At 41.2% G+C, this 144,179-nt stretch overlaps 1 protein-coding gene and 1 non-coding gene across 2 annotated transcripts; one reads left to right on the plus strand and one right to left on the minus strand.

Moving 5' to 3' along the window:
• Positions 1-5,090: 5,090 nt before the first annotated feature.
• Positions 5,091-120,434, minus strand: LOC126175112 (uncharacterized). The gene is made up of 10 exons (XM_049921664.1): positions 120,140-120,434; positions 84,184-84,363; positions 77,299-77,455; positions 67,133-67,298; positions 15,357-15,490; positions 15,118-15,277; positions 13,279-13,454; positions 11,440-11,592; positions 9,237-9,415; positions 5,091-6,148 (listed from the first exon to the last, which is right to left on the minus strand). Exons 1-10 carry the CDS (start codon positions 120,253-120,255, stop codon positions 5,965-5,967), a joined length of 1,605 nt encoding a protein of 534 aa, XP_049777621.1. The 5' UTR covers positions 120,256-120,434; the 3' UTR covers positions 5,091-5,964.
• Trnas-cga (transfer RNA serine (anticodon CGA)) lies at positions 49,246-49,320 on the plus strand. The gene has a single exon. It is a non-coding gene; the product is annotated as a tRNA-Ser (tRNA).
• Positions 120,435-144,179: the final 23,745 nt, after the last annotated feature.

The following is a 144,179-nucleotide window of genomic DNA, read 5'->3' on the forward strand; positions in this document are numbered from 1 at the left end:
GGTATAGAGTAAACAAAGTTGCATATTCAGTTAGCATCACTGCATAATGAAGTATCAAACTGGGGTAGTGAGGCCCATCTTGGTTTCAGTTCTATGCTGTTCAAGTGCCAGCTCTATTGACTAATTTGAGGGTTGTTTCCAATATTCATCTAGTCAGATATTGGGCCTAGGTTACACTGTACACACATTTTTCAATTTGCATTATTCCAATCATCTTTAAAAAAGACAAGGGAAGAAACTATTCAATAAATCCAGTAACATGATTACATATGGAGCTTTTTATGTAGAAAAGTGTTACAACACCATCAAAGTTGAAAAAGTGTTCACAAGTTAATTTCCTCATTCTCGACATTTCAAGCTGATTATTTTGGTTGATATCCATAACAATTTTCTCAGCTCTGATTTTCCCCATTTCAGATATTTATTTTCAGTGTTATTCTAACATTATGGATATATGAATAAAACATACTTTGTGAAAATTTAAAAATCTTCAGATAGAATTTCTAGCCATTACTTACCTTCAGAAGGCAAAATTTCAGTACTATCAATAGTTTGGAACTAATAGTTCATTCCTTGGGGAGGACAGGAGGGTAGGTTGGGGGAAGTTTAAAAAGGAGGGGCAGGTCACTCCAATCCCAGGGGTTTCGAAAGCTAGGATGGTGTCATGTATTTTAGTATTTGGTACACAATTTATTGGTTATGAACTGGAGATTAAAACTAAATAACTAAATAAACTAAAAAATTAGGGAGATAGGATCTGGATAAGTTGAAAGAACAAGAGATTTTTGGGAGTTTCAGAGAGAGCATTAGGCAACAGTTGACTAGAACAGGGGAAAGGAGTACAATAGAAGATGAATGGGTAGCTCCAAGAGATGAAATAGTGAAGGCAGCACAAGATCTAATATGTAAATGGACAAGACCTAGTAAAAATCCTTGGATAACACAGGAGATATGGAATTTAAATGATGAAAGGAGAAAATATAACAATTCAGCATATGAAGCAGGTGAAATTGAAACATGTACAAAATGTGATTGACAGGAAGTCCAAAATGGCTAAGGAGGAATGGCTAGAACACAAATTTAAGGATTTAGAAGCATGTTTCACTACATGAAAGATAGATACTGCCTACAGGAAAATCAAAGATACCTTTGGAGGAAAGAGACACAGCTCAGAGATCAGGTGGAAAGCCAGTGCTAAGCAAAGAAGGGGAAGCCGAAAGGTGGGAGGAGTATATAGAGAGTCTATACAAGGGAGATGAACTTGATGGTAATATTATAGAACTTGAAGAGGGCGTAGATGAAGATGATATGGGAGATATGATACTGCGATAAGAATCCAACAGAGTGCTGAAAGACCTAAGTTGAAACATGGCCTTGGGAGTAGACGGCATTCTGTCAGAACTAGTGATAGCCTTGGGAGAGGCAGCCATGACACACCTCTTCTGTGTGGTGTGCAAGATGTATGAGACAGGTGAAATACCCTCAGACTTCAAGAAGAATGTAATAATTAGAATTCTAAAGAAACTAGATGCTGACAGGTGCAAATATTACTGAGCAATCAGTTTAATAAATCATGGTTGCAAAATATAAACTTGAATTTTTTACAGGAGATTGGGAGAACTGCTAGATGCTGATCTCAAGGAAGATCAGTTTGGATTCTGGAGGAATGTAGGAACATGCAAAGAGCTATACTGACCCTATGACTTACCTCAGAAGATAGGTTAAGGCAAACCTACATTAATAGCATTTGTGGACTTAGAGAAAGGTTTTGACAACATTGACTGGAACAGTATATTTCAAAATTCTGAATGTAGCATGGGTAAAATGCACATAGCAAAAGGCTATTTCAACGTATACAGAAACCAGATGGCACTTATAAGTTGTATGGCATGAAATGGAAGCAGTGGTTGAGAAGGGAGTGAGACAGGGTTGTAGCCTATCCCTGAAGTTATTCAATACATACATTGAGCTAGCAGTAAATGAAACCAAAGAAAAATTTGGAGTAGGAGTTAAAGTCCAGGCAGAAAAAATAAAAACTTTGAGGTTTGCCAATGAGATTGTAATTCTGTCAGGACTTGAAAGAGCAGTTGAATGAATTGAACAGTGTCTTGATAGGACATGTAAGATGAACAACAACAAACACAAAACAAAGATAATGGAAGGTAGTCACATTAAATCAGGTGATGCTAAGGGAATTAGATTAAGAAATGAAACACATAAAGTAGTAGCTGAGTTTTGTTATTTGGGCAGCAAATGATGATGGCCAAAGTAGAGAGAATATAAAATGTAGACTGTAAATGACAAGAAAAGCATTTCTAAAGAAGAGAATTGTCATCGAATATAGAATTAAGTGCTAGAAAGTCTTTTCAGATGGTTTTTGTCTGGAGAGAAGAGAAACTTTTGAAATGTGGTGCTACAAAAGAATGCTGAAGATTAGATGGGTAGATTGCATAACTAATGAAGAGGTACTGAATGGAATTGGGGAGACAGGAAATTTGTGGCACAACTTGATTGGTTGATAGGACACATTCTGAGACATCAAGAGGGCACAAATTATGTACTGGGGGGAAGAATGTGGGGGGTGGGGTGAAGGGGGGGCGGGGTAAAAATTGGACAGGGAGACCAAGAAATGAATACAATAAGCAGATTAAGAAGAGTGTAAGTTACAGTACTTATTTGGAGATGAACAGACGTGCACAGGATACAGTAGCATGGAGAGCTGCATCAAGCCAGTCTTCTGACTGAAGACAACTACACACAGTTTTTTAAAAATATTTTCTCGTTTTATTTCTGAACTTGGTGCATATAACTGTATTTAATCATATGACACATAATTAACTCAAAAAGTATTCATGTGTAATCATATTATTAATATAAAAACATGTACTTCACTTGCACTAGCATCATATAGAGGGTCTGGCAAAAAGACCTACCGAATGTCAAAAGGTGGTTAGAAAGAAACAAAGAAAGATACAGAGAATTTACATTTATTTGTGAACAATGAACACTATGTCATTTTACACTAGCTGGTTGTAAAAAATTATGTCCAGTAAATGGTGTCCCTGTTGACACCCTGTCAAAGCATTTCCTGGAAGTTTTCCACAGTTCTTCATGTTATTTCTGGAACACCAGCCACTACCTGGGTGATTGCCTCCTCCTTAAGTGCAGACAGGGTTGCGAAGTGATATTTGTACATTTGAGCCTCTACGTGCCCCCAAAGAAAAAAAATCATGAGGTGATAAATTGGGTGATCTTGGGGGGAGGGGTGAGGGAGGCAGGTGATGACTCCCCATGAAGGGAGAAGGCATTCAGTTAATAAATTTCTCAAAATTTTTCAAGAACATCGAGAAGTGTGACATGTGGCTCCACCTTGTTGGAACCAAATTTCTCCCTCCTCATCATCCCCAATAAACTGGCTAACTTAGGTCAGAGGGAGGTCTCTATCATATGACAGTAGTGATTTGAATTAACCACTACACCATCTTCTTCAAAAAAATACGGACCCCACACACCAAATTAAGTATTGGTGCATCAAACTGTCACACAATGCCTGTGAAGTGGTCAGTGGTGATGTTCCTGAGGGTTTTCTGCTACCCAGTAGTGGGTATTTTGTTTATTTACAGTACCTTACAACTGGAAGAGGGCCCGATCAGAAAAAATCAAAACAATATGACAGGGAATGTTCTGAAGAATGTCCCCACACACAGTTCTGTGAGTTTCAAACTATCTCACATTTAATTCGTGGGTAATTGTCATTCTGTACAGATGGATATGAAGGTCTCTGTGCAGGATTCTCCTTACACTCCTGTCAGACAATCGCAGGACAGCTGCATGTTTAAGTGCTGAACACTTTGGAGATTGCTGGATGAAAGCTCTCACACGCATCACATTTTCTGGTGTTGTTATAGTCTGAGGTCAGCCAGCAGATTTTCTTTTCAGTGCAGAACCTGATACTCTAAAGTCTGATATTCAAACTGAAATTGCTTTTCTATAAAGAACAGAATCATGTCAGCCAAGTTCAAACCTAATGCAAAATGCTCACTGAGTAGTAATCACAGAATCACCATTACAAATACACTCCTTCACAACAGATGTATGATGCTCAGTTAGCCAAGCCTTTGCAACTACTGAAAATGGCACATACACCACTATTGATCAATACTCCCTCGACATCAGTATCCCCACCACAACTCACACAGAGGCTTCTTCAAATAGCAAAAGTCTTTTCCGTTTATGTATGAAAATAATCTACCGCAAATGTATTGAATGATTCACTATTCATCTTTTGACACACTATAACTTTTTCTGTGCTTCCTGTCAAATTTCACTGTTAGGGATTAACATGTTTCCATACTCACTGAATCAACTATATCAAAAATTACAACTGTACAATGTTGCCCCTTCTTGGATAAATTTCTGTGGTTATTTAGTGAGATTCCCTATTTATCTGAATAACATGGTGTCAATGTATGCTATCTGTTAAATGTTACATTTTAATAATAATGTTCCAGTATTGTCAGCCACTTAAGTAAGGGATAATTATCAGTGATGTGGCTCGACTGATATGGTAACTGAGGCTGTATCTCAAACCAGACCACAATCCTCACTACCCAATATAGGCACAATTCATTTATGCATGTCATGACTATGGACTTTTCTGAGAAATGGAACTCCTGACATGTTAGAGGTGGCATGAATTTTACTTAGTTGGAGCATAGCCACTGAGACATTTAAAATAAGCTCTCTCTATGATGAGAAGTTTTTAAACTTTTGAATGATGTACTGATATGACCACTTAAACATATAAAAACATACAACCTTGTAGTTAAGTATGTTGTTATATTTGAAAAATCCATTGCACCTGTACCCTATTGGAATTCATAATAGAAGATAACACCCACCTACTGTAGAAAAATGTTTTCACAATAAGTCATTCCTAATATTTTTATATCCTTGCTCTTATTAAAGAGCTGGTTTCATGCCCCTAAAAGTTCACATTTTATTATTAAGGTACAGTTCATATGTGCATAAAGAGGGAGAGGGTGCCCACTATGGACAAATGAAAATGAAGTACATAAAAAGAATTTAAAAAAAAAGAAACCTTTATTGCAACTCTCTGTGCCAGTAGGAACAATACTAGTATTCAGATTATTCAGGTTTTCAGTCATTGATCATCTGTTGTCTTCAAGATGATTATTACAGGTTTAATGCCTAAAACTGAGATAACTTTCTGAGGATAACACATTGCTGTCAATAGTATTTGCATTCAGTAAAAGAAATAAAGGAATTCACATGTATAGTTCTACAAGCACTATTGCAAACAGTCTAAAAATGACACGTGGACTTATCTTATTGATTTCTTGAGTGCAATATGCAGATATGAATGCTATACTGAAAGGCCTGAGCAACAATCTGTCTCATCAGCAACTGAACCAATGTAATAAAAATGAAAGTATTATCAAAATATACAGATTTTACACTATGAGTTGAAACACTGTGACACCAATAACTTCTATCAAGTGATCATAGGCTATGTTTACAAAATGGTTGACATCGGTGTTCTGTTTTGACAGTGTGTTGTCAGTCAGTTTCTTACTGAAGAGGGCATCCTGAAAGTGGTGCATCAGGGTATTCAAATAACCATAATGGACTTCTACTGCAAAAACATTATCGAATTTACAGAATCACATGTAAATTGTGTGCAAAGAAATTGAGATTATAATAATAAGTGACAGAGAAGTCTGTAGATTAAGATTATGTACATAGTTTGTCTAAAAATTAACACTCATAAAAGTGGATTGTTCATGATTTTAATTGTGACCCTCATATCTAGATTTTGACTGTAGTCCCCAAGTACTTTCACAGTGCAGGAAACATTGTTTATATGAATGAAATTAAGTAAACAGGAAACTTCGTTACCTATAAATACACATAAATGTCATAACTTGTCTTGAAGTGTGCAGTTTATTTTCCAGCAGGTGTAAAAACCTCATAATCACGCACGGTAAAATTGTAATCTCCCATAAGAGCAAGACACGAGGCATTTTCTCCATCATAGGAATGTGGCAAATTCGAATAACTGTCCATGTTGTTGTTGCAGTTGCTCGAAATAAGCAGATCTGCTCCAGCTCCAAAGATGGGGCCACAGCTGAAACAAAAAAAAACTTACTGCAGCACCCACAAAGAGGACTTATGGCATAGGCATGACTTATGGCTCGTCTGCAGTACGCAGGATTAAAAAAAGAAAGAGAAAATGATATCAACATAATACAGAATATCTGCACCCATATTCCATGACCTACTGTACTGTTTATGGCAATGAATAATTCATGCGTCACCATCACAATCCCGATTTCCTGTTCCACTGATTAATTGTGCACAGGAAGGATTGTTGGTAAGCTTCTTTAGGAGTTTAAACTTCTGACTTTATATTCTTGGTCTTTAATGAGAGATATGTAACAGGAAGTAACATGTTGGCTGGCTCTTCTAAGAACACAGACACTGAGAAGTTTAACAGTAAACCCCCCATGATGCACCACTGGAACTGAATGAGCATCTCCATGACACTTTTACATTTATTAAATGTAACAGCAGCAAAATATGTTACTTTTCTTTGGTTCTTTCTCTTTCTTCTATCAGTCCTACCTGGTGAGGAGTGCAGACTGAGGAGCATTACTCAAGTATCAGCCATACTTCCTTTCTGGGTAGACTAAGCATCGTCAGAATTCTTCCAGTGAGTCTAGCATCAGCCTTTTCTTCCGCTAAATCACTCTGTATCCATACTGCTAGATATTTAATGTATGTAACCTAGTAATGCCCTACAGAGCTTAAAGCATTCTTCAAGCTGAGGGCAGCTTTAAATTACTGTTTAAGATGTCACAAAGGTGGAACTTCATCAGTTGATGGGGCAGAGTATAAACAAACTGATGAGCAGTACTATAACAGAGAAAGAAATTATATATTCCACATTTGTTGCTCAGAAATTATTTTCATCCAGCAATATCAGAATTAGTATCATATCATCCATGAAAGTTATTAGAAGTACACAACAAAATTGCAAACCCACTAGCTCAAATGATAAATCAATGTTTTGAAAAGGGCTGCTTTCGAGAGGTACCAAAATATGGTGAAGTCAAACCACTTTTAAAAAGGGAGAAAGAGGGGTCATGGGAGATTATTGTCCTATCTCAATTTTCCCAGTCATATCTAAAATATTTGTAAAAGTTGCTGGTGCTCAAATCCAAAAGTTAACTGCAAAATATTCTATTATTTAAACAATCAATTTGGTTTCCAGCAAGGGATAAACACCATAGGTGCAGTGAACAGTTTCACAGAGAAAATAAGACAATTAGACAAGAGCAATAAGGCAGCAGGAGTTTTGTGTGACTTCACAAAGGCATTTGATTCTGTAAGCCATGCATTGCTCACTTACAAGTTTGGAAAGTATGGCATTAGGGGAAGTATCCTGCATCAGCTTAAATCCTCTTTATCAAACAGAAAGCAAATTATCATTCTGAATGGAAAAAAGTATCTCAGCATGTTCCACAAGGTCCAGTCCTGTTTCTCTTCTATGTTAATGACTTACCGTTAAGCATCATCTCCCTCCAGTTCTGTTCACAGATGATACTTCTGTGTTAGTTGAAAAATCAAGATTTGGAAAAAATCCCCTAATCGTCCACCAGTACCCTCAGTACCTTAGAAACATAGTTCCAGCTAGATGGGATGGATCTCAACATATTTAAGATTCATGTGATGCAATTCAAAACCAAACAGTCAAAATGTGAGCAGATTAAGATTATTCACAACCCCCAAGATATAGAAGAAGTTGACTCAGTCAAATTCGTAGGATTAAACCCGGATAAAAATTTGAGCTGGCAGGCACATGTTGAGTACCTGGCAAACAAATGGAGCGGCTTTGCATTTGCAGTGCAAATATTATCAACCACTTGAGATTATTCTCATTTTTCATATATCTGAGATGAATTATTTGAGGGAAACCATTTTGTTCACTCACGTGACACAAGAGACAAAGAAAATTTTGAGGTACCGGTACCTCTGTACGTGGGAATGAAAGTTTATAATAAATGAAAAAGGAAGAAGTTAATGCAAATTAATTTAGGTCCTCTTAAAAGAAAGCTGTATGAGGCACTAACACTGAAATGTTATTACTCAGTGGGCGAATTTATGCACAACAAACTGGAAATTTGAGCTGGATATAATGTGTTAAATGTTCCAGGAAATATTTTAGTATTTATTAGTGTAAAAATTACTGTAACTGTATTCCAATTTTTTTACATTTCTCCTGTACACAAACCAAATGGACTGAAAATGTGTGACATGAGATGAATAAACTACAGTTCCATGAAAAGAGATGTCTACATATCCCTCCATCTACATCCATACTCTTCAAATCACTATGAAATGCATAAACAAGAATACTTCTCATCGTACCAGTTACAAGGGCTTCTTCCCATTCCATTTACATATGCAACACAGGAAGAACTGTAGCTTAGATATCTCTGTACGTGCAGTAATCTGTCTAATCTTGTCCTTGTCGTTGCTCATACTGAGGATTCCATCTTGTCATTTTCTTTTTTATCAGGACATTCTTTTTAAAATTTTATCTATATTTTAATATTTTATCTACATCTTCATTCACTCCATTAATTTGTGAGATAATTGCAGCACTAAAATTTGTGGCTGTTAGCTGAGAGATTGCTTCACTCTGGCAACTACTGTTCCAGAAGACATTCACACATTGAACACCAGCCAAAGTGACACAAGGTGAGCCAGGCACAGATAATAATAGCTGATGAATGTTGTGAATTTACCATACCAGTGTTGGAATAAACCCTAATTATTTCTTGTGTGCACAAGTAACAATCAATTTAGGCTAAAACTTAATCAAATGACATGTTGATCCAAAACACAACTGGCCCCACTGTGGACATAGTAAAGCTGGGGAGACATAAGAGAGGAAAGAAAGGAGCCAGAACCATATTTTTACTTTAAGGAGTTATGGGAGCAAGAATTCATGTCAAATTAAAATTTTCATGGTATAGATCAGAGATATGAGAAAACAGAATGATGCTACCCTCCTTAGTGATGCCTGTTAAAAGAAGTTGATAATCACTCACAATGGAGACTGCTGAAAATCCAATCTACATTTTGTCATATTTTAAAATCACATCTTATTCATCATACAAACTGAATAACTGTGTTCATTTGTTACTTACTCTGGATGGTAGCATATTGCAAACATCTTCTTTACTATGTTAAATTTGGTTGGTGATAAATCTGGATTATTTGGCAGTGTAAAAAGAAAAGCCTTTTGTGAAGGAATGTAGTGGCCTGTAATGTTTGTCTTCTCCCATGGGACATCACTGAAACCGCCACAAATCTCTGATGTTGCACCCTAGTAACAAAGAAAATAACTTTCATATTTTCAGATAAGCCACATGCTGAAAAATAATGTCAATGAAATGTGACAGCTAAAGAATCAAAAAATTGTCATTAAAATAATTCCTGTGAATTTTTGCAACTTTGTGCTTAAAGTGAAAACTTCTATACAGGTTTGCAGCTCAACTGGGTTGAGGAATTGTGTTGGATGGACAAGGGGTGAAAGGAGGCAAGGAGTGGGAGGGAGGGTTGGGATAGTGGGTGATAGTTGAGAAAGTGAAGCAGCAGTTGTACTGGATATGAATATGAAAGGAAGAAGCAGCAGGTGCAAAGTACAGGAATGTGACCTTGGCAGTATCACTGGTGAGCTCATGGAGCACATGAGGATATGGAGGAGTGAACTGGGAGAGGAAGACAGAATAGGGGAAGATAAGATGCTAGGAAGAGAGTGTGTGTATGGGCTGAAAGAAGTTGGGTCCTGGGATGGGGTGGACGTGAGTGTGGGGCAGGAGGCTAGCAGAGATTAAGGCCAGGAAGACTGTGCAATTGGAGCATGTAATTTAAGGACAATTCCCATCTAAGTAATTCAGAGAAGCTGGTCTTGTGGGGAAGAGGATAGAGTCCAGATGACATAGATGGTGCAGCAGCCATTCAAGTTGAGTATTTTACACTCAGCGGCATTTTCTACAACTGGATGATCAATACCGTAGTTGGCTTGAGGAGGAAGAGGGATTCAAGAAAGAGGTTTTGGGACAGGCCTAGAAATTTGAGGAGGAATTGGAGGTTGTGCTGGACATCTATAATGGGGTCACTATGGGGATGTATGTAGAAGGGTCAGACAGTTGGCAGGTACCTTTTATTTTTTACAAAATAATAATGATATATTAACAAAGTATCTATGATATACCTATGAAATTTCTATGCTATATATATGAAATATCCTGAACCATTCTTATATCAATTGTACTCCCAGCCTCTTGCCCCATGGATGATATCCTTGTGGAAAACCCAAATGCAAGACCTGTGCTATGTATCCATCCACCTCAACCTATTATAAACTCATCACAGACATATCTTAACCTGTCATAAGCAGAGTCACCTGTGAAAGCAGCCACGTTATACATCAGCTCTACTGTAACTTCTGCCCAGCCTTTTGTATGGGAATGACCACAGAGCAGTTGTGCACCTGAATGAATGGTGACCACCAAACTGGTTGAGAGCAGAGTTGATATCCAGTGGCAGAACAAGCTATTGAGCATAACATGCTTGACTTGAATGGCTGCTTCACAATCCATACCCTTTGAATCATCTTCAACCTTCTTAGTTCTCTGAATTATATGGACAGGTATTGTTCTTACAACATATCCTCCAAACCTGCAATCCTGCTGCCCTCAATTTTCACTAGCCCCTGCCCCATACTCACCTCTGTCCCTTGCTCTTCATTCCATTCATTTACTCTCACATTTTCCTCTCCATAGTTCATCTGTTCTGTCCCCCCCCCCCCTTCATACCCCATTCCTCCACCTCACTGTGTGCTATAGACAATTCTCCATGCCAGTGACAGGACGAGTGCACCAGTGCCACATTCCTGTCCAGGCCTCTTGTGACCTCTCCCGCCCGCCCACCAGCAATTATTCATTACGCCCTTCACCTCCTTTCTCCTTTCCGTCACTCCAACTCATACAACCACAACATCACAACCAAGCTACTAAGTTGGGACAATGCAGCTGTTTAGTGTTTTTGCTAGTTAGCTCTGACGAAGAGCAATGTTTGAAACTTTAGCAACAATTTCAGTTTTAATAATGTGCCTTTTGACTGCTCAATCTCTGAACTATGTAGCGGGTGGCTATGTTCACTCCCTCCATTCATTCAATGAAAAACTTACAATGATCCAGCTGCACTATTTACGTAGCACTGTAAAATCAGGTTATGACATAAACCACAACATATTCAAATATTTAGATATTAATTTTCATATTAGTAACTTCTTGTCTACAAAAGTATAATTCTTGTTGATAAAATGATAGACTGATAACTCACCAATGCAATCACATATGTCGGTGCTATCCCATCACAATGGCGGTGGAATGCTTCTGCAGAATAGCCATGCGTGGATGCACGATACACCAGTCTCCACACTTGCTTTGCAGAGCCATACCAATTGTTTAACACTCTGTGATAAGATGTCTTGTCCTGAAGATATAATTTTGTATAAAACTAGTGGAAACTTTGAAAGGAACCCATCAAAGAAACCAAAATGACATGGAAAATAAATCAGTGAGATGACATTTTCATAATGAAAAAAATTGTGATTGCAATGAGAATACTTACAGAAGTAAAGTAACACATATATTCTGGAAATATTTGCATAGGAAATAGAATTCAAAATTAAATTACAATCTAAAACTAGAAAAACAACTGCTACTGGGCATCGGCAGTATGAAACAATACATTGCAAATGTCAGGGCTGTTATGAAAGTCATGACCATGCCATTCTTATGAATATTAATTTATAGTTTATACATTAACCATATACATAATCTTAATCCAGAAATTTTTCTGTCAATTTTTCACCATTCCCCCACCCAACTGATCTAATTTCTTCACAGTGATGCAAGCACTGTGAAGCCACAGAGTACTATGCTGTTGGATAATCTTCCACTTACCATGTGATGAATGAAGAAGCTTTACAAGTGTCTGCACAAAGTGAACAGCATTTCTGGTCCATCCAGGTTGAACAAGATCAACCACAATGCAACCCCCTGCATCCCAGAAGACACTGCCCATAACTTCCTCCGACAAATGGTTGCTGCTATTCCATACTCCAGTGTTTTGTATAAGGCTCATAATGGTGGAACTAGTTTTCATTGCTGGTTACAATATTAGTCTTCCCCTTCCTTATTGAAATCTTCAAAGAAGTTAAGAAGATATTGAGTGACAGTTGTTCTCTGAACTTTGTGGCTTTCTGTCAATGCATATGGGACCCAACAGGCACCAAATTTTTGATAACCCACGTTTTGAAATATTTCGTGCACTGCACTATATCCTATTGCAAGTGATTTGTCCATGTGATACATCTGTCTTCTTAATGAATTCAACTCTTTTCTTGTTGTACACAGTGGAAGCAGTTACATGCAAGAAGTTACATGGAAGAAGTTACACTGTGATTGCTACAGTGCTCATCTTGGATGCCTGTGTTCCCACCTTTTAAGCATTTCACCCATCTTCTAACACTGCTGACATTCACGCACACATCTTTATCTACATTCTGAAGGCTACCATTGGCATTCAGGGCTGTCGCGACAGTGTTTTTGGACATACTAAATGTCATATTGGTGAAATTACAACCCTAAGGTCAGACTGTTGCTGCCACATCCTGTCGTGCCATTCTGCAAGAAATCTGAGAGGCCACAAAATACAAACAACCTGGACTCATGATATGGGACATGAATCATCTGCACAACAATGCCTGTTCTCATAGAGCAAGACAAATGCAAACATTTCATTGAGAATAGTTCAAACATCCACCACACAGCTTCCATTGAGTTTCAGCCATTTAGGCCCCTTATAAACCTGGGTAGGCAGCACTTTCAAGACAATGAGACTGTAGGCCAAGAGATCACTCTTTGGGTGCTATAGTTTTCACTAGAATTCTGAACTGTAGGTTTTAGAGCCTAGTCAAATGATGGGATAGTTTTTTAAAGTCACTATGGGAGTGCATTGGAAAATAAAATAAATTTTAATCTGGTACTCACAGCACCCATGTCACTACTGTGTTTTTGACTTATTTATTTACTTGCTCTTGTACAAAGCTATGTAATATTTGATACATGACCAATATTTGCAGCAGTAAGCATAATCCACACATGAGTGTTTCACCTGCACAAGGATCTGTGAATCTGGGAAGAACTTGAGAAAAACTCTTGGCTGCAGACGTTTATCTTCACAGTTCTCACGGAATTTGTTTGGAAGAGCTGCATAGCGGTATCTTTCCAAAGAGAGTTCCATTGGCACAGCTCCTGTGGGCTCCACCTCTTCTGCAAAAACCTGGCTGTCTGTAAAGCAGATAGCTCATGTTAACTGACCAGGATGTGACAGCAGTGGTAAACAAAACAATAATTTTGAAAAGATGACGATAATAATAATGTTAGAGAGAGAGAGAGAGAGAGAGAGAGAGAGAGAGAGAGAGAGAGAGAGAGAGGATGTAAAAATTTACATAAAGATATCATATTTTGCAAACAAAGATTATGGCACACAGTAAGTAAAAATAATTAATACCAACTGGATTCAGTCAAATAATATAGGATTCAATAACAGCAAAAAAGGTTTGCCTAATATAATAATGAGTTACATCTCTATATGTAAACCTTTGAGCAAACATCTGAGGATGACAATGACTTGACAACATAGTGACACTATCTCAGCAACTCCAAAGTGTTGTCTCCACTCTCTCAAGACCTATTACTGTATTGGCCTGTTTGTCTGGAACAACGTACAGTAGAATAGGAAAGAGAACTGAGGCCATGTTAGATGATGATCAATTTGCTACATGAAAAGTAAAGGTGACACAAAGGTGACAGTTCTGACATTATGCTTCATAATGGAAGCAAAACCTGAGAAAAATCAAGGCACTTTATTTGAATTTGCTGCCATAGAAGAGTGTACAAAACATAATGTGATGCAAGATGATTAAATCCTTAGAAAAATTGGTATATGTTAGGGAATGACAGATAGTGTACAATATGTACAAGAGCATATGAAGACATGCGCAGAAAAAATGGGATAACCCTCAAATGTAAAAGCTTAGAGATATTTAGATGTGAGACCAATGTCAATTTGATTGTTCCTGTACCCAACAACAGATGGCTACACTTATCTCTAGTTTTTTTACATTTGAGGGTTAGCCCGTTTTTCTTTACATGTCTTCAAATCCTGCCTTGACACTGTATGAGAACTTCTCTTTCAACCTTTTTCTCTCCCTCTCTTGCCATTATCTTAAGATCTTATTCCACTTCAAATTGAATTTTCATATGAAAAGTTGTTCATCCCTGTTTTTTATTGCCATGTATTTCCTACTAAATTGGAACCTTTACCACACGAGGATGTTCTGACTAATGAAAATTTATGCCCGATCAGACCTTGAAACCATATTTCCTGCTTTTTGTGAGCATAAATTTTCATTAATCATGGCATATTCATTGTGTTGCTGTCCAGTTTTTCTGATCATTATTTCATTCATGTCATTTGGTGTATTTGTATCTTCATTGCTTTAATAGCCATTACTTCCATGCATTTCATGTCAGTGAACTGAATTCAAAGTACTTATTTACATAGCCAGAGTGATGTGTTTATTTTGAAGGTGTCCATGTTTCTGATTCATTTTATTAATTACTGGTTATTTTGGAATTAATGCTCACTAGTATCTCAATAACAACAAATACATGCATTTACAATTTTACAGCATCCTCTTGTGCCGCACCAAAGTAATAAATTTGCTCTTAAAATTTTGTGTAAGCAATACAAATTTCTGCTTTTCCAGCACTTGTAACAAACTCAACTCAAAGTAGTCTTTCTTGAATTCATCCATTCAAAGTGAAAGCTCCATTTGAACGATCCATGAGGAGCTTGTCCAGGTACACTTTACAAGCATAGAATTCCTCTGCCTCCATGTAATACAGCAATAACGATAAATTTACCTTCATGAATAGGGCCATTTACCTATAAGTAAAAGTCGAACATGGTTGATGACTCCAGCAAGATGCTGGCATACTCGTGCTCTTTCCTCCTCAGTCCAGTGGGCTGTTGGTTGTGTAACACCTGCTTGATATTTGGCCCAGTTTAACACAGCTCGCCACACATCTTCTTCTTCAAGTGCAAGCTGGATAACAGAAGACTATCAGTCAGTTTGTAGTGAACAGAATTGGTGCAATATTTGGATGCAGATTTAGTATTCTTACATAATCTGAAGAAATCAACTTAATAAGGGCTTCCTTTGGCAAATTAAGAAATGAATTGGTCTTAACACACCCTGTGGCATTTTCTCCGATGTATGAAATGCATCGTTCCACAAATGATTTGGTACACTTGCCACCTGCAACAGAGGGTAGAAAATGAAAATAATTTATGAAGCTAAACAGAATGTGAAGCAAATGATCAGCTCCTACCCAGTGTAAATACTCCCAGTTACCATACTAAAACAGAGAAACTATTAAGATTTATCATAGACCAGTAGCCCTAGTGAGGAAAGTTATGTAGCTGGCCCATGCACATGATCTATCTGCTGTGCAAGCAGAGAAACTGGTTCAATAAAGAACTCCTATTACATGCAAATTTGTGGGCCATACAATTTAGGAAAGAGAATTTGGGTGCCAGATGATTAAACTTAGAGGCCTGGTGCAGGGCTGGAGGTGCATGTGGGCCAGGGACTAACAGAGCTTGATGACAGGAGGATTACAACATCGAAGGGTGTGTTTCAAGGACAACTCCCATATATGTAGTGGTTAGTGGACAGAACAGAAACTGGGGGGGGGGGGGGGGGGGGGGGTCGGAGCCAGATAGCATAATTTGTGAGGCAGCCACTGAAATCGAGCATATTGTGCATAGCACTATGTTCTGCCCCTGGGTGGTAAACTCTGCTCCCAGCCACAGTTCAGCTGTGATCATTCATTAGGGTGGACAGCTGGATGGCAACCATGTCCACATAAAATTACAGAAAAATTATTGCAGGTCTGGTATATGAAGTGGTGCTTTCACAGGTAGCCTTTTCTCTGATAGAATAGTATGAGGCAGATAATTCATGCAGTGCCTCAACTTTGCATTTTTCTGGTTTTTACAGTCATTTATTTAATTATGTAATACCATTAATCATTTACCATGTTATGTATTGATCTCTGTCTCCTCTCATCCTCATTACAGGTGGGTCCCTTGCACACTGGGTTGTGAGTCGTCCACCCCCCCCCCCCCCCCCCCCCCCCCCCCCCCTAGGAAGGAACTAGTAGCTCCAAAGGCTAGGATGGTATCATATCCTTCTATATAGTCCATTTTGTCTCCTGTAGGTGACTAATGACTGACAATTCTATCTCAAGATTTTATAGTTATGCAGTGTATCTATTTTGTATTATTTCCTGGTTGGAACAACAACAATATTATGAAACGGAAAGATTGCTACTCACTATGTAGAAGAGATGTTGAGTCGCACACAGACATAACAAAAACACAGCCACACATGTTGAGCTTTCAACCAAAAGGCCTTTTTCTAAAGTAGGCAACACACAGGTCAAGTGTGTGTGGGTTGTGCTTGTCTGAAAGTGTGTCATCAGAAGCCAGGTTTGGAGCAGCATTGCTACAATGTTCTTCGTCAGATGCTTACTGAGTAGCACACAGTTGTTGCAAGGAATGTTGTCATGGTGCAGACACCAGTCAATGGTTTTTTTTTTTTTTTTCCAGCTGGCGTTTTGCTTCAGTATTTTAAGCACATCAAAATACAGTGGAACTTTGATTTTATGTTCTCCGATTTTACATTTCTCACAATTCTACACCATAAATTTGTAGCCCCTTTGAAAAACCCGTAAGACCAATGCTATAAAATTCCCCGATTTTACATTTCTTCTTAGTAAGGTTTACCTCAATTTTAAGTTCTTACTCGATGTCTTGCTTGAGTTCACCCTGTTTTCTTCCTATTGACATCTGATATGACTAAACAAGTTATAAGTTCGGATAAGCTCGTATTGTCAACTGGGCAAGTAAACTCATTTTTTCACGTCTCTGTTTCTCTTATCAAGCCAGAAATAACACCGGAATGAAATTTTCACTCTGCAGCAGAGTGTGCACTGATATGAAACTTCCTGGCAGATTAAAACTGTGTGCCGGACCGAGACTCGAACTCCTGAGTCTGGCATATAGTTTTAATCTGTCAGGAAGTTTCTAAAATAACACTTTAAATGGTGGTGGGCATATGAAGTGCAGCTCATAAGAAAAGCATTAAACAGTAATAGCAACGGCGACAAAGTTTGTCACTAAGCAGATGTCCGCATTTATGTTATGGTTTAACCACTTAGCTGCTTTGATGTGTTTCGTTTAATTCAACATCATTAAATTTAGCTTTTTTTCTGGGGAAGCACAAAGAATAGTCTTTAAAAAATAGTGTTTTGAACACACAATTTGTGGCCATAGCATGTCTGAAAATAGCTTGATTACCTCATACCCAGATACCAATTTCAATTTTTGATAAATGTTTACTTGCTGTTACACATCTGTGATTTATAAGAACTAATGAAATTCATTACCACAAATTATTGTCTAAACACTGTATTGTACAATTAATTTCCTTTACTTAGACAGATTTTATACAAAGCATTGGAGAGGATTGTGATTTTTAACCATACATGCCAATCACATGTGTTTCTGCTTGTGTGTGTGTGTTTTTTTTTCCCTTCATTTTCGTCATTTCTGCACTTTCCTCAATTTTGCGTTTCTTAAGTCTGGACCAAACGAAAATGTAAAATAGGGGTTTCACTATAAAATCTCTGATTAAGACTTGCCACTCAAAACATCCCAACCTCATATCATGAAAGTTATAATGAACATCACTTTTGCCTTTGTCTTGTTTGCTTACACCTGTCCTAGGTGAGGAGAGACCAGCTTGTCTCCTCTTAATTTCAGCAATTTGATTTGGAATCACACAGATCTGTTTTCAAGCTACCATATCTCCAAAACTCACAGTCATTTTGAACGTGCTTCAACAGTTCTCGCGAGACAAACACACGATTCTCCGTATTTTTCTTGGTTATCACCTTGAGGCCATATTGAACTTATCTGCAAGTGCCAGGTAACAATTTTGTTTGTGTTGGTTTTGTCCATCCTTGTAGTCCCTGGTACCATCCAAACACTTAATCAGTGGGTGGTATTCAAAAGTTCACACACATAGCTAATTAGTTATATATTTCATACATCATTTTCACAATATTTATCAATGCAAAACCAGTAATTTTGCGGGCTGTGTATACATGATTTTTTGTAATTATGTATAGTTTCTGGTCCTTATAGATTATTAAATAGAGTTCTGGCTTAAATTTGTTGTAGGTGTGCACACTACCACCCTTTTCAAAAATTAACATAGTGGATGATGAATTTCTTTAACGAGCAGTTTAGTATCTAACAGAGATCTTAGTATCAATCAGTGGCCAGAGACACTTTTGCTACTAGGGCACGTTCTTACCAGGGGCAGGGTAGAGCAAAGTGTGCCTCAGCTGCCAATTGCTTGACAGATACCTGGGCTAAGTCCTTCCTCTGCCAAGGTTGTACGTCATCAGCCACAAAACATCAGCAGTGATTGGTTGTCTTTACCACTAAACTGCTTCTCACATTGTTTCCCAAGATAGATATCTACTATAACAACCTGCCCACAAATAAGGAGCTATCTGGCAGAATGCCAGATAGCACTTAAAAATGAGTGGATTGTCTTTATTTGGGACTTACATGTCACAACTGATCACTGCATGGTCACAGTAGTTCCTCTACTTCCTACTTTTTGAGTTTTTTTTTTTATTGAGATCCATAAATACCAAAACTGTTGCTAACAGAATGTTAACAATGAGGACCATCAGACAACAAAGTAAACTATACCACAGCATGATAAGAGTGAACAGACATCAAACTTACAGAACAATAACAGCAGCAGAAGCTACAACCAGAAGCATGCTACAAACAGCAGGCAGAACAGAAACAATTACTGGAACAGGTGACGCTGTGTCAACAGACAAAAGCTATGGCAACCAAGGAACTGCCCCCATCATTGTGTTCACTACATTACCTCTAGCATTATTTCCTGTATTTTGTGATTCAAACAAAGACTGGCTGCAACTTAATCAGGCACTGATGTATATAAGCTGTTTTGAAAAACTTGCCCAATCAGCAGTCTCAGATGTAATTTCTTTCTCCAAAATTTATGATTTGCTTACAATATATTATGATAAGCACACACACTTAGAGACATCTTAACTAGTGTTTCACCAGCTGATGAAGAAACCAGAGCAATCTTGTTAAGTTTGGGTAGCTGATCTTCATGCGAAGATCTGTAAGTAATACCAGCCACCTTTACACTCCCTTGCGTAACCTTTATATGCAGAAGTCATCGTTTGGTACAAACCAGACCAGGAAATGTTTCATTAGGCATTAAAATTAGTAGACCCATTGTTAGACAAATTCTTGAAATCATTCAAGCTTTTCAGATTACACATAGGCCCAATATGCCAATAGATCAGAAGACTGAAGTAGCGTGCTGCATGAACCATGGAGTCCAATGACAGTCAACACCCATGGACACAGCAAACCAAAGCTGTGTTTCTTTTACACAACAGCAGTACCAGTTCTGCTGCTGTTGTTCACACACAGGACCAAGCCCTCTCAGCATCATAGCACAATACTGTTCATAGACTGAGTACAGGGAAGTCATATAATGAATATGTAAGTCAGTGACTAGTTTCTTATCAAGTGGATCCAGTACAGCCACCAAATTAACCTTACAAACTTTTAGAGATCCACCTTCCTCATGTGTACAACACTGCCCAGTTTCGTAAATCAAGCAAGCTAGTTTAGTTAAATGCATGTTTAACAAGCAAACAATTAACAAGTATGTCACAAAATTCATATCCTGGTGGTCATGTAACTGTCAGTCTCAAACTTTTTTGGGGTGGATTTTTTAGAACCACAAAACTGTAACTTTAATTGGTGCAGGCATTCCACTTCATACACTGTAAGATTTGTGCCAGGAATTCTAGTTCTTGTTTATAACTGGCCTCAGGTAAGTGACAAATTTTGAGGTACATATTATCTTTAAGCCCTTGGCAAACCTGAAGTTTTACTGTGCTTGTTCCATGAAACCTGCTTTGAAAGATGAAATACCTTTCCTTCAGGCTTTAAAGGTCTTTGAATAAATACCATTAAGTAATGCGGCTACATCTATAGTAATAATCAAGACATTTACATCCCATACGCCAGCCAAAAGTAGTATTAGTATTTGACACGCGTTTCTCCAAGGAGGATTCAGGAGATTTTACAGTTACCTCTAGATGGAGAATCCAACAATTCATGATGGTAAAAATATGCCTTGTATTGTACTGGTATCTTTGCCTATACAAAAGACATGCAATGAATTGCATTTTCATGTTTATAAGGAGCAGAACTTAAATATGACCCAACAAGTGCAACCTTTTTCCTAAGAAGAAGTATACCTATGGCATGTGTTGAGTGTCTGCCATAACATATAGAGCAGCACCTACAATTATACTTTGCACTTCAATATGAAGTGAATGGCAAAATGTACTTCCCATTGCACCATGTATTAGAGGTTCTTCCCATTTGATCTGAGTATGGAGTGCAGGAAGGACTCTGTGCACAATGTAATTAGTGTAATCTTGTCTTCATGGTCCCTTAAACAAGATACATAGAGTGTTGCGTACATTTTTATACTTCTCACTTAATAATGGCTCTTGAAGCTTTGTTAGAAGCTTTTACATGTTACGTGGTGGCTGTCTTGGACATGTCTACCTATTCAGCTTTTTCAGCATCTTTTGTAGTAAAATGAACCTGTTACCTTTTGTGTTTCTCTTCTTTGTACATATAACAAATATGGCATCATGGCATCCATACTGGGACAGCTTGTTAAGGGTTGTGATTGCTTCAATATAAAAAAATTATTCGTAAACTGCTTTAGCCTCTTTTATCATCATTATAATATCATACACATTTTGTTGATCAATATCCTGTCAGTCTCAAACACTTGAGCAAAATTCTAGGCTGAATTACACGTGTGTTTTTTATGCACTCTTCTTTGCAGAATGAATGAATTTTCCCAGTATTCTACCAATGAACCTATGTCTATCACTTTCTTTACCTACAGCTGAGCCTCTGTGATGATTCTACTTATCACTGCAGATTGATACACAGGAATTTGTGTGAGTTGAGTGATTCCCATTCCGACTCGCTGATACTGTAGTTACAGCATACTCCAGATTTGTGTTTCATGAGGTGCAAAATTTTACACTTCTGAACATTTAAAATCAGGTGCCAGTTATTGTGTCCTTTAGAATGCAACCAAGACCTGACTAAATATTTCTGCAGCATTTTCAGAAAAGTACGTAGGTTACTATTAATATTTTCCACAGTTTTATCAGAACACCTCTCACAAGATTAACACAAATAACACATAGAGAGAGAGAGAGAGAGAGAGAGAGAGAGAGAGACTATCAACACGCCTGGGGCATATATTGAATTATATCTAGATCTGTCAATGGCCCTTGATCCATGATACATGCTTTGTCCTCCCAAACAAGAACCCTCAATCCAGTCACAAATTTTGTGTGATAACCCATGCAACCATACTTTCACTGATAAGTGTAGTATGGTACTGAGTAAAATGCTTTTTGGAAGTCAAATATTACTGCATCTACCATTGTTTTGTGTGGATATTTTTGGAATTCATGCTGGTTTACATGGAGGAAGTCCTCCCATTCAAGATATGCTATCACATTTGACCCTCAGAATATGTTCTAAACTTCTACAACATGTGTATGTCAAAGATGTTGGAAGGCGGTTTCGAATTGATTCTGCTGCCCTTCTTGTAAATGGGTATCACCTATGCTTCCTTCCAGCCACTGCACAAACTTATTTATTTTGTTCAAGGCATATACAGTTTTTTATGGTTCAAAGAGAGGCTAACTCTGACACAAACTCTATGTTGAATCTGATGGGGATCCCATTGTGCCATGGAGCTTTGTTCGAATTTAGCAATTTCAGCTGTTTTTCAATGCTGCAGACATTAATATCTAAATCGCTCATTTTTACAGTGGCGTGAGAATGAAACTGGGTTAGTACTTCAGGATTTCAATTTGTTTCTCTGCCATCACATTTGGTTCCTGTGCTGTCCACAACTGTCTTGGACACTAACTTTGGTGCCATCAATAGCTTTTTCATTCACCGTTTTGTGAGTGGCCTTGTGACTTGGCTACAGTAGTAACTGAAGGCATCATGTATTTCCCCATGTTCAAATATGTTAAATTCAGCATTTCTCCCTATGGCCCTTTGCTTTGTTTTTTATCTGTTATGCAGTAGTCACTATTTCATTAGTTTCTTTACAGAGACTGTATACCATGGATGAGTCCTTTCAATTACAAACTATTCTTCTAAAATTATTTAACTGGATAGATAAAAAATCTGCTTACCAAGCAGCAGCAGAACACACACATAAAAGACTGTTGTGATAGGCAAGCTTTCAGAGCCAGTGGCTTCTTCCTCAGGTAGAATGGGGAGAAAGAAGGGTGAAGGAAAAGGACTGGAGAGATCTATGAAAAGGGGTAGATTTTGGGGAAGTCGCCCAGAACCGTGGGTCAGGGGAGACTTACCATACGGAATGAGAAGGAAAGACGGTGTCTCCCCACGGTTACAGGTGACTTTCCTAAAATCTACCCCTTTTCCTTCCCCTTCAACCCTTCTGCCTGAAGGAGGGGCCACTGGCTCCGAAAGCTTGCCTATCACAACATCTTTTATGTGTGTGTTCTGCCGCTGCTTGGTGGGTCGATTTTTTAGCTAGCCAATTAAATAATTTTATGTTATTGATGGTTTTTGTTGAACTATTCATCTAGTAACATATCTCTCCAGTGCTTCATCAATTATTCTTCTAATGTTGAGACCCAGTTCCTCTACATTCTCCTGCTCAGAGCTAAATGTTTCAAAGTTCCTTTCTGGGGTGTAGAACCACTGTCTATCTAGATTTAGTTGCCTTTAGTACTTAGGTCATCAATGATGTCACAATTACACCACTGACATGATACCAATTTCAACATCACCATCCTCAAAAAAGTCAGCTCCGTTTGTTGCCATTTGATATATTTTCTCCATGAGTGGGCTTCTGAACTATCTGTTGTAGGTAGAACCAAACAAGAAAAATTACCCGCTTGGCATTTACAGTGACTTTGCCCAGGCTTTTGACTGTGCATATCATAAAACTCTAGATGAAAACATAATGTGGCATTACAGATATTCCCCTTGCATTATAAGGCAGTAGAAGACAGAGGGGTCTCATTAACAAAAGATGCTACGAAATGCAAAGTCAGAGGGAAAAAACATTAAATAACAAGCCCCAGAAAGTTCAGTTCTTGGTCCCTTTATGTTCTTGACCTACATAACTGATTTACCACAGGCACTGGAGGTCTCCTAAGAAACGTCTTCCCCCCCCCCCCCCCCCCAGATGATACAAGTCTACTGATTGAGTGTCTAGATAGGTACTTACTAGACATTGCAAGGGGATTAGTGGAACTGACTTATGACTGGTTCACAGCAGACAGCTTTCATTCTAAATGACTTACAGACGCCAATAATCCATTCATCTTCACTGACTGATTTAGTAATCACTATATCACTATAGTGCCAACAGTGTTCCTGTCAAATCATCCAAGTTACGCGCTGTCATGTCGGGCTAGGCTAGCACCTGGATGGGTGATTGTCCAGGTCTGCCGAGTGCTGTTAGCTAGTAGGATGCACTCAGCCCTTGTGACACCAACTGAGAAGTAGCAGTTCTGATCATGAAAAATGACAACGGCCAAGAGAGCGGTGTGCTGAACACATACACCTCCATATTCACATCTAGTGACACCTATCGGCTGATGACGACATGGCGGTTGGTCGGTACCATTGCGTCTTCTGAGAGTGTTCAGACGAAGTACCAATACAGTATGATGAACAATATTTACATGCTGGTTTACATGGGTTATCCCTCACGTGGCTGTACATGTAAATCATAAATTTAGGGTTTACTAATGGTGTGGCTATAGTAAGAAACAGTACGAGTGTGCACTGGAGAAATTTGGTAGCGGGGAGACAGTTATTATGACAAGAAATGGTTGAAAGCGCAACATAAGCTCTGAGCAGAATCTCTTAAAAGTTGAGCATGAAACAATATTTACATGCTGGTTTACATGGGTTATCCCTCACGTGGCTGTACCTGTAAATCATAAATTTAGGGTTTACAAATGGTGTGGCTATAGTAAGAGACAGTACGAGTGTGCACTGGAGAAATTTGGTAGCGGGGAGACAGTTATTATGACAAGAAATGGTTGAAAGCGCAACGTAAGCCCTGAGCAGAATCTCTTAAAAGTTGAGCATAAAACACGGACCTACTCTGGGAGATACTTCTTTTTATGATATGTTCAAAATGTCTTAACAGATGTTTACTACCCCATTCAAAGTGATTTTAATCTGTTATGTGATGACAAAGCAGGTCACCAAGTATATCAGTCTTCAGTAAATTATTGCACTGAAAAATACTGAGTTTTCTGCTATTAAATATTTCCTAGTTGGTACTAGATATCCATTTACGCCTTGGTTTCTACAACTTTGTGAGTGTGTTTACGGTTTGTCACAGTTGTAGTGACAACTATATCCACACATACAGGAACAAACTGCTTCAATGTTTCACAACATAGATGTGGGTGTGGAAACAGCTGCACAACATTTAATAGCTGTTTTGAGAACAAATTTAAAATGACAAACTGATAAGACTTACGTCTGTACCATCCCAAGACAAACAGCTTTGCATTCGGTTGTATATTTGGCTACATATTAAAACATATCCAATGATTAAACTGCAACATAACTTTTACTTGTCATTGTGAGAAGTGACAAAACTGTTTTGTACAATACAGCAATCGTACTATACCACATTACTAAGCAAAAGTGGGAAATGTATAGGGAGAATGGAATGGCCACAAGAAGGTGGATTCTGGAGCAACTGTACATAAGAAACTATGAACCTTATTTGAAGATAATCTCTTACTCATGGTTGTCCCGTTAGTGTGCACACTGACTATGAGAAAGCTATAATGGATATTGTGTCAAGTGGAAACTAGACATACATTCTCATTTGGCACTCTTACTTTCAAACTGACGTATACTTACTCTTTATTTGCATTTATTTCTATTAGGATGGTGTGCAAATAAGAAGACGAGTGGTGGGAAAATACACTAACAATGGGCGGTGTATCATTCAGCCACCTCTATCTATGGTGTGGACACATAATTGATTTTTTTGCTGGGGGTGTGTGGGTTATGATGAAGCTGTGATATAAAGTTAACACACATATAACGTTAACAAGTGATGGGACTAATTTCCAGTGAGTTACGTTTGTTTCCTTGCACTTATAAAGCAGGAACTCTCAAATGTTCAGAATTTAACTGCGACCATAACTGCTTATGCACTTCAGTAGATTACTCAATATGACAACTTTTGAACTGTGAATTCCCAAACAAAATTAACTTCAAACACAGACCAAATGCCTATCTGCTTGGCAAATCAATCTCCTCCACAGAACAATTTCTGAAGGTTTATGAAAAAAGAAAGACATCGAGGACAGATAAGTATAAAACACTGCATGCATGATAAATATTATTTGAATGATCAGTATGTTACAGTGAGACAATAAACAAGGGCCACCCAGAAAGTAATGCACTTTTTTTTGGCTGAAAACAATGCTATTAATGTGAAACGTTACGTATATATTATTTGAAGTCTCCTGAGTGAGTGCGCCAAGTTTCCGTCACTTTTGACAGATAGCATCAGTTAAGCGGTCGGGGAGACCATCCAAGGCTGTCACACCTGACATGTTGCAGTGAGCTGATGTCATTCACCATCAAAGGATGCCATTTGTAGTAGACATTTTGAGGATGGTGAGGAGGTGATTCACACAGTGAAGCACTGGCTCCGCCACCAGGACAAGGATTAGTACCTACAGGACATACACGCCCTTGTTTCATGCTGGAGGAAGGCCATACAAATGGATGGAGATTACATGGAAAAATATGTGTAGATAAAACACCATTCTCTTGGTGTGTGTAGTTCTCCTTATGTTCAATACAGAATTGGTGAAGAAAAAAATGTGGTGCATTATTTTCTGGGCAAACCTCATACTATACGTTCGTAAAACTGACACATTCCATATTACAACGAGAGGTTGTAATTGTGGTGTACAGAACAAGCCAAATAACTAGCAAGCTGTATTCATTTTGGCTGCTGTACAAGATGTAGCAACGAGCAGAATTCAGAGTCAATACGTCGTCATGCCTGAAAATACGTGTAGAAATAATATCATAATACACTTCACCTTTCTCGGTGAACATTTGATTAATGTATTTATGTGCTGACCCACTGATGCTGATGACATCATTTGCCTCAACTACTGAATGGATACGAACAGAAATAAGCAATAAAAATATAAAATGGCCAGGAACAATTCACACAACTTTGAACAATTTTAATAAACTATTTTTGGAACAGTGATTAAATTTTTCTGTTTTTAAAATTCAGTCTTAATCCCACCACATATGTTACAAGAACATAGGTGACCGGTTTCGGTCATATCACATGACCATCATCAGACCCATGGCATCCTTCGAAGATGGTAGGTGGAGCACTCTTCTCGGTTGCTGTGATGTCGACCAGTTAACATCACAGCAACAGAAAAGAGTGCTCCTCCTACCATCTTCAAAGGATGCCATGGGTCTGATGATGGTCATGTGATATGACCGAAACTGGTCATCTAGATTCTTGTAACATATGTGGTGTGATTAAGACTGAATTTTAAAAACCAAAAATTTCACACAAATTTGCCTGATGTGTCTAAAATGGAATGTTTACAAGTAGTGTGTATTAACAGTTTGGTCTATGACAGTAATACATGGTCTTCCAATGCAAATTCTGTTTAAAAACCAAGAGTGGCTCTGCAAAAATGGAGAGATACATGTACAAAATTTCTAGGAGAGGAAGAAAAACAATGAAATGTATAAACAAAGAGATCTCTGCTAGATTTAAAGAGAAAAAGACTGAGAATCATGTAATTACTTCAACAAAGTGAAAGTCATTGTAGTTCAAGTCACTCATGAAAAATATTAAATAACCAACTTGAGATTATTATTCGCGCAGAAAAAGTTGACACTCAGCGTGTTTGCTTTTGGGAGCAACTATAAATTGGAAATGCCTGTACTGTCGCTCCCATCAGCCACCACGCCGAGTGTCAACTTCATTTGCACATGTAGTAATTCATTGTATACAAGTGTCCCATACACAGCACAATTTAATATCTAATGCTTGGAGACAAGGACTTCTGACCTAATCCAATTTCTTGTCACCAAAGGAAATAAGAGTGCAGCAAACAAACTGACAAACCACACAGACTGTCAGAGGGAAAGTGTTGTGATAGGCACAAACTAATGGACTCCTAGAATCAAGAAAGTGTTACTTCTGACCAAACTTTGGCATTCAAAATGTATAACTGGTGTGTGATAGTGGTCTCCCTCAAAACCAGAGATGTAGTGTGGCCTCATCTGTAGCATTGCACAAGGTGTAGGTTACGTTGGAAAGTGACAGTTTGATAGAGCTGGTGAAGCCAATGAATGGCAATGCAAAATTCAAATTTTAGTAACAGATTCATCGGTAGTATGAACCAACCATGTTTAATACAACTTTGTTACAAAAACGATACACTGGTCAGATAAGCTGCTTAAATAGACAAATCTCTAGGTTCATATAACAAACACCAATTACGAAAAATGCTAATGGGTTTGGGAGAGATTAGGTTAAACTTACCATTTTCTTGTTGTGTAGTTCTGCAAACAAGTGCCACAATCTTACTTCCACATCTACAATCAACTGTGAACTGCATGGCTAAGGGTATGTCTCATGGTACTAATTATTAGGGCTTTCTCCTTTTCCATTCACATATAGATCACAGGAAGAATAATTGCTTAAATACCAACATGCATGTTATAATTAGTCTAATCTTGTCTTCATGATGCCTATGTGAATTATGTGTAGGGGACTGTGGCATATATCTAGATGTACAGCATTTCTTCTTTTCCATGTACGTAGTTCAGCATTTCATGTGTTCATTTCCAATGGGGCTATTAATTATTCTGCCCCACAAAGCACTGCTGTCAGTTCTTTTGGGCAGCTAGTGTCCTGTATAAGACACTATAGTTTCTGATAATGTAGGAAGAGTTATTTTACATTCTTATTACACATTCATATGTAACTATGGTTACATGCTCATCACTTACACTTTTAAAAGTACTGTTGACGGTTAATTATGCCTACAATCACAAAGTAAGTTCTTCCATGTAATACAAATAGTAGAGAAATAGAAATTTTTCAATTTGTTTTCAAATTTAACTTTGGTATCTTTAAGACATTTTACATCACTGTTAATTGATTAAAAATTTTGGCTGCAACATTGTGCTTAAAGACAACCATAATGTGGAGTAATGAATGTAATTTTCATCTGGTTTTGTAATTATTTACATCATTGTCCCTTTTAAACTGTAGTGGGTTATTATAACAAATTTACATGGTAATATACTGTGAAAAGTAATCAACATGCCTAACTCAAAACAGATGTACCTGCAAGATGACTGTGGGTGCGCCACATCATCTTATAGCAGGTTATTGAACAATGAACACACTCTCTCTCAAATCTGAACATTATTCCATTTTGACATTTCCAATCCAGTTATTTTTTCCTCACCATATGTTAGGGTCATCATTGGTGTAATAGGTGCTACCTCTAGAATAACTAAGACACCTCAATAATACTTTTTATGATCACTTATTTCTTTTGTACCTATGTTTAAATTGATTACCAGCATCATGTGTTCAAACTACACCTGCCTTAACTATGTCAATGATTTCATTTTATTTCTTCACAAAAAACAAAGTTTCTGCCATGAGCTAGTGCATCATCATACACACACAGCTTCCATCAAATAGTAATTACAGTTAAAATTCTCTTTTTTAAATGTCTTTCTTATTAGAATGTAAATATTACTCTATCCACAACTAAATTTTTCATCCAACTATAGAATGCCTTTTTGGCCACTTCCATAAAAAAACTAATTTGTTAAAAATCTCAAATTTTATAAAAATAACTGTACTATGAAATAAATAGTTGAGATTACAAGATAAACTTTGAAAATTCTAATATAATTAAATTTATCCTCATATACTATAACTTATAAGAAATTCCCTTTTTCCTCAGATGTGATTACAAGAGTGCACAGCAAGTAATACATTTACTGTACTTATTAAATTTACTTTGTGTTTAAATTAGGAAGACTTGTGATAGTCATGATGGATGGCGACAAAAAATTAGGATTGGAGTACTTATCATTCCAATGTGGAAAGGGTGTGCCAAGATGAAAATGACTGAAAACCACCTGGTTATCTGATGTTCAGAGCCCACCTTAGAAAAATGAAGGGAGAATTTAGCAATTGTTTATACTACAATCTTTTGCTCACTAATTAGTTTTATCGACTTACAAAAATCAATTCTTACTTCAATTTGTTCGGACATGATTCTGCCTTGTCTGTAAATAAAAACTGTGTGCATGCACACACTTTTTGACATACAGATGGTGACAACATTAAACTAAATACACACCCCTAGCTAAGCAGATCTGTATACTTACTACACGTGAAGTACGGCGAAAAAATTCCTACATCAAAAAATTAAAGAAGGATATTCATTTAACCTTCAACAATAGCTTTCCCATGTTTATTAAAGTTTGTTTTCAGAGACATGCAAAAAATAACTGAGAAGATCTTTATCTCGCCACAAGACAAACATTGATCTCACAGCTAAAGAAACTATTCTCTCTCTCTCTCTCTCACACACACACACACACACACACACACACACACACACACACAAAATAAAATGGGTGACAGCACAGAAATATTTTAAAAGTGAATGTGCACCAGTTATCAGGTGAACTATGCAGTGAACATCATATTGCAAACAAACTATTATTCACACATTGTTACACATAAATGTAAGTTCTGAGAGGTGCATGTGGCTGATTGTTTTACTAGTTGCATAACAACTATAGTTTAAGGGAAAGCCTACTCTCTGTACAGTATAATGACCCAGGAAGTACATACACTGCAGCATACAGAATACAAACATCTAATCATAATGTTTGTAACATTTAGAGGAAGGTTTAAAAAAAGAGGTTGTCTTGTACCCTGCACTGCACTCTACACATCAAGTCACTTTCGAATTAGTTCAGCTCCGTAAGATTTCCAGAATGTTACTATTGTCTAAATAAATTTAATCTTATAAAAACTATGGTTCTTGTGGGTCTTATTCATTGTGAATTATAATATTAATTCGCTGTGAAGCTTATTACAGTATTTTAATCCACATTTAATCACTCGTTAGAAAAACAGTACTAAGAAAAAAAGAAGATATGGAAACATCACACCTCCGATCAAACAAATCACAATAATTACATATTTCGACAAGTATTATGCGTATGATAAGACTTCGAATTGCCTTTGACAAGGTTGGTCCACATTTACAGTCTCTGGTAACGGAAATGTAATTAAATAATAAGCGCTTGAAAAAACACAAACTTTAGTTCCACACTGGAAGTCTGACAGTTCCACAAACACACACTATGCACAGTATCGGCAGCAATCCACAAGGACGCCGACTTTGGCAACAGGTCTTTCACATTGCCCCCATAGACTGTGGGTTGACATTTTGAATCAAGGTAATATTATCGCCTTTCATCATTATTCTTCCAAGACTTTTTCTTGCCTTCGTCTTCGTATGATACTCTTCGGCGTCGTCTAGCACCAAGTTCATGTACTCATCGAATCCCACAATATGGCCTTCTATACGAAGAGAGACGTTCTCGAACAACCATACTTGCACTCGCGATCGGTTTTGCAAATATCGGAAGATAAGGTTGATGGGCTGCACCATCACCTTCTGGACTTTTTGTGGCCCTTTGTACGACATCTTCACAGGTAGGGTAAACCTCACTACCAGACACCACACAAGAAACGTAGAATAAAACAACGCACACTTTCTATTCCCTCCAACAAACTTCTACCGGCAAGCGTGAACGTCCAAAGATGATAACCTATACTTATCAAAGATGAAATGTTGGGCGTCAAAGATTGAATGGAAAAGGTATGTATTGCAGTTGAATACTGAGTGCATTGAAAATTTGCAAATTACCATCATTCTCGATACGGGCCATTTAGAAAAGATAAATGACACTTAGCATATGGCGACAAGCATGCATTGTCAAGCATTTCTTGCCATTATATATTTTCACTCACCATCCCAAATCATATTCCACAGTTGCCTACAGGTGTTTCCACTTGAAAAGTTGTTCATTCTGTTTTCTTCATGTTTATTTATTCGCTTAAATAGTTACTGTGGAAAAGAAGAGAACTTGGTCTTAGTTATTCACTTTCATATAGGAAGAGACCATCTTACTGGCGGAAGAAAATCGAGTTTTCCAATTATATATATATATATATATATATATATATATATATATATATATATATATATATATATATATATATATATATATGAGGAAAGGAAATAGGAGACGTCATGCGAGAAAATATATCAGGGATTGAAAATAAGCACAATTTTTCACTTTTTACTGCTTTTATCTCAGTCTTCTGCTTGTTTCACATGTATAAAATATTTATAAATATTTTGTAAAGTGTCAAAACGTACTGGGAAGGCTATCACAGCTAAGTCATCTTCAGTTAAACTTTAAGAGATGTGTGACACACTCGTCCTACTGTTATTTGGTTACTACTGCAACTGTCCAAACGTTGCTATGCGTAATAACATGATCATGCGTTCAAATACCTGAAAAAGTTTTACTGAAAATGACAATATGTAGTTAAACTTTCTAAGTAATGGTAATCTCAACCTAACCTTTGACAGTTCCTCTAATTCGTGAGTATTATTAACGTAACATCATTTACAGAATCCAGTCTCATTCCACAAGCTTTATGTGAAATTACATAGAATACACTCTTAATTATAAATTTTTGCTATGATACCTGAATTTAAATTTTATAATAGTAGTAAGAGAAGATTTATTTGCACCCCAGGAATGCTTGCTATTTAATATTTTATGTACTGTTCATCTCAATGCACATTTTCATGTTCAAATAATCTGCAAAAGTACTCTAAATTAATTTTATCATTCGATAACGATTTACAAATGACTCATCGTAATACAGTTACTTCATTACTGGTATTGGACAAACCTAAATTGTTTTTCTGAGAACTCCTTTTATATACCCAACATTTTTTGTTTTCAACTGTTAGTAAACAACCAATCAGTTCCCGAAGCTTTAATAAATAAATCTGGGTTAGGTTTCGGTAGTACTATGAATATGCTCTTCCAAAGTATCACGGTATTACCTAAAAATTACGAAAATAGATGGGAGATGCTGAGAGTTAGAGAAGGGAGGTACTGGCGGAAGTAAAGCTGTGAGGACGGGGCGCGAGTCGTGCTTGGGTAGCTCAGATGGTACAGCACTTACCTGCAAAAGGCAAAGGTCCCGAGTTCGAGTCTTGGTCTGGTACACAGTTTTGATCTGCTAGGAAAGTTTCAGTTAGGGGTTAGTCTTTGGAGGGGTGACAGAGGCTTTGAAACGTCTGCGGCTAGGTTCCACATAGTTTGTCTATCGGATCCTAGTGGCTGTCTGGCTGTCAGAGCCTTGTGGTTGATCCATAGGTCAGTATGAGCGGTGGTCCAGCCGCGACATAGGTGTTTGAAAATACTTCGCGTTTCATGTGGACTGACGAATTTTGTGCAGTTTTCGACTTAGTATCTGGTGCAATCACAGGACTTAGAATTATTTGGACTCAGTTTGGACCGTGCCACAGCAGTTTGTGGAAACGTCATTTGAATTCCATATCTGATCGACTTACAGGACGATTAATAGTTGTGTCGATTTGAGTGAGGATATTTTGTCAGAATTTGTAGCTTGAACACAGTCTGGTGCTTTTACAGCTAGTTTATTAGTTTATTAAATTTATGGTGTGTTGTTATCCACCATCTGGAACTCCAGTCATATCATTTCTTGCTGCACAATAGCTTGTGTTGCTCACCAGACACAATACCGTGAGTTGATTGGACAATAAATTTGACTTGTGAAAACCGAAATCACTAGTAATTGTGTTAGTGATTAAAAATCTGCATGGACTGTGCGGCTGGTCCCGGCGGAGGTTCGAGTCCTCCCTTGGGCATGGGTGTGTGTGTTTGTCCTTAGGATAATTTAATTTAAGTAGTGTGTATGCTTAGGGACTGATGACCTTAGCAGTTACGTCCCATAAGATTTCACACACATTTGAACATTAAAAACCTGCACATATGTTTCAAATTAGCAGTTAGTGGAATTTTGACCAGCTGTCAGCAACCATTCCGCAGTTTTACTGTATATTAAAGTGACGCATTTCAGGTAAATAAATCTGCCCCTAGATGAACAGAAGCAAAGCCCATTTTTATTAATAAGATTTACTTTAACCCCCTTAGTGACACACACTGAGCGAGATATTTATGGAAAGATAGCATTAAATCTCATTACATCTTCAATGGACAGTTGTGGAAAAAGGGAAGAACATTAGTGATTAACATCTCGTCGAAACATAGGTCATTAAATATGGATAGACAAACAAATGAAATCAATGCGTGTACCATAAAAGGAAAGATAATTTTATCTGACAATTTATGTGCACCATTCAAATACTACACTGAAGCGCCAAAGAAACTGGTATAGGCATGCGTGCGTATTCAAATAAAGAATTGTGTAAACAAGCAGAATATGGCGCTGTGTTCGGCAACGTCAATATAAGACAAGGACCTTGCACAGTTGTTGGATCGGTTACTACTGCTACAATGGCAGATTATCAAGATTTAAGTGAGTGTGAACGTGGTGTTATAATCGGAGCATGAGCGATGAGACGCAGCATCTCTGAGGTAGCAATGAAGTGGCGATGTTTACATACGACCTTTTCACAAGTGTACCATGAATATCAGGAATCCTGTAAAACATCAGATCTCCGCCACGTTGCGGCAGGAAAACGATTCTGCAAAAATGGGACTAACGACGACTGAAGAGAATCGTTCAACGTGACAGAAGTGCAACCCTTACGCAAATTGCTGCACATTTCAATGCTGGGCTATGTGTATGTGTGAACCATTCAACGAAACATCATTGATATGGGCTTTTGGAGCCAACGGCCTGCTCATGAACCATTGATGACTGCATGACACAAAGCTTTACACCTTCCCTGGGCGACTCAACACTGACACTGACACTGGACTGCTGATGGCAGGAAAAATATTCCCTGCTCGGATGCGTCTATTTCAAATTGTATCGACTAGATGAACGTGATGGGTATGGAGACAACCTTATGAATCTATGGACCCTGCATGTCAGCAGGGGACTGTTGAAGCTGATAGAGGCTTTAATGGTGTGGGGCATGTGCAGCTTGAGTAATATGGGACCCATGATACGTCTAGATATGACTCCAACAGGTGACACATACGTAAGCATCCTGTCTGATCACCTGCATCCATCCATGTACATTGTGCATTCCAATGGACTTCGACAATTCCAGCTGGACAATGCGATACGCCACACGTCCAGAATTGCTATTGAGTGCTTCCAGGATCACTCTTCCGATTTTAAACGCTTCCGCCACTAAACTCCCCAGACATGAACATTATTGAGCATATCTAGGATGCCTCACAATGTGCTGTTCAGAAGAGACCTCCATCCCCGCGTACTCTTACAGATTTATGGACAGCCCTGCAGGATTCATAGTGTCAGTTCCCTCCAGCACTACTTCATATTCTAGTCGAGTCCATGCCATGTTGTGTTGTGGCACTTCTGCGTGCTCGTGGGGGCCCTACACCATATTAGTCGGGTGTACTAGTTTCTTTGGCTTTTCAGCGTACAAATGCACAACAGGATGCAACAGACTGAGAGAAGTCTATTAGGACCAGCTATGAAGAGGAATAGGCATTCTGAAAACCCTTTTAGTGACACATCTAGAAAATTTCTCATCTGTGGGACAGAATTATTAAATATAATTGAGTAGCTTCAGTTTGAAAGAAGACGAATCGTTTGGTTCCGTTCTACTCACCAGTTTACCTAATGAGTACAAGCCACATTTACAAAATTCATTATTCCTGTCACAAGAGTTTTGTTTGAGAAATAGTTACTGCACGAAGTAAGTGACATGGTTTCCTGAAAACCATGCCGTTTAGCGAAGAACGAAACAAAGAGGATCTGCAAGCCAGGCCGGCCAGTGTGGCCGTGCGGTTCTAGCGCTATAGTCTGGAACCGCTACGGTCGCAGGTTCGAATCCTGCCTCGATCATGGATGTGGTGTTCTTAGGTTAGTTAGGTTTAAGTAGTTCTAAGTTCTAGGGGACTGATGACCACAGCAGTTAAGTCCCATAGCGCTCAGAGCCATTTGAACCATTTTTGAACTGCAAGCCAACAACAGAGCAGCAGCAGATATGACCTGATTAGCGCCAGAGAATACCTGGCGACAAACTGCCCGATTTATGTGCCACGTCAGACTCACGGACAGGTTTCGCGGATATTTTTGCCTGATGACGGCCCACCGATCTCAGTTCCGTCGTTTTCCACTAATGTGCAGGTCCTGCCCATCGGATCTAGTGTCGGAGATCTGCCTGAAAGCCGGATCACTTCGTGTGTGGCGTAAATTGGTAGATTTTCGATATCTATCCTTGGATCCAGAGCACGAAATGCGGTGAATGCTCGACAGGTCAGAGGCCACAGTCGACGGATTTCGGTACTTGTGACTTTTTCTGACTGACATTACGTTGTACAGTGCGACGTTTTTAGGTATTACTTTATTGTTGTACATTTTTTAATTTTAGAATGCATTTATATCGTCGATAAGAAATTAATATGGTCGATATTAGGAAGAAAACTGCGGCTGTCGCTGGCGATTTGTGCGCTATGCATTGATATGTTTCTCGAAAGAAAAGTCGCACAAGCTGGATTGTCGAAAGACAACATACCAGACATGTGAATTTCATGCAGAATAGTGGACATTGCTCTGAGAACTGCAAAGGTACAATACGGTAGGGAGAGGACATTCTTGATCCTTCGGTAGATTCGATTAGATTGCGTTTTCGCTGCATAGACCCAAAAATGAGATGATTCTCGTACGTGCGGAACAAGTCAGAAAGAATAACATAAAAAACATTTGAATATAATACTCACTACCATGATCATTTGTCAGGAGGTTACCAAAATAGGTGAATACATAACAGCAAACTGGAACTCGTAATACTTACAGAATTAATACACTGTCAGAATGAAACACAGTTAGCACTTTTAATACATTTTTCATACACAAAATACCTAATCTTGACCGCTGTGACCACGTGTTGTCAAAACTGAAATCTAACAGACATTTTACTTAAGCTTGTATAACAGTCCCTGTTCAGATATTCGTCTATAGAGTAGAAGGAGTTGCCTATCAAAAAGTCTTTCAAATTCTGTTTAAAGTTTGCTTTCTCTGAAAGCAAGGTTCTAATGGTTGCTGGCAATTTATTGACAATGTGTGTTCCTGAATACTGGACCCTTTTTTGTACCAAGATTGTTATTATTCCCTGTGTTGATACTATGTATTGAGCTATTGGTTGAAAACAGAGGTACATTGTTTGCAACAAATTTAATTAAGGAATAACTATACAGAGAAGCATTGGTTACAGTACAGACTTCCTTGAATAGGTTTGTACATGATGTTCTTGAATTTACATTTACCTCAAATGAGGCTTATTACACGCTTTTGCACACTAAAAAAACTTTTGCTTGTTTTGACGAGTTACCCCAGAATATGACGGCCGTATGACATAACTGAATGGAAGTAAGCAAAGTATGCATTTTTTAAATATATTTATATCTCCCACATCTGACATCATTCTCACTGCAACTCTACATCTACATCTACATCCATACTCCGCAAGCTACCTGATGGTGTGTGGCGGAGGGTACCTTGAGTACCTCTATCGGTTCTCCCTTCTATTCCAGTCTCGTATTGTTTGTGGAAAGAAGGATTGTCGGTATGCTTCTGTGTGGGCTCTCATCTCTCTGATTTTATCCTCATGGTCTCTTCGCGAGATATACGTAGGAGGGAGCAATATACTACTTGACTCCTCAGTGAAGGTATGTTCTCGGAACTTCAGCAAAAGCCCGTACCGAGCTACTGAACGTCTCTCCTACAGAGTCTTCCACTGGAGTTTATCTATCATCTCCGTAACGCTTTCGCGATTACTAAATGATCCTGTAACGAAGCGCGCTGCTCTCCGTTGAATTCTCTCTATCTCTTCTATCAACCCTATCTGGTACGGATCCCACACTGCTGAGCAGTATTCAAGCAGTGGGCGAACAAGCGTACTGTAACCTACTTCCTTTGTTTTCAGATTGCATTTCCTAAGGATTCTTCCAATGAATCTCAGTCTGGCATCTGATTTACCGACGATCAACTTTATATGATCATTCCATTTTAAATCACTCCTAATACATACTCCCAGATAATTTATGGAATTAACTGCTTCCAGTTGCTGACCTGCTATACAGACTTGTTTAGGTGCTTCAGCAGTTCTGTGGTATTCCCTTACCAACTGATCCTGTTGTCGAATTGTAATCCCAGAAATTTAACACTGTCAACCTCTTTGATCTGCATGTTTTTGTATGTTATACCCATGTTGGAAGGAAATGTCTTACAGGTTCTGAACTGCATATAATGGATCTTTTAAAGATTAATGACAGTGAATTAGCTTTAAACCATTTATTAGTGTCAGTGAAAATTTGATTAGCACCCATTTTTAAATGTGTACTGGACTTGCTATTTATTGCAATGTTTGTATCATCTGCAAACAAAACAAACTTAGCATCTGGCACTGTAACAGACGAGAGGTCATTAATGTACACAAGAAAAAGCAATGGAGCCAAGTTGGAACCTTGAGGAACACCACATGTAATTAATTCCCTGTCAGATGAAGACAGACTGCTTACTGCACAGGTATTTCACAACACCATCCTTTGTTTCCTATTTGTAAAGAATAGTAATTCGTAATATCTGCAAAATACTGGACTCAACACTGTAATGGTTAATACAATAATGAACGCAGTAGAAGCAACTTTTTTATACACACTCACCATAGTGTTGGTTTATACAATTCATTCCCCTCCCCCATTTCAGCTTCTTTAAAGAAGCGCACTCCTTCCTGAGCTTTGTTCTGAAGTTACTGCAGATATTTTACATCGTCTTCCCAACTACAAGATAAAGTGTATTTTTGTCACAAAATACAGTTTGTGTTATGAAAGTTAAGGCCTAATCAGTAACTTATAATGAAATGTATTCACTATTTGGCTCGCTTTCTATATATAAAAACAGTTTGTTAGAAAAGATGTTGATTTTACTTACAGTATTTCTTGTCCGACTTTCTTTCACACCAGGAAATGTCTTCTGATTTGTATCTAACAGTTTCTGGAGTGTAACATGACATGTCTAACATCAAGAAATGCATAGTTCTGCAAAGCAGAGTGGGATTATGGGGAAAACAACAGTGTCAAACATGGGAACACTACAAAAAAGTGCAAGCAGACATTGTTTCCTACTGTGAGCAAAAATCGGACATAAAATATCATAAGTAAAATCAACATCTTTTGTAACAAACTGTGTTTAAATCTAGAAAGCAAGCCAAACTGTAAATACATGTTTCATATTTTATTTGAATAAAACGAAATGTATTTGGTGACAAAATACTCATGTCCTTGTAGAGGCAAAGACATAATTAAAATACCTTCAATAATTATAATGTAACTAAAAAGTACATGGCCACACAAACAAAAAATTTATTTTCTGAAACCTTATTTGAAATTCTGCAGCGTAGATAAAACACTTTGGCTCACAGTTGGAATACCGTCTAGAAATGTTTCAACCATCTGTTTGTACACCGTGTTGTTTACATTCTTGTTCATGTTATGCTCATGGGTCAGTTTCCACACACAAGGTCTTTCGTAGTGTAATCGTTTAAGCTTTCCAATGTGGTTATTAGTCCAATCCTTCACTATACTTGTAGCAACTAAAACTTGCTGATGCCTGAAAACCAAAGGAAACTCTCAAGACTTTCTGTGCTCAGCTGGGATGGTGCGAACACCAGCAGGTACCAGCCTGCAGATTGTGGCTCTGCTAATGTACAAGTGGGTGTTACACATTTTGCAGAATCTGTAGGAAAAATCTGTAGCCCATTGCTCAAATCAACTTGTATGGACCAGGTACAGTTTTGTCAGTGTGGGCGGTATAAGATATCCTTGAAACCTTACAAAAATTCTTGCCTGTTAGCTACCTAGAGCAGATAGTTAGGAACCCCACTCATGATCGAAATATACTGGATCTAATAGTAACAAACAGATATGACTTCTCTGAGGTTGTCTACATCAAAACTAGTATCAGTGACCATGACACAGTTGGAGCAACAATGATTAGCAAAGTACAACGGATGAATAAAACAAGCAGAACGATATAGATGTTCAGCAAACTAGATAAAAAAAATCAGTAGTGTCATATATCAGTGAGGAATTTGGAATTTTCAGTACAAGGCAGTTGCATGTAGAGGAACTCTGGCACAAGTTTAAAAGATTAGTTGACCATGCACTGGATAGATATGTACCCAGTAGAACAGTTCATAATGGGAGGGAACCTCCATGTTATACAGTCATTACAAAGAAACTTCTAAAGAAACAGAGATTACTGCATAATAGGTGTAAAACACACCATAGGGCTGTAAATAGAGAGATGCTGAGTGAAACGCATTTGGCTGCCAAGAAAGCAAAGCGTAATGCCTTCAGCAACTACTATAGCAGAATTTGTCGAGTGATCTTTTACAAAACCCAAAGAAATTCTGGTCATATGTAAAGGCTGTTAGAGGCACCAAAGTTGCTGTCCAGTTCCTAGTGAATGAGGCTGATCTGAAATTGAGGGTAGCAAAACAAAAGCTAAAATGCTTAACTCCATTTTCAAATGTTCTTTTACAAAGGAGAACCCAGAAGAACTGCCCTAATTTAATCCTTGTACCACTGTACGATGAATGAAATAAGTGTTAGTGTCAATGGTCCTGACGAACAGCAAAAATCGTTAAAATTGAACAAAGTTCAAGGGCCCAGTGGAATGCCTGTCAGGTTCCATACTGAATTTGTGGCTGTGTCTCTGTACTAACTATAGTCTGTCGCAGATCCCTCGAACAAAAAACCATGCCCAGTTCTTGGAAACGGCACAGGTCACACCCGTCTACAAGAAGGGTAGTAGAAGTGATCCACAAACGTACCATCCAATATGCTTGACAACAATTTGTTGTAGGTTCATAGAACATATTCTGAGCTCAAACATAACGAGGTATCTCGAACAGAATGACCTCCTCAATGCCCACCAGCATGGGTTTCAAAAACGTTGATCATGTGAAACCCAACTCACACTTTTCTAACATGACATACTGAAAGCTTTGGATCAAGGCACTCAGATAGTTGCAGTATTTCTTGATTTCCAAAAAGCATTTGACTCAGTACCACACCAATGCTTCCTGCCAAAAGCATGATCATGTGGGGTGTCAAGTGAAATTTATGAAGGCTTAGGCCTTTTTGGTAAGGAGGACATAACATGTTATCTTGGATGGGGAGTTATCGTCAGATGTATCAAGATGGCGGCTACAGTAAAAGTTAGCAAGTGTCATTCCAGAAAAACATAAATTTTGCCGTAAAAAAGAAATCGTGTGAAAATTGTAAGGACGAAATCAAGACACTGAATGAACGCATAACGAGCTTACAGTTCATAATCGCCAGTTTGAAAACGGACATTTCGAAAATACAACAAGAAAATAGTGAACTGAACACGCTAAACCTTGCGCGAGATAGTTCGTCCGTTACGGAAAAGTGGTCAAATGTAAAGTGCAAAAACAGCAAGACCGAAGTGCAAACTCGGAAAACCTGCGAAAGTTACGCAAGCTTTGTGCACGAAAACACATTTCAAGTACTTTCGACCGCCGATAGTGAAAATCCAACTTACAGTTCGCATAAACGATGGGAAAAGGAAAAAGGCACAGTGAGGAATAAGGTAAGAGAAGAAAATTTACTGACGCAAACAACTGTGAATGAGGTCAATGTAAATGTGCAGACCAAAAATTATGCCGAAGTGTTTAGTAAAACAATACAAAACGATTCGCACATTGTGAACTCCAATAACAGGAAACTGTTTGTGTTTTCAGACAGCCACGGTCGTGGACTTGCGAGTAAACTAAAACATTTTCGTGTGGTATAGTGAAACCGGGAGCCCCACTTGGCGAAATTAAAAAAATGACCGTATCCGCAGAGGCAAAAAATCTGCATGATAAAGACTTCGTTGTACTTCTGGGAGGCGCAAACGACGTCTACAAAAATGAAACAGCGAGTGCAAGGCGCGATCTTAAACAGTGTCTGAGGAACCTCACTCACACTAACGTAATACTTGTCAATATTCCGCATCGCTATGATCTTGTAAAATGGTCATGTGTAAACAGGGAAATAAAAAGTGCCAACAATCAGTTTGAAAAAATCTGCAGACATTTTAAAAACGTGAAATGCGTTGATGTAAGCAATATTGGACGTAGATTCCACACGCAACACGGACTTCACCTGAATGGCTTGGGGAAAGAATATCTGACAAGCCTGATACCCAAGGTAATAAAAAAAACCACCAAAATAAATTCAAAACCAAAACGATAATTGCATCGCCATCGCCTGACTCCAAAACTAAAAAAATTCATTAGAAACATCATCAACACCAGCAAAACATGTAAAAAAAGACGCAATTTTAACAGAAAGAACAGTGGACATTGATTTTAACGACAAAAGAACTACTGTTACTCATCATCCAAATATTATTTTAGATGAAAATAAGAAAAACGAGAAGACTCCAAGTTCACAAGGAAACACAGCAGTAGTGGCAGAACCAACATTTGAAGCGTCACCATCAACAACAAATAGAAGGCTGTTGGACAGAAGAAATGCTGAGCCTCCTTCTCATCTCAACGATTTTTTATGTGTGAGCCTGAAGAAAAAGAAGGGACAACAGTAGGTAGTGTCAAGTGTCTCCTCTCTCCCGTCTAAAGACAGACTCCAATGGATCCTCACTCAGGTAACAGCACTAATAGAATGAAAAAGCAAGAGGAAGGCATCTCTTTCTTTCATCAAAATATATCAACTCCTTATTAACATTAGTGAAAAGGACAGTATAAATAATGCTCAGATTTTGTGCTTAACTGAGCACCATGTTACTGAAAAATATGCCTTGCCATCTATAGTAGGTTATAGTTTAGTAACATACTACTGTAGGGAAGGTAAAGATAAAGGTGGAGTAGCAATTTATGTTAAGGACAGTGTAGCATACAAAGCTATAGATATTAAGAAATATTGAGTGGAACAACAATTTGAGGCATGTGCCACAGAAATAATAACTAAATTCCACCCAATAATAGTGTTGGCTGTCTACAGATCTCCTTCAGGTGACATAAAAACTTTTCTGCATTCAATGGAACTCCTTCTGTCAGGGTTACTTTCAAAAGCGAAGGATATTGTAGTTTTAGGTGATTTCAATATAAACTTTATGACAGAAAATAAGAATAAAATAGACTTTGAGATTGTGATGACCTTAAATAATCTGACATCAGTAATAAACTTCCCAACAAGGATTACATCCGAGTGCCAAACTATGATAGACAACATTTTTTTAGATGTAAGTAGACATCAGAATTATATTGTCAGACAGGTTATAAGTGGGCCTTCAGATCATGATGGACAAATTCTCATTCTTTTTGACGTTAATCTGTTCAAAAAAGAATTTCCTCAATGAAAATTCACAAGAGTAATGGATTGCAGCAAATGGATTGGTCTTTAGTAAATAGCCATGATGATGTTGATACTAAATTTAACTGTTTTATAAATGAATTCTGTGCTCTTTTTGAAGAAATATTTCCCAAGAAATGGGTCAGAAACAGCGCTTCCAATTCTGTAAGTAAGCCTTGGATTACAAAAGGTATAAAACAGTCATGTAAAACCAAAAGGGAAACTTATTCTGCAATAAGATTCTGTAAAGATTTTGAAGAAACTAATACGGAAATCAAAAGCCCTTTATTATGAGAAGAAAATAGATAATTCTAATAATAAAATAAAAACAATTTGAGCATTGTAAAAAAAGAAACAGGAAAAGATACAACAAGCAAAGAAGATGTAAATAAAATCAGATATGAAGGTTCCCTAGTAGTTAACCCCAAAACGGTGGCTGAGATTTTTAATAAACACTTCCTATCAGATTGGTTGCAAGCCCAATGTTGATGAAGCTGTAACTCTTTGTCAAGCAGTATATTCAAACACAATTTCAGAAATGCACCTTAATCCTGTACTGTAGAAGAAATTCAAAAAATCATCGTGTCTCTAAAAAGTACGAACTCTGCAGGGGTTGATAATATATCTAGTAATTTATTAAAATACTCTTGTGTGTTGATAAAGGATATTCTCTGTCATATTTTCAATGCTTCCCTTCAGAAAGGTGTTGTTCCCAGTAGACTTAAGTATGCCATTGTGAAGCCCCTGTACAAAAAGGGCAATAAAGCTGAACTAACTAACTATAGACCTATCTTTTTGCTAACAGCTTTCTCAAAAATTCTAGAAAAGCTAATACATGTAAGAATTACTGATCATCTAATGAAGAATGGAGTTCTCAGCAAGAGCCAATTTGGCTTTCAAAAGGGCCGTTCAACAGAAGACGCAGTCTACGCATGTTCAAATGAAGTCCTAGAAACCCTTAACGAAAAAATTCTAGCACTTGGTGTCTTCTGTGATTTATCCAAAGCGTTTGACTGTGTTGATCACCAGATTCTCTTGCAAAATGCAAAATTAGTAGGAATAAGTGGTGTTGCAGGCAATTGGCTACAGTCGTACCTCCAAGACAGAAAACAAAAAGTTGTCTTGAATAGCTCGGGTGGAGTATGTGACACTTCCTCAGATTCTGAATGGAATTCCATTACATGTGGAGTGCCTCAGGGATCAATTCTTGGGCCACTATTATTCCTGATTTTTATAAATGATCTACCATCATGTACAAGCCTGCCGTGTAAATTTACATTATTTGCTGATGATACCACAATTTTTATGAGCAGCAGAACAGACAACAATCTTGAGGAACTCGTTAATCACATACTCTCAGATGTGGTTAATTGGTTCAAGGCGAATTGTCTCTCATTAAATTCCATTAAGACCAGCTTTATTCAATTCTGTACAAAAACAGAAAAAGAGAGAGAGATAAGTGTGACAGGTGGTAATAAACCAATAGTAAGAATGGAAACAACAAAATTTCTTGGAGTACACATTGACAAGAAAATGAACTGGTCTTCACATATTATTGATCTCTGTAAGAGGCTTAGCTCTGCTACCTATGCTTTATGGGTTGTCACTACATGTGTTGAACCTAACACTGCAAAAGTGGCATACTATGGCTATTTTCATTCTCTCATTGAGTACGTAATTATTTTTTTGGGGCAACCAGCCATTAGCAAGGAAAGTGTTTATTGCACAGAAGCGAGCTTTAAGAATTATATGTGGTTTGCACCCAAGAGACTTGTGTAGAAATAGTTTTTGTAAACTTAAAATATACACAACTACATGCCAATATATTTTTTTCTCTCATGTGTTTTGTCTGTAAAAATATAGATATATTTCAACCAAACAGTAATTATCATGAGCATAACACACGGAGGAAGAATGACATACACAGTGAGCTCAGAAATTTGAGCTTGGCACAAAAGGGTGTCCACTACACTGGAGCAAAACTCTTCAATGCACTTCCTCCCGAAATAAAGACAGAGATTCATAACAAGAGTAAGTTTAAGAAAGCACTAAAATATTTCTGCTAGAAAAAGCTTTTTACAGTCTAGATGAAGTTTTAACTAAATAAATTGTAATATTTTAATATGATATAATACAAGTTGACATAATGCCACTAAGAATGTTATTTAACCTGAGCTCTGTATCTGTATGTGCTCTGTATCTGTTTTCTGTAGTGTTTTAATGATTCTAAGAAAATATGTATTTTCTTTTTCTGTATTACTGCCCAAAGAATTTACTGTATAAATTTTTATATAATTATGTACTCAAATTTCTGTATACGCTATAAGATTATCAGATTGTATTTGTAAAAAACTGACTTGTTCCACGTCCTTGTGTATCCAACACAGTTGGACATATTGAACACAAAATAAATTAAATCAATCAAATATCTTGGATGGGGAGTTATCATCAGATGTAGAAGTAACTATGGGTGTCCCCTAGGGTATTGAGTTGGGACCCTTGCTGCTCATTTTCTATATTAATGACCTTGATGCAATATTAATAGTAAAATCAGGCATTTTGCAGATGCTGCAGTTATCTGTAATGAAGTACTACATGAAAGAAGCTCGATAAATGTGCAGTATAAATGTAAATGGATAGATAAAAAATCTACTCACCAAATGGTAGTGGGGGAAAACACACACACACACACACACACACACACACACACACACACACACACACAAAGGATTTAACGTTTACAACATATCGGAGCCAGTGGCTCCTTCTTCCTCCTTCTTCTTGCAGAAGAGTTGAAGGGGATGGAAGAGGGGCGAAGGAAAAGGATTGGAGAAGTTTAGGGAAAGGGGTACAGTGCAGAAAAGTCATCCAGAATGCCAGGCCAGGGGAGACTTATGGGATGAGAAAGAAAGACTGATTGTTGCGGTCTGCACTGGACGAGATTTGAAAACCTGAGAGCTTGAAGGTGGAAAACAGGGTAATATGCAAGGCAGAGATTACTACTAAAACAGGTCTTGATAAGATTTCAAAGTGGTGGAGAGACTGGATACTTGCTTTAAATGTTTAGAAATGTACAGATTTGCACTTCACAAAACAAAACAAAAACATGGTATCCTATGACTATAATATCAATGAGTAACAGTAGGAATCAACCTACTGATAAATACCTGAGTGTAACATTTGTAAGGATATGAAATGTAATGATCACGTAAGTTCAGTCACGGGTAAAGTGGATCGTAGACTTCGGCTTACTTACAGAATATTGGGGAAGTGAAATCAATCTATAAAGGAGACTGCTTACAAAGCATTCTGTGACCATTTCTAGAATATTGCTTAAGTGTGTGGGACCCAACCAAATAGGACTAAAAGGGTATATTGAACGTATACAGAGAAGGGCAACATGAATGGTCGCAGTTTGTTTAATCTGTGACAGTGTGTCACAGAGATCGAAGATAGATGTGGACTATCCTGAGAGTGTCTATTAACAAAGTATCATGAGCTGGCTGTAAATGATTACTCTAAGAATATACCACAACCCTTGTGAATCACTAATACCATGAAGATAAGATCAGAATAATTACTGCACATCCTGAGGCATTCAAACAATCATTCTTCCCACACTCCATACGTGAATGGAACAGGAAGAAACCCTAATAACTGGTACAGTGAGACATGCCCTCTGTCATGCACCTCACAATGGTTTTCAGAGTATAGATGTAGATGAAGATGTAATGCCAGTATAACCTCAGTTCACAAGGTATTCTAAACAGATAACAGTGTACACCTTACAAGAAACTGGCTGCATATACCTTGACAATCTCGTGGATAATATAAAGAGAACAACTAAATTAAACTTGACACTTCTTTGCTCTCACAAATCATTTACTGGAGTGAAGTTTCCTTATAAACACCTAAAAAAAGCCAAATGACAGAAATGTTTTAAACACCGTAAAAAAATCAAACTTGAAAGAGAATTTATACCTTAAGCATAGACAACAAAAATGAGTTTGAAAGAAACTACTGATAAATTTTCAGAAAGGAAAGAATTAAATATCTAGTGAATACACTTTAAACTCCACAAAAAATGGTGTAGTTGAGTTTTATAATAAGATCTTACTTGAGAAAGAAGAATCTGTACACTAAGAGCTATTGTACCTACAACGTTCTAGACAAAAGTTGTCATCTTAGCAGATTACCAATGAAGACTCTTCACAAGGTGATACATAAAGAAGCATAGTCGTGAAAGGAGCTAGAAATTTGGTTTTTAAGCTTATTTTGTTGCAGTAGACACTCACCTTACACAAATCAATCACAATCAATCATCACAATCCTTAATGGGAATCTAAAAGGACCCTAATCTTAGGTTGAGGATGGAAAACATATTTCACTTCATATTTCCAGAAAATATAACCAATCGTATGGGACTGCTTCCTTCATAAGGCAGAAAGGCCATAGTCCTTGTACCAACTTGCTATTATCACTCACTCGGTGCACAGTTGGTCGATTGTGCAACGCACATCTGATCTACCTTTCACTATATCTGTTCTGATGAAAGGTGACACCAAGATGGTACGCTCAGCTGGCAAACACTCAGGGTCTGAAATGACATGGACCGGCAGAAAAAAGATACACAGTTTCCCTTTATGCTGACACACCGTGAGAAACAAGTCACTATGAGTAGGCTTCCTATAAAAGCATATCCCAACGTACCATCAACATTCCTCCATCATGGAATGAATATTCAGGTAGATGGAGTGGAAGGAAGCCAGTGTGCATACTGGGGGGAGTCATTCTGGATGTGGAAAGGGTGCTTCTGGATGCCATGAAGAGTACAGGGTGCAGCCAACTGCAGGTGGTAGCCCATGTTGGTACCAATGACATGTGTCAGTTTGGATCAGAGGAGATTCTCTCTGGTTTCGGGTGGCTAGTGGAAATGGTAAAGACTGCCAGTCTTGCTTCCAAGATTAAGGCGGAGCTCACGATCTGTAGCATCATCGACAGAACCGACTGTGGTCCTCTGGTGCAGAGCCGAGTGGAAGATCTGAATCAGAGGCTCAGGCGGTTCTGTGACCGTGTAGGCTGCAGATTCTTTGACTTGTGCCACCAAGTGGTGGGTTTCTGGGTTCTGCTTAATAGGTCAGGAGTCCACTTCACACAAAAAGTTGCTACACGGGTAGTGAGGGCTGTGTGGAAGGGACTGGGCAGTTTTTTAGGTTAGAGGGCCTCAGGAATCCACAGAAAGGGTGTCCGTATAAAAGGGGGCAGGTAAAACACAGTAAGGTAGTTGTAGAAAAGGTATTGTAGTTGTAAATTGTCGTAGCTCCGTTGGGAAAGAACCAGAGCTCCAAGCTCTAATAGAAAGCACTGAAGCTCAAATAGTTATAGGCACAGAAAGCTGGCTAAAGCCAGAAATAAGTTCAGCCAAAATTTTTTTCAAACGATCTAACAGTGTTCAGAAAGGAGAGACTAAATACAGTTAGTGGTGGAACTCGGGCCCTTGGAGTTTGAGTCTCGGTCGGGCACACAGTTTTAATCTGCCAGAAAGTTTCATATCAGCGCACACTCCGCTGCAGATTGAAAATCTCATTCTGGAAACATCCCCCAGGCTGTGGCTAAGCCATGTCTCCGCAATATCCTTTCTTTCAGGAGTGCTAGTTCTGCAAGTTTCGCAGGAGAGCTTCTGTAAAGTTTGGAAGGTAGGGGACGAGGTACTGGCAGAAGTAAAGCTGTGAGTACCGGGCGTGAGTCGTGCCTCGGTAACTCAGTTGGTAGAGCACTTGCCCGCGATAGGCAAAGGTCCCGAGTTCGAGTCTCGGTCGGGCACATAGTTTTAATCTGCCAGAAAGTTTCATATCAGCGCACACTCCGCTGCAGAGTGAAAATCTCATTCTGGAAACATCCCCCAGGCTGTGGCTAAGCCATGTCTCCGCAATATCCTTTCTTTCAGGAGTGCTAGTTCTGCAAGTTTCGCAGGAGAGCTTCTGTAAAGTTTGGAAGGTAGGAGACGAGGTACTGGCAGAAGTAAAGCTGTGAGTACCGGGCGTGAGTCGTGCCTCGGTAGCTCAGTTGGTAGAGCACTTGCCCGCGAAAGGCAAAGGTCCCGAGTTCGAGTCTCGGTCGGGCACACAGTTTTAATCTGCCAGAAAGTTTCATGCTTGACCTCTTAGCAACAAATAATCCAGGACAAATAGGGAGTATCATGACGAATACAGGTATTAGCGACCACAAGGCAGTTACTGCTAGGCTGAATACTGTAACACTGACAACCATCAAAAGCTGATAAAAATGCTCTTGGTGGCTTTTTAAGAGACAGTCTCCACTCTTCCGATCTGATCACATAAACATAGAAAAGATGTGGAATGGTTTCAAAGAGATACGAGTAGTATCAATGGCAATTGAGAGAGATATACCACATAAATTAATAAGTGATGGTACTGATCCCCCATGGTACACATAACGGGTCAGATCAATGTTGCAGAAGCAACGAAAGAAGCATGCCAAATTTCAAAGAACACAAAATACCGAAGATTAGCAAAGTTTTCCGGAAGATTGAAACATAGCGCGTGCTCCAATGCGAGATTGCTTTTAATAATTTCCACAACGAAACTCTGTCTCGGAATCTGGCAGAAAACCCAAAGAGATTCTGGTCATACACTCCAGGAAATGGAAAAAAAAGAACACATTGACACCGGTGTGTCAGACCCACCATACTTGCTCCGGACACTGCGAGAGGGCTGTACAAGCATGATCACACGCACGGCACAGCGGACACACCACAAACCGCGGTGTTGGCCGTCGAATGGCGCTAGCTGCGCAGCATTTGTGCACCGCCGCCGTCAGTGTCAGCCAGTTTGCCGTGGCATACGGAGCTCCATCGCAGTCTTTAACACTGGTAGCATGCCGCGACAGCGTGGATGTGAACTGTATGTGCAGTTGACGGACTTTGAGCGAGGGCGTATAGTGGGCATGCGGGAGGCCGGGTGGACGTACCGCCGAATTGCTCAACACGTGGGGCGTGAGGTCTCCACAGTACATCGATGTTGTCGCCAGTGGTCGGCGGAAGGTGCACGTGCCCGTCGACCTGGGACCGGACCGCAGCGACGCACAGATGCACGCCAAGACCGTAGGATCCTACGCAGTGCCGTAGGGGACCGCACCGCCACTTCCCAGCAAATTAGGGACACTGTTGCTCCTGGGGTATCGGCGAGGACCATTCGCAACCGTCTTCATGAAGCTGGGCTACGGTCCCGCACACCGTTAGGCCGTCTTCCGCTCACGCCCCAACATCGTGCAGCCCGCCTCCAGTGGTGTCGCGACAGGCGTGAATGGAGGGACGAATGGAGACGTGTCGTCTTCAGCGATGAGAGTCGCTTCTGCCTTGGTGCCAATGATGGTTGTATGCATGTTTTGCGCCATGCAGGTGAGCGCCACAATCAGGACTGCATACGACCGAGGCACACAGGGCCAACACCCGGCATCATGGTGTGGGGAGCGATCTCCTACACTGGCCGTACACCACTGGTGATCGTCGAGGGGACACTGAATAGTGCACGGTACATCCAAACCGTCATCGAACCCATCGTTCTACCATTCCTAGACTGGCAAGGGAACTTGCTGTTCCAACAGGACAATGCACGTCTGCATGTATCCCGTGCCACCCAACGTGCTCTAGAAGGTGTAAGTCAACTACCCTGGCCAGCAAGATCTCCGGATCTGACCCCCATTGAGCATGTTTGGGACTGGATGAAGCGTCATCTCACGCGGTCTGCACGTCCAGCACGAACGCTGGTCCAACTGAGGCGCCAGGTGGAAATAGCATGGCAAGCCGTTCCACAGGACTACATCCAGCATCTCTACGATCGTCTCCATGGGAGAATAGCAGCCTGCATTGCTGCGAAAGGTGGTTATACACTGTACTAGTGCCGACATTGTGCATGCTCTGTTGCCTGTGTCTATGTGCCTGTGGTACTGTCAGTGTGATCATGTGATGTATCTGACCCCAGGAATGTGTCAATAAAGTTTCCCCTTCCTGGGACAATGAATTCATGGTGTTCTTATTTTCAATTTCCAGGAGTGTATATAAAGCACACCAGTGGCAAGACGCAATCAGTACTTTCACTGCGCAGTAACAACTGTGAAGTCACTGATGACAGTACCACCAAAGCAGAGTTATTAATCACGGTTTCCGGAAACCTCTTCACCAAAGAAGACGAAGTAAATATTCCCAAATTCCAATCAAGAACAACTACGAAGATGAGAAACATAGAAGTAGATATCCTCAGTGTAGCAAAGCAGTTTAAATCAGTTAATACAGGCAAGGCTTCCGGTCCAGATGGTATACCAGTCAGGTTCCTTTCAGAGTATGCAGATACAATAGCTCCACATTGAGCAATTGTATACAACCACTTACTCACAGAAAGTTCCGTACCTAAAGATGGAAAGTTACTAAAGTCACACCAATACCCAAAAAGGGAAATAGGAGTAATCTGCTGAATTACAGGCCCATATCACTAATGTCGATACATGTACTGTATTCGAACATTATGAAGTACCTCAAAGAAAAGAATTTATTGATACCCAGTCAGCACGGATTCAGAAAATACAGTTCTAGCGGAACATAACTAGCTCTTTATACTCATGAAGTAATGAGTGCTATCAACAGGGGATGTCAAATTGACTCCATATTTTTAGATTTTCAGAAGGCTTTCAACACTATTCCTCACAACCGTATTCTAACCAAATTGTGTTCCTATGGGATATCGCCTCAGTTGTGTGGCAGGATTCGTGATTTCTTGTCAGAAAGGCCTCAGTTCGTAGTAATAGATGGAAAGTCATAAAGTAAAACAAAAGTAATATCTGGCGTTCCCCAAGGAAGTGTTATAGGCCCTCTATTGTTCCTGATCTATATTTATGACAAAGGAGACAATCTGAGTAGCCCTCTTAGATTATTTGCAGATGGTGCTGTCACTTACCGCCATGTAAAGTCATCAGATGACCAAAATGAATTACAAAATGATGTAGATAAGATATCTGTGTAGTGCAAAACGTGGCAATTGACCCTGTATAAAGAAAACTGTGAAGTTATTCACATGAGTACTAAAAGAAATCCACTAAATTTCGACTACGCGATAAGTCACACAAACCTGAAGGCTGTAAATTCAATTAAATACTTAGGGATTACAATTAAAAATAACCTAAGTTGGAACAATCACATAGATAATGTTGTGGGTAGAGCAAACCAAAGACTGTGATTCATTGGCAGAACACTTAGAAGGTGCAACAGATCTACTAATGAGACTGCTTACACTACACTTGTCTGCCCTATTCTAGAGTATTGCTATGCGGTGTGGGATCCGTATCAGGTGGGACTGACGGATTATACTGAAAAAGTTCAAAGAAGGGCAGCTCGTTTTGTATTATCGCAAAATAGGAAGTAGTGCCACAGACTTGATACATGAATTGGACTGGCAATCATTAAAAACAAAGGTGTTTATCAGTGTGACGGGATCTTCTCATGAAATTTCAATCACCAGTTTTCTCCTCTGATTATGAAAACATTGTGTTGGCTCTCACCTACATAGGGAGAAATGATCATCATGATAAAATAAGATAAATCAGGGCTCATACAGAAAAATTTAATTGCTCGTTTTTCCTGTGTGCCATTCGAGGGTGGAACGGTAGAGAGACAGTTTGAATGTGATTCATTGAACCCTCTGCTAGGCACTTAATTGTGAATAACAGAGTAATCATGTAGATGTAGATTTCATTCAAGTGTTCTAAATAGACATTTAAATTCTCACTGCCGTGAGACCAAAATACAAATGGATTGTCTACATATCTGAAAAACGTGCTGGTTTCGAAGCTACTGACTCCAAGCATTTTCTCAAAGTCTTCCATAAACAAATTTGCAATGATAGGTGACATCATGCTTCCCACCGCAACTCCATTTGTCTGCTCCTAGTAATGGTAATTGAATAAAAAGTAAGTGGAAGTAAACATGTAGCAAAATAGGTTTGTTAATTCAACACTGAACCTAACCCCAATCAACTATAACAAATCAGACAGAGGAACAATTCATGTGCTGTCTGTGGCATGTCCACCCAACAGTAATATAACAACTTCAGAAGGGGGCTGCAATATGTTGACTTAGAGTTAATCCAGATATTGATATTTTGCCTGTGAACATGGGATGTGCTAAAGTTGTTCAGAATGTGCAGGATTATGTTCAAAAGTTTTGCCGTTTTCTATGTGTTTCAGCATATCGCAGATTCAGCGCAGACAACACAGAAAGTGTTGAGAGACAGACTAAAAAAAGGAATGTGATCTTTAGCCTTTACTATTCAACCTGCATATTGAAATATCAATGAGGGAAATTCTTTTAGTGCATATGGCTTATGTTTTGATGGAGCACACTGAATGAGTTTTCCTTCAGATCCACAGATTAGTCCAAGTTGTAGTATTTTGCACAACTGTTGGCTGTTTCAACTGCTGTGCTATCTTTCATTATAACTGACCTTAAACAGACCCAGTGAAAACCTCGGAAATCGGTGAATTAGGGAGGATGCTGGTTTGGTCAGCCTGGATATTGTGCGCCATGGAAGAAGTCTGTTACCACAAGCACTCAGATGCAGATCATGCTATAGGCAATGCAACTGCCACTGCTCTCAGTCATTAAGTGAAGGCAGTCGACCACTGCATTGTCCGCGGTGAGAGGTAATGCTTGAAATTTGGTGTTCTCAGCACACTGTTGACATGGTGGGTTTCAGAATATTGAATTCCCTAACAATTTCCAAAATGGAATGTCTCATGTGTATAACTCCAACTACCACTCTGCATTCAAAGTCTGTTAATTCCTATTGTGCAGCCATAATGACTTCGGAAACCTTTTCACATGAATCACTTGAGTACAAACGATAGTTCCACCAATGCACTGCCTTTTTATACCTTGTATATGTGATACTACCACCATCTGTATATGTGCATACCACTGTCCCATAACTTTTTTTGCCCCAGTGTATTTGTCTTGAGATATTCAGCAACTGTATAGACATTTAAGATAATCCTCATTTATTCTCCTGTCTCAGTTGCACATCTTTAATTAGGTTCCATGTTTTTATCATTCAGAATCATCTTCAGATCTAACTAGTTGCATAAGCAAGCTGTTTTGTCTTCTCAGAATCACATGTCAAGCACATGTGATTCTGAGTGGACAAGACAGGTTGCTGGTGCAACTACTTAGATCTGAAGATGAACCTGTGTGGTTGATACATATAATATAATTAAAAATGTGCAACTGAGATTGTAACGTAGCAAGTTATTATGGAATAACATTCAGTACAGTATAGCACGCAGCCACTTATCACGGTGGCTGCAGGATTGTTTCTCTGCCATGACTGACAGCGGAGCTGACACTATCGGCCATGAGAATGGTCTTCAGTAACATCTAGTAGGAACGTAAATTCATATCCCCTATGAATCTAAATAAACCATAGTAATTATCATCCGATTTTGCTCAAACTTTGTATACCATCTTTTGTTATTAAGTAGAAGAACCTGTTAAAATCTCAGATTTTTATCTGTTTCAGTTACTGAAATTGAGAAAATTACTTAAAAGTCATTAAACCGACACTTATGTTTCAAAACTCAGTTAGGAACAATAGCAGTTTGTCTTTTATCATCATCTAAAGTTATAACCAGAGTGCTCAGTGTATAAAATCACTTAACTGGAATTTTATTTTCAAAACTTTAATTACTCTGCATTTCATAGTGTAAAAAAATCATTCAAAATTATTACCTGCTTATTATTTTGTTGTGTGTATACATGAGAATGAATGAGAGAGTGTCTGTGGGACATATGAAAAAACTTAATACTATTTTATGTAAAAACTTATGAAACTGAATCGTGGGAAAATTGTGGTGCAACCATGATGCTGATGACGTATGTTGAAGCGTGCTTGCTTTTGTAAGAGAGCAGCCAGAATAAAACTTAGAAGTGGAATAAGTTTCTAAATTAATTAAAGATTATTTTGTATTGCAGTGTATTTTATTAAATATTATATTAGAAAATGGCATTGGAATGATGTAAATGATTTTATGATTAGTGATTGGCTCAGGCAAGTTTTGCCACAAGAATGATCTCGAAGGATCATTCTGAGTGGTCATTCAGACCATTAGACAATCAGAATTAAACCGTTCCTGCACACAGAAAGTTAGATAGGCAGAGAGTGGGGTGGCATCGAGGGAGTCGCTTGCCAACCTTCCTATGTGTAACATCATGCTAAATGTCACTGAGAAAATAACATATAAAATAAAGAACTGTTGAGTTCATTGCTGTTAGGAAGTGTTGTGACTTAGGCTGTTTAAGTTATGAACATTTTGAGGACAGTTTGATTAATTAATTGATGTATTATGAGTGTGTGATATTTCGGTCTTAGTGAAATTCTGTGTGGCATGTTCCGAGTATTTTATGGAATATTTAGGCGAGCACTTCTAACTTTGAAGACAACTGATATGACCGAAGTTTCAACTCGCTACAGTAGTAGTGAACATTAATCAGGTCGGACTGGTAGATATTCTGGCTGCTTTTCCATGTGAAATTTTGGTATATTGACTGTGAACTTGGAATGATAGAGCAGTAAAAATGGTAAATTCAGACTTGATAGCAAATTAATGTGCTTCCTTAAGAATAAAAACCAGTTTACTAGAATTTGTGAAGGCTTACTGCAGGTAAACTGCATTTTCCCACCACCCGAAATTTCTTAAAATGAATTTACAGGAACTGATTCGCAACTTGAGTTACGCGGCTTGTGTGTGGTAGGTATTGGGTCGTGGTTTCATCAATGCTGCTCTACACGGCCTAGTGAGTATGTACTACTGCAGAGTGAAGGGACGTCATAAGGAAGCCGTACTGAGGTAGGTGGACAATTAAGGTGAGACAGTATGAATGAACAACAACGATGACAAACCCCGCCCCACTGAAGATGGAACAATAAATGAGACTTATCTTAAATAATCTTTGACTATGTAACTGAGGTTTTGTCCAAACTGTTGTCTGCATCCCCAACTGTAATTACAAGTTCATCATTCCCAAAAATCTCCCCAAAAAACCTAAAGTCTAGGTGACTTCACTGAGCTCCACACTTATTTTGAAATCATTTTATCACTTGGTAGTTACCACCAAAACATCTACAAACCAGTTCTAACATTGTGCTCCCACAACTACTACCTAGTGAAAAGACCCTTGTGGCAACATCAATAGCTGACATCAGTATGAACAAGTTAAATCGAATACTAAGAACATTAGGCATGTCTAATATCTTTGTCATCTATCTTGGCTATTTGGAGTGTGCTGTGTGCTTACTGTCGGTGTCTATGTACAACTAAGTCATCATGGTTGGCTGTTTGCCTGGTGAGCATTTCAACTGTAGGAAGTTCATCTTCTGATGTTAAGGATCCTGTGTGCTCTGGAACAACAGAAACTGGAGGTCCTCTGACCATACCTTGAATGCAAGTATCAGTCACTCTGTTGAAAAGTAGTTCCTCTCTTAGATCAGGGCCTTAGTGATAGTGATGCAAAAAGTCAGCTTCTAACACATTTGTTGAGGTTACCTAACATAAAAGTCCATGTAAATGTTTTTCCTTGCCATGCCTAAGTCAACAGTGCGAGTAGTGGAACTATACATCATTACATGTGAACATTCATAGCTGTATGCTGTACCAAGGGTGCTGAAGTGTGAGGATAGCAGCTGTGCCCGAGATCATGTTTATCTTGGAACCTGAGTCAACTAGAAACTTTGGTTGGTACCCATGTCAAGAATGTAGGCAGCCATGGTGTGTGGGGATGTGTTTAGCAAACTAATTTGGTGTACATATATAGTGCTGTGACATACTTTCTTAATTCCATGACCTCTGGCATCTATCAGAGATAGCAAGTACATTTCAGTGCTCACATGAGGAGGTGCACTTGAGCACAGCAGCACCGAAACATGCATGGAACCAGCACCAACACACTCTGTCAGTTGCTGTTAAACTCTGAATTCTGAATAGCATGCAGTGTTGGCTGGTCTGTTATTGTCAGCTGACTGCATTGCGTCTCAGGAGTTGGGAGGATTTGTCCTGTGGGGGTGCATCATGAATCACTAGATATGTTCAGCGCAGCTTTTTTACTGAGCATCACATATTGCTGTCATGGGTTGGTCTGTTAGTGGCTGCTGGGCAACAAGAAGAGCATTCATCTTGTAATGCAAAAACACAATCAGCAATTTGTAGTGTGGCCTCATGTGTGAGCCCTTCATTCGTCATAAGAACACTTGAATAACATGAGGCAATTTACTCAGCCCTATGGTCCTTAATGTATTGTTTGGTATTAACTTCAGATCCACTAGGCTCATACATGGAACCAAATCTGTGAGGAGTAGTCCACTCAACTGCTCCGAGAAAATTGTCTGGTGGATTTGTTGTTCAGGTGATTTGCTTAACCTTTGCAATAAGGCAACCCAGCCACCTCAGACCTGCAAAAGGCATATGGTGATGGGATGAAGAAACTGTGGCAGTTAAGGTAACACATGCTGCACAGTGTGGACATCACTGGAGATGTTCAGTATGGCACTAAATGACTTATTCTGAGGGTTTTGTTGAACACAATGCCATTGATTCATCATGATGCAGTAGATAGCTTCATGTGTGACCCAGCCATCTGGGTTCCACAAAGTGGCAGAATCAGATTTGATGCTTCGATAACCAGCACGAAAGCACACTTCATATCAGGAGGTAAATAAACACAATGGTGGACTTGGGCACAAAAATATGATGTAGGTCTAGTAACATCTGTTGATATCAGTTGCTCTTGCTCCTGTCAGAAAGAAGCTTATAAGATCCACAGAAGAAAACAGAGAATTGTGATACATATGATCCACATGCTCTTGTACATGAGTAGAAGGAGGGTTGAAATCACTTTCAGGCGTAGCGTTTTACTTGTATTGTTCCATACCATACTGTTTGTTGCACCACAAAATCCACTAAAAGGTCAATCAGTATAGGCAAAAGGTCCGGATACACTGGTTGTTCACAATTTTAATTGTTTGGTGGGAAGAAAGTGCCCTGCATTTCCTAAATCCGTAGATATTGCATGTTCCTCATGGGTCGCTAGTGTGGTTTCATCCATGACAGTGTATAGGCAGCATAAGATGTTCTTACTGATGCCACAAAATGTAACCATTTTATTAACATAAATAATTATGCAACTCATAACACCCTACATCAACATAGTTAGCACTCTACAAAGACAAGATGAAAGAAAAGACATTACACACATACGGTATTCTTAGCATTTGATTTAACTTGTTCATCTCGACCTCAGTGGTTGATGTCCTCACGCTCATTTATTTCTAGCCTTGGTTTGCACATTACACCCTGTATTCTCCAGCTGCTTATGAACTTGTTGAACCGTGTGAATAATTTTGTCCATTGCCTCCAAAGCACTGAAACTAATGGAGATGTCTAGACTGAAGCTATCAGACTTGCAGCATCTCCTGGATATTGTCGCTGATCTGGAAGACTTGACTTTTAGCCCATCTCCTAAAGTTGCCACAACATAAGTGCTGTGAACTACAATGCAAAGTTGTGCTAATTTTTCTTGTGGAATTGTCATATCAGTCTCCTGTTGTCTTCTGTTGATAGCCTGTCACAGGAGTTTCTTATTTTCAGACCTAAGGTTACCTGATTAGGTGTTAATACAAAACATGAATTATATAAATATGTAGGTTTCTACAGTTGCTGTAAATTCCATTAAAATTGTTCTGGGTGTATTGCTATGTTATCTTACAAACTATTTGCAAAATGCCTGAAAGGCTGACTATTTTCATACAACCATTTCACGGGTGTACTGTGAATGTCAGGAATATGGTAAAACCCAAAACTCTGACATCACTGCGGCTGGAAAAACGTCATGCTAGAACGGTACCAATGACTACTCAAGAGAATCATTCAGCGTGCAAACCATTCAATGAAACATCATTGAAATGGGCTTTCAGAGCCGAAGACCCACTCGTGTACCGTTGATGACTGCATGACAAGAAGCTTTATGCCTCACTTGGGCCCATCAACACTCACATTGGACTGTTGATGACTGGAAACATATTACCTGGTCAGACGAGTCTCATTTCAGATTGTATCAAGTGGATTGGTGTGGAGACATCCTCATGAATACATGGACACTGCATGTCAGCAGGGGACTGTTTAAACTGATGGAGGCTCTGTGATGTTGTGGGGCATGTGCAGCTGGAGTGATATGGGACCCCTGATATGTCTAGGTGTGACTCTGACAGGTGACACATATGTAAGCATCCTGTCTGATTTGCATCCACACATGTCCATTGTGCATTATGACAAACTTGGGTAGTTCCAGCAGAACAATGCAACACCCCACACGTCCAGAATTGCTACAGTGTGGCTCCAAGAACATTCTTCTGAGTTTAAGCACTTCTGCTGGCCACCAAACTCCCCAGACATGAACATTATTGAACATCTGTCGGATATTTTGCAACGTGCTGTTCAGAAAGAGATCTCCACTCCTTGATACTCTTATTGATTTATGGACTGGCCTGCAGGATTCATGGTGTCAATTCCCTTAAGCAATACTTCAGGCATTAGTCGAGTCCATGCCACATTGTGTTGCAGCACTTCTGCGTGCTTGCAGGGGCTCTACACAATATTAGGCAGGTGTACCAGTTTCTTTGCTCTTTAGTGTAAAATGATGTGAGAGTACATCTAGATGTATTTTAATAAGAAAAAATAAATGATTCATAGACGCATTTAGTCTCCAAGTCATATGACACATCAAGGAAGACGTTCGCCTAGAGAATCTCATTGATTTAGTTATTGATTTAGTTATTGGGAGCTCCAACGTTAGGCGGGTGATGGAGCCCCTTAGGGAAATAGCGAGAAGGTTGGGGAAGAAGGCCAGTGTTCACTCTGTCTGCTTGCCGGGGGGTCTCATCCGAGATGTGGAGGAGGCCCTACCGGCGGCGATAGAGAGCACTGGGTGCACCCGACTGCAAATTGTTGCTCATGTCGGCACCAATGACTCCTGCCGTCTGGGTTCAGAGGTCATCCTCAGTTCGTACAGGCGGTTGGCGGAATTGGTGAAGACGGAAAGCCTCGCTCGCGGGGTGGAATCAGAGCTAACTATTTGTAGTATCGTTCCCAGAACCGATCGCGATCCTCTGGTTTGGAGCCGAGTGGAAGGCTTAAACCAGAGGCTCAGACGATTCTGCGGAGATCTGGGGTGCAAATTTCTCGACCTCCGCTATCGGGTGGAGAAATGTAGGGTCCCCCTGAATAGGTTAGGCGTGCACTACACGCCGGAAGCGGCTACAAGGGTAGCGGAGTACGTGTGGAGTGCACATGGGGGTTTTTTAGGTTAGAGAATCCCCTCCCTAGGCCCGACAAGACGCCTCCTGAGACGCGGCAAGATAGGAGTAGGCAAAATGCAACAGGGAATAACAATATTAATGTGCTAATAGTAAACTGCAGGAGCATCTATAGAAAGGTCCCAGAACTGCTCTCATTAATAAACGATCACAACGCCCATATAGTACTAGGGACAGAAAGTTGGCTGAAACCAGACGTAAACAGTAACGAAATCCTAAACTCAGATTGGAATGTATACCGCAGAGACAGGCTGAACAGTGAAGGGGGAGGCGTGTTTATAGCGGTAAGAAGTGCAATAGTATCGAAGGAAATTGACGGAGATCCGAAATGTGAAATGATTTGGGTGAAGGTCGCGGTTAAAGCAGGCTCAGACATGGTAATTGGATGTCTCTATAGGCCCCCTGGCTCAGCAGCTGTTGTGGCTGAGCACCTGAAGGATAATTTGGAAAATATTTCGAGTAGATTTCCCCACCATGTTATAGTTCTGGGTGGAGATTTTAATTTGCCGGATATAGACTGGGAGACTCAGACGTTCATAACGGGTGGCAGGGACAAAGAATCCAGTGAAATTTTTTTAAGTGCTTTATCTGAAAACTACCTTGAGCAGTTAAACAGAGAACCGACTCGTGGCGATAACATATTAGACCTTCTGGTGACAAACAGACCCGAACTATTTGAAAAAGTTAACGCAAAACAGGGAATCAGTGATCATAAAGCGGTTACGGCATCGATGATTTCAGCCGTAAGTAGGAATATTAAAAAGGGTAGGAAGATTTTTCTGTTTAGAAAAAGTGACAAAAAGCAGATTTCAGAGTACCTGTTGGCTCAACACAAAAGTTTTGTCTCAAGTACTGATAGTGTTGAGGATCAGTGGACAAAGTTCAAAACCATCGTACAATATGCGTTAGATGAGTATGTGCCAAGCAAGATCGTAAGAGATGGAAAAGAGCCACCGTGGTTCAACAACCGAGTTAGAAAACTGCTGCGGAAGCAAAGGGAACTTCACAGCAAACATAAACATAGCCAAAGCCTTGCAGACAAACAAAAATTACGCGAAGCGAAATGTAGTGTGAAGAGAGCTATGCGAGAGGCGTTCAATGAATTCGAAAGTAAAGTTCTATGTACTGACTTGGCAGAAAATCCTAAGAAATTTTGGTCTTATGTCAAAGCGGTAGGTGGATCAAAACAAAATGTCCAGACACTCTGTGACCAAAATGGTACTGAAACAGAGGATGACAGACTAAAGGCCGAAATACTAAATGTCTTTTTCCAAAGTTGTTTCACAGAGGAAGATTGCACTGTAGTTCCTTCTCTAGATTGTCGCACAGATGACAAAATGGTACATATCGAAATAGACGACAGAGGGATAGAGAAACAATTAAAATCGCTCAAAAGAGGAAAGGCCTCTGGACCTGAGGGGATACCAGTTCAATTTTACACAGAGTACGCGAAGGAACTTGCCCCCCTTCTTGCAGCGGTGTACCGTAGGTCTCTAGAAGAGAGTAGCGTTCCAAAGGATTGGAAAAGGGCACAGGTCATCCCCGTTTTCAAGAAGGGATGTCGAACAGATGTGCAGAACTATAGACCTATATCTCTAACGTCGATCAGTTGTAGAATTTTGGAACACGTATTGTGTTCGAGTATAATGACTTTTCTGGAGACTAGAAATCTACTCTGTAGGAATCAGCATGGGTTTCGAAAAAGACGGTCATGTGAAACCCAGCTCGCGCTATTCGTCCACGAGACTCAGAGGGCCATAGACACGGGTTCACAGGTAGATGCCGTGTTTCTTGACTTCCGCAAGGCGTTCGATACAGTTCCCCACAGTCGTTTATTGAACAAAGTAAGAGCATATGGACTATCAGACCAATTGTGTGATTGGATTGAGGAGTTCCTAGATAACAGGACGCAGCATGTTATTCTCAATGGAGAGAAGTCTTCCGAAGTAAGAGTAATTTCAGGTGTGCCGCAGGGGAGTGTCATAGGACCGTTGCTATTCACAATATACATAAATGACCTGGTGGATGACATCGGAAGTTCACTGAGGCTTTTTGCGGATGATGCTGTGGTGTATCGAGAGGTTGTAACAATGGAAAATTGTACTGAAATGCAGGAGGATCTGCAGCGAATTGACGCATGGTGCAGGGAATGGCAACTGAATCTCAATGTAGACAAGTGTAATGTGCTGCGAATACACAGAAAGATAGATCCTTTATCATTTAGCTACAAAATAGCAGGTCAGCAACTGGAAGCAGTTAATACCATAAATTATCTGGGAGTACGCATTAGGAGTGATTTAAAATGGAATGATCATATAATGTTGATTGTCGGTAAAGCAGATGCCAGACTGAGATTCATTGGAAGAATCCTAAGGAAATGCAATCCGAAAACAAAGGAAGTAGGTTACAGTACGCTTGTTCGCCCACTGCTTGAATACTGCTCAGCAGTGTGGGATCCGTACCAGATAGGGTTGATACAAGACATAGAGAAGATCCAACGGAGAGCAGCGCGCTTCGTTACAGGATCATTTAGTAATCATGAAAGCGTTACGGAGATGATAGATAAACTCCAGTGGAAGACTCTGCAGGAGAGACGCTCAGTAGCTCGGTACGGGCTTTTGTCAAAGTTTCGAGAACATACCTTCACCGAAGAGTCAAGCAGTATATTGCTCCCTCCTACGTATATCTCGCGAAGAGACCATGAGGATAAAATCAGAGAGATTAGAGCCCACACAGAGGCATACCGACAATCCTTCTTTCCACGAACAATAAGAGACTGGAATAGAAGGGAGAACCGATAGAGGTAATGAAGGTACCCTCCGCCACACACCGTCAGGTGGCTTGCGGAGTATGGATGTAGATGTAGATGTAGATGTAGACTCGTTCGTTCAATCATTTTGTTCCACTGATTACACCATGAAAGACAACATTCAGATATGTGGAATTAATCATGGTATACATTATCAAAAGAGAAGTAGCTGTTAAAAAGTACAGGTAACTCTGTGCTATGTATTTGTAACAAACTGTCATTACACTGTTGTTTACAACATTTACATAAACAGCTTCTATTTCACACAGTGATATAAAAAGGAAAGCTGCCAGTAGAATTTCTTCTTGGGAAATTGGTGCCATCTTTTAGCATGGTTGGAGCATAAACTTTATAAGAAAAGGTAGAGGATCACATTGACATACTTTTACACAGGAATAATGTTAAACTCAGAATGGGAGAACATAAAATATGAAATTCACAAAGTTTACTACTGGATGTGCATCTGTTCTCCCCCTATGCAAACAGCCTTCCAGTGACTATGAAATCACTGTTCAAAGTTGTACTATTTCCTAATGACACACACACATTAATTAAGAATTCAGACTCAGCCATACTGGACAGAGTTCAGGTAATAGTTGAAGAGGCCTTTTAAAGGTCTCAGTTGTCCTAGAGTTATTTCTCAGGAAATCTACAAAATGAAATGAAATGGTCATGAGGCATTGATGGCCACGAGGTTCCAACCGAGGAAGTTCGGTTGCCAAGTTGCAAGTCAAATTTCAGGTAATTCCACATTGGATGATTTTCGTGTTGGTGATGATGAAATGATGATGAGGACAACATATCACTCAGTCCATGAGTGGAGAAAATCTCCAACCTGGCTGGGAATCGAACCCGGGCCTGCTGTTTGGTAGGCAAACACATTACCACTCAGCTAAGCAGGTGGATGGGAAATCTACAATGGTAAAGCAATAAGAATATTATGTAAATGAGCCAAAACTTGTAGAAGCCCATTAAATATCTCAAAAATTTTGTGTTTACATACACTTACTTTCCAGGAAAGCTTTAGTGGTAGTGCTTCTAGTAATTAACATCAGTTTGTGGCAAACTGCAGGTTATGTAACTTCAGTACAAACCACAATAGTAGTTAACAGGTGGATCCGGTCTTCATGTCTAGGATTTAAACTCTGGGACACTGGTCTTTGAGAAGGATTGGGACAGGATATCTCTGAGCAAGGATGTAACAGTTCCGAAAGATAGAATGGTGTCATCACTTTTTCTTTTGTACATGTCTATTGACAGTACTATATAATATACCGTCTGAAGGTAAGTACTGGCCAGCAATTATGTCTCTTAATTTATCAGTTTTCTTGATTGAGCTTTCCTTTCAATATAGTCTTGAATGTCTAGAGATTCCAAATATTTTCAGCGTATGTGGTGAAAAAATTTTACACCAGGGTAAAGGATGATAATTTTTGCACTAAAGAGAAGGACAGAGCCTACACTGATTTTTTTCCAATACAGTTTGTATTGTGGCCATGGTTCATCTGGAATTTGCATTCATGTTTTTGCCACATACAATATTACAGAGTAAATGCACTATTAAGTTACAATAAGATTTCATACATTTTTGAAGGAACTTACTCTGATGCCCAGTACTCATACTTTTTTGTTAATTTTTTGTAAAATACATAATTATTGGCTGTAACTACATTGCCTAAGAAGAATGAGTGAAACTCTGAAATGAAAGCTAGTAGTTTTATGAGAAATGGCATGTGGGGCATGGAGAAGCAAGTGAAAGAGTTGAAAATGAATAAGTTGCTGGCTCCAGATGGAATCCCAGTTCAGTTTAACAGAGAGTACTCTACGGTGTTGGCCCCTTACTTAGCCTGCATTTATCACGAATCTCTCGCCCACCAAAAAAGACTCAAGTGAGTGGAAAGAAGTGCAGGTGTCTCCTTTCTATAAGAAGGGTAAAAGAATGGACCCACATAATTATATATCAATATTGTTAACATCAATTTGGTGCAGAATTCCTGAACATATTCCGAGTTTGAATATAATAAATTTCCTTGAGACAAAATAGCCTCTGCCCATGAATCAGCACGGATTTAGAAAGCATCACTTATGTGAAACTCAGCTTGCCCTTTTCTCACATGATATCCTACAAACCACTGTTGGAGGACAACAGATTGATTCCATATTCCTAGATTTCTAGAAAGCATTTGATATGGTGCCTCACAGCAGATTGTTGATGAAGGTCTGAGCGTATGGTCTAGGTTCCCAGATATGTGAGTGACTTGAAGACTTTTAAGTAAGACGACCCAGTATGTGGCCCTTACTGACAAGTTTTCATCAGAAACAAGGGTACCACCAGGAGCGACCCCCCCGGAAAATGCAACAGGACTGCTTTTATTCTCTATGTACATAAATGACCTGATGAACAGGGTGCACAGCAATTTACAGCTGTTTGTTGATGGCACTGTGGTGCAGGGGAAGGTGTTGTCATTGGGTGACTGTAGGAATATACAAGATTACTTGGACAAAATTTCCTTGGTGTGATGAATGGCAGTTTGCTCTGAATATAACAAAATGTAAGTTAATGCAGATGAGTAGGAAAAAAAGTGTCCTGTAGTGTTTGAATATAGCATTAGCAGGGTGCAGCTTGACATAGTCACATTGATTAAATATACAGGCATAACATTCCAAAGTGATATACAATGGAATTAGCACATCAGGTTGGTGGGAGGGGAGGTAAATTTTTGACTTTATTTTGTTGGGAAAATTTTGGAAAGTGCAGCCCATCCATAAAGGGGATGGCATAAAGAACACTAGCAAGATCCATTCTTGAGTACTGTTCAAGCATTTGGGATCCCCATCATGCTGAATTACAGAAAGACATCAAAGCAATTCGGATGTGGGCTGCTAGATTTTTTACTATTAGGATTGATCAGCGTGCAAGTATTATGGAGATGCTTTGTAAACTCAAATTAGAATCGCTGGAGGGAAGACAATGCACTTTCCACAAGGCACTGTTGTGCAAATTTAGAGAACTGGCATTTGAGCCCGACTACATAACAATTCTTTCACCTCAAACATACATTTTGTGTAAGGACCATGAAGATTATTAGCTGCAGGGAATTAGGGCTCGTGCAAAGTCTTTTAGACAAACTTTTTTCCCTCAGTTTATTTGCCAGTGGAATAGGAGAGGATATGACTAGTAGTAGCAGAAGGCACCTTCTGCCATGCACCATACAGTGGTTTGCAGAGTGTAGATGTAGAAGATCCAGACATTGAAATTTTTTTTTAAGAAGACAATAAGCTGAACCGAGTTTGTTGATCAGAGTTTTGCATTTATCAATTGAAACTCAGGGAATATAGCTCATCACATTATGTAAGAGACATTCATATTATCTGTGTGTGTGGAATCTCTTTGTTAATAACAGTTAATAATGCTACGATATGAGACATGGAAGAAATTTGTGTCCCCTCAGACTAGTCATTGCTATATAAAAGGAAAATTATAGTTACACTAAAAAAATGAAAAATCATCAAACATTTCATGTGAAGTATTTCAATTGATGTTGATGAATCACAAACATTATATTTAACCAAATAAAGAGCAAAATATATATTTACTTACCATTTGGTGCCAGCTACAATTCAGGAGCTTTAGTCTTCACTACTAATAAATGAAAATATATATCTATAATCAGGAGCAAACTAGAAATAAATGAATTACCTGCTGCCTGGTCCTGTATTTCCATAGCAGCGGCCAAAAATGTGCATGCATTCAGGACTGACAATGTTGATGTTACATGATCTTCACAAGTTTTCTTCAGTTCTTCTACTCCTAATTCTTGTGCTAAGGTCAACATCTCAAACACACCACTGTCCTGTAGTATGATCTGCAATTACATATTTTTAATTTAATCCATCACTTATGGCCCAGAGAACTCAAATAATTAACAACTATTCCACTAGTTAAGGAAAAGAGCAGTTATTATCAATTAGGTAACTTTTCAGTTTAACATTATACGTCAATATAGCTTAGTATGTAATCCATTACAGTGCAATGTAGTAATGTAGTTTTTATAAAAAGGAAAGTAATAAAAAATGCAGTCAGTTATCTCCAACAATAAAACATCCATGAACAAGTAATTCAATTGTTTTCATTGTGTTCTGTAGAGCCCATCATGAAGGAGAATCTACAGGGATATGAAGCAAGTCAATGTAAACCTTTTATACATTACTATAGTGAAGACATGTAAGTTAATCTCTGACAGCTGGCAGCACTGTTGCGAATTTTTAACTAAAAAGTGCTAATGGCTGCAGGTGGAAACAATAGCCATCTATACAATTTGGCAACACTGAGGAGATGCCATGGAGACATTTACAAAATCGTGTAACTTGATAGACTGTGCTATAACAATAGATACCCTTATTTATAGTGATTATCACCACTTGTCAAGCAGCTAACAAGCATCTTCACTTTCTGAGTCTACACATGAGGTAATTTGAAGAAGGAGTGAGTCTTTTGAATTTACAGGGTTCCTCAGTTTCTTGCTGTGTGTTTGGTAGGGGCTTGTTGAAGACCTATAATCCCACTTGTAAAGCTAGACAAGGAAGTAAAATCCACAGAGCAATTATTTCTCTGTCTTTTATTACAGTTGTGAGTATCTCTGTACAACTGAAATGAATGTTTACTATCGGCAACAAATAAATGTCCTAGGAAATAAGTGTAAGAATCCAAAGATCTTGGCCTCTTCAGGATGTTTACGTACTTATTAAGTATTCTTATTGCTCCCTTTTTCTGAATGATATGTCATTTGTCATTTGCTTTACCTGCATAACCTCGGTCAAAACAACAGCATGTGAAAGTACGCAAAAAAAAAAAAAAAAAAAAAAAAAAAAAAACACCTAGCACTGTGGTTTTCAAGCTGAATAATGAGAGACACTTCTAAGTACAAGAAGTGTTGAATTAAGTTCTTGATTAGTTATTCTATGAGGTGACTGACTTTTAGCATGTTATTCAGATCCAATAGAATTTTGCACACAGTGCTGATGATTAATGAGTATTTCTGGTATAAATATGTTTGTATTAAAATGCACAAGAGTTTCCATTAGACATATAACTTCCTCATTTTAATTTTCATCACAATACATAAAATGTCAAAGAATGAGTTCAAAAAGCACAAGTCATTTCTGTTTAAAAAGGGGTTGTCAGTCTGACGCATATAATTAGAGACCCATACTGTTGATGTCAGTCCACTGTGAAGAATTATCAAACATGTTACAAGTTGTGATCTTTTTGAATTTAATATTATGCATTTTTCAGATAAGAGGTAGCAGTTTGTATAATTTTATCAATAATAGTTGGTAGAAGTGAGCCACTTTCATTGTACTGAACACAAATAAAAAATTTCTTTTGGGAGACAATGCTCTCATCATCTCATCTAATGATGAGAGCATTGTTTCTCAAAGCACATTGTTGATTTGTGTTCACTGCAATTAAAGTGGTTCAGCTCTACTAATTATTACTGATCTTTTTCGAGAATGAGGGTATCCATATAAATTAACATGAATTGAGAAAATACAGATCTTCTTGAACTATGCTTGCTGAGTTGATCCATGAGATTCTGGAGGACATAGATAATGGTGCACAGTTTGAGGTCATGTTCTCTGTCAACTGAAATATTTCCACACTGTTAACTCAGTGAACAAAATACAAGCTTACAGAATATCATACCAGCTTTGTGACTTCATTCAGAACCCCCTGACAGACAGAACTCAAGATATCATTCTTAACAGGGAAAAACTGTCAGATGTAAAATTAACTTTGGAAATGTTATCAAGTAATTACTGTTCATGATATTTATAAATAACCTGGTGAATAATGTTGTATGTTCTGTGAGACTGTTCACAGATGATGCTGTTGTATATAGGAAAGCTACATTACCAGCAAATTGTAGCAAAATGCAGGAGGACCTGCAGAAGATTGATACTCAGTGTACGAACTGGTAGTTTACCCTAAACATAAATAAATATAATGTATTGTGTATAAATATTTGTAAAGTATCATTACTGTTTGATTGCACAACTGATGATAAATAAATGGATCAGTAATAATTGTAAAAATGTAAAGGTAGCTGTCCAGGATCAATTAAAGTGGAATGACAGCATAAAATTAGTGGCAGTAAAAACAGATACATGGTGGACAGCCATTGAAACGATCTTAAGGAAAGGTAATTTATCAACTAAAGAAATGGGTCACAGTACACTTGTTCAATCAATTCCTGAGTATCACTCAACATTCTGGGACTCTCAGGAGATAGGATTAATAGAGAAGATCATCATGATCCAAAGAATGGCATCACATTTTGTTATATGTTCATTTAGTAAGCTTGAGAGTATCAGAGATTTTTATCAAACTCCAGAACCAGGCTCTGCAAGAAAAGCAATGTGTTTCTCTACATCACAGATGTGTTTACTTTTAAAAGTCTGTGATTGTGTATTCCAGTAAGAGTCAAGTCAATGTATTGCTTCCATTCAACATAAATCTTGCAATATGACCACTGTAGGAAAATAAGAGAAATTAGAGTTTATATTTTGCTTTAGTGACAGTTGTTTGTCACACGTACTATTCGGGAATAGAACAGGAAAGGTGGGGGCATGATAGTATCAAAAGTGCCCTCTGCCTCACACTCTGTGGTTGTTTGCGGAGAACAACTGTGGATTTATTTATTTATTCTTTGCCCATGGACTCTAGCTGAAAATCCCGCTGAGAGTATTGGGTGTGTCATACAATAGCCTATTAACCTCAAACTTGATTTCATTATATATAAATGAAACAAATAATTAAACAGAAACAGTCCATAATCATACAAAGGTTTTACATGTTTCACATTATATGTACACACAAATCCAAACAACATACAGAAATGATAATTTTTAAATGTCAAATCAATCGAGATATTTACATTGGTTGGTGATATCTCTGAATGTTTTTATAAATTCACCATTGGAACCAAAGTACTGAAAGAAGGAAGCCTTAATTACTCCTATGTCAGTCTTATTTGAAGTAGAAGAAACCATTGTAAAATAATAACAAAATTGTGTGGAAAAAAATAATTTCTATAAAATAATGATAATGCAGCTGAAATAACAGATCACCGGTTATGTTTGTTTCCTGAACTCTGATTTCTGTATGATTTTGTTTTTCCCACCAGTGTGTCGCATCTTCTGTTCAATGAGTATCTTGTTTGTAGTGTCACATGGATTCAGCTGGCAATTTAAATAAGTGTGTGGCTGTAATATCATCTGAGTTTCACTGTGGATCAACTTTTCCACAGTGGTGACCCCAAACAAGGCCATGGATGACCAAAATCACATTAAACATGAGGATACTCGGCAAGTTACTATGGACGCTGACTTGCTGGAACAGTCATTGTGCAGTTTGGAAGAAATGATTCCCATTCCTCTAGTGGCAACAAATATCAGACAAGTGCACAGTACATTGACTCATATGTATTTGTCAGTTAGCTGCATTGCATCTTCTGCATCAGGAAGAAAATTCATCACTCTGCCATACACACCACAAAAAAAAAAAGACCTGTGTTTCCAGTTTTTGGAACCTCTGTTTATTGCATATGGTATTTATCATGATAACCTACAGTTCATTCTGACCATCAGTGTGTTAGACATTCAAACTCTTTTGTTATTGCCTGAAATTGCTCATACCATGCCATCTGGGTGCAAATATATGCATGTTAAGGACAACTTGCTCTGTCGAGTGCACAAACAAACAGATCTTCAAATTCAGCAAGCTTTGAAAAGTGAGGTTGTTTGTGATAAATCACTTTCTGAATTCTGTTGGCATCTTAGATTCCTGGTGACTGAATCTGAAGTTTCTGAGGCAACATTAAAACATGTGTGATCCAGTCAGTTGCCTTTTGCTATCAAAAGTGCTCTGGTTTCAAATAGCTCCGTGAACTCAGATCCCCAGTTAATCTTTGCTGACTAGTTGCATAATATTTTGTTATATTATGACAATGAATGTGGGACCCCACAAACTGGCAGTGGAATTGTAAGTGTAGTTACAGTGGACACTGTTAGAGTGAAGCAGCTCACTCCAGTGCAACTTGTGTGCTCTCCAGCAGCAGTTTCATCTCAGAGTCCCAGCAGTCCTCAGCATACCAGCCATGCAGTTCTCGGCATGATGTTAGCAAGCAGTTACACAACTGGTATTGGTATCATTTCCATTTTTGTATGACTGCTGCAACTACCATGCTGACAACAGCTGCTGGGTATATGCATGACTGGTTGCTCTATATGAAGTGCCTACACTCCACCATCATAGCAAATAAAGCATCTCCTGTTTCATATTATCTGAAGCTGGTTCATGACAATCAAACACAACAAGAAGAATTCCTTCCTGGTATCAGGAACCTGACTCTGCACGTCAAATCGACACTCTGCTACTAACAGTTTTGGTACATCACATTGATTATATGTCCAGGACACTTGCATTTCGTGAATATATTTAATTGTCTCAGGATCAGGTGTGAGTATTGCACCGGTGAAACTGAAAAAGCAATCTTCTGTTACCTGCTGGCTCACTGCAACTAACTAAAAAAATCCATATTTTTGGAAAACAAATCAATGTGGCAAACTTCAGTTTTCAGAAGCAATTGCAGTGGACTTTCCTGATTTGCTGATGCTACCAAACCTATTCTTGGAGCTGATTTCCTACACTACTATTGTATTGATGTTTCCATATGGAAGACTCAACTCTGCCTGAACAGTGAGACTGTTTACAGATATACAGGTTGTTCACACAACTTTCATGAACTGGATCACACCTCTGTTTTAGGTGCGGCAGCAACCCAATCGCGTTTTGTGGATTCACATGTCAACACATGTTATTCTTTGAAAGACGAATTGCTTACCATAGCAAGCGTTGCCAATGAGTTGTTTGAAAACTTAGCATACATACACTGTATGATCAAAATTATCCAGACACTGGCTGTAAATGACTTACAAGTTCGTCGCACCCTCCATCAGTAATGCTGGAATTCAGTATGGTGTTCACCCACCCCTAGTCTTGACGACAGCTTCCAATCTTGCAGGCACATGTTCAATCAGGTGCTGCAATGTTTCTTGGGGACTGGCAGCTCTTTCTTCATGGAGTGTTGCACTGAGGAGAGGTATCGATGTCAGTCGGTGAGGCCTGGCATGAAGTCAGTGTTCCAAAACATCCCAAAGGTGTTCTGTAGGATTCAGGTCAGGACTCTGTGCAGGTCAGTCCATTACAGGGATATTATTGTTTTGTAACCACTCTGCTACAGGCCGTTCATTACGAACAGGTGCTCGATCGTGTTGAAAGATGCAGTCAGCATCCCCGTAGTGCTCTTCAACAGTGGGAAGCAAGAAGGTGCTTAAAACATCAATGTAGGCCTGTGCTGTGGTAGTTCCATGCAAAACAGCAAGGGGTGCAAGCCTCCTCCGTGAAAACCATGACCACACCATGACACCAGTGCCTCCAAAGTTTACTGTTGGCACTACACATGTTGGCAGATGATGTTCACCGAGCATTTGCCATACCAACACCCTGCCATTGGATCACCACATTGTGTACCATGGTTCATCACTCCACACAACATCCAGTGTTTACACTCCTTACACCAAGCGAGGCATTGTTTGTTATTTACTGGCATGATGTGTGGCTTATGAGCAACCTCTCGACCATGAAATCCAAGTTTTCTCATCTTCCGCCAAACTGTCGAGTACTTGTAGTGGATCCTGATGCAGTTTGGAATTCCTGTCTGATGGTCTGGATAGATGTCTGCCTACTACATATTACAACCCTCTTCAACTGTCGGCGGTCTCTGTCAGTCAACAGAAGAGGTTGGCCTTTATGTGCTGTCCGTGTCCCTTCATGTTTCCACCTCACTATCACATCGGAAACAGTGCACCTAGGGATGTTTAGGAGTTTGGAAATCTTGTGTACAGATACATGACCCAAGTAACACCAAATCACTTGACCACGTTTGAAGTCCGAAAGTTCCATGGAGTGCCCTATTCTGCTGTCTCACAATGTCTAATGACTACTGAGGTCACCGATATGGAGTACCTGGCAGTGGGTGGCCGCACAAAGCACCTAATGAAAAACATATGTTTTTGGAGGTGTCCGTATACTTTTTATCACATAGTGTAGTTAAAGAAAATGAAGTGTTATGTTCTCAAATTGGTGAATATACTGAAGCCCTAAAAAAAAAGCATGGACTGAACTGTGGAAGTTAAATGAAAACATCCATCCCTGGATGTCCTTGTCCAACATGAATCAGCTACCTATGCCCCCCCCTCCCTCCCCTGGAATGGACACAGCACTAGCCATCTCTCTTAACTATGTCATGACTGCTGGTCATCTTCAGGGCTCACAGATTGACACCTGAAAAGTATAACTCAGTGAAGAAAGAATTTGAGGATTTATTAAACACGTGTTATTTGAAGTTTAGACATGTGGGTGTTACCCCTACATCTGGTAAAGAAGAAAGACAGTTTGTGGTATCCTTATGGGGCTGTCATACTTTGAATGTGCAAATAACTTCAAGCTGTTATGCTATTACACACCTCTAGGACTTTATGGAAGTTATAGCACATGCTCAGCTATTCATTGTCATTGATTTCCAGAAAGTTTATCACCTGGCCCCATGGTACTTGCAGATACATCGCAAATGGCAGTGATCACAACTTTTAGTCAGAATGCCATTTGGTCTAAAAAACACATATCAATCATGGCAGTGTTTCATCAATGAAGTGCTTTGTGGCCTGCCCTGCTGTTTCACATATTTGAATGGTGTGTTAGTTCTCTCAAAATCTCCATCAGACCATGATAAACATCAATGAATTACTTTTGATGGACTTTCAAAGCACAGTTTACAGATCAACAGAGACAATTATGTTCTCAGACAGAAATAAGTGAAATATTTGGGCCATTGGGTTAACCATTTGGCATTGAGCCTTTATTAAATAGATTTAAATAATTCATTCTGTTGCTTTTCCAGATACCTTCCAACAGTTATGTCACTTTCTGGGTATGGCAAACTTCTACAGACACCATCTTCCCCATGCTTCAGCTTTAGAGGCGTCGCTCATTGCAATACTGTCAGGGCCAACTTGAAGGAGTCAGCACCCTGTCACTTGGACACCAGAGACGTTACTGGTGTTCAACAGGGCCAAGTCCAGTTTAACAGATGTCATGTGTTTAGTACACAACCTGTCCCTTCTGCACCCCTGGCTATTGTCATCAATGCTAGCCAGACAGCACTAGGGGCAGCTCCTCAACAGCACATAGGAGGTATGTGGCAACTGCTCAGGTTCTTTCCCCACAAATTGTAGGGTCATGAACTAAATGGAGCACATATGACTAAGAACTGTTAGCAGTATATGAAGGCATTCAGCATTTCAGGCTGAATTTGGAAGCATTCCACTTCACAGTTTTTATTAATCAAAAACTAGTTCCATTTGATTTCAAAACCCCGCTGGACTCGTTCTCACAAATACAATTCCACCATTTGAAATTTATCAATCAGTGTACTACTGATATCCAAAATTTATGGCAGAAGACGCTGATCTGGAACCACAAGAGCCAACCAAGAACCAAAGTATGGAATTGCATCTACAGAACCTTCAAATGGACAATTTCCTAGTGTGGTGCAATATTTCTCAAAACAGACCATGACCTTTTGTTCCATTTGGTTTTTGGATATAAGTCTGTGACTTAGTTTGTGGTGTTGCTCAACCTGCAGCCAACTGCTGTATATGAAAGATGACTGATAGATTTGTATGGCCGGGCATCAAGCAAGATGTTTGGCTTGCCAGGCGGCCAGGGTGGGACACCATGTCAAAAAATCTATTGTTCTTTCAAGAAACCTACACAGCATTTTTTTCATATCCATATTTACTTGGTTAGACCTTTCATGCCTGTTCAAGGCTGTAAGTATATTCTTTTGGCAATTGATAAGTCTACCTGCTAGGTTGAAGCAGTGCCCATCATTTACTTTCCAGTGGCAACAGTCACACAGACCTTTCTAATCACTTGGATATCTCTCTGTTTGGCTGTCCAGCTGATGTAATTATGGACCAAGGCTGTCAGTTTGAGTCTACCTTGTTCCACGAATGGGTAAACTTATGTGATTTTACACATCATCATACAATCAGTTATCACCCAGCAAGTAATGGAATGTTGGAACATTAACACCAATTTCAGAATCTGCCCTGATGCATGATGATTCATCTTGGTTGTCACCTTTACCTCTAGTACTGGTGGCTCTAAGTGCTGCATTCAAACCCAATATTAGTGTTTCAGTAGCAGAATTAATGTATTTTTTAATTTTTTTAATTTTTTATTTTACATGTTTTGTTCCGTAGGACCAAATTGAGAAACAAATCTCCTAGGTCATGGAATGCATCAGTACATGAAATTACAACATAAAAGTAACAACAGATAAAATAAAATGTTTATGAACCCAAAAAATGGCAAGCCATAAGTTTATGTAAACACAGTCAACAATATAACATAGGAATCAGCTTAATTTTCCAAGGAACTCCTTGACAGAACTGAAGGAGTAACCCATGAGGAAGCTCTTCAGTTTTGATTTGAAGGTGTGTGGATTACTGCTAAGATTTTTGAATTCTTGTGGTAGCTTATTGAAAATGAATGCAGCAGTATACTGCAAATCTTTCTGCACAAGAGTCAAGGAAGTCTGATCCAAATGCAGATTGGATTTCTGCCTAGTATTAATCGAGTGAAAGGGACTAATTCTTGGGAATAAGCTGATACTGTTAACAAGAAATGACAGTAAAGAATATATGTATTGAGAGGCCAATGCCAGAATACCCAGACTAATGAATAGGGGTCGACAAGAGTTTCGCCAACTTATACCACGTATTGCCCAAACCACCCATCCTTTGAGAGTGGGAAGCATTACCCCAAAATATGGCAAGCCCATCAGATTTCCTTTGGAGTTTTTCAGCTGCCAATGAGACCACCTGCAAGAGAGCCTCCAGTCTTATTATAACAAATCAAGAACTGCGTTTTAAACTTATGTCCGTCCACAGCGCCTTGCCACACAGTGACAGTGCCTGCTTCATATCTATTCTGCACAAGGGCAGGCAAGATTGTATGTCACAAACATCCCTTTATCCCAGGAGCTATGTTCTACGAGGTTTGGGGGACCAGGACAGGGGTGGGGGGTGGGGGGGAGGGGTTGTGTGATGTAACAATTACAATTAGTCGAAGGCTGTCACTGAAAAAATGAAGTTTGGGTACCTTTGTTTTCTGATTTCTGTACATCTTTGTTTCTCCTGCCAATGTGTTGCATGTTCTGTGTAGTGGGTACCTACTTTGTAGTGTTGTTTGTATTTGACTAGCAATTTTAGAAAGTGCGTGGCTTTAAAATTGTTCATGCTTTACTGTGGATTGACATTCCCACATATATCTTGACTCATTTCAATTAAGAACATTGCTCCTATTGCTTTTTTGTTGTTTCTTTTAGTAGCATTTGTACAAACATTAAGTTGGTAAAAATGCCTGGCAAATGGCCTGTGAGTAGTGAAGCTTTGCAAAGGAAGTGATGTTGTATAGATGTAATTTGGCACATCTGTGTGTGTGTGTGTGTGTGTGTGTGTGTGTGTGTGTGTGTGTGTGTGTGAGAGAGAGAGAGAGAGAGAGAGAGAGAGAGAGAGAGAGAGAGAGAGAGGGTGAGAGGGTCATCGGAAGAGTTAAAAATTATTGTTTTCTAATATTTCCATATATTTCTTAATGAACTTTGCAACAACAAATGTCACTCATAATTTATAGGCATACCACTGGGCTGCGGGAAGAGAAAGAAAACAGTCACATACCTTTCCAGTGTATACATATAGCATAAAGTTGCGGAATGTGTCCGGCTGGAAGTGTGGCAGCCGCACTGGGGTGGGCGTGCCTGGAGCTGCTGGGGACACGGAACAGCCCGGGATGCGGCACACTTCACCACGCTTGGCCGTCTGGAAGCTTTTACACCTGTGCACAAACATTTGGTCTATCATTATCACAATGATGAAAATTTCATACTGTACTATAACAATATTAAATTTATGTGACATATTCAGTTGCCCGTTGATTAATAACTGTTTAAACACACAGTTAAACTTTAGTGAACCAATCCCAGATTGCAATATTTTGAAATATGGCTGAAATGCAATCTGCACAAGTGTTCTTCCATGAAGCCTATCTTGGTATATTTATGATTCAAATTCTTTAGAAGCGGACTGAAACGAACAAGTAATTATGTTGCAGCAATAAATAAAATGCTGTCTCCCATGAATGTAAAAGAGTTAAAAGCATATGCTATTATGGAAAATTCATTGCAAACCTAGTTGAACTGTCTTACCCATTGAACCAACTTTCTATCAACAATCTTCTCAGGCTTTAAATAGAGTGGGAGGCCCTTGGTATCATTTATACACTTCAAAGAAATTTCATCTTGCCATGGAGCATCATGTGTTGCTCACTAACCTTGGCCCTCAGCGTTGCTTAGCAGATTGGACCACCCATTTCTGTACTTTTCTAATTTTCATTATTGTATCCATTACCAAGCAGTGATGGTACATGCAAACACCGATGTGCAGTTTGATTTCCCTTGGTCCCATACCAGTCTTCACCCAATTAAATTGGTGTGTTTCCAGCTTGATTCAGATCTGGATTTGACCAATCAGTTTTTCCCTTAACATCACGTGATGTCATGGCTAATGCCTGCAAGAATCCAATGCTGTCTCGCTCACTTTTTATGACACAGGTGGTTGGACATGTTTTCTGAGCCCAAATTGCATCCTTACAGACCACAGTGGCATCAACTACACCTACACCAAGAGGTTCTGTTTTGGGGTCTTGTAAGAGGACCACTGCTGCATTCTGATTCTCCTCTCTCTTCAACCAAAAGTGCTGTGTCTCATGCATGCTGCCCATTGGGACCTGTTTTGAATGAAAAGTACTCTGGCCAAATATTGACTTCATCATCACAGAACTGGCTTGCCAATGTTCCGCCTGTTGGGACTATCAAGCTGCCCCTCCTTAGCAGTCCTCTTCCTGGCCTGACACTGGGGAGCTGTGGGAGTATATCCACTTTATTTTGCTGCCATATTTTTCACTTTCTTTTTATGTTCCATGTGTCTCCAGTTGCTCTTGAAAAAAATCTTTACCCCTGAAGGGACCCCATGCATTTGGTTTCTGATAATCAGACAGTGTTTATCTTACATGGCTTCGAACAGATTTATGCCCATAGTGAGATACAACACATTTGCATCACAGTTTTCACCATGCCTTCAACAGTCATGTGGAATCATATATCTGCTGCTTCAAAACCTAGCTTCACAAGGAAATGATGTCTAATGCTGCACCTAATTCCCTCTGTCATTTTCTAGCAACTTACAGGGCCACCCCAATAAATGGTGACAACCTGACATAGGGTTGTCCCAAGAGCACTGTCTTGGATGTGCAGTTCAAACTGCCAGCACTCATCATTGCCGAGCTCTCTGCCTTCCAGATAGGTACCATGGTGTGGGCTGGTAATTTCAGACACCAACCAATCTGGATCCATGGGTGATCTCCACTGTGATGTTTATTGAACCTTCAACCTATAGACTTCCTAGTTGCCATTGAAATCAACTTTGCCTTCACCATTCTGGTCAGCAGCCACTTGCTTTGCTGTCCCGGACTGACGCTCCAGTCCTGTGTCTATTTGTGGATCTTCCATTGAGCTTCTCCCTGCCCTGGCTTTCTGCAGTGATTCACATGGGCATAGACCCACTGCCTTTCCCAGGATTGGTCCATTCTGGATCATGCACTTCTGCATCTTCTCCCTGAGAGTCGGTCGCTGCTTGGGATTTGGCGTGGCGGTGAGGGGGTTGGGGAGGGTTGTAGTGATATTATCTGATGTCGCTATGGAAACCAAATAGCAGACATAACATTACTGTCGACCGCAGTGGCACCACTATTCAAGAGGGCACTTGTCATCAGGGATGCTCTCTAATGAGACCACACCAGAATCCAGCATATACTTAAGCCAGCCCAGAGGCTGCCTGGGTCAGTTGTGGTTCAATCTGTGGAGTGTGCAGTGAGGGTGCTATTGGTGTTTATATTGTGGTCTCTTGTAACAGACAAGCCATTGACACTGCAAGGAATGGACTTTGCTGTGGAGTATTGACTTGATTGCACTGTTTCTGAAGAGCATCCTATATGTATATCACTAGTTGTGAATAAAACAGGTTGTGCCTAGATTGGTTGCATATGTATATCACCTTTTACAAAAGTTATCAAGGGGGTGTTAAATGCTAATCATTCTTGCTTCCAATTTCCTATGCAGACAATGTCAAACCTATGTGATCTGAGGCTTTCCCGGCGAATGTGCTGTATCCAAGGTTCTAGGGTGTCCAACCGGACCTGATCGTCGAAGTTCCATGATATTTCGGAGAATAACCGTTCCGCCATCATCAGGTGATGCTGATGGAATGATCTTTCCGCTCTGTGTCCGTGGTATTTATGTCCGCGGTGTCCTGAGTCGTACCCCGGTGCGGACGGCCAGCGGAGTGCCGCGTGGTGGGAGGGGGAGGGGGGGGGGGGGCTAGCTGCAGCTACGTCTGGTGGTAGGCGCCACAGTTCATCTCTGTCCGCCGTCGCAGAAGGATCTCGCGTCCGCTCGCGCCATTGCTCTTTGATGGTGTTTAATAATGGTTTCCAGGCCTTGCTAAGTTGAAACCCGGTGTTGCTGTTGATGAGGTTATCTGTTACGTGAATTTCTATGGCCTCCTTGTAGATACTGTCCCAGTAGGCACTTGTGGCTGTCAGAATTTTGTCTCTTCGAATTTCGCTGTGTGTCCGGTTTCAATGCAGTGCTCTGCTAGGGCGGAATGGCTGGGTTGGCGTAAGCGGGTGTGACGTTCATGTTCCTTGCATCGGTCCTCGATCGTGCGAAGTGTTTGGCCGATGTAGGATTTGCCACAGCCACACCGGATTTTGTATACGTCTGCTTTCTTAAGGCTTACGTCATCTTTTGCCATTCCTAGTAGGTCACGAATCTTTGCTGGCGTTCAGCAGACTGTGTCAATCTTGTGTCGCCTTAACAGTCCCCCTATTTTTGACGACACATTGCCAGCAAGCGGCAGAAAGGCCCGAACTTGCTTCTCTTCTTCGGGTTGTTCTTCATCTCGGTTCTCGCTGCACTTCTGTTGTCGGAAGGCCCTTTGGATTTGGTGGTTGTCATACCCATTCTTGCGGAACACGGTACCCAGGTGTTTGAGTTCCATTGGCAAGTTCTGTTCATCAGAGATTGAGTGTGTTCTATGTACCAAGGTGTTGAGCATTCCATTAAGCTGCACCGGATGTGGCAGCTGGAGGCCTGTAGGTACAGGTCAGTGTGTGTAGGCTTGCGGTACACACTGTGTCCCAGTGAGCCATCAGACCTACGTTCCACTAGGACATCAAGAAAGGGTAGTTTTCCATCTTTCTCAGTCTCCATGGTGAACCAAATGTTACTGTGGACTGAATTTAGATGTTGTAGAAAAATCTGTAGCTGTTCCTGTCCATGTGGCCAGATGACAAACGTGTCGTCCACATAGCGAAAGAAGCATACAGGTTTCAGAATGAGATTTTCACTCTGCAGCGGTGTGTGCACTGATATGAAACTTCCTGGCAGATTAAAACTGTGTGCCCGACCGAGACTCGAACTCTGGACCTTTGCCTTTCGCGGGCAAAGATCCCGAGTTCGAGTCTTGGTCGGGCACACAGTTTTAATCTGCCAGGAAGTTTCATATCAGCGCACACTCCGCTGCAGAGTGAAAATCTCATTCTGGAAACATCCCCCAGGCTGTGGCTAAGCCATGTCTCCGCAATATCCTTTCTTTTAGGAGTGCTAGTTCTGCATGGTTCGCAGGAGAGCTTCTGTAAAGTTTGGAAGGTAGGAGACGAGATACTGGCAGAAGTAAAGCTGTGAGACCAGGCGTGAGTCGTGCTTCGGTAGCTCAGATGGTAGAGCACTTGCCCGCGAAAAGCAAAGGTCCCGAGTTCGAGTCTCGGTCGGGCACACAGTTTTAATCTGCCAGGAAGTTTCATACAAGTTTCAGTTCGGCGGCTTCCAGTGCTTCCTCTTCGAAACTCTCCACGAACAGGTTGGCCACCACTGGGGAGAGCGGGCTCCCCATGGCTACTCCGTCGGTCTGCTCGTAGTATTGACCATTGAAGACAAAGTACGTAGATGTTAACACATGCCTGAATAGTTGTGTCAGTTCAGGCCCTAATTTCTCACTGATTAAGTGGAGAGAATCTTCCAGCGGGACACGTGTGAATAATGAGACGACATCGAAGCTGGCCATGATGTCGGATTCTTGTACTGTCATCTCCTTCAGGCAGCCAATGAAGTCCGTCAAGTTCCAGATATGGTGCACACATTTCCCCACATAAGGTCTTAGCATGCTCGCCAAGTGCTGCACCAAAAGATACGTTGGTGCCCCTATGTTGCTTGACTATGAGTCGCATCTCTTCTTTATGTGTCACTAATATTGGTAACACATACTCTCCACGATGTACTTTTCAGTCACCTGCAAACTGAAGCACCAAAGAATCTGGTATAGGCATGTGTATTCAAATGCAGAGACATGTAAACAGGCAGAATACAGCACTTTGGTCGGAAAAGCCTATATAAGACAACAAGTGTCTCGTGCAGTGGTTAGATTAGTTACTGCTGCTACAATGGCAGGTTATCAAGATTTGAGTGAGTTTGAATGTGGTGTTATAGTTGACACATGAGTGATGCGACACAGCATCACTGAGGTAGTGATGAAGTGGGGATTTTCCCATACAACCAATTTCATAAGTGTACTGTGAATCTCAGGAAGCTGATAAAATATCAAATCTCCGACAACGCTATGGCTGAAAAAAGATTATACAAGAATGGGATGAAAGACGACTGAAGAGAATCATTCAACGTGACAGAAGTGCAACCCTTCCGCAAATTGCTGTAGATTTCACTGCTGGGCCATCAACAAGTGTCAGTGTGAGAACCATTCAACGAAACATCATCAGTATGGGCTTTCAGAACTGAAGGCCCACTCATGTATCGCTGATGACTGCACGAAATAAAGTTTTACTCCTCGCCTGAGCCCATCGACACTGACATTGGACTGTTGATGACTGGAAACATGTTGTCTGGTCAGACGAGTCTCGTTTCTAATTGCATCGAGTGGATGGACATGAATGGGTATTGAGACAACCTCAAGAATCCATGGATCCTACATGTCACCTGGGGGCGGTTCAAGCTTACGGAGGCTCTGCAATGGAGCTGGACATGTGCAGTTGGAATGATATGGAACCCCTGATATGTGTAGATATAACTGTGACGGGTGACACATATGTAAGCATCCTGTCTGATCACCTGCATCCATTGATGCCCATTGTGCATTCTGACAGACTTGGGCAATTCCAGCAGGTCAATGCGACACCCCGCACCTCCAGAATTGCTACATAGTGGCTCCAGGAACACTTCTGCTGGCCACCAAACTCCCCAGACATGAACATTATTAAGCACACCTGCAATGCCTTGCAACGTGCTGTTCAGAATAGATCTTCACCCCCTCATACTCTTATGGATTTATGGACAGCCTGCAGGATTCATCGAGTCAATTCCCTCCAGCAGTAATTCAGACATTAGTCGCATCCATGTCACATTGTGATGCGGCACTTCTGTATGTTCATGGGGGTCCTACATGATATTAGGCACATGTACCAGTTTCTTTGGCTCATCAGTGTGTGTGTGTGTGTGTGTGTGTGTGTGTGTGTGTGTGTGTGTGTGTGTGTGTGTGTACAGGAAGCAGATTTCATTGATGTGGCATCACCATGTCATTGTTCAGATAATGTAAACTCTCCCCTCAGGTCCCAGCAGGCCCCTCAGTGCTGACTGAATGCCACGTCAGGAGGTGAAATTCTGAGCTGAGCAGATGAAAGGAGACAGAATTGTCTGTGTTTACAGACAGTAACAAGTTGCTGAGCATGGTCTACAGGATGAATGAAGGGTCCTGAGTGTCTGCTGTACCACATGGGACATTTGGATCCTCCAACCTAACACTAGTTTACTGGGAACTTCATCAACAACATATCCATGTGTGACACCACCCTTCCTCACTTAACCTTCATTAACATACCTGCTGCTTTGTAGCATTTATTTATCTTCTTTTATCTTCATGTTTCCCTATCTCTCTCTCCTTTTGGTTTTCTAATGCCCCCTATTCTGCTTTTATCCTAGTTTTTTGTTGCACTATTCTTTTCACTTCTCATTTCTCTTGAACTTAATGTATCTTTACTTGTATCTCTGTACTTCTTTTGTCTGTGGTCTAAAGTTGACACAGTGCTCACCAATGTACTAAATGTGACTACCAACTCTTTCTTACACCTCTCCCTTCATCTTTGTCTCCTCTTGCCCTCACAATGGATGGAACCCCTCTCAACTTGGGGTCTGAGTAACCTTTGTCAACCGATCCTTGTTTCCTCCCTCAGCAAGTGACTAATAATTCCAAAACTTAGGATAGTTTTTTTCTGTTTTTATTTGCTTTTGAATGTAAGTGCTGGTCAGCCATTTTGTTTCCTTGTAAAATTAACTTTTAAAAAGAATTGCATTGCACCACCATATGACATGTATTTAGTAACTCCCAACTAACTGGTGAGACTATACATAACAATAAAAAAGAGTCCATATACTGTACCTGACCATGAGTATAAGCCTGTGAGCATAAACAGGGACCTCCTCTCGCCCCACAAGAAAGACGATGTCTGCAGAATCGTGATCCTCGGCAAGCCGAGCGAGATCTTCCAGTAGTCGTGGCACTCCTGATAGGCTCTTGTCTGGGAAATGCCCAGCAGTAGCTGCTACACGGGTACCCATCCTGCACAGAATTAAAGTGTTTCAGTAATTCAAATGGTTCAAATGGCTCTGAGCACTATGGGACTTAACATCTGAGGTCATCAGTCCCCTTGAACTTAGAACTGTACTTAACCCTGACTAACCTAAGGACATCACACACATCCATGCCCGAGACAGGATTTGAACCTGCGACCGCAGCAGTCGCATGGCTCCGGACTGAAGTGCCTAGAACCGCTCAGCCACCACGGCCGGCGTTTCAGAAGTCTGAGGAGGCATGCAAGCTGGTTTTCTCTGACCACATTGCACAATTACTCATAAAATATTGTCTTGTTTCATTTTACCATGCATCTTTAATGGAAATTTTCTTCTTCTTGTTCTTCCTTCATGATAATTCTGTCAGCATACACATAGGCATTAATTTACCACTAACAGATAAATTTAGGTATTATTAAGATAAAAGTAACAGTTATCAAAGTAAAGCCATATATTGAGGTAGGCAGGGAGTATCTGAGGGACAGGTTCAGCTGCCTAGTTGGAAAGGTTCACTTTTATCTGATAGACTGGCACATTTTCTTCACGAATGTGTGTATTGTGTCTTAAGTATGTATGAGGTGTAATCAGAAAGTAATAGCAATTTTTGTTTTTCTTAAAGAATCTTTATTTATTCAACATCAGCTTTGTCTCCTTCTCAGCAATGCCCCTCAGATATAATACACTAGTGTCAGAGCTTTTTTCCAATCTTGGAAGCACATCTTGAACTCACTTTTCATCACAATGTTAATTTCCTTCAGCAATTCTGTTGTCATTTCATCAATGATGGCAAAACTATGTCCTTTCATGGTTCTCTTAAGTCTTGGGAATGGATAGAAGTCAGAAGATTAGATTAGATTAGATTAGATTAGATTAATACTAGTTCCATGGATCATGAATACGATATTTCGTAATGATGTGGAACGAGTCAAATTTTCCAATACATGACATAATTAAGTTAATTTAACAACATACTTAAGTTAATATAACAACTTTTTCATTTTTTGTGTTTTTTTATTTTTATTTTTTTTAATTTTTTTTTAATTTATATCTAAAAATTCCTCTATGGAGTAGAAGGAGTTGTCATTTAGAAATTCTTTTAATTTCTTCTTAAATACTTGTTGGTTATCTGTCAGATTTTTGATACTATTTGGTAAGTGACCAAAGACTTTAGTGCCAGTATAATTCACCCCTTTCTGTGCCAAAGTTAGATTTAATCTTGAATAGTGAAGATCATCCTTTCTCCTAGTATTGTAGTTATGCACACTGCTATTACTTTTGAATTCGGTTTGGTTGTTAATAACAAATTTCATAAGAGAGTATATATACTGAGAAGCTACTGTGAATATCCCTAAATCCTTAAATAAATGTCTGCAGGACGATCTTGGGTGGACTCCAGCTATTATTCTGATTACACGCTTTTGTGCAATAAATACTTTATTCCTCAGTGATGAATTACCCCAAAATATGATGCCATATGAAAGCAACGAGTGAAAATAGGCGTAGTAAGCTAATTTACTAAGATGTTTATCACCAAAATTTGCAATGACCCTTATTGCATAAGTAGCTGAACTCAAACGTTTCAGCAGATCATCAATGTGTTTCTTCCAATTTAATCTCTCATCAATGGACACACCTAAAAATTTGGAATATTCTACCTTAGCTATATGCTTCTGATTAAGGTCTATATTTATTAATGGCGTCATACCATTCACTGTACGGAACTGTATGTACTGTGTCTTATCAAAATTCAGTGAGAGTCCGTTTACAAGGAACCACTTAGTAATTTTCTGAAAGACAGTATTGACAATTTCATCAGTTAATTCTTGTTTGTCAGGTGTGATTACTATACTTGTATCATCAGCAAAGAGAACTAACTTTGCCTCTTCATGAATATAGAATGGCAAGTCATTTATATATATTAAGAACAGCAAAGGACCCAAGACTGACCCTTGTGGAACCCCATTCTTGATAGTTCCCCAGTTTGAGGAATGTGATGATCTTTGCATATTATGAGAACTACTTATTTCAACTTTCTGCACTCTTCCAGTTAGGTACGAATTAAACCATTTGTGCACTGTCCTACTCATGCCACAATACTTGAGCTTGTCTAGCAGAATTTCATGATTTACACAATCAAAAGCCTTTGAGAGATCACAAAAAATCCCAATGGGTGGTGTTCGGTTATTCAGATCATTCAAAATTTGATTGGTGAAAGCATATATGGCATTTTCTGTTGAAAAACCTTTCTGGAAACCAAACTGACATTTTGTTAGTACTTCATTGTTACAGATATGTGAAGCTACTCTTGAATACATTACTTTCTCAAAAATTTTGGATAAAGCTGTTAGAAGGGAGATTGGACGGTACTTGTTGACATCAGATCTATCCCCCTTTTTATGCAAAGGTATAACAATAGCATATTTCAGTCTATCAGGGAAAATGCCCTGTTCCAGAGAGCTATTACACAGGTGGCTGAGAATCTTACTTATCTGTTGAGAACAAGCTTTTAGTATTTTGCTGGAAATGCCATCAATTCCATGTGAGTTTTTGCTTTTAAGCAAGTTTATTATTTTTCTAATTTCAGAGGGAGAAGTGGGTGAGATTTCAATTGTATCAAATTGCATAGGTATGGCCTCTTCCATTAACAGCCTAGCATCTTCTAATGAACAGCTGGATCCTACTATATCCACAACATTTAGAAAATGATTATTAAAAATATTTTCAACTTCTGACTTTTTGTTCGTAAAGTTTTCATTCGATTTGATGGTAATACTGTCTTCCTGTGCTCTTGGTTGACCTGTTTCTCTTTTAATAATATTCCAAATTGTTTTAATTTTATTATTAGAGTTGCTGATTTCAGACATGATACACATACTTCTGGATTTTTTAATAACTTTTCTTAATATAACACAGTAGTTTTTATAATGTTCGATAGTTTCTGGGTCACTACTCTTTCTTGCTGTCAGATACATTTCCCTTTTCCGGTTACAAGATATTTTTATACCCTTAGTAAGCCATGGTTTGTTACAAGGTTTCTTACGAGTATATTTAACTAGTTTCTTGGGGAAGCAGTTTTCAAATGCATTTACAAAAATGCATTTACAAAAATGGGCCATGCCCAATAAATATGGTCGCTGAGGCATCATAACTGTTTTGTTTCTTGTCAGAAAATCACAGATAAGCAATGAGGTGTGAGCAGAAGCATTAATTAACGAGATTCAGTTTCCATGAGTGGTTTCGCCACGATTATGGTCGTTTTCGTCAGACGGCTTCAGGCAGATGGCGCATAACTTCCAGGTAGAGTTCCTTATTGACCGTACGACCAAAAGGCAGGAACTCATGATGCACTTTCCCGTTGTAATCGGACGGAAGAATGAGAAGAACCTTCACACATGATCGAATTCGTCGAATTCTTTTCGGTCTTTGGTCTTCAGGTATTTTTCATTGGGGCAATTGGGCCTTGGTTTCGGCATCGCACCCATATACCCATGTTTCGTCACCTGTTGTAACCTTCTATAGAAGTTCTGGATTGCTGTCGACTTGATTCAGCAGTTCCTGAGAGAGGTCTACGCAACGTTACATTTGGTAATTTTGCTGCTTCACGTTTCATGCCCAAAACATCCGAAAAAATTGCTTGGCCCGAGCCAAAGAAAGTGCCGATGTCGCCAGCAACCTCTCTGATAGTGATTTGGCGATTTTCCAGAAGCATTTTCTTCTTTACTTCTTCCACATTGTGGTCAGTAACTGATGTGTTCGGGCGTCCGGGCGGTCGTCGTTTTCGTCTTCTCGACCCTCGTTGAAACGTTTATCCTACTCGTAAACCCTTGTCTTAGTCGTAGGAAATTCGCCAAAAGCCACAGTCAATGTTTCGAACGCGATACTGCACTTTATTCCATTTTTCAAGCAAAATTTAATGCAAATTCTTTGATGTATCTTTTTCGAAAGCAAAAATTCACCGAGCTCTCTAAAACACGTATAACCTTTTCAACTGTCAACGATACATTAAATATGCAAAACAGAAATTATGCATAAATAAAAGGGCTTGCCCTGGACAGACTAGCGTAGAGACCTGCATCAAACGGGTTTTTGAACCGGTGTCTACATCAAGAACAACGTTGTGGTGCACACCTCATGTACCGTACACACTATAGTGTCTCTAAAGATGCCTGCTCCAAAATAAGCCAGGCTCTGTTGCCTCTAATCTTGCCAGGTGAAATAAATGCAAATATGGTAGTTGCTGTCATGGTTAATGAAATCTGGAAATTAGGTATAAATTATCTCCAAACAGCCACGATAATCACACAACATACCCAGATAGCCACGCGCATTAAAGCGCCGCTTCCGGAACGGGGAGGTGTGCGGGCCCAGACTGAATCCACCCAGCGGATAAACGACGAGGGTCTGTGTGCAGGCCAGCCTGGATGTGCTGTTTGGGCGGTTTCCCACGCCTCACTAGGTGAATACTGGGCTGATACCCCAGTAACACTTCAGTTACACAGTTCACAAATGTTTAGAAAACTCTCTCACACTTTCACAGGAATAACACTAAATGCACACAACTGAGGTACACAAGTCCGTCCTGGGATGGGAGAAGGGGGGGCTTATGTAGTGTCAATAGGAAGAGCATCTGGCCACCACTTAAATTAACTATCCCAAATCACTTACTAGCCATGCCGACCCTGCATCGATGTGACACAAAGGTACAAGAAAGAGAAGCCAGAATTACACCATGGATTAAAGACACAACTTTATGGGACTGCAGGCTTTCTCACCGAATTTCAGTGATGAAATCTTCTCAGACTATCAGCACAGTCGTCTTGTTACAAATTTTTAAACGAAATTTTACTCGTCATCTTCAGGATAACTGTTGAGTTCACGTCCAGTTCGTTTATTGATAGCAATGTACGTCCACAGGCCCTCTGCTGAGGGATCAGTGGATCGGCCAGTCGCATGCCGCCAGGATAGATGATATTCCAACCACTGCCTCTGCTGCTTTCACGTCAGAGTGTTGCTGATGTGAAACTTCCTGGCAGATTAAAACTGTGTGCCGGACCGAGACTCGAACTGGGAACCTTTTTGAGGGCGGGGCGTGAGTCGTGCTTGGGTAGCTCAGTTGGTAGAGCACTTGCCCGCGAAAGGCAAAGGTCCCGAGTTCGAGTCTCGGTCCGGCACACAGTTTTAATCTGCCAGGAAGTTTCATATCAGCGCACACTCCGCTCCAGAGTGAAAATCTCATTCTGGAAACATCCCCCAGGCTGTAGCTAAGCCATGTCTCCACTGTATCCTTTCTTTCAGGAGTGCTAGTTGTGCAAGGTTCGGAGGAGAGCTTCTGTAAAGTTTAGAAGGAGACGAGGTACTCGCAGAAATAAAGTTGTGAGGGCGGGGCGTGGGTCATGCTTGGGTAACTCAGTTGGTAGAGCACTTGCCCGCGAAAGGCAAAGGTTCCGAGTTCGAGTCTCGGTCCGGCACACAGTTTTAATCTGCCAGGAAGTTTCATATCAGCGCACACTCCGCTGCAGAGTGAAAATCTCATTCTGTTGCTGATGTATTTTTACAAACACCACATCCATGTGGAACTCAATTGGAAACTACTATCCCAGTTGACAAGATCGTTGTGTACTCTTATTTCCATTGCCTCTTTGATGAACGTACCCCAGAACCAGTTGGTGTGGCACTGCACCTTTGTTTGTTCAAAAACAAACATGTGGCCTTCATTGATGGTGTGCTGTGCACTGCATACTTGTCGGTTCAGCTGAGGTGAACGCCCCTCACATGTTTTGAGCTGTGCTGTGAGTTATGTCGCTGCATCTGGCCAATGTACCGCATGCCACACTCGCAACTCATGATGAGACGCCAAGTGCCCATAGCTCTAGTTGATCTTCGACTGACACGAGCATAATCTCGGTTTTAACTGTTGAGTGGAAAATGGTTTTTATGTTGTGTGTCTCCATTATCCTAGCAGTCCTGGCTGTTAGTGGGCCTGCACACAGAAGGAAATCTGCAAGCAGAAAGCTACCCTGAAATAATACAAGTTCCGCCGACTTCCAGGTGCTTGCCTGCAGAACGCCGACACAAGTGAGTCGAGGACTACCATCAGTTTGACGGGAAAAGAACTGGATAAGGCGACAACATCCGTTCTGGAAAAAACGTCTGATTTTTCCACCAGGTCCAAGATCATATCACCTAAGTGAGAGATTAGTAGCAGCTTCTAGCAAGCCATGTGTGGTCTCCCCTCTGATACCACTGAACAGTTCAGTAGGGAGACCAGCAGGGCCCTTGAGAAAGCCAAAACGCCAAAGCATACTGTCTCAGTGGCAGAATGCAAGCTATACATGCCCTTTTTGAGGATAATGACACATTCGTCCTAGCAGCTGACAAAGGCAATGCAACAATGCTGTTACAGACAGTGGAATGTTGGCAAACGTTTGAGATGCTATTCCAGTATCCAGAATAGAACCAAATGAAGAAGTATTCTACACCAAATGTGACAAGGAATACCATCTCACTCCTCAACAACTCAGGTCCAGACAAGGTGAAGTGACCATATGATCTCGTTGCCAAAAGTACTCATGACCTGTCGGGACAGTGCATGGTACTGATGCAGAATAAAAGGAATGAGAGAACACAAGCTCTCGGAAATTATTATGTTATACTTAACTTCAATAAGATGACTCCTTGATGATTTCCAGATACAAGTTTTTCGTAAAGAATGCTGCGACTACACTGTGTCGATACTAGAATGATCTAGACTATAGCTACACAACAATTCACCAAGAAACCGTCTTCCACTCTGTAGGAACTGGACACAACTGCGGTTGGGCGATCGCTTTGTCCTCGTGACCCTTAGCACCGGAGGTGCCTCAGCTCAGGGGACATGGCACTAGTGTGGCTATTAGTTGGCTGGCGCTGGTCGCTGTCCCTGTCGGATGACTGTGGATCTCCCATTACCAACCTCTGAACCTGAATGATTGCCCCCTGGACAGTATCAACTAGCTATGATGCCACACGGAGATATGGCCAACTGGTTTACCCCAGACCACCAGTAACACCATGGCTTTATGGCTTCCCGTAAATGCACAGAGAGGGAATTCCACTATGTCAGATACTGAACATTAAAAATTCGCCAACGTAAGGCATAATCATACACCTAGCACAGCTACCAAAACTTCTCATGCACAACTTTTCACTCTACGTCGAAAAAAAAAAAAAAAAAACGTCAGTGAAAGTGAATGATCTATTAGTCAACTTCAACGTCACTTCTCTTCACGTCGGTACAGCTAGAAGATCCTACTGTATTACTAGAATCACTTTGAGAGCGACATGGTAAAACTGTTTCAACACGCATTCACCACCAGCTACTTCCTGTTTGACAAAGTTCTATGAACAGGTAGACGCTGTCACCATGGGATCTCCTCTAGCACCAGGCATCGATAACCTACATAAGGAACAACTTGAAGAAACAGCTTTCAGAATCACACACCTGACACCAAAGGGATTTACAGATATATGGACGTCACATTCTTGGTTTGGCTGCATGGAGAAGGAAACCAATAAGAATTCCTGTGGCTCCCTAACAGCATACACAAAAACATCAGGTTCATCGTGAAATAGAAAAAACGGACGCCTAGTCATCCTAAACATAGTGATAGAGATCCCTGATTTCAAGCTGGGACATTCTGTCTATAGTAAGAGGACACACATGCATGTGTACATAAATGCAAATAGCTGCCACCATCCAATGCAATGAAAATTTGTTCTAATAATCCTGGTACAAGGAGCGTGAGCCGTATACGACGAGTTACAGCTTCTGCTGGTCGAAGATGCAAATAATATGGACTCTCCAGCCGACCAAGAAGAAGAAACAAAACAACCCAAAAGGAGAAACCAAGCGCCTGTCGTTCCTTCCGTACACAGGGTCGGCCACAACCAAGATTGCCAGGATAATGGAGAACATAAAAGTCAAATTCTCGTCAACAATCAAAATCAAGACTAAGTTCCAAGTTAGTCAAAGACCATCTAGGGCTATGGGCACCTGGTGTCTACAGCATCAGTTGCGAGTGTGGCGTCCATTACATCGATCAGACATAGCAATACGTCTCGAAGCGCTCTTCAGAACATGTGAGGAGCGTTCACGTGGGCTAAACTAACAAGTCTGCAGTGACAGAACAGAGGTTCATCGAATGCCACATGTTTGTTTTAGAAATCTTGTCAACCAGGACAGCAGTCTCGATCAGAATTTCACATGGGATGTGTCCTTAGCAAGTATATGTCAAGGACATTCTGATGTGAAAGCGGCGGAGGGAAAAGACAGGCAGCTCCGGGACTCAGCGCCCAGGCGCCGCTCCACCCGTTTTGGGCCTTCAGCAGAAGGTCCAGTTGCTGTAAAGGAACAAACTGGACATGTACCTAATCCGACTATTCGCCATAGGATGATAAGGAAATTTGTCGAAACGTTGCAACAACATGACACCACGATTCGGATAATAACCCCAGAAGTTTTCATCGACAGCACGAGGCCACTGAATAATAGCTTAAATATATATTGCGTAAATGATGCTTATCATCATTCCTGTTGACAACAGCTCGAATTGTTGATTATGCAGCTGAGGGTCTACTAAATGGTTCAAATGGCTCTAAGCACTCTGGGACTTAACATCTGAGGTCATCATATAGAACTACTTAAACCTAACTAACCTTCAGGATATCACACAGTGCTGGTCACAGTAGGATTTGGCAACCATGAAAACAAGCATTAGAAGCTCTCGCCGTGTGCAGGTGGGCATTATCTTGCTGAAATGTAAGCCCAGAATGGCTTGCCATGAAGGGCAATAAGATGGGGCGTGGAACATCATCGACGTACCGCTGTGCTGTAAGTGTGCCGTTGATGACAACCAAAGGTGGCCTGCTATGAAAAGAAATAACTCCTCAGATCCTCACTTCTCGGTGGCGGGCGACAGTCAAGTTGATATCGAACGGCTGTCCAGGGCGTCTCCAGACGCGTCTTCGGGCTGGAATCTCATTGAATGAAGAGGAATTGTCTTCAGTGATGAGTCCCGCTTCCAACTGACCTCCGATGACCAGCGAAGAGACGCCCTGGACAGCGGTGGGATACCAACCAGGCTGTCGCCCACTCTATGGCCCGACAACCATGAGCGATGGTTTGAGGTGCGATTTCATTTCACAGTGGGACACCTTTGTCATTCGCGGCACCCTTACAGCACAGCTGTACGTCGGCGATATTCTATGCTCAGTTTTGTTGCCCTTCGTGGCAAGCCATCCTGACATTTCAGCAAGATAACGCCCATTGGCACACGGCGAGAGTTTCTACTCCTTGTTTTCATGTTTTTCAAACCCAACCTTCGCCAGCAAAGTCGCCGGATCTCTCCCCACCTGAGAATGTTTGGAGCATTATGGACAGGACTCTCCAACCAGCTCGAGATTTTGACGATCTAACACACCAATTGGAAAAAATTGAGCACGATAGCCCTCGGGAGGGCATCCAACAACTCTACAAAACATCCAGTTTTTCTGAAAGTTTAATTATTTGTTTGTCTGTATATGTACATCATATCTACTAATTTCCATCCCATTCGGATAACTCGTTCGTAGTGCTTCGTTTTTTTAATCTTAGAGTGTATCTGTTATGATACCAGACACCTTGTAGCCAGCAGCTCTTCTCAAATGGTTCAAATGGCTCTGTGCACTATGGGACTTAACTTCTGAGGTCATCAGTCCCCTAGAACTTAGAACTACTTAAACCTAACTAATCTAATGACATCACACACATCCATGCCCGAGGCAGGATTCGAACCAGCGACCGTAGCGGCGCGCGGTTCCAGACTGTAACGCCTAGAACCGCTCGGTCACCCTGGCCGGCAGCTCTTCTCAAAGAACTCATTCCCACAGCTTGCATTCTTCGTTCATTTATAGCTGTTACTGTGTATGTCGCATTGGCATGTAGTACAGGCGGTACTGCCAATGATTTGTAGAGCTTTATTAGGGTTTCTTTCCCTCTTCTTTTTATTCATTGTTCTTTATATAGTTATAACAACAAAGGGTGTCTCCCAATTCCTATTCCAGGCTTCTAGGCGTTGTAGAGGGGACTCGGTAGATAAAGTTTTCATAAGGGATCCATGTCCAGGAACGAACCATTTGGACATAAAATAAGTTTGAAGGTCGGATCACTTTCAAATTTTCAAATGTGGAGTACAGGAAGAATTCCTGTTTAAATACCTCTGTGTCTGCTCTTATCCATCTAATTTTGTCTTCACAGTCTCTACGGGAGCATAGGTTAGGGCAAAAAGAGTAAGTTTAGATGAAACCTCGTAAAGACCGATTACAGTTTCTTATCAAGCACACGTGGCTGTAAACCTTAAACACTAGAGAATGAATTCCGAACACGTTTCCCTTAACGACTTTTTACTACCGATGCTGTATTTTCCACTATACACTTTAATTAATACAGGGTGTCCCAAAAAGAATGACCTGATTTTAACTTGTAATAATATTGAGACAATGTCACTAGGTAACTGAAACAGCGCTAGATGTAAACGGCATGGCCTAGAGTTTCAGAAAAAAAATCTGCTAGATGTCGCTACTAGCGCTGACCTGGAGCGTGCAGCCAATCTCGCACAATATGGCGTCCGTACAACAAAGGCGTATTGTGTTATTGAATTTAGTCGTACTCAATCAGTGATCGCAGTTCAGCGGGCGTTTCATATTCGATTTCATGCTAAACCACCATCACCAAAGAACATTCAAATGGTTCAAATGGCTCTGAGCACTATGGGACTCAACTGCTGTGGTCATCAGTCCCCTAGTACTTAGAGCTACTTAAACCTAACTAACCTAAGGACATCACACACATCCATGCCCGAGGCAGGATTCGAACCTGCGACCGTAGCGGTCGTGCGGTTTCAGACTGTAGCGCCTTTAACCGCTCGGCCACTCTGGCCGGCTAAAGAACATTCGACAGGGGTATAAACAGTTTGAAAACACAGGGTGTCTCTGTAAAGGCTAAAGTCCTGGCCGGCCACAGGTTCCTAAACAAACAGTGGAACAAATCCGACGAGCATTTCAGCGGAGCCCCCACAAGTCTACGCGTTGTGCTAGCCGAGAACTTGGGCTACCGCGCATGGCAGTGTGGCGTGTCTTACATTGTCGTTTAGCCCTCAAACCATACCAATTAAAACTGGCACAAGCTCTTCAAGATACTGACAAAGTGCAGCGAGTGGACTTTCGCAACGCTATTCTAGAGGACATGGAACAATGAAGAAACTTTCCATATTAGCGGTAAGGTTTATCGTCATAATGTGTGTATATTGGGGGCTCGAAAATCCTCATGAAACAATTCAACATGAACGTGATTCACCAAAAGTGAATGTTTTTGTGCTGTTCCGCAAAGCAGGGTTTATGGACCCTACTTTTTTGAGGATAAACCATAACAGGACAATCATATCTTGCAATTCTATGCTGGTTATTCCTACAACTAGACTCTGACAATTTCATCTGTCAGCAAGATGGGGCTCCACCACACTGGCACAACAACATGCACAGTTTCCTGAATGCCAACGTGCCTCAACATTGGATAGTGCATACACGACTGCGAGACCAGGCTTTACACTCTTGGCCTCCTAGGTCCCCTGACTTAACACCATGTGATTTCTTCCTATGGGGATATGTTAAACAATGTGTTTGCGTTCTTCCCTTACCTCGTGACACCCATGAACTAAAAACCAGATTATCAGCTGCTGTAGCTTCAGTGACAGAAGACACCTTATGCTCAGTCTGGGATGAATTCGGCTATCGGCTATATGTCGTCCGTGCACCCAATGGAGGACATACTTAACATTTGTGATGGCTTTTTATAAACTTCTGTCTTTTCTGAGTAATTTAATATGCAATTTGATGGTGTTAAGCCCTTCTTCCTAATAAGTAATTCTATTTAAAATCGGGTCATTCTTTTTGGGACGCCCTGTATTCTTCGTTTTATCATACTTACATTTCTTACCTGCTGTCGACATTTACGGGGGTTGGACAAAAATATGGAAACACCCGAGAAACACATCCTTGAATATAAATGCTGATGATAGTCATGCCTGCAGGTTGCCCTGTCGTATTTGCCCACTAACGGCACCTGTGCAGTGCCCTTAGTACGCTCCACGTGTGTCAGAAGTGGTCAGAAAAGTGTTCTGTGTAGTAGCTAAACGAAGTCGAACGTGGGCAAATTGTTTCTGCTCGTATGGTGGGTGCTGTCGTAACCAAGATAGCCGACGTTTTGATGTTTCGAGAGGCACCGTATCGAATATTTATACCGATACGAGGAAAACATTACCAGCTGTGTCATAATGCGGACGAAAGCGTGTGTTGAGTGATCGTGACGGGCGGTCACTGAAGAAGAATGTGACGAAAAATATGGGGACGACAAACAGAAAAGTCACCGCAGAAATGACTGTCGCACTCCTGAACCTTGTCAGCAACAAAACAACACGAAGGGGGCGCCAGAAACAGCGAAAAGCAGGGCGACCTGGAATTCCAGAACCACACATCAGTGATACAAATACTTGTAACAGAAAAACAGGGTGCCAAAGCCATAAAACATGGACATTGGACCACTGGAAGAAAGTCATTTGGTCAGATGAATCTTGTTTCACGGTGTTTCCAATTTCTGGCCGAGTGCACATTCCGATAGTGAAACATGGTGGGGGTTCGGTGAGGATTTGAAGAGATTAGACTACATTAGATTCAGTTTTCGTTCCAAAGACCTGAGCATGAGATGATTCTCGTGTTGAATATAATACTTACTACCCTGATCATTTGTCAGGAGATAGTAAAAATAAGTGATTACCATACAGTAAACTGGAACTGCTAATATTTACAGAATTAATACGCTGTCAGAATGAAACATCGTTAAGCACTATTAGTAAACTTATCATACACAAAATACCTAATATTGACTGTTGGGGCAAGGTGCTGTCAAAACTGAAATTTAACAGACACTTTTACTTAAGCTAGCCTAACAGCCCCTGATGAGATATTCATCTATAGAGTAGATTGAGTTGCCTATCAAAAAGTCTTTCAAATTATGTTTTAACCGTGCTTTATCTGAAACCAAGTTTTTATTGGTTGATGGCAATTTATTTAAAATGTGTGTACCTGAATATTGGACCCCTTTTTGGACGAAGGTAGGTGATTTGAGGTCTTTATGTAGATTGTTCTTATTCCTAGTATTGACGCTATGTATTGAGCTATTGGTTGGAAATAGAGATATATTACTTGCAATTAATTTCATTACGGAATATATATACTGAGAAGCAGTGGTTACAGTACAAAGTTTCTTGAACAGGTTTCCACATGATGTTCTTGAATTTACACCACAAATGATTCTTACTACAAGCTTTTGTACACTAAAAACTTTTGCTCGGTTTGATGAGTTACCCCAGAATATGATTACGTATGACATAATAGAATGAAAGTAAGAAACTATGCCACTTTTTTATATTTATATCTCCTACATCTGACCCCATTCTCACTGCAAATACAGACTTGTTTAGGCGCTTAAGTAATTCTGTGGTATGCCCTTACCAACTGAATTTATTATCGAGTTGTAATCCCAGAAATTTAACACTGTCAACCTCCTCGATCTGCATGTCTTCATATGTTATATTCATGTTGGAAGGAAGTCTCTTACACGTTCTGAACTGCATACAGTGGGTCTTTTAAAGTTTAATGACAGTGAATTAGCTTAAACCATTTTATAAGTGTTAGTGAAAATTTGATTAGTACCCCTTTCTAAATCTGTAATTGACTTTCTACTTATTGCAAGGTTTGTATCATCTGTGAACAAAACAAACTGAGCATCTGGCAATGTAACAGACAAGAGGTCAATAATGTACACAAGGAAAAGCAATGGACCCAAGATGAAACCTTGAGGAACATCACACGTAATTAATTCCCAATCAGATGAAGACTGACTGCTTACTGCACAGGTATTTCGCAACAACACCCTTTAGATAAAACCCAAACCATTTCGCAGCACCGCCGGTGACACCGTAATAATCTACACTACTGGCCATTAAAATTGCTACACCAAGAAGAAGTGCAGATGATAAACGTGTATTCATTGGACAAATATATTACGCTAGAACTGACATGTGATTACATTTTCACGCAATTTGGGTGTATAGATCCTGAGAAATCAGTACCCAGAACAACCACCTCTGGCCATAGAAACGGCCTTGATACGCCTGGGCATTGAGTCAAACAAAGCTTGGATGGCGTGTACAGCTACAGCTGCCCATGCAGTTTCTACTCGATACCACGGTTCATCAAGAGTGGTGACTGGCGTATTGTGATGAGCCAGTTGTTCGGCCACCATTGACCAGACGTTTTCAATTGGTGAGAGATCTGGAGAATGTTCTGGCCAGGGCAGCAGTCGAACATTTTCTGTATCCAGAAACGACCGCACTGGGCATGCAACATGCGGTCGTGCATTATCCTGCTGAAATGTAGGGTTTTGCAGGGATTGAATGAAGAGTAAAGCCACGGGTCGTAACACATCTGAAATCTAACGTCCACTGTTCAAAGTGCCGTCAATGCGAACACTAATATGACCTATTCTTGAGTACTGCTCGAGCGTTTTGGATCCCAATCACGTCGGATTGAGGGAGGACATAGAAGCAATTCAGAGGCGGGCTGCTTGATTTGTTACTGGTAGGTTTGATCATCATGCGAGTGTTACGGAAATGCTTCAGGAACTTGGGTGGAAGTCTCTAGAGGAAAGGAGGCGTTCTTTTCGTGAATCGCTACTGAGGAAATTCAGAGAACCAGCATTTGAGGCTGACTGCAGGACAATTTCACTGCCGCCAACTTATATTTCGCAGAAAGACCACAAAGATACGATAAGAGAGATTAGGGCTCGTACAGAGGCATATAGGCATTCAACTTTCCCTCGTTCTGTTTGGGTGTGGAACAGGGAGAGAAGATGCTACTTGTGGTACGAGGTACCCTCTGCCAAGCACCGTATGGTGGATTGCGGAATATGTATGTAGATGTAGATAAGGTGACCGAGACGTGTAACCAATGGCACCCCATACCATCACGCTGGTTGATGCGCCAGTATGGCGATGACGAATACAAGCTTCCTATGTGCATTCACCGCGATGTCGCCAAACACGGATGCGACCATCACGATGCTGTAAACAGAACCTGGATTCATCCAAAAAATGACGTTTTGCTATTCGTGCACCCAGGTTCGTCGTTGAGTACACCATCTCAGACGCTCCTGTCTGTGATGCAACGTCAAGCGTAACCGCAGCCATGGTCTCCGAGCTGATAGTCCATGCTGCTGCAAACGACGTCGAACTGTTCGTGCAGGTGGTTGTTGTCTTGCAAACGTCCCCATCTGTTGACTCAGGGATCGAGACGTGGGTGTACGATCCGTTACAGCCATGCAGATAAGATGCCTGTCATCTCGACTGCTAGTGATACGAGGCCGTTGGGATCCAGCACGGCGTTCCGTATTACCCTCCTGAACCCATCGATTCCATATCCTGCTAACAGTCAATGGATCTCGACCAATGCGAGCAGCAATATCGCGATACGATAAACCGCAATCGCGGTAGGCTCCAATCCGACCTTTATCAAAGTCGGAAACGTGATGGTACGCATTTCTCTTCCTTACACGAGACATCACAACAACGTTTCACCAGGCAACGCCGGTCAACTGCTGTTTGTGTATGGAAAATCGGTTGGAAACTTTCCTCATGGCAGCACGTTGTAGGTGTCGCAGCGGCGCCAACCTTGTGTGAATGCTCTGAAAAGCTAATCATTTGCATATCACAGCATCTTCTTCCTGTCGGTTAAATTTCGCGTCTGTAGCACGTCATCTTCGTGGTGTAGCAATTTTAATGGCCAGTAGTCTTATTTAAGACAATGTTGTGGTTCAAACAGTCAAAGGCTTTTAATAGGTCACAGAAAATCCCGGTAGCCTCTAATTTATTATCTAATGAATTGGGCAGCCATATCGTGGTATTCCATGGACCCATGGTTACTCGGCGAGGTCGCGTTATAGCCAAGGATTATGTGACCATTTCGGCTCATCAGGTCCATCTCATGTACAGTATTTGTTCCCCAGTGGTGGTGCTGTGTTGTAAGACGATGGGGCTCCAGTTCACACAGGCACCGTCGACCTCGTACCATTGTCACCGCATTGTCGACATAATATCCAGAACATAATTGTTAAAAGATTCTTGTATTGAGGTAAAGAGCTCAGTTTTCAAAGAATCTATACAGCTCTGCAAAGATTTAAACGATTTTCTGTATTTGTAGTTCAATACTAACTGAGTAATATTTTCAATTCAATACTCGCGCTTATAAACAAACTGGTATGCATCGTCCAGGTTTGGTTTCGTGAGAGGGAGGATGAATTGTCGCATCCTCACCGGCTGCCACAGTCACCAGATCTCAATATTATTAAGTCTTCGTGGTCTGTTCTAGAGGGAAGGGTGCGTGATCGCTATCCATCCCCATCCTCAACTCGCCACTATTTTGAGGATAGGATGGTATACGATTCCCCACAAAACCATGCAGGACCTGTACTTATCCTTTCCAAGGCGACTGGAAGTTGTTTTGAACGCTACCCTGTACCGTATTAGGAATAATAACGTGTCGTGTGTTTTGAGTTTCCATGTTTTTGCCCACCCGGCGTACCTCACTAAAATAGTCACTAGTATTCGATATAACTTTATTCCATTCACGTATCTGCCTATGCTACTTGAGACTAGACCATCTGTCTCACTTTCCCGACTCTATGCGCTACATTCAACTCTTAAAACCAAATGCGCGCTCTAATCGCAGAAACTCGCATTGTTCACACGACAATGTCCAATAGTTTCTGCGTCTCAAGGGACTTGGCCCCTTACTATGAACAGTAATAACGGTATTATTACACTTCCCAGGAGGACATTAAATATTACTTAGGTATCCGTAGATGTCTTTCTTCTCCAGGATAGAGTGCTATCATGCCTGTGAGGAAATTTTCAAATAATTCACAAAACGATTAAATATGATATAAGAATATATTTTCCTTAGAATGCGCCGATGTGGTACCGAATCAAAAACGTTTCGAAAAGCTAGAAAATGAAAATGAACCTGATAGCCTCTGTCCATAACGCTGAGTACGAAGTGTGTTCTAAATGTAACGGGAATTTTGTAATCTGGCGTGTTGTATTAATCCGACTCACGAACTTTTTAATTGTTGTGTTGGTAAACATGCCTGAAAAGTATCTGTACAATTTAGCTGTGTCGGTTGTGTAATCTGTTGTTAGCTATTAAAACGGTGACATGTGTCTTATTTACTTTGCATAAAAATGTACCAGAAAATTTGTATTAAATTTTGCCATAAGAAGTGGAGCAAAGTTTCATGAACGTGAAATATCGCTTTTGTTGCTTCTGCTATGAGTAAAACATGGTTTGCGAGTGGTCTAAGCGATTCGAAGTAGGATGTGGAGACGTTGAAGATGACGAGGCGCCATGGGCTTCCCAGCACATTATCAACCAATGAAATCGTGGAAACAGTGGAAGTAATGATTACACACGATTAGCGAATCACAATCATAGAAGTCGCTGATGATTCTGCCATATCAACTTTCGGCTCTTTTGCGTAAGAAACGTGTGACAGCAAAATTTGTTCCAAAATTGCTGAATTTCAAAGAAAGCAGTGGCGAATGCAAACTGCTCGCGAGTCACTACATGGAGTCAACATGTTTGCATTACTACTGAAAACGTGTCATATTACGTGATAAAACACGAATTTAAGGATATTACGAAGCGCGTTTATAATTAACGCAACAATTTTTTTTCTGAAAGCAAGTTGGTTTTATTGACGATTCCAATACATCATGTTATTTCCCACTCTTTTGGCTACAATACCCTATTTTTCTAGATAATCTCTGTTCAGTGCGACCGCCTTACGTCACCTTACCACCTTACTGGGAGGACTTGTATGCTCGCTTGGGACCACTCTACTTATCGATGCCAGAGCCAACGTCTTGCTGCACCAGTTAACGTCCCCAGAGACTGTAGTAACATTGCCACAGATACTACTACAACGCCGCGCCAGCACAAGGTTGGCAGCCCGTCGTCTGCCAAGCACAGCGCACTCTAGCGAGCTGTGCAGCTCCACGGACCTGGAGTGTGCCTCGTTCACTTCTTAGCTAGATTTCAACCTAGGCAGACGCACTTTCATAATCGGCCCTCAGCCAGTTCTGTGATGTTTGCATTGATTCTCTGAGGAGGGCCTATCAGGCTGAGAAAATGTTGTATTAGTTCATGGTATTCCATGTTACGAGATTGTCAGTTCATAGCCGCAGCTGCAGTCCTACAGACTACTGAAGATAAGTAATTTCATTGTACTATGTGTTTCTTGAATAATAATCCTTCTCAGTGTGCCGTACCGCATATTATTGCAACCTGGACTCCTTCAGCTCCTATCAACTCGACCTCCTACTTATTTGCATTTAGTAACGAGCTGAAAACACCCACGCGTTTTGTGCCTCTAAACAGTGAGACACAATAAAATGCATCCTTCATTGGGCCAAAGTGATAGAAGTCGGAAGTTGCGAGATTCAGGTTGTAGGGTGGATGAGAAAGAGCAGTCCAATGAAGGTTTGCTCCTCTCAGGTGCACAGACATGTTTGAGGCCTTGTGCTGTCATGGAGAAGGAGTTTGTTTCCATTTTTGTGGCGACGAATTTCCTGAGCATAGCACAATCTAGTTTAGAGTTGATCATTGCACCGTGACAGAGGACATCAAACAGAATAAAGCTTCCAGAGTCCCAGAAGACCATCACAATGACTTTACCTGATGAGGATGAGGCTCTGAACTACTTGAATGGAGAGATACGGTATGGTGCTACTCCATGGCTTTCTTGTTTGAATCCCGTTCGAAGTGATGAACCTATGTTCCATCGCCTGTGAAGATGTCCGACAAAAAATTGTCATGATCAGGCTCATAATGCACGAGCAATTCTACAGAGATGGTAGTACTAGGTCAAAGTTCATACAGCCTCACGTTGCATTCTTGCCAAATTTATTCAAGATGGTGGCGATAAATATGGCAATGTTTTGATGTCATGGCGGGAAGTTCAAATTTTGGCGGGAAAATAGGTCGATTGGGCTACCTCCACTAACCTAACCTCCCCCCCTCACTCCCCTCCCCCCTCCCCTCCCCTCCCCAAGAGAATGGCGGGAAGTTCAAATTTTGTTGGAAAAAAGGTCATTTGGGCTTACTCCACTAACCTAAGAAAATGGTGGGAAGATAGGTCACTTGGGCTACCTCCACTAATCTAAGTCATCCGACTGCCACCTTTTCCTTGGAATTGGCAGGAAAAGGACTCAACCTGTGCTGGGCTGGATGGGATGGACATAAGTCTTTATTTTGCAGGCTGACTTTATTTAAGCAATTTGAACTATCTGCTCCATCCAATGTGCTCACCACGAGGTCCAGAGTCCAGCTGACCTAGTACACAGTACTGCCACGAGAGGGTGCTGTCGTCCCATGGCGCTCTGGGGTGAAAATGGCGGGAAAAGAACTCGGCCAGTTCTGGGTTGCTGGAGAGAGGAAGGACTGTACTTTATTTATTTCAGAACAATTTATTTAGGGTGGATTTCACATAGTTAATTTATTACAATGATACAAAACACTCGCTCTGATATGCTTGGCGTCACAGTACATAGTCTACAGACCTGCAAACTAATCGTAAATCACCGAAATAATGCAGTACACTGATGTGCAGACACGAAAACAACTCGTAAGTTGTCAAAGTAACGCATGTAAGATGCTCTGCAGACACGCACACTAATTCTAAACCATCCAAATAATGCAGCACCCAGCATACAGACGTGCAAGTTACTCGTAATTTACCGAAATAATGCTATATAACGCTCCGCCAACATGCTCACAACGCTTAAAAAGACGAAAATAATGCAGTGCACAAACACTCACTGTACGTAAAAACTGCTTTCGAACTATCGTCATCCACAACATATTAGCAAACTGTCCCCAACAAAGGTGCCAACACGCGTACACGCCGACATTGTCAGTGAGACGAACGCAGGTGAGCACGACATTGCTCTCAGACCGCTGCCTCCTACAGCCAGCAGGTGCAAGTCGCATCTGTTTTCAGGTATACAGTTAGAATTCTTCAAGTGATATACTGACGCCACATGTCTATGCAAATAAGAGCCAAGTCACCCTCTGGAGACGCACATGTTCACCAAACCACAGTGCCTGAGGCGTACCAGTCAGTCCAGCACCGAGAGAGATGTTTGCATAGCGGCTCACTCTCGGAGATGCAGATAAAAGGTACTCAATGCTATACTGACATCACAGGTCTTTGTAAATAAGAGGTAAGTCTCACCTATGAATGCACTATAGAAATCTGTTGCAAGGTTTCCCAGAATAGCACAGGTTGCATTCTCTCTAGCGATCGTAATGGGGCATGAGAGACGCCTGTGGCTGTATACGTGTTTACTCAGCCACCATATGTACCTGGTGGTCCAGTGCAGGCCTAATTGCCATGCGTGAGATGTTTGTGTAGCAACTCATCCGTGCACATGCAGCTAAAAGGTTCTCAATGTTACACTGACATCACATGTCTATGTAAATACGAGCTAGGTCTACCTCTTGGAAATAGTATAGTGCTGCAGAAATAGTTAACGATCACTTTTGTAGGAGCTTTCGTGATATCTCAGCTTATCTGCATGGAAATTCTCAGAACAGGAGCTGTTTACGAAAATAACTTTAAACTGGTTGGTTCAAATGACTCTGAGCACTATGGGACTTAACTGCTGAGGTCATCAGTCCCCTAGAACTTAGAACTACTTAAACCTAACTAACCTAAGAACATCACACACATCCATGCCCGAGGCAGGATTCGAACCTGCGACCGTAGCGGTCGCACGGTTCGAGACTGTAGCGCCTAGAACCGCTCGGCCACCCCGGCCCTTTAAACTGGTCTGTGCAGTGGATCAATACCTGTATATTTAATAGGACCGTCGCATGTGCTCAATGGGAACATGCAGACGGTATTTGTTTTCGATATACGGGAGGGGAGAGATACAGTAAAAATCTTATGGAGTATCTATCAGATATAGTGGAATTTTTAGTTCGTAATTTTTCTCTGTTGGATGGTACAGAATAACACATGTTAGGGTGATAGACGTGAATGGGCCCTGAGGGATGCGGATCTGCTTCAGACTGCAGTATCTGTATGTAGTTTGGAGAAACACCACAATGCAGTAGCAAAATCCTCATCCTCCCGGTTCCTGTACTGTCATTTACATTACCTTGTGTTGCAGGAGCACACTGTTGGCAGACCTATGACAACATGTTCCCAATTCCAACAAATGGTCAAAACACGGTCCTGTCACACTAATTCAGGTCACTCTGTTTCTACACGGGTTGCAGAAGTTGGTAGATACAGCTCTCTCCGACTTCTACTCAGTTCCGGCTTAAATTGGAACGATCACATGCGCAAAGCTGCAGAAATGGCAGCAGCTGCAAGAGGCATAGGGACTAGCTAAAATTTCACTATAGCAGACAGTTTCGAAGAAGGTGACTCGTTTCTAGATATGATTCACCAGTGGCTGTAATTATTAAAGGACTTCTGCATCGGATAAAATGCAAGTATGTGGTTGAATGGAAAGACTCGATTCCAAATCATTAACAACATTTCTACTTGTAAACTTAGTACTAGAGATCTGAAAAGCTAGAGAACATTTTTTACTACCTCAATCAGCACACCATCCACTGTTTGTGACCCTTCTCAATAAACCATCGCCTATAACTCAGTGGATATATTGTGGTGTCACCGCCAGACACCACACTTGCTAGGTGGTAGCCTTTAAATCGGCCTCGGTCCGTTAGTATACGTCGGACCCGCGTGTCGCCACTATCAGTGATTGCAGACCGAGCGCCGCCACACGGCAGGTCTAGAGACACTTCCTAGCACTCGCCCCAGTTGTACAGCCGACTTTGCTTGCGATGGTTCACTGACAAATTACGCTCTCATTTGCCGAGACGATAGTTAGCATAGCCTTCAGCTACGTCATTTGCTACGACCTAGCAAGGCGCCATTAGCAGTCACTATTGATGTTGTAAAACATGTACCGTCAAGAGCGATGTTCACCAATTATGGATTAAAGTTAAGTATTCCAGCAGCTACGTACTTTTTTTGCTAGTATAATTACCTTGTCCTGTTCCAGACCTCATGCCAGCCTGCGTGAGCTTAAACGCGTGCCTTTCGGCTTCCTCATAGTGGGTTGGCTGTCTTGCCAATCCACAACATATATCACCAAACCTCTGACATGACATCAAGAGAGAATGCGATAAATACTGGAGAAATATCTAGCGGCGGCATGAGGGAGGTGCAAATACCAAGTCCCTTAGCTGAACCACTTCCCAAATTCGGTAATTTTATTACGAGGTTTACCATCGGCGACGTGTAACCGCACCGCACTGATAATATACACTTTGGCGGTCACCGTCTGTATTCAGTGTCACGGCATTTGTCTGGGAAAAACCACTTCATTCGGAGGTAATGCCATACCTTGATTTATAACGCCAGTATAGCTTTTAACATGGATACTTGTGTGCACCTGTAGAACCAAAAGACCGCTTGTCACAGTAACACAGAGTAGTTGTTGCAATAGTGTTTTTTAACATCTGGTGGTTTGTAAGACGATTACGCCAAATCGCTAGCAATCTGTTATTGGGAGAATATTATACTTACAGGGTGTCCAGAAAAGGACTCCCTGATTTCAAAATTAAATATCTCGAAAACAATGATCGATAGAGGAACGCAGTAAACGGTATGTTTATTGTGAAAGCTGTAAGAAGTTTATACAGCAGTTTGAAATAATAGTTACAAAAGTTGCTAACAGATGGCTCTGTAATCGCCATACGTAATGCCTAGTATAAATAGTGATCCGAAGCCCAGAGCGATCAGTCCCACTACTGAAACGTGAAAGGAGGTTAGCGTACCGAAGGAAGAGATTAAAACCATGTACTCCATTGAACAACGCGTTTTTCTGGTGCTAGAGTACCACAGGTTAGAAGAGAGTCCTACGGCAACAAGGCGAAGTTTTCAAGCACGATTTAATGTTCCAAAAGGACCCGATGCGAAAACCATTTGTACGCTCTTCGCAAAATTTCAACGAACAGGCAGCGTAACTGATGATCTAGTGGGGCATGTTGGCCGCATGCAAATCGCAGTTACGCCTGAAAATATCGCCACAGTTTCTGGAATTATTCAGCGAAATCAAATGCCATCCGTCCATAGAATTGCATCTGAGACTGGTTTGAAGCGTTTCAGCACGCAGAAAATACTGAGGAAGAGCCTACACATGTTTCCATTCAAAATTCAAACGCACCAGGCCATACCCGTACGAGCTGTGCAACAAAGGGTTACCTTTGCTAATCAGATGCTCACAATGATTGATAGTGAAGGATTTGATGTTGACTGCATCTGGTTTACAGATGAAGCACACTTCCACCTGAATGGATACGTGAATAAGCAGAACTGGCGATTTTGGGGTTCCGAAAAGCCATATTGGTGTGAAGCGAAACCCCTGTATTCTCCTGAAGTTACTGTGTGGGCTGCAGTATGCAGCAGAGGCATTATTGGACCTTTTTTCATTCGAGAAACGGTCACTGATGCACGTTACGTTGCAATTTTGGAACAATTTGTCGCCACACAGCAAGCGTTAGGGGATCGACCAGATACTGAATGGTTTATGCAAGATAGAGCCCGACCACATCGGACCGAACAAGGGTTCGCTTTCTTGAGGAATACTTCGGGAATCGAGTCATTGCTTTGGAATATCCCAAATTTACTGGTGCAGGCATGGATTGGCCTCCATATTCGCCGGATTTGACTCCCTGTGACTTTTTTTTGTGGGGCACAGTGAAAGACATGGTCTACCCGAAGCATCCCGCCACGCTGGAAGAGCTTGAATCGGCGATCTCTGTGGCATGTGAATCCATTTCGGTTGAGACACTACGAAATGTGATGGCGAATTTCATTCTTCGTTTGCGCCACCTCTGTGGTGCCAATGGTGAACATTTTGAAAACATTGTGATGTGATTGTTTGCAAAGATTGTTTTCAAGTATGCTGATATGAGCTGTACAGCGTACAGCGCCATCTGTTAGCAGCTTTTGTAACTATTATTTCAAACTGCTGTATAAACTTCTTACAGCTTTCACAATAAACATTTACTGCATTCCTCTATCGATCTTTGTTTTCGAGATATTTAATTTTGAAATCAGGGAGCCCTTTTCTGGACACGCTGTAGTTGTAGGGGATGTGTGATAGGTCCGCCTTGAGCATCAGGCCTGTAAAGTACGTGTTTGTGTTCCGACATGTGCAAAGGGAATGACTATGTCCAGTCATAAAGAAGGTATGGATTTGACGTGGAATGCTATGATAGTAAAGGGAAGAGTATGTCAAGTCATAAGAATGTTACAGATATTTGTATTTCCAGAGCCACAGCCGTCAGCAGGGTGTATTTCCGATACTTCGCGCATTGTCTAATGTCATTCAATTGGGACTGCAATCGTAACATTTAATTGTAAGTATAGCGATCAAATATGTATGTGGCTGGTTTCCTAGGACGATTCTGTCTAGGAGTGCGTGGCGCGCCGGCAGTGGCCTGTGGCGGGAATGATTCACGTTTCCCACTAACAGCAGGAGCTGTCCAAACGGAATGGCCTGTTGGGATGTAGGAATGTAGCTGACTTAAATGTGTCATTCTCTAGACAGCCGACTAGCGAACTACTATGTAGTATGTTTTGGAATGCTTTCGTGATCGCATGGAAATTTGAGAAGATTCAATATGGACTTGTGTTTGCGCTGGACCATTATTCCCTCCCATTTAAACTGTCCGGTTGACTGCTTCTGCACAGTTCGTGCATTTATTTAGTTGGGAGAACATCGATTGTGGTGTGTGCATCTAGCAGGTGAAAGACCAGTGGACCATTATTCCCTCCCATGTAAATTGTCCAGTTGACTGCTTCTGCACAGTTCATGCGTTTATTTAGCTGAGAGAACATCGATTGTGGTGTGTGCATCTAGCAGGTGAAAGACAGGTGGAGGACACGTTTACTGGTTCTCGAGGCAAGAGAAACTCCTCAGTTGTCTTTGTAAATTATACGGATGATTTGGAATCTCTTATATCACTGACATCGGTATTCGCGAGTGGAAATATCAGTTTCCTCTATTTTTTTCGAGTCTGCAAAGGTCTTTGCAGACAAGATAAGTTTTTCAGTAGTTTACATCACGCTCCACCTCGCTAAAGTGTCAGGTTTCTAGAGAAATAATTTCCAGTCTGTATCTTCGGAATTATACTGCGCAAGCGATATTGCTATGTGCTCGACATCGAGAAGTATCGCAAAAATGGTATGATGTTCTGGCAAACCATGTGAAATTACATATTTTCTTGTAATCCCAGAGTCTGGAGATGGGTGTAGAAAGCAAGAAAACAGGTCGGGGCCAGAAACAGTAACGCCTTTGTGCCGAGGAAAAACGAGCCGGACTTTGTACAACAGTTCGGAAGTGACTTTGGTCCACTGAGGGCGCTCTGGTCAGGCATCGCGGCTGGATGACTTGTGACGGTCGGCTACAAAGGATGACTGCCCGACCTAGCGGGAAATATCTAGTGCTGAGGGGAGTATACACAGTTCACGCGCTTATGCCGTCTCTCTTTGCGGTATATGTATGAGTGTCTGGCGCTCGATAGCTATATGGACGCTGGAGCAGAGGTGACTTGTATGGCGCAGGATACGAATTATTTGTTTACTACATCGATATGGTACGTGAAGATTGGTTTCACGCTGTAATATTCAAGCTTCCATCCTAAGTGGCAGAGCAAAGTAATTGAGCAAGTGTCTTTCCGTATATGACGATCTGTACGAGGTGCGACAATAAAGGAATGAGACTGATATGAAAAAAAAAGTTGCTTACCGTTTTAGTCAAGTTTAGTGTTGTCTCCTTCAAAGTAGTTCCCTTCTGATCGCACACACTTTTTCCAGCGCTTCTGCCATTCATGGTAACATTTCTGGAACTCATCCTCTGTAATATCCTCAAAGACCCTCGTCACAGCTTTTTGGACATCTTGTGTTGTTTGAAAATGGTGTCCCTTGACCGCCGTTTTGACTCTTGGAAATAGAAAAAAAAGTCGCACAGAGCGAAATCTGGTGAATAAGGTGGCTGTGGTATTACTGAAATTTGTTTTGAGGTTAAAAATTGCTGTACTGACAGAGCAGCATGGGATGGCGCATTATCGTGATGCAGAATCCATTTATCAGCAATGTTATTACCAGACAAACCGTTTCTCAATTGATGTTCAGTTCTTTTCCAATCATTTTCACGGATAATCTTCGATCAGATTGTGTGAGTTCACGCACCCTGACCAAGTTGACATACGTCTGAGAAATTGATGATCGTCCACTACGGTATTCATCTTCAATATTCGTTCTGCCTTCACTAAAAATTTTATGCCAACGAAAAACTTGAGCTCTTGACATAACCTCCTCTCCAAAAGCCTTCTGAAGCTTACCGTAAGTTGTCGCCGCGTTTTCACCATATTTAACGCAAAAAGAAATGGCATACCATTTCGCAATATTATGCGGCTCCATTTCCGTGAGAGAGACACAAACACGTGTTAACTTATTACAGCACAACTCACGACTGAGCAGTTGCATCGATGTGCCGATTGGACTAGAAGCAGCTTATAGACCAGGGTCAAAGATACTGTGCCTATGCAAGCCTGCAGGATTGCCACATCATGCAAAGAAAATCAGTCTCATTACTTTATTGTCGCACTTTGTAGACCAGTTTTGCAGGGTTTAACTGTCAGTGTAATACGGCGATCTACACAAAATACTTTTGTCGCTGAAAGTCTCATCTGCAGAAAAAAAATATGGCGGACAGTGCCCCCGCACTGGCAGTGGCAGCAGCAGCAGTTTGGTAGGTAAGAGCCTAACAGAATGCTCCATTCATTCACAAGGCATCCTTTGCAATGGGACATAGGATCCTCTACATAGTGGTGAGAATGTTTGCTGTTTATAAGACGTAAGCAGGACTTGGCGATTTCCTGCAAGGGTAACACGTGACGGTCAAGGCGCCTCGTCATGACCATCAGCGAGTATACAATCGGTGTTATTCCAGGCTATTTTCGTAAACAGTTCCTGTTAGGGCAAGAATTTCAATGTACATAAGCGGAGACATCACAAAAGCTCCTACAAAAGCGATTGTTAAGTATTTCTGCAGCACTTCACTGTTTCTGAGAGATAGACGTGGCCCTTATTTACATAGACATGTGATGTCAGTATAACATTGAGAACACTTTAGCTGCATCTGTGATGGTGAGCCACAACCTGGGGAGACGGATGAAGTCACGGAAGAAGAGGTAGCCACTGCCTTTATTCCGTACAATGGCGCACTATCGGGGAAAATCTGCCGTATATTAAAGAAACACGAAGTTAAAACCGTCTTTTGCCCGCCCAATAAAACACGGGCATTACTGGGAAGTGTGAAAGATGACCTCGGTTTGAGGAAGGCCGGCATATACCAAATTCCATGTGAGTGTGGGAAGACTTGTATCGGACAAGCAGTACGCACCATCGAAGATCGTTGCCGAGAACATCAAAGGCATACTCGACTGAAATATCCAAATAAGTCGGCGGTAGCAGAGCACTGTTTGTCCGAGAAACACGAGATGGATTATGAGCGGACCAAGATCCTGGCTCAGACCTCTAAATATTGGGACAGCGTTATAAGGGAGGCTATCAAAATTCGCACCAGGAAAGATCTTATCAACCGAGCCTGCAGCTACAATCTCAGCAAGGCTTGGGACCCAGCACTGAATGTAATTAAGAAGACTCTCAGCAAGAAGTACGAACTGGCGACCAGGCCGGACGTAGCGAGCACATCGACGCTACGACAGATTCCGACGCCCACGTCTTCGCGACCGCTGGCGCGCGGGCGCGGACGGCGAAGAGAGCGGCCCGCGGGGGGAGGGAGTTTAAATCGGCCGCCAGCCCTCAGGAGCTCAGTTTTCGCACCCACGCACGCGACAGCACGCGCACTCCGCTGCTCGACTCGCTGCGGCTCGCACCGTTTACACCGTCGCTCGCTCGCCACTAGCCCATCGCCATGCCGAGAAGTAGGAATGGAAGAAGAGGCAAGATTGCTGCTGCTGTGGAGCTCCTGCTAAACGCAGTCGGGAGTAACGGTTGCGGCAACAAGAAGAGGAAGCGGAAGCCTGTGGCACAATTACAGTGCTGTAAGTGTCAAAAGCTTGGACACATAGCCAAAGAATGCGACGGTGTGGTTGCGTGTGTTAAGTGCGGGAAACCGCACGACACACGCAACTGCACAAAACCAAGAGGTACTGCAGCGCTGTGCGTCAACTGCGGTGGCTCGCACGCCGCAAACGCGCGCAGCTGCAGTTACCTGAAGACGTGGAAGCAGCGGAAGTCGGCCACCACGCACGGAGAGGTGGCCCAAGAAGAAGAAATGGTGGTCACCCCGCCCCCCTGCCTTAGTAGGGGAAGCGGGCTGCGCCACCAAGACGACGTGGACGCCTTCCGCCGAGCACTGCGGGAAGCCAACGAGGACGCAATCACCGCGCTCAAATCCGCCATGGCGGAGGAGAGAGCGGCCTTGAGAGCGGAACTCGAAGAGATTCGCGAGGAGCTGTCTCAACTAAGGCACACCGTGCACCTCGCGTCCTGCACGAAGACGGGCGTGGCACCGACCCCACCTGTACGGGGGTAGACGCGGCAACACAAACGACCGCCTCCCTGGCCGACGCGGCAACGCAGGTTGCTAGGGAGGTGACCACCGACAACAAGGAGACGGCCCCCTCGGAAGCAGTCATCACTCCTGTCTCTGCGGAAACGCAGACGACACAGGAAGTGCCGATGGAGACCGAGGGAGAAGAAGAAGACGAGCCGTTCGAGTGCCTCCCCCTCCCCAACAAGAACTGTGTGAGGGAGGTGCTCACCAAGATCGCCGATTCCCTGCGCGACGGTAGCTACCCCCATCATGGCCATCCTTACCCTTTCACGGTAGACAACATCTCTCCCCTGCCTCACAAACCTTACGATTTCCACTGGGGGTGCGAACCCTTAAACCAGAAGCTGCGCGGAAGGGAAATCGTCAGCCGTGGAGATCTGGAGCTCATAAACAGGCACCCGATCTTCACGGACGAGGACTGGAAATACATGACTGAGGAAGCACTCAAGTATATCCGGACACAGACGCCGCCAGTGGACTGGTCCCGCCTGAAGAAAATAGAATTCGGGCAGCCAGGAAGCAGTAAGAAGAAGAAGAAGAAGAAGAAAAAGAAGCCGCCGGAATCAGCCGGCAGATAAGCTGCTGCATCCACAGATACCAGAGTACAGACCAACACGCGAAGAAAAACCATTCCAAACCGAGAGGACTTCAGGAGGAACAGCTCAAAACAGCTTAAACTCCGCTACCTCGGGCCAAGGCAGGCCCGTCATTATAGTGAGTGAGTGAATGAGTGAGTGAGGAGCTCAGTTCGTCAGCACACCTGACGATGGCGACATGTCTGATCGCCGAAATATTGTGCCCGTTGGACACTATGAACCGGCAGTACACCCGTGGACTGTTCGAGCTACATTTTTTTAAATTACTCTGAAACCACAAGAATTGAGTTGTACATTGGAAAACGTTCATCTGAAATGTTACCTAGATTAGCTCGATGCTTACATTCATTATAGTACCTTTTACTTTTTTCATTTTTCACGCATCAGCAATAAATATCAAGAGATCTGATGAAAAACTAGTCCTAAGCAAAGAAGGGAAAGCTGTAACGTAGGAGTAGTATATAGATGGTCCATACAAGACTCCGAAAGCACGACATTCAGTCAAAACTACTGTCAGTCTTTGGCGAGCCAGCGATGACAAAATTCTTCCACCTGGTATGCAAGATGCAGGTGAAATGCCCTTACAGCTCAAGAAGAATGTAATAATTAAAATTCGAAAGAAAGCAGTTGCTGACAGGTGTGAAAATTACCGAACTATCAGCTTAATAAGTAATGGTTGCAAAATACTATCACGAATTCTTTAGAGGAGAAAGGGAAAAACTTGTGGAAGCCGACCTGGGAGACGATCAGTTTGGATTCTAGAGAAATGTAGGGACACGGGAGGTAATACTGACCCTACGACCTGTCTTAGAAGATAGATTAAGGCAAATCTACGTTTATAGTATTTGTAGACTAAGACAGGTTTTGACAATGTTGACTGTGATACTCTCTTCGAAATTCTGAAAGTAGCAGGGATAAAATACAGGGAGCGAAATGCTATTTACAAAAATGGTTCAAATGGCTCTGAGCAATATGGGACTTAACTGCTGTGGTCATCAGTCCTCTAGAACTTAGAACTACTTAAAACTAACTAACCTAAGGACATCACAAACATCCATGCCCGAAGCAGAATTCTAACCTGCGACCGTAACGGTCGCGCGGTTCCAGACTGTAGCACCTAGAACCGCTCGGCCACTCCGGCCGGCGGCTATTTACGACTTGTCCAGAAACCAGATGGGAGCTATACGAGTTGAGGGGCATGAAAGGAAAATAGTGGTTGAGAAGGGAGTGAAACAGAGCTGTAACAAATCGTCGATGTCGTTCAATCTGTATACTGAACAAGCAGTAAAGGAAACAAAAGAAGAATTAGGGTTAAGAATTAAAGTTCAGGGAAAAGAAATAAAAATCTTGAAGTTTAACGATGACATTGTAATTCTGTCAGAGACAGCAAAGACTTGGAAGAGCAGTTGAATGGAATGGACATGATGTTGAAAGGTGGAATTAGATGACTATCAACAACAACAAAAAATAATGGGATGTTCTCGAAATATGTCAGGTGGTGATGAGGAAATTACATTAAGACACAACACACTTAAGGTAGCATATGAGTTTTGTTACCTAGGCAACAAGGTAACTGATGATGGCGGAAGCAGAGAGGATATAAAATGAAGACAGGCAACGTCAAGAAAACCATTCCGCAAGAAGAGAAATTTGTTAACATCGAAAATAGATATAAGTGTTAGGAAGTCTGTTCTGAAAGTACGGTAGAACCACGCTAATCCAATGCCTATGGGGCCGGGAACATGATCGGAACACAAAAAGATCGGATTATCAGAGGATCACTTTTATGGACCCATAACTTGTAATCAGTGCAGTACAACTTTAATTTTCAACTGGAAATAACTGTATGAAATATTGTTCCGGTTTAAAACGGTAACAAAACGAAAAGAAAAGTCGACACACTAAAATATCTCACACGAAAGTGTTATGAACAGTAATGCCTGTACCATACAGTAGTGCCTGTACTGGGCAATAGGTTTTTATCGTACCGTAAGGTACTGGGTGAATGTGTAACTGTACGCAGCTCGTGGTCTCGCGGTAGCGTTCTCGCTTCCCGAGCACGGGGTCCCGGGTTCGATTCCCGGCGGGGTCAGGGATTTTCTCTACCTCGTGATGACTGGGTGTTGTGTGACGTCCTTAGGTTAGTTACGTTTAAGTAGTTCTAAGTTCTAGGGGACTGGTGACCATAGATGTTAAGTCCCATAGTGCTCAGAGCCATTGGAACCATTGGAATGTGTAACTACTCCACATATCTTATTTCAGTGCTGGACTGACACACAACTGATTTTCACTTAACTTTTTAAAACATGAGAAATCACACGATAGAAAATGTTGTGCTCTTAAGCAGGACGAAAAAAAGTTTGTAATGTTCTTTTGCTTAGCAGACGACAACTTCGATTTTGCTGCGATGTTTCGCCATTTCCCAATCTACAAAATGTTTATTGATGTAAACGTAGAGCTTTATTCGATGTACTGAAGGGCTATATCAAACGCACTTTTATCTTTTAGCATCATTACTAGCGGCGGCCCGTGTGCATAAAGACACACCGGAAATGGGTTGTCGGATTAAGCGGGCAGTCGGACCATCCGAGTTCGAATTAGCGATGTTCTACTATATTTGTGTAGTGTAGCCATGTATGGAAGTGAAACGGACGATAAACAATTTAGAAAACAAGGGAACAGAAGCTTTTGAAAGGTAGAGCTAGAGAAGAATGCTGAAGATTAGATGGGTAATTAAATAACCAACGAGGAGCTCCTAAATAGAATTGGGGAAAAAAGAAATTTGTGGCACAACATGGCCATAAGAAGATATCGGTTGATAGGGCACATTCAGAGACATCCTGGGATCACCTATTTGGTACGGAAGTATGGCAAGTAAAAATTGTATATGAAGACCACGAGATGAATACACTAAGCAGATTCAGAAGGACGCAGGTTGCAGAAGTTATTCGGATTTATGAGGCTTGCAAAGGATAGAGTAACATGGAGAGCTGCATCAAACCAATGTTTGGACTGAAGACCACCACCACCACCATCACAACAACAACAACAACAACAACAACAACAGCATCTCAAGGACGACTGTTGGTAAACAGCCAGGCAGGACAGCACTGACAAAGTGATCCTGTCTAGTTTTGATACAGACTGGCACAGCACTTCAAAATGATGAAACGTGTCACACTACTCATGAAAAAACGTAAGAAGCACAGTACCCTATCATTTAAAATTAATAAATAAAATGTACTATATGAATATATGCATGAAATTAATCAAAACTATATTTAAATCTTCTTTTTATGATGTGTAACAACCTACTTGTCGCACGTCTAAAAAAAAAAAAGCCTTGATGATTACGAGATATCGCTGAATCTTCTTTGGGGATAAAGTATTTGCATCATGGTAGCCCCACAAATACCGAACAATTCACTTCCGATCGAGACAGTTACACTACTAACTTACTGATCAATGGTCAACATGAAAAGTAAATAATAATAATAATAATAATAATAATAATAATAATAATAATAACAATAATAATAAACGCTTAACGATGGTACTTATTTTCAAAAGCATGTTTGGACGAGAAACGAAGTGGACATACACATCCAACAAGCCAAACAAAAAACGAAATTGCTTAATATGCAGAACACACACGAGCTCGTCTCGGGATAAAAAGGCCCAATCGTCTTTTGGATACTGTAGCTCTTTTTTCTGTGCTTGCTAAGAAAAATTGGAGAGGAATTCCGCGTTATGAAAAACACCTTCTTAGTTCTGTTGTACCCAAGAGGTGTTGCAGCACTTTTCTGAAAAATTATTGTTACATGTTAATATCTTGTGTACGTTACATGAATATTTACATTTGTAAAAGGAAGCGATCATTAGGTGTCACATATTTTACATTAATTTCCACACAGTATACAATTGCGACACGCGTCATTGAGTTGAGCCATTGTTTGTTGTTCATTTACAATATGTTTAAGGATATTAGCTTTATGGTATATTAAATTTGGAAGTTATACAGATAAATACATACATACCTCACACGACGCCGTTACTTGTGTATGATGGGTACTTTAATTATACCACATACAACTTGTCTTCTGCAAACAAGTGAAACGTGTTCTATTTTCTGTTTGTCGTCCATTCCCGACTGAGAATCGCTATGTATATCGTGTTATTTAGCATGCTACTTCCTGTTTTTCGATGTTGCAGTGTTGCTTCACTTTATTGTGTAGTGTTAAAGTACTTTTTTGCGATTGTCATTTCTTGTTGTTACACGCGCATTTTGCACAGTTTGTGCGTCAAGTTCAAAGTATCTGCCACCATTTCACGTGTTGCAGCAGCAGGATTTTAGTTTGTTTCGTTACGTGTTTGTTTAGAGGGCGTGGCGTGTGATTGAAAGTGTTGTTGACGTGTGTGTGTGTGTGTGTGTGTGTGTGTGTGTGAGAGAGAGAGAGAGATGGCGGGGGGACGACGACGACGACGACGACGACGACGACGACGACAGGTTATGTATATACTTCTGTCATTGTAGCAGTGAGTGTTTTATTACACTGTGGTGTGTGTTCGTTAGGTACGGGGTGGGCAAGATACTAAAATGACAAGAATACACTATAACACAGGCTTACTGAACCAGCAACACAATACAAAACAGGGTTGGTAGACATACGATCGACACTGATAAATGCAGCCATTCTGGTATACACCAATTACCTTCAGTTACTGTCAATCTGTAAATTGTTCGCGCAAACAAAGTTGACACTCGGCGCGGCGCCAGATGGGAGCGACCGCAAAGGCATTTCCCATTTACAGTCGCTCCTATCTGTAGTACATGGGACAAACATGCAGGAATTTTAGAACCAGACATACAGAACATGTCAGAGCACTGGAAAATAACAGCACCTAATCAACATTTGCTGGTGATCTAATTCCACGACATCACCACCCCACGAAATCAGAAACTGATTTTAAAATTGTTACTGCCAATATCTGTCTCTACCATAAATTAACAGTAGACAAAAATTGTCGCATCGAAAATCAATAGCTCATGGAAAGGAAGTACATGGAAAATAAATACATATCACTGTGCAATGAAATAGTCTTTGCCACAATAAAAGAAGTGTATAAATAACACCTCCCCCCAACCGTACGTGGTCACACTCTAAAATCAAAATCGGTACCTTTAGTCCAGACCACTCATTCTACATGCCTCTCCGTAACTCCTCCGCCCCCCCCCCCTTCCCGTGTCACGCCCTCCCTCTCTCCCTCTACCACCCCCTCCCCCTCTCCCTCCATCCTTCTCTCTCTCTCTCTCTCTCTCTCTCTCTCTATCTCAGACACACACACACACACACACACACACACACACGCGCGCGCGCGAAGCTAAACATCTCAAACGTCAACAACACTTTAAATCACGCGCCATAACGTAACAAAAACAAAAAGAAACAAATGAACACAACATAGCTACAACAACATATGAAATGGCGGCAGATACTTTGCGCTTGACTGATAAGTGCATGTGTAACGACGAGGAACTACAAGAACAAAATAAACAAGTACTTCCATATGGCACAGTCAAGTGAAGTTACACCGCAGCATCAAAAAACCAGTAACACGTTAAATAACGCGATATATATAGCGAATCTCAGTCGGAAATGAACGACAAACAGTACATAGAAAACGTTTCGCTTGTTTGCAGATGACAGGCTGTAGAACGTGTGGTAGAATTAAAGCAATCGTCGTACTCAAGCAACGTCACTTGAGGTGTGTAAACAAATGTGTATCCGTACTATTTTCAAATTTAATGGAAAACTAATACCTTTAAAGACATTGTAAAAGAACAACATACACTCCCTCAACTCAGTGATATGTGTCTTAACTAATGGAAGACATGTGACGTGTAATGATCGCTTCCTTTTACAAATGTAAATATTTTTGAGCCAATATTCTTATAACTTACAGAAGAGGTTAACATGTAACAATTTTTCGGAAAGGAAGTAAACAAGAATGTCATTGAAGGTAGCACTTAGAAGGCTGCAACACGTCTGGGTAAAACAAAACTAAACCCGTGTCTTGCATAACGCGGAATTCCTCTCCAGTTTTCTTATTTAAAGGCCTGCTCGTCGGGCAGCCTTTGTAGTCTGACGTTCCCACAGCACCGGTTATGTCAGGTCATTGAGCAATTCGGCTACACAATAGTGCGTGCTCGCCGCCGAGGCGACGTAAGACAGCCGGCGCAAAGGCGGTGGCATTTGTGCGCACGTGCAGTCCACGTGTTACGGTAGCAGAGGAAACCAAACGCACTCACCTGCTTGAGAAGGCGCGGGCAGCAGCAGCGGCGGCGGCGGTGGCGGTGGCGGATACGTCGGCGCGGGACGCTGCGCTGGACTCCGCTGCCTGGAGCGCGGTCAACGCTCCGCGCATGCGCAGTGCCAACCCGGCGGCCGGCTGTGCACGCTGCGAGCGGCAGCGACTCGTCCGAAGACTTCGGCCACGGCTATAGCCGGGAGTGTTCGAGGCTGCTGGGTGGGAAACTCCAAAGGGGTCGCGGGGTTACGGCAGCCGCTTCCGTGGTACGGGGTGGCCGCCTGGGCGGTGGCTACGAGGTGCACTTCTGCTGCCGCTCAGACGTTGGCATCCGTGTGAGGCGGCGCCAAAACGAACAAGGGGGCCTCATGCAGCCGGCTGACCTTGAGGCAGGGACTGCGGGCGGGCAGTTGCTCACCGGCGGCTCTCGCCGGCGGAGGGTACGGTGCGTGTCCTGGCCGCTGGGATTCCTAAATCGCGGGGCGATACTGACAGACGTAAAAGCAATCTGGGGAGTAACCCAAGGATCTGCTGGAAGATCGTTACTCTTTACATTAATCCAGCCATGACAAAACTCTTCCATCTGGTGAGCAAGATGTACAGGGTGGACCATTGACCGTGACCGGGCCAAATATCTCACGAAATAAACGTCAAACGAAAAAACTACAAAGAATGAAACTTGTCTCGCTTGAAGGGGGAAACCAGATGGCGCTATGGTTTCCCCGCTAGGTGGCGCTGCCATAGGTCAAACGGATATCAACTGCGTTTTTTTAAAAATAGGAACCCCCATTTTTATTACATATTCGTGTAGCACGTAAAGAAATATGAATATTTTAGTTGGACCACTTTTTCGCTTTGTGACAGATGGCGCTGTAATTGTCACAAACATATGGCTCACAATTTTAGAAGAACAGTTGGTAACAGGTAGGTTTTTTTAAAATTAAAATACAGAACGTAGGTACGTTTGAACATTTTATTTCGGTTGTTCCAATGCGATACATGTACCTTTGTGAACTTATCATTTCAGAGAAAGCGTGCTGTTACAGCGTGATTACCTGTAAATACCACATTAATGCAATAAATGCTCAAAATTATGTCCGTCAACCTCAATGCATTTGGCAATACGTGTAACGACATTCCTCTCAACAGCGAGTAGTTCGCCTTCCGTAATGTTCGCACATGCATTGACAATGCGCTGACACATGTTGTCAGGCGCTGTCGGTGGATCACGATAGCAAATATCCTTCAACTTTCCCCACAGAAAGAAATCCGGGGACGTCAGATCTGGTGAACGTGCGGACCATGGTATGCTGCTTCGACGACCAATCCACCTGTCATGAAATATGCTATTCAATACCGCTTCAACCGCACGCGAGCTATGTGCCGGACATCCATCATGTTGGAAGTACATCGCCATTCTGCCATGCAGTGAAACATCTTGTAGTAACAACGGTAGAACATTACGCAGGAAATCAGCGTATATTCCACCATTTAGACTGCCATCGATAAAATGGGGGCCAATTATCCTTCCTTCCATAATGCCGCACCATACATTAACCCGCCAACGTCGCTGATGTTCCACTTCTCGCAGCCATCGTGGCTTTTCCGTTGTTCAGTAGTACATATTATGTCGGTTTACGTTACCGCTGTTGGTGAATGACGCCTCGTCGCCAAATAGAACGCGTGCAAAAAATCTGTCATCGTCCCGTAATTTCACTTGTGCCCAGTGACAGAACTGTACATGACGTTCAAAGTCGTCGCCATGCAATTCCTGGTGCACAGAAATATGGTACGGGTGCAATCGATGTTGATGTAGCATTCTCAACACCGACTTTCTTCAGATTCCCGATTCTCGCACAATTTGTCTGCTACTGATATGCGGATTAGCTGCGACAGCAGCTAAAACACCTACTTGGGCATCATCATTTGTTGCAGTTCGTGGTAGACGTTTTACATGTGGCTGAACACTTCCTGTTTCCTTAAATAACGTAACTATCCGGCGAACGGTCCGGACACTTGGATGATGTCCGGGATACCGAGCAGCAACCATAGTACACGCCCGTTGGGCATTTTGATAACAGTAGCCAAACATCAACACGATATCGACCTTTTCCGCAATTGGTATCACGAAGCAAATACCGTCGGCACGGGCGGAATGTTACGTGATACCACGTACTTATACGTTTGTGACTATTACAGCGCCATCTATCATTAGCGAAAAAAGTGGCCCGACTAAAACATTCATATTTCTTTACGTACTACACGAATATGTAATAAAAATGGGGGTTCCTATTTTAAAAAACGCAGTTGATATCCGTTTGGCCTATGGCAGCGTCATCTAGCGGGCCAACCACAGCGCCATCTGGTTTCCCCCTTCAAGCTAGACGAGTTTCGTTCTTTGTAGTTTTTTCGTTTGATGCTTATTTCGTGAGATATTTAGCCCGGTCATTATCAGTTAACCACCCTGTATAAGACAAGCGAAATACCTTCGGACTTCCACAAGGAAGTAATAATTCAAATCCAAAAGAAAGCAGGCGTTAACAAGTGTAAAAATTACCGAAGTATCATTTCAATAAATCTTGGTTGCAAAAAAACACGAATTCTTTAAAAACGAATGAAAAAACTGGTAGAAGCCGACCTCGGGGAAGGACAGTTTGGATTCCGGAGAAATGTGGGAACACGCGAGGCAATACTGACCTTAAGACTTCTAATAGAAGATAGATTAAGAAAAGTCAAACGTACGTTTATAGCATTTGTAGACTTAGAGAAAGCGTTTGACAATGTTGACTAGAATACTCTCTTTCAAATTCTGAAGGTGGCAGGAGTAAAACACAGGGAGTGAAAAGCTATTTACAGTTTGCACAGAAACCAGATGGCAGCTATAAGAGTTGAGGGGCACGAAAGGGAAGCAGTGGTAGAGAAAGTAGAGACAGGGTTGTAGCCTGTCCCCGATGTTATTCAATCTGAATACGAAGCAAGCAGTAAAGAACACAAAAGAAAAAAAAATGGAGTGCGAATTAAAGTCCAAGCGCAAGAAATGAAAACTTTGAAGTTTGGCAATGACATTTTAAATTGTCAGAGACAGCAAAGGGCCTGAAACAGCAACTCAACGGAGTGGACAGTGTCTTGAAAGGAGGATATAAGATGAACATCAACCAAAGCAAAACGAGGATAATGGAATGTAGTCGAATTAAATCAGGTGATGCCGAGGGAATTAGATTAGGAAATGACCCACTTAAAGTAGTAAACGAGTTTTGTTATTTGGGGAGCAAAATAACTGAGGATGCTCGAAGTAGAGAGGATATATAATGTAGACTGCCTACGCCAAGGAAAGCGTTTCTGAAGAAGAGAAATTTGTTAACATCGAATATAGATTTAAGTGCCAATATGTCTTTTCTGAAAGTATTTGTATGGAGTGTAGCCATGTGTGGAAGTGAAACGTATGGAGTGTAGCCATGTATGGAAGTGAAACTTTGTGCTATAAACAGTTTAGACAAGAAGAGAAGAGAAGCTTTCAAACTGTGGTGCTACAGAAGAATGCTGAAAATTAGATGCGTAGATCACGTAACTAACGAGCAGGTACTGAATAGAACTGGGGAGAAGAGGAGTTTGTGGCACAACTTGACAAGAAGAAGGGATCGGTTGGTAGGACACTCCCGAAGGCATCAAGGGATCACCAATTTAGTACTGGAGGGAAGCGTGGAGGGTAAAAATCGTAGAGGGAGACCAAGATATGACTATGCTAAGCAGATTCAGAAGGATGTAAGTTGCAGTAGTTATTCGGAAATGATGAGGTTTGCACAGGATAGAGTAGCATGGAGAGCTGCATCAAACCAGTCTCTGGACTGAAGACCACAACAACAACACAGAAGAATGGAAAAATCTGGATGAAACCGACCTCGTGGAAGATTAGTTTGGATTCTGAAGAAACGTGGGAACACGCGAGGCAATACTGACACCACGACTCTTTATAGAAGACGTAAGTAGGCTGTTTAGGTTTTTATATTGGTAGCGTTCTGTATGAAAATCACTGGCTGTGCTGTGTGCAGTCTGTGGCTGGGTGGCATTGTTGGAATTTGTTATTGTAGTGTTGGGCAGTTGGCTGTTAACAACGTGTAGCGTTGTGCAGTTGGAGGTGAGCCGCCAGCAGTGGTGGATGTGGGGAGAGAAATGGCGGAGTTTTGAGAGCAGATGATCTGGACGTGTGTCCATCAGAGACAGTAAATTTGTAAGACTGGATGTCATGAACTGCTATATATATTATGACTTTTGAACACTATTAAGATAAATACATTGTTTGTTCTCTATCAGATCTTTCATTTGCTAACTATGCCTATCAGTAGTTAGTGCCTTCAGTAGTTTGAATCTTTTATTTAGCTGGCAGTAGTGGCGCTCGCTGTATTGCAGTAGTTTGAGTAATGAAGATTTTTGTGAGGTAAGTGATTCATGAAAGGTATAGGTTATTGTTAATCAGGGCCATTCTTTTGTGGGGATTATTGAAAGTCAGACTGCGTTGCGCTAAAAGTACTGTGTGTCAGTTTAAGCACAGTCATGTATAATTTTTCTAAGTGGACGTTTCAAAGATATAGGGTGACAGTTAGTCAACTATATGAAATAAAAGCATCATAACTTCTGAACGGCTTGCGTTAGGACATTCAGCTGCACGGTTAACCATGGGGCATAATGGGAATTAGCATGTGGTGTATGGTTTGATTTAGCAACGAAGCCCACTTTCATTTGGATAGTTCCATCGATAAGCAAAATTGGTGCATTTGAGGGACTGAGAATCCGCATTTCGCGTCAGAGGAGTCTGACAAACTGCCTATTGGCTTCTGTCTCGGGCTCTTCGGCCGACATTCATCTGATAGTTTTTCTAACGTTTCGCCAACACGAGAGGCTGGCATTGTCAGAGCCTCACCCTTCATTGCTAGTGGTGAACTGGAGCATATCTTGCGGCCACAGGATATTTTATATATCTGGCGAGCCAACGCCCAAAGGGCTTCTCCGCGACCATTACCGGTGCGGTTCTCCTCTTGCTACCTGCGACGGTCGTTCTTTGCAGCACGGGAAGCCAGGATCCGTTTATTTTAAGGCTTTCCTCTTTCTTCTTGAAGCTGTTGCAGTATTTTTGTATTTCTATAGCTTCTCTGAACAAACCCAACCCGCAATGTCGCTTATGTTCTGTGAACGATCGTCCAGTCATTCCGACACAAACTTTTCCGCACTTGCATGGTATGCGGTATATTCCTGATATTGCAAGTGGGTCCCTTCTCTCCTTTGCCGCTCTCAGACACAATTTGATCTTCTCAGTCTGTTTGAAAATCATCTTTACGCCGTGTTTGGGCAATCGGCCATGGCAGAGCACGCATTGTATGAGACCGACCACATAGTAAAATTCCCCGACATGGAAGTTCTGGCTGTAGAGAAAAACTACCACACCCGCTTGTTCAGAGAAGCTATAGAAAAACGCAAACACGAGAATAGCTTCAACAAGAAAGAAGAAAGCCTCAAGGTAAACGGATCCTGGCTTCCCATGCTGCAAAGAACGACCATCGCGGGTAGCAAGAGGAGAACTGCAGCGAAAATGACCACGGAGAAGCCCTCGGACATTGACGCGTCAGGTACATATAGTCTGCGGCTGCGAGCTCCACTCCAGTTCACCACCAGCAACGGGTAGTTTGTCGACAAGTGGCCAACTTTGTATAGAAACGTCTCTTCACCCTCAACAGGTGACTGTGAGATGTCCATTCACGGAATAATCGGTGCGATGTTACTTGATGGCATGCTGACTACCGAAAGGTACATGAAGGTTTGGGAGGATTATTTCATCTCCATTAACCAAAGCGACCCTGATTTAGACAAGATGTGGTTCATGCAAGACGGAGCTCGACCCGATCGAAGCAGGAGAGTGTTTCATGTCCTGGAGGAGCAATCTGGGAACAGCTTTCTGGCTATGGGGTACCCAGAGGCCCCTGGCAAGGGCCTTGATTGGCCGCCATATTCTCCGGATCTGTATATATGCGACTCCGTTTTGTAGGGTTGTATTACAGACAAGGTGTACACCAATAACCCCCCCCCCCCAAACCGTTGCTGAGCTGAAAACAGCCATTCAGGAGGTCATCGGCAGCATCGATGTTCCGACACTTCAAAGGGTCATGCAGAATTTAGCTATTCGTCTGCGCCACATCACCGTCAATGATGGCAAGCATATCGAACATGTCGTAACATTAATCCGAGTATCTACAGTGACGTTTTCATGTTGAATAATGTGTTCGAAAGCCGTAATTTGTAACTAATTTGCGTTTTTTCCACATAGTTCAATAATTGTCACCCTGTAGGTTAAGGAAAGGCAAAACTACGTTTATAGCATTTGTAAACTTAGACAAAGTTTTTGACAATGTCGACTGGAACACTCTGTTTGAAATTCTGAGGGTAGCAGGTGTAAAATACAGGGAGGTAAAGGCTATTTACAACATGTACAGAAACCAGACAGCAGTTACAAGAGTCGATGGGCATGAAAGAGAAGCAGTGGTTGGGTAGGGAGTGAGACAGGGTTGTAGCCTATCTCCGTTGTTATTCAAGCCGTATACTGAACAAGCAGCAAAGGAAACAAAAGAAGAATAAGAGTAGGAATTAAAATCCATGGAGAAGAAATGAAAACTTTGAGGCATTGTAATTCTGTCAGAGACAGTAAAGGACCAGGAAGAGCAGTTGAACAGTATGGACAGCATCTTGAAAGGAAGGTATAAGATGAAATGGCTTCAAATGGCTCTGAGCACTATGCGACTTAACTTCTGAGGTCATCAGTCGCCTAGAACTTAGAACTAATTAAACCTAACTAACCTAAGGACATCACACACATCCATGCCCGAGGCAGGATTCGAACCTGCGACCGTAGCGGTCGCTCGGTTCCAGACTGTAGTGCCTAGAACCGGATGGCCACTCTGGCCGGCTATAAGATGAACATCAGCAAAAGCAAGACAAGACTAATGGAATGTAATTGAACTGAATCAGATGATGGTAAGAGAATTATATTACGAAACGAGAGATTTAAAGTAGTAAATGAGTTTTGCTATTCAGGCAACAAAATAGCTGATGTTGGCCGAAGTAGAGAAGATTTAAAATGTAGAGAAGATGTAAAAGGACAAGAAAAGCGCTTCTGAAGAAGGGAAATTTGTTGACATCAAGTATAGATTTAAGTGTCGGGATATCTTTTCCTGAAAGTATTTGTATCTAGCGTAACCTTGTATGGAAGTGAAAAATAGACGATAAACGGTTTAGAAAAGACCAGAATACAAGCTTTAGAAATGTGGCGCTACATTAAAATGCTGACAATTAAATGGGTAGATCATATAACTAATGATAATGTACTGAACAGAATTAATGAGAAAAGAAATTTATGGCAATGCTTGACTAAAAGAAGGGATCGGTTGGTAGGGCATATTCTGAGACGTCAAGGGATCTACTGTAGTACTCTGGAGGCAAGTGGCGGAGGGGGAGGGTGGAGGAGGGGGATAAAATGGTAGAGGGAGACAAAGAGATGAATACAGCAAGCAGAATCAGACGGGTGCAGATTGCAATACTTTCTCAAAGATGAACAGGCTTGCACAAGATAGAGTAGCATGGAGAGCGGCATCAGACAAGTCTGCAGACAGAAGACAACAACATCAACAACGAGTTGTTGCTGTTGTTGTTGTGACTGTCTTGAGTCCGAAGACTGGTTTTGCTGCAGTTTCTCACGCCAGTCTATCCTGTGCAAGTGTCTTCATTTCTCCGCATAACTCATGTAATATACATCCACTGTATTCTGCTTTTGCTCTCTCTACAATTCTTACCTCCTATGCTTTCCATCATTACCTGACTTACTATACTACGTCCAGTGCCGGCTCCACGATTTTCTAGCACCGGGGAGTCGTTCTTAGGCTCCTCCTCCAAATTATACATTAAACTTTGGTTTTTTGGATTAAGTCAGCTAAATATTAATGTAAAAAAGTCAAACAACGCACTTTCAATAACCTTTTTTGATGCTCGCAGTTCACATAAATTTGATATTTTACTTTCTATCTAGCTTTTCGTAAATCTGAACTCTACTTATAATCCCAGTATGATCTAATGACTGAGCCAACTCTGACTCAGTTGGAACCAGAGCTAATCCAACAAGCTGCCGTTGCCTCGTTGTAGTTATCAAACAATTTGCTCTTAACTCTTCCAAGAAAGCTGAATGACCACTCTACTTGGTCAACAGTAACAACCAAAATTCAGAAAATCCGTAAGGCTACCATTATATTTGAAAGCACCCTATGTTATTAAAAAGTGCACCAACGAATAGCATTCAGAAGGCGCAGAGTGGAAAGTGACTCAGAGACAAATGTAGCTGCATGGATCTTTTTTAGTGCAAAATTTCTTCTTTAAAATCATGCTTATTAACGTCTATTCTGTACAAAGATGCCATGTTTTCTACGGACTCTGATAGAGCAGAATCGTCTAGGCTTATACACTAAGGTGAGGCTCCCAGGTAGATGCCATTTTCCTTGACTTTCGGAAGGCGTTCGATACAGTTCCGCACTGTCGCCTGATAAAAAAATACCAGACCAGGTGTGTGGCTGGATTGAAGAGTTTTTAGCAAACAGAACACAGCATGTTGTTCTCAATGGAGAGACGTCTACAGACGTTAAAAAAGAAATTCATTCTGTGTGAAATCTTATGGGACTTAACTCCTAAGGTCATCAGTCCCTAAGCATACACTCTACTTAAACTAAATTATCCTAAGGACAAACACACACACCCATGCCCAAGGGAGGACTCGAACCTCCGCCGGGACCAGCCGCACAGTCCATGACTGCAGTGCCTTAGACCGCTCCATCTACAAACGTTAAAGTAACCTCTGGCGTGCCATAAGGGAGTGTTATGGGACCATTGCTTTTCACAATATATATATGACTTAGTAGATAGTGTCGGAAGTTCCATGCGGCTTTTTGCGGATGATGCTGTAGTATACAGAGAAGTTGCAGCATTAGAAAATTGCAGCGAAATGCAGGAAGATTTGCAGCAGATAGGCACTTGGTGCAGGGAGTGGCAACTGACCCTTAACATAGACAAATGTAATGTATTGCGAATACATAGAAAGAAGGACCCTTTATTGTATGATTATATAATAGTGGAACAAACACTGGTAGCAGTTACTTCTGTAAAATATCTGGGAGTATGCGTACGGAATGATTTGAAGTGGAATGATCATATAAAATTAATTGTTGGTAAGGCGGGTGCCAGGTTGAGATTCATTCGGAGAGTCCTTAGAAAATGTAGCAGCATAGGAGGTGGTTTCCAAAACACTCGTTTAGACCTATACTTGAATATTGCTCATCAGTGTGGGATCCGTACCAAGTCAGGTTGACAGAGGAGATAGAGAAGATCCAAAGAAGAGGGGCGCGTTTCGTTACCGGGTTATTTGGTAAGCGTGATAGCGTTACGGAGATGTTTAGAAAACTCAAGTGGCAGACTCTGCAAGAGAGGCACTCTGCATCGCGGTGTAGTTTGCTCGCCAGGTTTCGAGAGGGTGCTTTTCTGGATGAGGTATCGAATATACTGCTTCCCCCTACTTATACCTCCCGAGGAGATCACGAATGTAAAATTAGAGAGATTCGAGCGCGCACGGAAGCTTTCCGGCAGTCGTTCTCCCCGCGAACCATACGCGACTGGAACAGGAAAGGGAGGTAATAACAGTGGCACGTAAAGTGCCCTCCGCCACACACCGTTTGTTGGCTTGCGGAGTATAAATGTAGATGTAGAAAGTCACGGCTCACCTTCTAATGTCGTGTCAGACTGTCTTATGCCCGGCCTAGAGCAGCAACTCGCCGTGGCATGGACTCAACAAGTGGCTGGAAGTCCCCTGCAGAAATGTCGAGCCTTGCTGCCTCTATAGCCGTCCGTAATACCGGAAGTGATGCCGATGCATGTATTTGTGCGCGAACTGACATTATGTCCCGTAAATTTTCGATGGCATTCATGTCGCGCGATCTGGGTGGTCAAATCATTCGCTCGAACTGTCCAGAATACTCTTCAAACCAATCGCGAACGGTTGTGACCCTGTGACGAGGCGAGTTGTCATACATAAAAATTCGGTCGTTGTTTGGGAACATGAGGCCCATGAATGGCTGCATATCGTCTCCACGTAGCTTTCCTGTTAATGATGGGTTCAGTTTGACCAGAGGATCGTTTCACGTAAACACAGCCTACACTATTATAGAACCACCACAGGCTTGCACAGTACCTTGTTGACAACTTCGGTACATCATTTCGAGCCGGCCGAAGTGGCCGTGCGGTTAAAGGCGCTGCAGTCTGGAACCGCAAGACCGCTACGGTCGCAGGTTCGAATCCTGCCTCGGGCATGGATGTTTGTGATGTCCTTAGGTTAGTTAGGTTTAACTAGTTCTAAGTTCTAGGGGACTAATGACCTCAGCAGTTGAGTCCCATAGTGCTCAGAGCCATTTGAACCATCATTTCGTGGGGTCTGCGCTACTCTCGAACCCTACCATCAGCCCTTACCAACCGAAATCGGCACTCATCTGACCACGCTTCGGTTTTCCAGTCGTCTAGGGTCCAACCAATATGGTCACGAACCCAGGAGAGGCGCTACAGGCGATGTTGTGCTGTTAGCAAATGCACTCTGTCGGATTCATCTGAAGTTGGCACCCGACTTTCGAGAAAAATACATTTTCTTTTAGAGTTCTTGATAGGCATGCTATAGTTCTAGAGTTTAGTTCTTGAATTACATGTACAAAATTTAAATAGATGTGCAATATTTCGTGACGAAAACAATAATACTTGGGAATATTTTAATCTTGTATGAAAATTAATTGCCAAGTTTGCGAAAAAAATAATAATCACAGTTCTGAATAGCTCCCCATGAGTTCTACAGATTTTTGTGTGCAGATAATAGTTTACGAGATAACTGCGATAATGAGGGACCCATTTCCACAGTCATGTGAAGTACGACTTTCGAGAAATATGTAAGACGTCGCGGTCTCCTGACCTTCATTACTTACATATTCCGACCTCACAATCATATTCCGCACATCAAGACGCTTCATTCGAACCCAAACTCGATAAGATAAAGTCAATGTTTTATGAATTCATGTACACGATATGCAATTGACAAGTGAGCGCACCATGTTTGAAATACTCGAGGCTGGCGTGCACACATACATTCCAGACACGACGGTCACAGAGGCTTTTAGTTTGGGAGAGAGGCCGCACAACGGGACGCCAGGCCCTTCAGAGGATAACCCAGTGCATGTCGGCCAGTGACCACCCGTAGTGGACAGTGTGGGCCTGAGTGGAAAGGGGGAAACAACCCCGTATTTGGCTTAAAAGCAAATTCCACTACATTGTGTGGGACCGGCCAGCCTACGCATTTTTTACACATAGCACGCAGTTTCAGAGGTTTCCACAGGGAGACAGCAAACGGCAAACGCCAAAGCTACAGCTTCCAGATTGGTCGCCTTAAACGAAACGTCATTCTCCTGTTTTAGAAGAGCAATGCTGATTGGCAGACGATATTTCTGACGCCTTGAGCTGAAGGAATAATGGAAGAGACCGAAAGATATACCCCTTCATGTCTGGCGTGGAGAGGCGCCATTCCGTTGTCGCTCTTGGAGCGAGAACACGTAACGAGAGCGTGCGCGCTCGTATGTGTACTCGAAAGAGCGAGGAACAAGTCTCTCCTCAGTACTTCACTGGGAGAGCACCTCTGTCGAGAGCGAATCAAAGGGCGACTCTATATTGAGTCCTTGCAATTAAGCGTTGTTCACTGTGTTGGCCGACACACTTATTGTGCAGTGTGAATGGAGTTATAGTTAAATGCCAGTGAGCGAATTTTGAGTGGCATCGCGGTGGACTGGTTATCTGACCGGTGTACCACGCCAATAGTTAGACTAGGGGCGAATAGGAATCCTTGACTTCATCAAGGCATAGGGAGAGTTTGATTGGCGAAGGTCAATCCAGATAGAACGAGAGTTATCTTATTTGTCAGCAGCGAGCGGCGCAGACAGCAGTCATCGCAGCTTACGGTATTGTGCGCTACAGCTATTGCGAGCCCCATATTTCCTCCACAACAGTACACTTCACTGCATTTCACACGCAACAGCTTCGACCGTACCTAGCAACATTCTAAAGGATAATTATTCAAGTTGAGTAGGTGCGCCTCTCAGCCATTCTGCCAAGGCAACTACCATCTTAAACTTTGTGTAGAAATTTCATTAGCGAATCCTATCCTTGAAAGGTAACGTCACATTCCGAAAAGAGCCAGGATATAACTTGTTCAATTCATAACTAAAGGTGTCATTGTGATTTCTCAGAATTTTTGCAAAATAAATAATAAATGTTTTTCTTACACTAACTAGCACTACTCCAGTACCCAAGTATCCCACTAGTTACGTAAGAAATTTTGTGAATTTTTGTGTCATTTCCTTACAGCGGACGACTCCAGAAGATATTTATTGCTGAAAGTTTATCAGGCATTTCTCTTTAGAACGTTAGGAGCGTCTGTCTGACTTCTTTGGTAGTGTGGGGGTGGAAATTGCATCTTGCAGGAGCCACAGGGTAAAGGGTACATCTCAGATTAATTCGTTGCGCAGAATAACAGAATAACAGATCAACCCCGTCGCGCACAAATATACATTTTTTTCAGAATTCTTGGCAGACATGTTGTAGTTCTAGAGTTCTCTGTAAATGTTTTTAATAGCACTGTAGAATTTTTGGCAAAAAAAATTGTGTTCACAATTGCAAACAGCTGAATAGCTGTGAAGTTGGCAATCGGTTTTCGAGAAATAATATACATTTTTTCAGTTTTCTTTATGATGTGCTGTAGTTCTAGGATTTTGAATATTTCTGTAGGATTTCGTGAAAAAAAATTACGATCACATTCTGACTAGCTGAATGGCTGTGAAGTTGGGCCCTATATATATATATATATATATATATATATATATATATAGAGAGAGAGAGAGAGAGTGTGTGTTGTCGAGAGTTCTCAGTAGACATGCTATATAGTTCTGCAGAATTTCACAGCTGACTGGCTATGAAGTTGCGCCCGATTTTCGGGAACTGTATATATAGCTCTCAGTAGATATGCTATATTGTTCTGTAGAATTTCACGAAGAAAGCACGAGCAATTGGCAAAATTTTAATGCTATAAAAAAGTATTTGCCATTGTACGAAATGAACTTCTCATCACAATTCTGAATAACTCCCCAAGAGTTCTACAGAAAAACTTAATGACTTTTTTCTTATACAGGTAATAGGTTATGAAATAACTGCAAAATGAAGAACCCATTTTCTCTACAGAAAACATACGAAATAGCACTAGAGTTCTGATGACATTTACGCTCACAATTCTGGATAACACCCCAGAGCTTTATCAAAAAAACCCAACGTAATTACTTTTGAAGGTAATCGTTTATAACTGCAATGGGTCCCACTTCACTAACCTATATAGCTTTTCGTGCAGAGCTCAACCTCGGTGCTCTAGTTGTAATCAGCGCTTGTAGGTACAGGTCGGTACACATCGTGTCGATTGTCACTATGTATCCGACTGTAGCCAACCCCAGCCATCTAACGTTAGTTGCCATTTGTTCGTATATTAATCATTTTGTTTTGCAGCTCCTTGCATTGGCCGTGTTTGCAGTTAAAATTGTTGCATGTGAGGTCCGCTAGTAATGCAAAACACCGGTTTTTCTTAGTACCCAAACATGTTTCGGCACCATTGTGCCATCATCAGTGGGTTTTCGTTTTTATTTATTCTGCAATGGAAGATACTTGTTATAGTTACGTGTGCATCACAACACCTCAGCATGATGCGGAGAATGGAAGTGCTTGCCACATGAAAACGTAGGTAAAAACGAATAGAGGCGCGAAAACATCGCGACAAACTAAATTACATTCTAGAAGATAGGTTAACTCCCAGCAAAAAACTTTCTCATCAACATCGTTTGATTGCAGATGACAAGCTACCTATAGTAATTAACACACAAGTGATGCAGAAAATTCATGCACACCAAATGTAAAGGTACTTACAAAAAGAAACGATCTGTTGTTTGAACTAAAGATGCACACAATTTTATAATCATTTAACAAAAATGTTCACATTGCAGAATAAATAAAAACGAAAACCCACTGATGATGACACAGAGGTGCCGAAACATGTTTGAGTACTGAGAAAAAACGGTGTTTTGCATAACTGGTGGACCTCACATCCAACAATTTTCGTCTCTTTATTACGTTGTAGCACAATAACTTTAATTTAATTTGATATCTTTGCTACAATTAAGTATCAGATAACTGTCTCTACAATGCGCCTTCACGAAATCCTGTTACGCCGGTGTTCGATACATACAGGGATTTTCGAACATTTAGCAAGATACGCGATGTTTGTTGTTTTTTTTTTTTCGCAGAGGAGCCTAGATGCGTCGTACAAGTCATAATTTCATTGTCAGGTTTGGAAATCAGGTATAGGGGTAGGATCTCGTTCACTTAGAGGAGGTAAAAGCACAACTTACTCGCGAAATTAAATCTATTAATATATGTCAGCTCAAAAGACACACGCTTATTGAGGCACCAGTCATCAGTATTCGGAAATCATCTCTTCGATGACATGATGAGTGCTGTCGGGGAGCCCGCTACGGCTGCCACTGAGAGTTGTCTGGTAAAGTCAACTCTGGGCCCGATTTGTGGATACGAAAAGTGGGAGTGAGTGAGAAAGAGAGAGAGAGAGAGAGAACTTGGTGTTACATGTTGCCTCTGCTCACTAGAAGGAGTCCCTGTCGACGTTAACAGCCTAAAATAAAGGTTGTTTGTAGACTTAATTAACATTTTTAAATGATTTAATTAGTGTATTTAATTTTTTTTTCCATCAGTCGTCTGACTGGTTTGATGCGTCCAGCCTCTAATTCCTCTCCTGTGCCAACCTCTTCATCTCAGAGAAGCACTTGCAACATACATCCTCAAATATTTGCTGGATGTACTCCAGTCTCTGTATTCCTCTACAGTTTTTGCCCTGTGCAGCCCCCTTTAGTACCATGGATGTCATTTCCTAATGCCATAACAAACATCTTATCCTCCTGACCCTTCTTCTTGCCAGTTTTTTCCACATATTCCTTTCCTCTCCAATTCTGCGCAGAACCTCCTCATTCCTTACCTTATCATTCCACCCAATTTTCAACATTCGTCTGTAGCACAACATCTCAAATACTTCAATTCTCTTCTGTTCCGGCTTTTCCACAGTCCATGTTTCACTACCATACAATGCTGTACTCCAGACATACTTTCTCAGAAATTTCTTCCTCAAATTAAAGCCTATGTTTGGTATTAGTAGACTTCTCTTGGCCAGGAATGCCCTTTTTGCCATTGCTAGTCTGCTTTTGATGTCCTCCTTGCTCCGTCCGTCATTGGTTATTTTCCTGCCTAGGTAGCAGAATTCCTTAACTTGGTCTACTTCGTGACCATCAATCCTGATGTTAAGTTTCTCGTTGTTCTCATTTCTGCTGCTTCTCATTACTTTCGTCTTTCTTCGATTTACTCTCAATCCATATTCTGTACTCATTAGACTGTTGCTTCCATTCAGCAGATCATGTAATTCTTCTTCACTTTCACTCATGATAGCAGTGACAAAAGCGAATCGTTTCATTGATAACCTTTCACCTTGAATTTTAATTCCATTCCTGAATCTTTCTTTTATTTCCATCATTGCTTCTGCGATGTACAGATTGAACAGTAGGGGTGAAAGACTACATCCCTGTCTTACACCCTTTTTAATCTTAGCACTTCGTTCTTGGTCGTCCACCCTTATTACTCCCTCTTGGCTCTTGTATATATTGTTTATTGCCCGTCTGTCCCGATAGCTTACCCCTATTTTTCTCAGAATGTCGAACATCTTGCACCATTTTTTACTGTCGAACGATTTTTACAGGTCGACAAATCCTATGAACGTGTCTTGATTTTTCTTTAGTCTTGCTTCCATTATCAACCGCAACGTCAGAATTGCCTCTCTGGTGTCTTAACCTTTTCTAAGGCCAGACTGGTCGTCATCTGTCATCTAGCACATCCCCAATTTTCTTTTCCGTTCTTCTGTATATTATGTTTGTCAGGAACTTGGATGTATGAGCTGTTAAGCTGATTGTGCGATAGTTCTCGGACTTTTCAGCTCATGCAGCCTTCGGAACTGTGTGGATGGCATTTTTACGAAAGTGAAATGGAATGTCGCCAGACTCATACATTCTACACACCAACGTCAATAGTCGTTTTGTTGCCACTTCCCACAATGATTTTAGAAATTCTGATAGAATGTTATCCATCCCGTCTGCCTTATTTGATCTTAAGTCCTCCAAAGCTCTTTTAAATTCTGGTTCTAATACTGGATCCCCTATCTCTTCTAAATCGACTCCAGTTTCTTCTTCTATCACATCAGACAAATCTTCCCCCTCACAGAAGGCTTTCAATGTATTCTTTCCGCCTATCCGCTTTCTCCTCTGGATTTAACAGTGGAATTGCTGTTTTACTCTTAATGTTAGCACCCTTCCTTTTAATGTCACCGAAGGTGGTTTTGACTTTCCTGCATGCTGAGTCAGTCCTTCTGACAATCTTTTCTTTTTCGATTTTTTTCACTTTCTCCATGCAGCCATTTCGTCTTAGCTTCCCTGCACTTCCTGTTTATTTCATTCCTCAGCGACTTGTATTTCTGTATTCCTGAGTTTCCCCAAACATTTTTGTACTTCGTCCTTTCATCGATCAACTGAAGTATTTCTTCTTTTACCCATGTTTCTTCTCAGTTACCTTCTCTGTACCAATGTTTTTCTTTCCAACTTCTGCGACATTGCATATCATTAATTTGATGCGTTTATCCATGTCTTTGTTTTGTCTTCAATAAATGTCAGGAATGTAAATCCTTGTACTAATCTGTATGTCACCTCTAAGAGATATAGGCCAATATAACTATGTACAAATGTTCTTAGCTCTAGGAAATGTTCACAGCGTAATGAATGGTATAAACCAATTATGGTTCAAAAATGGTTCAAATGGCTCTGAGCACTATGGGACTTAACATCTGTGGTCATCAGTCCCCTAGAACTTAGAACTACTTAAACTTAACTAACCTAAGGACATCACACACATCCATGCCCGAGGCAGGATTGTAACCTGCGACCGTAGCAGTCGCGTGGTTCCGGACTGAGCGCCTAGAACCGCTAGACCACCGCGGCCGGCTAAACCAGTTATGGCATAATTTATGGTTCTGTTATCATATATTTTCACACGTGTCTCTTTTCGCTGTTTATTGTGATCCCTCCCATAACAAAAAATATTACAATGTTTACAGATAAATAAATAAAAAATCTCGAGCGGTTCACCGGTTGAAACAAGTATTTTCATCTGACGGCATATCACTGATGTGAGTGTCAGTTTAAATTGGTGATGTCATCAGCAGTCGAGCCCAGGCTCACCGCTTAATTTCATTTTCGTATCTCACACAAGTATGTGGGATCTTTGTCCAGTGGCATACACAAAAATTATGACCAGGTGTATTAATTTACAACTACCTTCAGGCAAAATTTTCTAAAATTAACTACTTACTGATGAGTTTGTTTCGCATGTAACATACAATTTACGCAGCTTTTGTACACACATCAGAAAAAGTATTGCATAATCCCGGTTCCCAGAGCGCTGAAGATAGATGTTAACTGTGGATATTGTACCACACACCCAGTCCCTTTGACTGTTCAGAGATGTCACTAAAACCGGCTAAAGATGTAAAGAACCGTGCATGAGCAGTGCCTGTTAGACGGAGGGGGTCCGACAGCCGATCAGTTCCAGTCATTCCACCACGAAGGAGGTACACGGTTCGTGTTGTTTGTAGTTCAACCATGCCTAGTCGGTCAATAACACGGATCGATCGCGTCCGCACTGTTACTTTGTGCCAGGAAGTGCTCTCAACAAGGGAAGTGTCCAGGCGTCTCGGAGTGAACCAAAGCGATATTGTTCGGACATGGAGGAGACACGGAGAGACTGAAACTGTCGAACACACGCGTCGCTCAGGCCGCCCAAGGGTTACTACTGCAGTGGATGACCGCTACCTACGGATTATGGCTCGGAGGAACCCTGACAGCAACGCCACCATGGCGAATAATGCTTTTCGTGCAGCCACAGGACGTCGTGTTACGACTCAACCTGTGCTCAATAGGCTGCATGATGCGCAACTTCACTCCCGACGTCCATGACGGGGTTCATCTTTGCAACTACGACACCATGCAGCGCGGTACAGATGGGCCCAACATTCCGAATGAACCGCTCAGGATTGGCATCACATTCTCTTCACCGATGAGTGTCGCATATGCCTTCAACAAGATAATTGTCGGAGACGTGTTTGGAGGCAACCCGATTAGGCTGAACGACTTAGACACACTGTCCAGCGAGTGCAGCAAGGTGGAGGTTCCCTGCTGTTTTGGGGTGGCATTATGTGGAGCCGACGTACGCCGCTGGTGGACACGGAAGGCGCCGTAACGGCTGTACAATACTTGAATGCCATTCTCCGACCGATAGTGCAAGCATATCGGCAGCATATTCGCGAGGCATTCGTCTTCATGGACGACAATTCGCGCCCCTTCATGCACATCTTGTCTTCCTTTAGGATAACGACATCGCTCGATTAGAGTAGCCAGCATGTTCTCCAGACATATACATGGACCCTCTCGAACGTGCCTGGGATAGATTGAAAAGAGCTGTTTATGGACGACGTGAGCGACCAACCACTCTGAGAGATCTACGCCGAATCGCCGTTGAGGAGTAGGACAATCTGGGCCAACAGTCCTTTGATGAACTTGTGGATAGTTGTTGTTGTGGTATTCAGTCCTGAGACTGTATTGATGCAGCTCTCCATGCTACTCTATCCTGTGCAAGCTTCTTCATCTCCCAGTACCTACTGCAACCTACATCCTTCTGTATCTGTTTGGTGTATTCATCTCTTGGTCTCCCTCTACGATTTTTACTCTCCACACTGCCCTCCAATACCAAATTGGTGATCCATTGATGCCTCAGAACATGTCCTACCAACTGATCCCTTCTTCTAGTCAAGTTGTGCCACAAACTCCTCTTCTCCCCAATCCTATTCAGTACTTCCTCATTAGTTATGTGATCTACCCATCTAATCTTCAGCATTCTTCTGTAGCACCACATTTCGAAAGCTTCTATTCTCTTCTTGTCCAAACTGTTTATCGTCCATGTTTCTCTTCCATACATGGCTACACTCCATACAAATACTTTCAGAAACGACTTCCTGACACTTAAATCTATACTCGATGTTAACAAATTTCTCTTCTTCAGAAATGCTTTCCTTGCCATTGCCAGTCTACATTTTATATCCTCTCTACTTCGACCATCATCAGTTATTTTGCTCCCCAAATAGCAAAACTCCTTTACTACGTTAAGTGTCTCATTTCCTAATCTAATTCCCTCAGCGTCACCCGACTTAATTCGACTACATTCCATTATCCTCGTTTTGCTTTTGTTGATGTTCATCTTATACCCTCCTTTCAAGACACTGTCCATTCCGTTCAGCTGCTCTTCCAAGTCCTTTGCTGTCTCTGGCAGAATTACAACCTCAAAGTTTTTACTTCTTCTCCATGGATTTGAATTTCTACTTCGAATTTTTCTTTTGATTCCTTCACTGCTTGCTCAATATAGAGATTCAATAACATCGGGGAGAGGCTACAACCCTGTCTCACTCCCTTCCCAACCACTGCTTCCCTTTGATGTCCCTCGACTCTTATAACTGCCGTCTGGTTTCTGTACAAATTGTAAATACCTTTTCGCTCCCTGTATTTTACCCCTGCCACCTCCAGAATTTGAAAGAGAGGATTCCAGTCAACCTTGTCAAAAGCTTTCTCTTAGTCTACAAATGCTAGAAACGTAGGTTTGTCTTTCCTTAATCTAGCTTCTAAGATAAGTCGTAGGGTCAGTATTGCCTCACGTGTTCCGATATTTCTACGGAATCCAAACTGATCTTCCCCGAGGTCGGCTTCTACTAGTTTTTCCATTCGTCTGTAAAGAATTCACGTTAGTATTTTGCAGCCGTGACTTACTAAACTGATAATTCGGTAATTTTCACATCTGTCAACACCTGCTTTCTTTGGGATTGGAATTATTATATTCTTCTTGAAGTCTGAGGGTATTTCACCTGTCTCATACATCTTGCTCGCCAGATGGTAGAGTTCTGTCAGGACTGGCTCTCTCAAGGCTGTCAGTAGTTCTAATGGAACTGTTTCGAGTTAGGTCTTTCAGTGCTCTGTCAAACTCTTCACGCAGTATCATATCTCCCATTTCATCTTCATCTACATCCTCTTCCATTTCCATAATATTGTCCTCAAGTACATCGCCCTTGTATAGACCCTCTATATACTCCTTCCACCTTTCTGCTTTCCCTTCTTTGCTTAGAACTGGGTTTCCATCTGAGCTCTTGATATTCATACAAGTGGTTCTCTTTCCTCCGAAGGTCTCTTTGATTTTCCTGTAGGCGGTATCTATCTTACCCCTAGTGAGATAAGCCTCTACATCCTTACATTTGTCCTCTAGCCATCCCTGCTTAGCCATTTTGCACTTCCTGTCGATCTCATTTTTGAGACGTTTGTATTCCTTTTTGCCTGCTTCATTTACTGCATTTTTATATTTTCTCCTTTCATAAATTAAATTTAATATTTCTTCTGTTAGCCAAGTATTTCTACTAGCCCTCGTCTTTTTACCTACTTGATCCTCTGCTGCCTTCACTACTTCATCCCTCAAAGATACCCATTCTTCTTCTACTGTATTTCTTTCCCCCATTCTTGTCAATTGTTCCCTTATGCTCTCCCTGAAACTCTGTACAACCTCTGGTTCTTTCAGTTTATCCAGGTCCCATCTCCTTAAATTCCCACCTTTTTGCAGTTTCTTCAGTTTTAATCTACAGTTCATAACCAACAGATTGTGGTCAGAGTCCACATCTGCCCCTGGAAATGTCTTACAATTTAAAACCTGGTTCCTAAAGCTCTGTCTTACCATTATATAATCTATCTGAAACCTGTCAGTATCTCCAGGCTTCTTCCATGTATATAACCTTCTTTCATGATTCTTGAACCAAGTGTTAGCTATGATTAAGTTATGCTCTCTGCAAAATTCTACCAGGCGGCTTCCTCTTTCATTTCTTAGCCCCAATCCATATTCACCTACTACATTTCCTTCTCTCCCTTTTTCTACTGACGAATTCCAGTCACCCATGAGTATTAAATTTTCGTCTCCCTTCACTATCTGAATAATTTCTTTTATTTCATCATACAATTCTTCAATTTCTTCGTCATCTGTAGAGCTAGTTGGCATATAAGCTTGTACTACTGTCGTAGGTGTGGGCTACGAATCTATCTTGGCCACAAAATGCGTTCACTATGCTGTTTGTGGTAGCTTACCCGCATTCCTATTTTCCTATTCGTTATTAAACCTACTCCTGAATTACCACCTATTTGATTTTGTGTTTATAACCCTGTAGTCACCTGACCAGAAGTCTTGTTCCTCCTGCCACCGAACTTCACTAATTCCCACTATATCTAACTTTAACCTATCCATTTCCCTTTTTAAATTTTCTAACCTACCTGCCCGATTAAGGGATCTGATATTCCACGCTCCGATCCGTAGAACGCCAGTTTTCTTTCTCCTGCTAATGACATCCTCTTGAGTAGTCCCCGCCCGGAGATCCGAATGGGGGACTATTTTACCTCCGGAATATTTTACCCTAGAGGACGCCATCATCATTTAACCATACAGTAAAGCTGCATGCCCTCTGGAAAAATTACGGCCGTAGTTTCCCCTTGCTTTCAGCCGTTCGCAGTACCAGCACAGCAAGGCCGTTCGTTTTGTTTAGTGTTACAAGGCCAGATCAGTCAATCATCCAGACTGTTGCCCCTGCAACTACTGAAAAGGCTGCTGCCCCTCTTCAGGAACCACACGTTTGTCTGGCCACTCAACAGATACACCTCCGTTGTGGTTGCACCTACGGTACTGCTATCTGTATCGCTGAGACACGCAAGCGGCCGGCCGTGGTGGTCTCGCGGTTCTAGGCGCGCAGTCCGGAACCGCGCGACTGCTACGGTCGCAGGTTCGAATCCTGCCTCGAGCATGGATGTGTGTGATGTCCTTAGGTTAGTTAGGTTTAAGTAGTTCTAAGTTCTAGGGGACTGATGACCACAGCTGTTAAGTCCCGTAGTGCTCAGAGCCATTTGAACCATTTGAACACGCAAGCCTCCCCACCAACGGCAAGGGCCACGCTTCATGGGGGGGTTGTGGATAGTATGCCACGAAAAATACAGGCATGCATCAATGCAAGAGGACGTGCTACTGGCTATTAGAGGTACCGGTGTGTACAGCAATCTGGACCAACCCCTCTGAAGGTCTCGCTGTTTTGTGGTACAACATGCAATCTGTGGGTTTCATGAGCAATGAAAAGGGCGGAAATGATGTTAATGGTTATCGCTTTTCCAATTTTCTGAATTTTCTGTGCACGTTCCGGAACTCTTGGAAGCGAGGTGATGCAAAACTTTTTTTGATGTGTGTATTTTGTCAGAGTTTTTCTGATGGAAAATGAAGTTGTAAGGGGCAGTCAAATGGAAACGGTACAGATAAAAAGGAAGTAAGCAAACTGTTTATTATTTGAAAAGCAAGCGCCGTAACTGTTAATACATTTGTTCCAGTGTGTATCAAAAATGTTTGCGGTTACTTTACAGAACTATGGTTGTACCAAGTCGTGCACCGAGCGGGGTGGCGCAGTGGTTAGACACTGGACTCGCATTCGGGAGGACGACGGTTCAATCCCGCGTCCGGCCGTCCTGATTTAGGTTTTCCGTGATTTCCCTAAATCACTCCAGGCAAATGCCGGGATGGTTCCTCTGAAAGGGCACGGCCGACTTCCTTCCCAATCCTTCCCTAATCCGATGAGACCGATGACCACGCTGTCTGGTCTCCTTCCTCAAACCAACCAACCAAGTCGTGCACCTGTTCGTCCGAAGCAAATCGATGGCCACAAATTATTTAGGACTCCAAATATATGGAAATCGCATGGAGACGTATCAGGACTGTATGGAGAATGTGTAAGAACTTTCCAGCGACACTTCTGCAATGTAGTACGCCCACATTTTGCCAAGGTTGTTTGGAGTACGCTACGGAATTTTCACTGAAAGGCCCTTACTCATCTTCCATACAGTCCTGATATGTCCCCATGCGACTTCCATATTTTTGGAGTCCTGAAGAAATACATTTGTGGCCGTCGATGTGTTTCGGACGAAGAGGTGTATGCCTTGGTTCGATCATAGTTCCGCAGGCAATCGAAAATATTTTTCCATAAAGGCGTCGACCGTCTTGTCTAACGATGTGATAAATGTATTAACAGTTATGCTGAATACTTTTAAGATAATAAAGAGGTTACTTCCTTTTTTCCTTCCGTCAAGTTTTAATTTGTCTGCCCCTTGTATTTGTCATGTACAGAACTAAAAAGTCACATTATTAAACTAAAAGAGTAACAGAAATTTTGTTTTCATTCGTTCCACTTTGTTCAATAACGCATTTTTATTGAATCTATAAAAACAAAGAAGGTCTAGTTTTTTCTGCTTTCATCAAAAGATTTTAAAGATTTCAGTAATTACTTTAAACGTATTGCGTGACGGTACTGTTTCTTCTTGTAACATTTATCACTGAAATAAAATCCAGAAACGCATTTCTGTTTCATATGAATGTTTTCAAAGAAAAAAATCAACTCTTTCCACGATTACTGGACGTACATTTATCCAAGGAAATGCGACTAATATCGGAGACAAACGTGTGGGAGAGGGGAGGGGGGCACCAGGTGATTTGTCGCTCGTGTGGAAAAGCCTGCTCTGCATACAGCGAATCTCGTTCGTGGGTCACACTTTCATGAGGATTTTCAGTGCCCCCATACTTTCACGCTGTTGCGATTAAGATTTCCAGACAAATGGAAGATG

Source organism: Schistocerca cancellata, chromosome 3 (assembly GCF_023864275.1).
Source record: "Schistocerca cancellata isolate TAMUIC-IGC-003103 chromosome 3, iqSchCanc2.1, whole genome shotgun sequence".
Lineage (NCBI taxonomy): Eukaryota > Metazoa > Arthropoda > Insecta > Orthoptera > Acrididae > Schistocerca > Schistocerca cancellata.

What these genes read in the sequence shown, in the direction of transcription:
- LOC126175112 (XM_049921664.1), bottom strand. Translation starts at nt 120,255, where the DNA reads ATGCGCGGAGCGTTGACCGCGCTCCAGGCAGCGGAGTCCAGCGCAGCG. An exon ending in AATACAGGACCAGGCAGCAG is followed by an intron (nt 15,491 to 67,132) that starts GTAATTCATTTA and finishes CCTCTGTTGCAG; the next exon opens with GTGGCAAGTGTACCAAATCA. An exon ending in AGTTGATTTCTTCAGATTAT is followed by an intron (nt 15,278 to 15,356) that starts GTAAGAATACTA and finishes TCTGTTATCCAG; the next exon opens with CTTGCACTTGAAGAAGAAGA.